The following is a 141,598-nucleotide window of genomic DNA, read 5'->3' as shown; positions in this document are numbered from 1 at the left end:
TCTAGAAGTCCAAAATGAAGGTGACAGCAGGGCCATGCTCCCTCTGAAACCTGGAGGGGAATCCTTCCTCATCTGTTGCATTTGTTGACTCGCTCAGTGTTTGGCACTCCTTGGTTTATAGCTACAGAACTCCAGTACTGCCTCGGTCATCACATGGTGCTCTCCTCACATGGCTGTCTTCCTGCAGGAACACCAGTCCTATCGGATTAGGAGTCCATGGGACTCCAGTATGACCTCATCCTAACCCAACTAATTAGATCTGCAAGGACCCTATGTCCAGTGAAAATACCTTTCAAAAATCTTTCAAAAGATCTTTCAAAAATCTTGGAAAAACTTTAATAATTCCTTACCAGGAGATACACACTACGAGAAATGTTAAAGATTCTCTTTCAGGCAGGAATTCTTTAAAAAGTCCAGAGGGACTTGGTAAGGCAGTTGTTGGGGAGACATGGGGGGCCATGATATAAAAAGGGGGGAAAAGCTTGGATGGATAGCACCATCCAACATCATGAACATAAATCTTTCCTCCATGGCCAGATTCAAACTGTCAACAGTTTAACAGCAAAGTCAGGATATTTCTGAATATTTAACAGTTGGGTCTTGTAAGCTGCTATAAGCCAGTTACAGAAGATTACTGATAGAATATCAATAGTAAATATGTGATAAATATAAAAATGACATTTTTAATCTTTAAAATATTTTTCAAAATAGCTGATTTTCTACTTCCAGCCAAAATGAAATGAGGGACAAAATACACAAAATAATTGTGGTTAAGATGTTAGACATCAGGCAAGGAAGGACAGGAAAAGTCAGGTGAGTTTTATAATTGCCCAAGCTGCTCCTTTGAGAGAATTTCCAGGCTGTGGCGCACAGAGGGAAACCCAGGTAGAGACCAGCAAACCCCTTGAGCTGGGAGAGGAGAGAGCTGTCCAAAGAGAATTTCAGAAATCTTTAGATCTTTAGTGTTTAGCAGAATGCTGATCAGAGCACGGATGTGAGGAAACTATCTGAGGTTGGAAAAACCACCACCCAAAAGGATTAAAGAGAACGGCGACTGGATTTCACATAGGGCCAGAAATAGTGCGTATTCTCACCAGACAGACTAAAAAACCTTAAAATTCACAGAGTATTGTGTAGAGTACTCGAAATGCTTTGCCTCAGAGGGAAAGGGTAATTATTCCTCACCTAAATGCCGGTCTGGTCCCACCTAACAAATATTTAAAGCCAGACACAAAAGGATCAGATTGTTTCCAAGGAAGTTAACTGTGCTTTAAAATAGAGCCCAAGAATATTTATAGGAGTATAAAAATCCCAACACAAAAGTAAAATTCAGTGTGTGGCATGCCCTAAAAAAAATTACGCGGTTTGCAAAAAAGCCGAAAAATACAATTCATAATGGGAGAAAAATGAATCCATCAAATCTAACCCAGAACTGACACAGATATGAGAATTACAGGACAAAGACCTTAGCACAATTATTATAAGTGTATCCCATATGTCCAAGAGGCTAGAGGAGAGATGTTAAATACAAACACAGAATATATTTCTTAAAAGCCCCAAGTTGAACTTTTAGAGAGGAAAACTACAATGTCTGAAATGGAAAAAAAAAAAAAATTGCTCTGGATTAGATCCATTCTCTATCAGACAAGGCAGGAGAAAACTATTCATGAACTCAAAAGCAGAGCATTCAAAACAAACCAGAGTGAAATCCACAGGGAAAAGGAATTTTTGAAAAATAAACAGATCATCAGTGATGTATAGGACAACTTCAAATGGCCTAATATACTTCTTGTTGGAGTCCCACAGGAGAAGGAGAGGGGTGTAAAGAAGGAAAAATATTAGAGGAAATCATGACTGAAAAATTTCCCCATTTGATAAAACTAAATCCTCAGATCCAAGAATCTTGACAAAACCCAAGCACCACACATACACTGATACATGCACACACCCCAAAGAATACCGTAATCATATTGCTCAAAACTATTGTTGGAGAGATCTTAAACGCTGCCAGAGAATAAAGACATAGTTGGTACAGCAGAATAAGATTAAGGAGGCAGAAGTTTTCTTGACGAACACAACGCAAGTGGGAAGACAGTCAAGCAACCCTTTGAGGGTAATAGAAAAATGGTGTCTATCTATAATTCTATATCAAGCGAAAAGCTTTATAGAATTTTTCTTAAATGTCAAACTTCCATTCAGGATGACAACTACCTTTTTCCTCCTCTTCCCACAACCACTCCTACTGTCCCAGACCGTTCAGGTCTTGAGGAGCGTAGCCAGCGAAACCAAACTGGATCAGCCCCTCTGGGAAGGCGGTTTCATCATCACCTCATTTTACGTAAGCGTCTTTGTTTCTGAGGTCACCCTCTCTCCCGGCCCCTTCACTGAAAGTGACTCATAAAGTAGACAAAGTAGCTCTCTATCTGGGGAGAAGTCTGTTAGTTAGAAAATAAGATTCTTCTCCCTGTCTTTACCCACAAAAATTGGTAAAATTACAAAGATTGTTGGGTTGGGTGGTGGTAAGTGTAATTTAGGGCTCAGATCTTGCCTGACAGTGATCCAATTCAACGAGGGAAAGTCCAAGCAAAAGATTAAAGTTTCATGAGGTATCAGGCCTGATTTGGGAGTCCTTGACAGAGATATAAAGGTTGAAATATTTGGAACAGATAAGATCTCCAAAGCGAAGGAAAAGAACAAAGAACAGGGTCCAAAGCCAAGAACTGATGAAGACCCACATACTTTTTGGCAAAGGAAGGGAAAAAGCTTGAAAAAGAAAGAAGGTAGTTCTAGAAATAAGAAGAGAAGTGGGGTGGCAGAAGCTGGGAGCTAAGAGGAGAGAGTGACCAGAAAGAGAGAGTGAGAATATTTTAAAGGCCATAAAAAGGTCAATAAAACCTAGAGTGAGTGAAATCACTGGTATCCTTGATGGGAGGCTTCGAGAGCTGCGGGTGTGGAGAGCTCCTGTGACAAGTCGGGGGTGGGGTGGGGAGACCAGAGGGGAGTTAAGGGGGGACAGCAGCATTGAGGCAAGTCTTTTTTTCCCAAGGCGATTGCAATCTGGTTTGTGTTTGAAAGGCAAGAGGAGGAAATCTGCAAAGACAGGAAAATGAAAGATGCTGAAGGGAGAAGGGAATTGAGAAACAAGGGAAGCGGGAGGCGATTCATTCTTAGGCACCAAGGGAAGGGAGCTTCTTCCTCTGAAATAAGAGAAAAGAAGTTTTTAAAAAATGTCTCATGGAGAGACCTGCAGTGAGGAGAGCCAAGAGGCTTATTGAAAGGCGTTGACTCTCACGCGTGACCAGTAAAGGCGAATTTAAAACAACAAACAAACACCTTTTCACTCATCAGATTGACAAAATTAAAAGAATCAATAATCTCTGACATTGGCGAGTGTGTGGGGAAATGCAGACTCAGTTTACACAGCTGGAATGGGAGTGGCAACAGTCTTTGTGGAGGGTAATTGGGGAATGTTTATTAAAAATGTACGTAACATGTACTGAACAATTCTCTTCTAAGAAACAATTCTGTAAAAATACATGTACATGCGGGCAGTCAATTTTGCTAGGATTTATGTTAATAGCATTGTTTATAAATGTAGGAAACGCATACCTACCCATCAGGAAACGGGAGGAAAGTAACTATCGATAACATACCATACTGGGCAGCGGTATTGTTGAATGAAATAAGGCAACTTGTGGTACCATGGAAATATTCCCAAGATACCTGCTGTTTAGTAGAAAAAAACCAAGTGGCCAAATGATATGTATAAAGCAGTACGATGTGTATCAAAACACATTCACAAACACATACACAAAGCAGTTTACGTGTACGCGTGTGTGCCCAAGCACCCTCATTCATTCCACCCGTCCTCGAGGAGTGCCTGCTAACCATTCTCACATGGCTTATTTTAGGAAAGGATGTAGAGAGAGAAAAAAGGGACTAGAAAAATGAACACCCGATTGATACTAATAGTTACTTCTGAAAAGTAAAGCAGCAAAAATGTCAAGAGAGCCTTTGTCTGATTTGCAGTGTGTGTATTTTTGGAGCTAAATGTATATATATAACAATATTGAGTACCATTGACTGACCCAAGTCTCGCTCCCCTTATCTTGAGCAGGTAACTAAATGAGTTCAGGTCATTAGGTTTGAACCCCATCTTCTTTTCTTCAGTCCATGCTGAATGCCTGTTGAGAAAAGCATCTAAAATGGTGCCGGAACCTTTCAGACTCACAGAAAGTCGGGAGACCCATCTGCAGATGTGTTCGTGAAAGAAACAAGGAATGGCATGAGTGAATGATCCAAGACAGAGAGAGAGAGTATGTGGATTGGAGATGCTGAAGGAAAAGATGCTGAGAATGAACCATCTTGTAAGATAAAGGCATATTCAGTGCTTGGCCCCAGGGGGGGTGCCATCTAAGACTTTGCAGGGTTACGTAATCTAGAGACTACGCTCCTACCTGGATGTGGAGTGGGGCGGGGGGCTCTGGAGAAAAGAGCATAGATCAGCTACTGGATCACTGTAGGATGAGATACAGGTCCGCAGAGGAACCTAAGTTGTTTCAAGAGGGGTGTGGAGTTCGAATAATGAGGAGCAGAAGAAGGGTAGGAGAAATGCCCCAAGCCCACTCAGTCCGGCCACCACCCTCCCAGCCTCTCCTGCCCTTCCCAGGTCGTGCCAGTGTCAGAGAGCTCCCAGCGGCAGAGAGAAGCAGGAGCAGCAGCATTGGAAAGAGGAGAACTAGACAGGGCAAAGGTGCCATTTCAAGAAAAAAAAGCTGAGAAAAAAGGAAACTGTACCACAGAGCAGACACGAGCTTTGTAAAGTCAATAGCTACTAAGAGGATAGAGGGTGGGGACCAAGTCACAAGGGTGGCATTGGTGGAAGTGGGTGCACTGAGCTCCCCGTGTGGCTCCTGGGATCACGGAAACCCTGGCAGGTGGCAAAAAGGATAACCATTCGGGGGAAAGTCAGAAGGAGAACCGGGGCGTCCAGTTGCTGTCACTCCTAGAGCAAGGTGTCCCAAAGACGGAAAATGAGGCTCTGGATGGGAGAAGCCAATGTACATGCACACACACTGCACACCTTCTCTCCTGCACACACCCTAAGATTCCAACGCGATGAGCCCAGGGCTGAGTCACATCAACAGCGATGATGATCTGGCCTGTCGGGGGTGTTGACTCCCGACTACAGCGAGGAGATGACAAAGCCTCGCTCGCAGCTCTGCTTAGAATCTTCCAGGGCTCGGTTTGAAGGTGGGTCCTCCATTATGATGGAGTGTCTCTCGCTGGAGCAAGTTGCAACAGAAGCAAGTGGGGAAATTTTCAGGAAAATAAAGAGTTACCGAAGAAAGCGTCTTATGACAAACGATAAGCTACATATGTAAATTGAAAAGAAATGACAGGGCACCTGGGTGGCTCAGTCATCAAGCATCTGCCTTCAGCTCAGTTCATGATCCCCGAGTCCTGGGATCCTGTCCCGCTTCAGGCTCCCTGCTCAGCGGGAAGCCTGCTTCTCCCTCTCCCACTCCCTCTGCTTGTGTTCCCTCTCTCGCTGTGTCTCTCTGTCAAATAAATAAATAAAATCTTAAAAAATATATATATATATAAAAAGAAACAAGAAATGACAAAGAAATTCCTAAAACAAGTTTTAAAATTAGTGGATTAAAGAGATAGAAGGCATGGGCAGTTTCTTTCTTCTAACAGAGAACATAGCATGGGCACCTGCTGTGTTCAGGTGCAATCTAGTTGTTTCCATGTATCATTGCCCTTAAAGTAAAGCTGCATCACCCTGTTCCATGTAACTTGCAAGGGTGTTGAGGCTTGGAGAGACTAAATCACTTGTCCAAGGTCACACAAGGCAGGCATCATCTGGGTTCGGTCTAATGCTGACCGAGTACAGAGCTCATGTGGTTAAGCTACTACACTACATTATTCCTCACCAGAGAGCGGGAACAGCAGGGATTCACGTCATGGGTGTGCAGAGGCATGCCCTAGGCCCCCTGACTATCTATCCCTGTCTATGCTTTCCCAGGCACTGCTGTTAGTGATGAAATGTTTAACAGCTCTATCCTCATAAAGACCCTATGTTTCAGGGGCTTTGATTATCAACCCCACTCTACAGATAAGAAAGCTGAGGCACAGAATAGTTACATCATTCGCCCACCATCACAAGATGAGCGAGTACTTGAGCCAAGAGGCCAACCCGAGGTCATCTGGCTCCAAAGCTCCAGTGATGACAGTCTGCCCTACTGTGTCAGTGTAAATGCTTGCTACAGGGGGAAGCTCGGAGGGGAGGCAAGAGATGAAATACTTTTAATTTTCCTCTTCCCAAGAGTGTTGAACAAACAAAAGACAAGATAGGATGGAGTTTTCTTGAGTATGCAATTGCAGCGTTAAGAATTTCAAATATTTGAAAGACAAGGGGAATTTCACAAAAATTGGGAATTTCAGGAAATGAATCTTTGAACGAAGGGTCTCCAAGAGAAGCCAAATATGTCAAAGGAAGACCGTTGTGAAGAGATCAGGAAATGTGAGAAAGAGAAAAAAGTCCCAAATGAGTTAAATCAGACTACAAAAGTACTGCTACTATCACTAATAAACCTGCAGTGAGTACTTATTTAAGGAAGCGTAAGATGCGGCTGGAAGTCAGTGAAAGATATACCCAATGCCCCAGTAGGTCCTCGGGATATGCATTTCGAGAAGAACCTTCCTCTACCTGTTTCTCTTCAGCTGGAAGTCTCCTAATGACACCATTACTTCATTTGATCACAGTAGTAAAAAAACAATAAGCATAGTAGGTAAGTGTGTTTGCAGAGCCTCCCTCATGAACATTTCTATATTCAAAGCATATTTGCTTATATTTCAAATATCTCTCTACCCATAAGGATGTGAACATTGCATTTAATATGACCCAATGATTGATGGAAGCAAGATGATCAATGAATAACCTAGGAGTTCCTGCATGGCAAGGGTATGGTCTTTGGAGGTTCAATGTTCCATCCTCCGCTAAGGGGTTGAAAGGCAGAGGGAGTTAAGGCGAAGAGAAGACCCATCACGGGTGCATAAGGTCCTTGTCAGAGATAGCGCCTCCCCCACTGCAGCTCTTGTCCACACCACCCCTCAGGTCCTTGTGAAGAAGCTGAAGCAAGTTCTGCATTGGAAGGCTGTGTCACCATGTGGGACACACACGCGCACACATGCGTGTGTGCACGTGTACACACACACACACACACACACAGAGGCACACCCTGAGAAAGAAAGGGAGAGCTGGCTTCTGCACCATTCATAATAACCCTAGGTGTGGCCACTACCTCTGGGCCTAATGAAACTATAATTAAGGAAGTGACAAACGTGACGCCGAAGCAGCTCCTATTGAGGTATTTTCACTAATAGCTGAGGTTTGTCTAGGTCGGGTGAACTCCCATATTTCTTTCAAACAATGTCCCCACGTCCGAGGAAAGTGAAGGATAAGAAGACAAAGACAAAGAAGCTGGTACAGAACAGCTGGTCTACCTAGAGGTCAAAGATTTCATTGGAATGAGAAACCGAGAAGAAAGGAATTAAAAGATATTTGTCCTGTGCCTGTGCCATACTAAGAAGTAGCACATAACTGTAAATTACCTATCTAATGTAAGAACATGAGAGTCTGTTCGAGAGACCAGAGAGAAAATAAAGAAGGTAAAGAAATTAAGTGTAGAGGGAAGGAGCTTCTGGGACTTTGGCTGTATTCTTAAGATGTGCTCAATATAGATAAATAAGTTAGTGACTTCTGACACACATACGACTAGATAAAATGTAGCCCGAGTGTGCCGAATACAGATAGAAGGGGATGGGGGGGGCGGGGAACGGGAAGGAAGGAAGGAAGGAAGGAAGGAAAAGGACAGAAGGAGAGAGAGAAGGGAAGAGAGAAGAGATGGGGGAGGGGAGGAAGGAAGCGTAAAAGCAGTAGGTACCAGTGAGGCTGCCCACAGCAGCAGAGGGCAGAGGGAAAGGCCTTAGGAGCAGCTTCCAACTCAAGGCAGGGCAGCAGACACAGGCAGGCAGGCGAAGGCCTGGGGAGTAAGAGCGGTTATGAGGATCTTATTAAAGGAGTGAACTGGGTCAACAGGGCTTACAAGAGGGCGGGCACTGGGTTTCTAATCTGGGAAATCATCGCGAAGTGTCAACTCTTCTTTCCAGGATAAATCCACTAAACAATTACTGTCATTCTGTAAAAGTAAAATCTTCTCTTTAGTTGGTTATATGGGGAACTGTTGGTTTAGGTAAGTCCACCTATGAGCCCATAGATCGTTAATTCCCATAATGGGAGGTCTCATAGTTCATGAAGGTTAATCCATTATATTTCTGGATGGAAATAAGGAGTCCTAAAGTTCTTCAGTAATTTTCATCACTTGACACCCATAGCTCGTACGTGGTGGAGCTGGGACTTGAACCCAAGCCTTCATGGACTGAGCTGGAACAGGAGTGGATGTCAACAAGAAAAGAAAAGGATTCCTCTTTTCTTTGGAAGGAATCTTTGGCTACAAAGAGGCTTATGAAGGGACCCACAAAATGTCCCAGAAGTACAGAGAGAGAGATCAGTTAGTTGGTCAGTGGTAGAAGCCAGCTTTACCCAGTTTTCTGAGAGTGAAGGTTTAACTTCCTTAAAAAGCCCTGCTTGTTAGATGACAGGAAGGAAGGAATAGAGGAAGGACATCTCCAGGAGATCTGCTTTGTTGACCACCAAACGGCTTCTCTGTGGTGCCCCACTGCTTAATGAGGCCATCAGAGCCCCAGCTGCAATCCCAAGTTTTCCAACCTTGTAAGTTCATCCCAGCAGAGAAAAGGCAGCTCAGTCTCTCATTGTCTATCCAAGTTCAAAGGTTGCTTGGCGAACTAGAATGCCAGTTTATAAATTTAAAATTTATAAACTTAAAACTAAAATTTATAAACTTTTAAAAGTTATAAAATTAAATTCATAAATTTAAAATTAAAATTCAATATAAAAGAAATGATCGCAGGTTCTGGGGACAGGCTCCTTAGCCAGCACAGAGTTTCCTTGGGAGAAAGCCTTATAGGCAGGCAGGTGATAACTGGAAGGTCACATGGGGAGTACAGGTGGCTCAAATGGTTTATTGTATCCACTCGGTTAGTCGGGTGCCTCTACTTGAACAAGAGGAATTTTCCTACATTATGGACCCCTCATTCATTCATCTGGCGTATAACTTTTATATTACCCATTCAGATCGCAGTGACATCCTCTTGTCTCTCTCCTCAGTCCATAGAAGGGCCACCCCCACACTCATATTAAACAATATCACCATTTGGGAAGGGACACCTAAGCAGAGTGTGGTGGGATAGTTTTCACAGATGAATATTTAATTTTCTCTCTTTTTTTAAAATTTTATTTATTTATTTGACAGAGAGAGATCACAAGCAGGCAGAGAGGCAGGCAGAGAGAGAGAGGAGGAAGCAGACTCCCTGCTGAGCAGAGATCCCGATGCGGGGCTCGATCCCAGGACCCTGAGATCACGACCCGAGCCGAAGGCAGCGGCTCAACCCACTGAGCCACCCAGGTGCCCCGAATATTTAATTTTCTTATCCCTTCTCTTAAATGACCCCAATACTCCCACATAATTATATTATTATTTATATAAATTCTCTATGATTTATTTCTGTACCTCCAAACAATATTCACAATTGACACATCCTTACATCTTTCTTTATCCCTTAAAAATCCATACCATCTCTTGATTCCTTACTACATACGGTTACATCATAATGTACATCATAATACCAATACACCATAATACCAATGATGTCATTGGTGTCCTCAATTTCAACTTTGTTTCTTTTCCTTCCTTCCATGAACACAACTTGTCATCTATGATTTTATTGATACAATGTCAACGTTGACACCATTTACATTCTATTCTGTAGCATGACTGAGTATTAAGTGCTTTGTCTATAATGTTGACTCTAAAAGCTGAAAAGTTAAAATAGTATTTCTATTATCATGACTTCACAAATAATTATTTTTTGAAGTCATACAGGTATAATTGCAATTATTCTCTTGTATAACTTGTTGGTTTTACTGGAATTAGAATTCTGGTTTTTTTTTTAATTAGTTGACAAATTATCATATTTTCAACTTACTTTCCCATGCTGTCTACCAGGTGAATTATTCTATCGTGGCAAAAAGTGCTAGTTGTCCCCCAGTATCTGTTCTCCACTTTTCTACTCTAATAAACCAAAATTATATTTAGTCAGGCATATAGGAGATGCCTGGGTGCCTCAGTCAGTTAATCGCCCAGTTCATGACCTCAGCTCAGGTCTTGATCTCAGACTTGTGAGTTCAAGTCCTGCATTGGGCTCCACACTGGATATGGAGTCTAATTAAAAAAAAAAAAAAAAGTGGAAATTTGGAATTAATGGCATATGGAAATTCTGAAATTGAAAAAGCACTTCTTCCAGATTTGCTTATGTGACTTAGGGATGTAAGCTCCAGTGTGGTAAGCAACTTTCACTAGAAGTCCCAAAAGGAAGTTAATACATTGATTTTGTTCTTCCTTTATTCTGCTCCTTGGTGCCTGAGTGGAATGCCCTCACTCAACTTTGGACTGTTAATGTTCTGGGGAGAACAAAGCAGATAGTTGTTCCAGGTCCTAGACAGTGTGTGGCTTCTACAACCTACCTGAATGACTGCTAGTCAGGCTTTTATGCAAAAGAGAATAAACTTCTTTCTTGCCCAAACCACTCTGCAGCCTTTTTACTAGCTCTCTGCTGCCTCACTCTGGGCTTCTTTTATGTAAATGAAAACAACAACTCTTTGTTTGTTTAAGCCATGGTGATTTAATATCTCCTACCTGCAGAAGAATGCATAACCTGATTGATATAAACTCCAAAAGGACACACTTGTTTTAGACACTTGTCTGGCTCATTTACTTCACAAGGCGATACAGTGGAAGATGCTGAGCTGATTTGGGGGCACACAAGTAGGAGGCAAAGCAGGACACACAGACTGTGTGAGTGGGTCTAGTGACATTCATTCCGAATCGAATATACTTTAGAGCTGATGGTCCATGTAAGACAATGGTTTCATTTAATTGACTGGGGTGTACTCCAGGGCAGGGAAAGCGCAGGGAGAGGGAAGATAAGAAGAAGATGAAATAAGGCTTTTAACATAAAATGTTTTGGGGCACCTGGGTGGCTCAGTGGGTTAAGCCTCTGCCTTCGGCTCAGGTCATGATCTCAGGGTCCTGGGATGAAGCCCCACATCAGGCTCTCTGCTCGGCAGGGAGCCTGCTTCCTCCTCTCTCTGCCTGCCTCTCTGCCTACTTTCGATCTCTCTCTCTCTGTCAAATAAATAAATAAAATCTTTAAAAAAGTAAAATGTTTCGTGTAGCCAATATGTGATCCCAAAGACCCCCAAATTTATAGAAAAGCTCAATGCAGAAGTATATCTGGTCAATTGTTTCATCTGTTCAACCCAAATTCTCTTTGGTGTATAAGTTCTGGACCTAACTTTCTAATAATTTTATATTTATCTTTCCATATCCGAGATTATCCCTTTAAATACCCACAGTTTATTATGCTGGTTCTCTCCTCTTTATTCTTTTCAAAACTCTGTCCCTTCCTTGCTGCCCACTGTTATCAAGACCCCCAGAGCTCTTGAGTGAACCAGAAATGTGTCCTCTCCCGGTCTCTGGGTCATATTCCTATAAAGACTCAGTGGGAGTGGGGGCGAGCAGAAAATCACTTAGCCACGGGAATGAAGCACAGGGAGGAGACAATGGCAGTCTGGTGGATAAATGGCTCACACACAGATGCTCAGATAAATCTGTAATCAAAAGGAAATCTGAATGCTTGGCCAAGGGGAAGTAAATTGCCTGAGGTCAATCCTTTGTTGGGGTCTTTGATCTTCTTCAGTGATGGGTCAGTCCTACCACCCGCCCCCAAGCTCAGATGCTGTGCACATGATTTGCTTGCTTTCCTGTGTCCTGGCTAGGCTTTGGGATTTTGATTACTCTTGCATTCAGGAAGCTTGGTTTAGAAGAACAGAGGACAATAATATACACAGCATATACACCACTTCTCTGTTTTTTCACATATATTACCTCATTTAATCCTGATAACGACCCTCAAAGACAGCCAGCTGGTTTTTTTCTTTTCTTTTTCTTTTCTTCTCTTTTCTTTTTTTAATGATTTATCATTTTTTAAAACAAAATTTACCATATATTCAGTTTGTAATTCCCAATACATAGACCATAGGTAACAGTTGAGGAAACCTATGTGCCATTACTAGTATACACATTCATAAAGACTTTTTAATGATAATGCATACAGCTAATGGGTTTATACAACAGTATGGTATTTCTGGAGGGCAATTCACTTATACATATATAAAGTCCTAAAAAAGTAAATATCCTTGAGTCATCAGCAATCCACTTCAAGGAATGTGATCTAAGAAAATTATCAGATATTTAATATCCTAGGTGCAAGAATATCCATTGCACGGTTGTTTATAATTGTCAAAAACAATACCAAGATAAGCTAAATGTTCATCCAGAGGAAGTCAGAAGATACATCATGGTACACCAAATGGACTAATTTCCGTATTTCAAAACTTGTCTTAGGAGATTATTTAATGATACAGGAAATAATTATATTGACACAGAAAACCATCTATTGCCAAGTGAAAAACATACAGCTTTTAGTTTAAGACAATAGATTGAAAAAATCATTGACCTCTCCTTATTCTAAAAAAAGAAAGAAAGAAAGAAAGCAACAAACTATTGAAGTGTAAGTTTTGGTAAAAATTCATAAAAGAAAAGAAATTAATATGACTGCTGAATACTGAAAGGAAAATGGCAAAATAAGACTTCATGCGCTTCTGAGAGATCAAAAGTAGGTATGGCCAAAGTGACACAGAAATCAGAGCGGAGAGAGGTACCCCTTAGCACAGGTAGCAGAGAAAGCAGCAAGTGAGGGTCACTTTTCAGAGCTCCTTCCATCTACAGGGACACAGAACACGAGAAAGAACCTGATACAGTTGGTTGAAGAATTACACTTTCAATGGCTTCTGGGTCAGAGTCTCCTTTCTGGCCATATGTATTTGTAGAGAACACGTCTATGACATGAAGCTGCAAAACACGTCTTTCGAAGGAAAGGAACTGTTAACTGAAAGGGGCAGTGGCTTCCAGAGAAAAGGTTGCCAGCTTGCTTATCTGAGAGCGAAGCCTGCCAGTCCACCCACCACACCCACAAGCAGAGAGCATGGGGTCAGTCTTCTCATGAAGGGAAAAAGCCACTACTTCGAAGAAAACGTGAGTCAGTTATAGGTAATAACATTTTTTTTTTCATAAACATGGTTGGAAAATTGAGTATCAGCAGACATTTGGTTTCAAAAAGAAAACAGCTTGGTCAAGAGAATGCTATCGATTTAACAAACCATTTTGTTATCCTCTTGGGACTCTGGGAAAATGACATTTCCCGGTCCCCTGGGTTGAGAGGGGGGACAGATGACTGGTTCTGAAGAGAAGAATGTGAACAGAAACATATGACACTTCCAGATTTGGTCCCAAACTCCAAATCTCCAACACAGGATCCTCCTCTCTCTTACCTTTTGTGTCATCCTGGGAAAGCCTTGGGTGCTGACGTCCTGGATGCCTGAGTCACATTTCCTCTGAGAGCCACCCCAGGGAGCTTCCTGACCAGGAAAATGTGCAATGGCCTTCATATAAAAAGGAAAGACCAAAATAATCAAACAGAATATGGACTTCGGGGAACAGAGATAGTTCAGGGAAAAGACAAGGACATTAATTTAATTTCAAGTGTCTTTTTTCTTTTTAGAAAAAACTGAGGACATATTGTGCTCATTGATTAGGAAGAGAATAAAGTCGAAACAAACAAACATCGAAGAATGAGAAAAAGTTCATGGATGTTAAAAAGTGTTGCTTGTATGAACTAGAAAAATATAGACCCCAAACAAGGAAACACCCCATACAGGTGGATAAAACGAGGGGAAAAGATAAGCAATAACAGGTAAATATTTTGACGTATTTTCATCAAGTGGTCATTATCTCAGCTTATGTGAATGACCCCCATGACCCAAGGGAAATCTTGTAGGTGCTGCGTAATAGTGACAAGCGGGACTACGCCCGAAACCCAGAGAATTCCCCGGGATGTGTTCCTCTGTCTGATATTTCTAGGTAACAAAATTGCAGCAACCCAGTGAAGCTGGGACCCCACAGATTCAGTGTCTCTGTCTCTGGGGATGAAGGTGTGAGTCATCCCGAGAAAGAACTCTGTCCTGCTAAGGTGCCAGTAGAGGTAGAGGGAAAAGTGGAATGGGTAGTGGAAGAAGGTCACGATGGCTGTCAATTCAAACCCCGTGAGCAGCTACAGAAGCCAGGACCATGGCCGACGTGTTTTGTGTTCTCTCGTGTCTTCTTACCTCCCTTCCCTGAAACATACACATTATAGGAGGAGCCCCTTGGCAGTGGCTACCACTGTAGGTTTCACCTGAGTCCAATTCAAACGTTTGTTCTATCTCCTGGCCTCTTAATACAACTCAGATAACTGCTTTCTCTAATCCTATGACACAAGCATCCGCAGATCAATCTGTTTTCTCCACGTAGTACCAGCAGGGGACGTTAGGGACACATTAACTGTTGTCTCAAACAAAACTCCAAACTTCCTAGTTGGACAGTAGAAGTTTCTGTCTTGCCTTTGTAAAGTCCTCAGCGGTTGTTTCTGATTGACAGGAATCTCCTTTCCAAGGAGTAATTCCAAGTTTGAGGAGTGGCTGTTTTTTCCCCACCTGCCTTTTTAAAACATGTAGCTTCCTAGATCCTTCTACTCATCTATATCAAGTTGGTAAAAAGAAGAGATAGATAAGCCCATCTGTCTACTAATCTTCTTGACCTGGAGGTGACCACAGGTTATCTATACGTGCAGACACTGAGGAAGACTAGTGACATGGCTTCCACTGGAATCTCTGTCTCTGTCTCTCTCTCCTTCCATCTCACCTCTCCTCACAGCTTCTAGTTCCGCTGTGTTTTTTCTGTTTCCAGATCCTCTTCCTTCTATGTCACATTCCACCTGAAAATCTCAAAGTGGCTCTCCAGGCAAACTTATATGGCGATTTTTACATTCTTTGGAAAAAGGAACAGAGGCCTTCGTTAACACACAATAGTCTTGATCTAAAAAAAAGTAAGTCAGGGTCATTGCATCCTTTCCTTTAAGATACTACCAATGCAGGGTGCCTGGGCTGCTCAGTCCTTAACCGTCTGCCTTCTGTTTAGGTCATGATCCCAGAGTCCTGGGATCCAGTGCTGCATCCATTGGGCTCCCTGCTCAGCAAGAAGCCTGCTTCTTCCTCTCCCACTCCCTTTGCTTGTGTTCCCTCTCTCACTATTTCTCTATCTGTCAAATAATAAATAAAATCTTTAAAAAAAAGATACTACTAATACTTTCTTCAGGAACCTTATTTGCTTAAGCTTTTGCATCAGTTATCAGGTTAGAAAGAAAGTTATCTCTTAGTATCTCAAATAAGACATAAATCATTATTCATGGATTTTCCCCTCAAGACTCTTGGAAAGGAGAATTGGGTCCTGCCCCAGGGAGAGTGATAATTATGATCGCGATACACCTTCTCTTTTTGGGGTAGGAGAAGGACCCAGCCTCAGGCAGCCAGCAACGGGCCACGGATGCCTCTGCATCACTTCCCAGTCACCAGTCACTGAGGACGCCCACAAGACACCGACTAGTGGAGCTGACCACTGCGTCTCCTCTGACAGCTACATTTATTGAGAAGAAAGAAAGTTCAATCCCCTTGACCGCTCTCTTCTCGTTACTGTTCTGAAATTTCCATCCAATTATTATTTGAGGAATTATTAAACACAAACCCCTAAACACTCCTCCCTTTATTATATAAAGCAGTTCAGCTCAGCCCCTACTCCTATATCCAAATTTACATATGCATGTAATACTCAGACCAAGAAAAAAAAATTGGGGGCAAGGCAGTCAACCTGACAAGTAACAAGACTGTATTGACGGGGCAGGTGGCAGCTTTCTACCCTACCTGAGCAGGCATACCGCCTTCGCCAACCCCCTAGAGCTAACCAACACATTTCCTCCAAACAAAACCAAACAACTTTCCCCAAGGAGGATATTTGAGGCAGCTGCTAAGAGGAAAAAACCAAAAACATTCTCTATCTTATGATATTAACTTCTATTGCTTGAATGTTGTCTTTCTGCCAACCAGTTTCTTAGCAGCCTTTTTTTTTTTTTTTAAATTATTCAATGGCATTTAACAGATGGAAAAACCCTAGATCACAGAGAAAGGCACACATCATAATCACACACAGACTTATCAGTCTCAACAAAAACAGTCTTAAGGCCTTAATCATTTATTTACAAAGACATGAAAATGTTTTCCTTGGGAAAAATAAGCTAAGTGACATAAGTGAACAATACACTTATCAGTAACAAAGCAGATCAAGTAGGGATAGTCACAGAGTAAAAGAACTTCAGTATAATTAATGTAAACTCCATTAATGTGAACTGCAGAAATTCCCCATTTTAAGTAGTCATCCGACTAAAATCTACCATCCTCTCCACTACCACTACTACTGAGAAAGGAAGGAAGGAAGGAAAGGAAAAAAAGAAAAAGTGGAAGGTGAGTTGCTTTGTAAATATGCTGACAGAATAAAATTTTGTCAGTCTTCTTCTGGGTGTTCAGAATCTAAGGCATTCACCAAAAAAGCTCTCCTAAAATCCTAACTTTTCTAGTCAAACAAGAAAAGAAAAAGAAGAGCAAACCTCGCTGTTTTCTGTTGTTCATCTCTTGAACTATTAACAATTGTGTGAAAAGCTATTCTGGTTGGCGGATCGGAGAATCTGTAATACTTCCTGCTCTGCTAGGTTATTTGAAACCCATTACAAGACACATAGATTCTCATAGGAAACTTCATCTGCCATGATTATTCCTCTTCAGAATGAATTACCGAAAATCAGATGACTTTTGCTTGTTCGCTACCTCGCTCAATTCCTACCAAATTCAAATGAAAGAAAATCATGGCTTTTGGAGGCCATTAGGAATAATTATCCCTTCCACAATCTATAATTTGATCAGGGATAATTATGTGATGTAACAATGGAATAATTAGACTTGTTTCTCTATATGTGTTTGTGTGTGGCCTTGTCACACCACGTTTGCTAAATTTTATTTTTATATGACTCATTAAACTTCGTCAATTTTACAAATGTCGTGGCTACAAAAGATTTAAATAATTGAAATGTATGTGATACTCAATTTTATTTTAGTGTCCTTCTTTAATACTAGGAAAATTAATCTAATACAAACTCTTATACCAAATTATCTCAACGGGCTACACACTGATGGGAGATAAGTAACCAAGCCTGACATGAAAATCATTATGGAGCCCACAGTCCTGGGGAAGAGAAAGACATTCTCAAAAATGACACAAATAAATACATATTTACAAACAAGGGTAAATATGATGAAAGAAAAGCACAGCCCCTGTAAGTATAATAGGATTTCAGAAGGTTTTCCTAAAACAGCAATCTGTGACCTGAGGTGTTTTTTTAATTATAGAAAAATATATTTAACTTAATATTTATCATTTTAAGCACAATTCAGTGGCATTAAGTACATTCGCAATCCTGTGTGATTACCACCACTATCGATATCCAAACATTTTTTTCGTCCTCCCCAACAAAAACTCTGTTTTAATAGATAGACAATAACCCCTTCTTCCTCTCTCCTCCCTCCCAGCCTCTGGCAGCCTCTATTCTATTTTTCTGTCTCTTTGAATTTGTCTATTCTAGATACCTTATAATACTAGAATTATATAGGAGGTATCCATCTGGATCTGGCTTATTTCACTACTCATTAATATTTTCAAGGTCCATCCTTATAGCATATATCATAATATGTCTCCTTTTTCTGGTTGAGTAATATTCCATTCTGGGTATATACCAATTTGGGTTTATCCACTCATCAGTAGATGCTTGGATTGTTCCTACCTCTTGGTTGTTGTGAGTAATGCTGCTGTGAACATGAGTGTACAAACAGCTAGTCCAGTGCCTGTTTTCGACTCTTTTGGAAATTTACCTAGGCAGGAAGTTGCTGTTGGTAGTTCCATGTGTAACTTTTTTAGAAAACTGACAAAATGTTTTCCACAGCTGCTGCACTATTTTATGCTCCTATCAGTGATACACAAGGGTTCCAATTTTTCCACATCCCCACCAATACTTGTTATTGTCCATTTTTTTTTTAAGATTTAATTTATTTGTTTGACAGACAGAGATCACCATTAGGCAGAGAGGCAGGTGGCGGGGCAGGAGTGGGGAGCGGATCAGACTCCCTGCTGAGCAGAGTCTGATGCGGGGGCTCAACCCCAGGACCCTAGGATCATGACCTGAGCCGAAGGCAGAGGCTTAACCCACTGAGTCACACAGGTGCCCCATTATTGTCCATTTTTAATATTCTAGCCATCCTAGTAAATGTGAAGTGGAGTCACTTCACTTGTGGTTTTGATTGGCATTTCCCTAACTGACGAGGGAGGCCGAGCATCTTTTCCTGTGCTTACTGACTGTCTATATGTCTTCTTTGGAGAACAAAGTTCTTAATTTTGAGGAAGTCCAATTTCTGTTTTTTGTTTTAATTCTTGTGCTCTTGGTGTCGTGTCTATGAAATCATTACCAAATCTGACGTCACGAAGATTTTCTCCATGTTTTCTTCCAAGATTTGTAAACTTCTACCTCTTAAGTTTAGGTCTTCGATCCTGTTTGAGTTAGGCTTTGTATCTACTGTAAGATAAGGGTCCAACGTCCATCTTTCGCGTGTAGATGTCCAGTTTTTTCCTTACCACTTGTTGAAAAGACTGTCCTTTCCTCCTTCAATGGTCTTGGCACACTTGCTGGTAATCAGTTGACTGTAGATGTGAGGATTTATTTCTGGGCAGTGAGCTAAGATTTCAAGAAGAAACAGGAGGTAACTAGATGACAAAAGAGAGAAAGCCCCTCTAGGTAGAAAGATTAGTTTGGGCAAAAGAATGCTTTTCTTCTCAAGAAACGTAAGCATTAATATGTCATTTTTCTATTCTTTTTTCACATACTACACTAAATTAATCTGGTCTATAAAATCTCCTTTGGGGGACACCTGGGTGGCTCAGTTGGTTAAGCATCTGCCTTGAGCTCAGGTCGTGATCACAGGGTCCTGGACTGAGAGCCACATCAGGCTCCTTGTTCAGCGGGGAGCCTGCTTCTCCCTCTCCCCCAGCCAGCACCACTTGTGCACATGCCCTCTCTCTCTCTATCTCTTTCTGTCTCCCTGTCTCTCTGACAAATAAATAAATAAATAAAATTCTTAAAAAATAAAAAATAAAATCTCCTTTGGGAGAAATCCTGAATTATTTACTCTACTGTGGGACCTTTAAGAGACTCATACAGGGCAGCACTAAATCCATTTTCTTTCTTCATCTTATAACCAATGTGAGTCATTAATACCCGAGTTTTTTCCTTCTATATCCAACAGGTATTCCCTTCTATATCCAACAGGTGATTCAGAAAAGCACAACTCACAAGGCCAAACATTAATTCTCATAGATAGCACAGAACAAAATTGCAAATATGAAAAACCTAATTATCTAGCAATTAGTGAAGCCCACCTTGACTGTCATAAAATTAGTAGTTACACTATTATGGAGAGCAGTGTCCACAAAGCTGCTTCTGGGCAGTAAAAAGATTATGGGAGGGAGGAAAGGGGAAATTGATATTGTCAGTAGAGATTTAATGAGAGTTAATATGGGAAATCTCTGTACTTTACACTAGTTTTACTTAACAGTTTACATGTCAAATGTCTCTATATCATTAATCTACTTCGAACGGAAGGAATGAATGTAATTCAGTTAAGGAACATACTCTATCTTCCAATATGGAAATAAACAATTTCATGTTTCGATTTAAAGTGATTAAAGTCTTTAAGCCTGTATTTTGTTTGAATTTGAATGTGACTACACCACGATTCAGAAAAAATCATCTCCCACCTTCATGCTGCTTCCTTTTGGGTTTATAATAAATAAAAGGGGAACTCATTTCTAAGTTTTATCTCTTCTCGTGATTGCTACTTTAGTTACACAATGACTCAGATGAAGCTTGAAAGTTATTGCTTATAAGAGCCTAATCAACTTTGCAGACAAGTCAGCACCATCTTCCTATCTCTCCTTGATGGTGTGGAGGGGTGGGAGACAGGGAAAGGCTGACAATTTTCTCCTTCCACTGCGTGTGCGCGCGCGCGCGTGTGTGTGTGTGTGTGCGTGTGTGCGCGTGTGTGTGTGTGCGTGTGTGCGTGCGTGTGTGTGTGCGCGTGTGTGCGTGTGCGTGTGTGCGTGTGTGCGTGTGTGCGTGTGTGTGTGTTGTGTATTTCAATTCCATGGTTTAAGCATGTCAAAATTATATATTTAATTTTAACTATTATTTTGTACTGTCACTGATCATTCCATTTTCGTTTGAGAAAAAAGGGTCAAGTTTCCCCAAATACTGTCTCATTTATATAAATATTTTTATTATTATTATTATTTTTAAGATTATTTATTTATTTATTTATTTGACAGACAGAGATCACGAGTAGGCAGAGAGGCAGGCAGAGAGAGACAGAGAAGAGAAAGCAGGCTCCCTGCTGAGCAGAGAGCCCAATGCGGGGCTCGATCCCAAGACCCTGAGATCATGACCTGAGCCAAAGGCAGAGGCTTTAACCCACTGAGCCACCCAGGCGCCCCTAAATATTTTTAGACATGAAAAGGACAACAGTTCATTTCAGTGTATTGTAAAATGTAGAAGAGACTTCCTGTTACTTGCTGCATGAAGAAATTTCACAGTGTACTTATTCCACTGACTTACCATAGAAATTGTTCTAGAATATTATGCTTATTAGGATATTGTATTACGTTTGACATCTGTCACTTTAATTATCCCTTCTATATTTTAATGCTTCCTTGTGATCTTTTATCTTTGTTTCCTTGGATGAATGAAACATATCCATCTCCTTTTAGCTTTTATCTATGATTTGGAAGGTTAACACTTTATTGTAAAGATAATCTTGCATGACTATATTAAAACATTAAAGTTCTTTTTGCCTAATTATGCCAGCAATAACTACTGACTTCCTTTGATGGACATTAAGGAAATTGACACCAATGATACCCGCATCTTTGCTATTTCCCTTTCATATTTTGCAGGCTGCTAATTTGGAGTTAAAAATCTCCTTTAAAAAAGAAAGACATTTTTTAGTATGTTTACATTGAGTATTTTACTTCTGTTGCCATAATTACCCTCAATTACTGAATTTTCCTGTTGTCATTAGTGTTTTCAGGCTTATATTTTGTTTTGTATTTTATTTTTTCTACAAGTTTAGATAGTTTCACTGATTATAACCACTTTTTCTCAATAACAACCTCCCTAATGAAGAATGAAATTGCTTATTCATCTCTTAATTATTCAGAGTACATTTGTTGTGCATCTTGCTGGAAAACAGTCTTGAATGGTAAATGTTCCAAGAATTTGCAGATCTGAGAATGACCTCAGCTTGATGTTTAAAGAGAGTAAGCCCCGGCGGGATATAATGTTTGAATCTATACCCAGTATAGATGTATGAAGCAACAGGTAACAAAGCCCATAACTACAGTTGTTTATTTTTCTCATGTAATAAAATGTGTACATATTTGCTGGGTTTGGCTCAGTCACCAATGTGGATGCTGATGCGCCAGCCATCATGTCTGTGGTAGGCAGAATAATGGGGGCGTTCCCCCAAAATATCCACATCCTAATTCCTGGAATCAGGACCTTATGTTAGTTTACATAGTGACGGGGGATTAAGTTTGCAGATAGATTTAAAGTTGCCAATCACCTGACTTTGAGGTAGAGAAGTTATCCTGGGTTATCTGGGTGGACCCACTATTAACACGAGTGGAAGAGGGAGACAGAAGAAAGTCAGCAAAAGAATTCAACCCAACAGTACCAGCTTTGGGTTTAGAGAACATCAGTTAAGGAACACAGTGGCCCCTAGAAGTTGTACTAGAAAACACAAGGGAACAGGTTCTCCCTAGAGCCTAGACAAGGAACACAGCCCTGCTAATCTTGATTTTTTTAATGTTTTATTTATTGATTTGAGAAAGAGAGAGAGAATATGAGTGGGGGTGGGGGAAGAGAGCAGAGAGACGTGGGGAAGAGGGGAAGCAGACTCCTCACTGAGCAGGAAGCCTGACGCAGGACTCGATCCCAGGACCCTGAGATCATGCTCTGAGCCAAAGGCAGACGTCTAAGAGACTGTGCCTCCCAGGCACCCCTCACCTTGACTTTTTTAAAGCCTAGTTTAGACCTATTTTGGACTTCTGACCCAACTTCAGAACCTTAAGATAATATATTTGTGTTGTTTTCAGCCACTAAGTTTTTTATGGCATTGACATCCCTATACAATGTCCAAGGGAGGATTTCAAAGTGAGGCAAAGGAGAAAGAGCCACATCAGTCAAATCTCTGTCTCTATAGAAAGCCAAAAGCTTTCTCAGAAGTGCTGCCAGCAGAATTCTATTTTCTTCTCAAGACCCAGAGTCAGGCCCGGTCTCTACCCTTAACTTAAGAAAGGCCAGAGGGGCAATTTTTAGCCACTCACCTCAACATCGGCCGGGAGCTAAGGAGAGGAGTTGGGACGGCTTTTGAGAAACTGATCAATAGCGTTTCACACTTTTCTTCTGAAAACTCTGAAGGTATTACTCCACTATCTTCTCATTAATCCATACCCCCCAGAAGAAATATGAAGGGATCTTGATTTTAACAATTATTAAATATAAATCCTGTGTATGAATGTGTAAACTTAGAAGGAATTCACTGGAAAACTTTCTCCAGAATGGCATTGATTTCTGCTTTTCAGTTTTGCTTAAAAGATCTCGAAATGTTTAGCCTGAAGATTTTTTTTTTTACTTAATTCGACTATTTAGTAAATACTTATTAAGCACTTAATATGTGCCAGATGCTAAGATAAGTTTTGTTGGTTTTGTCTTTTTTCTCTGTCTTGTGTATTTAATCTTTCCCATTCTGGAATTATTGTTATTTTAAGTTTCAAATTTCCTACCGTATTTTCCAAACCTTTTACCTTCCCTGTTATTTAAAAACTAATCAATTTAGGCCTCATATCTTGAGTCTTCCAGGTTCATGTTATGTTTCACAGTTTGTTTTTCCCAGATTTTTGTCATTTTTTTTTTTCTTTCTGCATGACTAAGATTTTATTCGGGCTATTGTGCGTTTCTTTCTTTCTTTCTCCCCCCCCCCCCACTCTCGTTTTAATCCAACATTTTAAAATAGTTTCTGTGTCTGCTTTTAATTCAGCAAGAATATAAGGTGAAAACATGTTCTTTAAACTCTTATACCATTATTCCTTTTCCACTTTTCCTCAGATTTCTTAAAAGATTTAAGTTTTGTTGTTGGTGGTGTTTACTCATTCTTGATATTGACTTTTTCCCTTTATTGGTGCGTAAAGGTCTGATGTGAGGGATTCCAGAATCCCATATAAATGGAGAAACAGAGATCTATTATCTATGACAGGGCACATCTAGCAGCCCAAGAACCAGAAGATGCTCCAGCCATATCTAGAACTGGAGGCTGGAGGCTTATCTTGCAGGAACACAGCTCACCTTTCCAATATTGGGGGATACAGGTGTTTTTAGAGAACACTATCTAGCACCAGAGTGAGAGGACAAAACTGCATTTGCCTGGAAGAGCAAATGAGGGGATCATCTGTTCCATATTTTGGATCATCACATCTCCTGTCTGGATCGGAAGGACAAAAATGCAGCAGACAAAGGAAGGGGCAGTATGGTGTGGAGCACTGATCAACCCTGTCCTGCCCATGGGGACTGCCCCAATTCCCATGAAAATGTAGAACATCTTCAACTCTGATTGTATGAGTGACTGGAGGACTTGTTATTTTTCTTCTGAGATGATGTCATAGTTATTTTAGGGAGAGGAAGCTCTTAGCATTTCCATTCACTAGAGAACTCCCTAGGAATCACCTTTGAGCATTAAAAATATGTATTAACCATGATAGTCTGGGAGGAAAATACCAGCAAAGATGCCCTATAAAAAGCTTCTGTTTTTATAGATTGCAAGAAAAGATGCACATAACTGTGATCATCTTTGCTCATTTGTGGCAGAGCCTGCTGGCTGCCTGTCCAGTGTTCCTTCTCTTCTCCCTTCTCACAAACAGAACTTGAATTTTATCTGGCGCAGCATGCATTTCCCTGTCCCTTTCAGGCAGGGGTGGTCATGCAACACAGCACTGGCCAATAACATACAAGGAGAGGGCAGTGTGTAGGGTTTCCAGAAAGGTTCTTTAAAGGGTGCTAACTTAGCCAAAGCTCTGCTCTTGGTTTTGTGGCCATCTTTTTTGGGGGGACTAAAGCTAACAGGCATTACAGCTGGAGCACTGCTGACATGTGGAGAACCAGAGAACAAAGCATCACCTGAAAGATGGAATGGTAGGAACCTAAGTCTTGTTGACCTGGGACTTTCATAGCATTCCTGGATCACTGGAATTGTTTAAACCACTGCTGTACAACTCTGCTGCCATCTCATGCAGCTGAAATCAATCTCTGAGGAGACATTCTGTTATGAGAGAAGAGCCCTCCTTTTTCTCTCTATGCACTACTTCTCAATGTCTTTTGACTCTTGCTCGGTTAAAGTAATGTCAAAGTGTAAGGCTCGCATGGGGAAACTTTGAAGATCACTCACTTTACCCAGAATATCAATCACCATTGGTTTAAAATTCAGTTGTGAAACCTGTACTGTAGGAAAACCCTAGAACATTCTAGAAGTTTCTGAACGGTGGGGGGGGGGGAGATGAAGTTGTATAAATGGACACTTGACATTTTTATTTGGCAAATATTTAGAGACCAGACACCAGCTTTAGGGACATAAGACTGCACTTAGAGGCCACAGGACCTCGAGAGAGTTCAGGGAAGTGCCTGGTACCCTGTGAGGTTGTATATCTGGAGCCTTATGTAATGTCTTGGGATAAGAGATCTGGGGGCTTAGCAAATTCCTTTACTGATTTTTACTCGAATGATAATCACAGAAATGACTTATAAAGCTCTTCGTTCATAATAACTTCAGCTTGCATTAGTCGTTCTGAAGGGAAATAAGGAAGAAGGAAGAAATGGAGCATCCTTGGGGATTGAAAGATGTTGAAGAGAAAAGCCTGAGAAGGGGCAAACACGGAAAAGGAAAAGAGGCAGAATCCAAAGCCCTGGACAAGACATCCAGTGTTGGAGCGCCTGGGTGGCTCAGTGGGTTCAGCCTCTGCCTTTAGCTCAGGTCATGATCTCAGGGTCCTGGGATCGAGTCCAGAATCAGGATCTCTGCTCAGCAGGGAGCCTGCTTCTCTCTCTCTCTCTGCCTACTTGTGATCTCTCTCTCTCTCTCTATGTAAAATAAGTAAATAAAACCTTTAAAAATTAAAAAAAAAAAAAAAAGACACTGGAGTTGTGTCCTGTGGAGTTCTTTGGGCTGCAAATTTACATTATAGATAGTTATGTCTCCGGGTAATGAATTCTGTGAGCCACAACTTTATTAGATCCTGCCCCTCAGCACAGAACAAGTTTAAATACTATTATTTTTTATTCACTTATCCTAAAACACTTCTAAGTACCCAATGTGTGCCAGGCAGTGAACAAATTATAGCAAAGATTTATGTTCAGCTTTGAAAAGGGACTCATTACTTTTCTTTTTAATAGCTATGGATGGTAGCATAACTTCACAATGCATTCTGTGCTACCCACCTACCTTTAAAACTTGATTTAACACATAGGAGATGATGATACAGGGCCTATTGTAATCACATTTTTAAACCTCTTTCCTTCCAGAGTACAACGGATCTTTCTTTGAAGACTAGAGGCCTCTTAAATGTTATCAACAACAACAACAAAATACCCATTGCATAAGCCTTGGACAACAAAAGCTTAATTTCATATTATAGGCACCTAATGGGCAGTGTAAACGGTGAGATATATCAGACAATAGAAAGGAAGAGATATTTTTACTATAATGTCAATATATGATGCATTACAAATTACCACTGGAATTTCTGGGGTTTATAAATTAACTGCTGTTTCTGTGTTGCTGATACTTTTAACGTAATTTAATCATATGCTTCTTTTAAAAAAGTTTCCAATTTACCCAAAGCTTTCTGGCAGTCATGTTGTTATTGTAACTAGGATCATGAGTTATATAATATCACATACCATGAAAATTCAGGTTTCTTCACAAAAGTGTTTCAAGGCTTTGGAGATAACTGATTTGGAAATGAAATGAAGGCAGCTCTCTACCACTGAATTTCAGAGCAAGGGGAAGAAACAAGATAGAATTAGACTCACCAGTGCAAGTGACTTATTAAAGATGCCCAAATGCAGAATCATTCAACACCATTAGGCTTATTAATTGACTGCAGATATCCAGAGTGAACAATCCCTCTTCTAAGTGGGGACTAGTTCAGTCGCCCGTTTCCATCACTCCTTCAGCCAATTCATTAAAGCCTGTTTGTTTCTCCCAGGTGCCTCCTAATGAGTTTCATTGTTTTGTTTATTGGGCTTGTTGGCTCACAGATCTCTTTCACAATTTTCCACGGTTTCTGAATGCTCCTTAAGTACCAGTTTTGATCAGCCCATTTGCAGCTAGTGCTTTACCCCGTCTTGGATAAATGAAGTAAGTGGGAAAGTAAGACGCGGCCCGGGGCAATGGGGAGGGGGAGCAAGCCCGAGGGAAGTCCACCAGATGCCTGTGTTCCTTGAAAGAACCAGCAGGTGGTAGCAGCACTTCGTGGGAAGGCCCCAGTTTCGGGCTGTAGGACCGGAACAATAGACCCCCAAACCGGTCCTCGGCTGGAGGAGAGGCTAGGAGTGGGCGGAAACATTTTTCCTCGCGGCGCCCCCTCGGTTCCTCAAACCTTCCAGGCACCCGCTGAGTACCTCCCAACGCCTCAGATCCCCGTGGGGGAGGTTCTCCCCGGGGAGCGGGCGGAGGGAGGAGGCACCCAGAAGGCCCAGACTTGCCCGGGCAATGCAAAGCCAGGCACCTACACCTGGACTTCCCCGTTCAGACCCAGGCTTCCCAGCCCTTTGGGGAGGGTGGGGTCAGAGGCCCCACCGTTGGCCAAGATCCAGGGTCACGAAGGGGCAGACGAGTTTAAGGGCAGATCGGAGACCCTTTCGTAACCCAGATGGCCCCTCCCTGCTGCTTACCCATCCCCACCCCACCCCCGTACCCTCCGAGATTTCTCAGTTTGTCTTTCCCTCCACCCCCTTCTTTTCCTTCTTTCTCTTCTTCACAGCTCACGCCCACCTTAGTTTAAACCTGAGTAGGAACTAAAACAGTGGGTTCAGTTCCTAGAGTTGAAGCAGAAAGGCAGGGGTGGGGAGAGGGCGCGGGTGTTCGGGCCGGCGACTGCGCCGCCCTGCCCTGCCCTGCCCCGCTGTCCGCGGGCATCCGCCGCCCTCCGGTGCGCTTTCCCTCCCGGGGACCCGAGCCCGCGCCCGGCCGGGGCTTTGAACGCCTCGCCCCGCCGCACGGCAGCCCGCCCCCTCCAGGACCCCCGCGCGAGCCTCCCTCCGTGCCCAGGTCCCCCACCCCGCGCGGCCGGGAGGAGGAGGCGCCCCCGCCCCGGCGCACAGGCGGGCCCAGGGCGAGCCCCGCGCCTCCACCCCGCTCTCCCCCGCGCCGGGCGCCGCACATCGCCGCCCAGGCCGGGAGGGCGGGCTCGGCTCCCCGGAAGAGGGGAGAGGGAGGGCGGCCGCAGGGGCCGGAGAGGGGCGGGCCGGGCTGGGAGGGACGCGGAGGGGGCGGGCCGGGCTGAGCTCGCCCCTGCCGCCGCTCCAGAGCGGAGCAGCAGGCGGCGGGACCCGCGACCGAGCGCGGCGACGGCGAGCGCGACGTGGGCCCCGCACGATCCGCGGGCGCTCCGCCTTCAGAGCAGCCCCCGCCGCCAGCCACCGCCCCCCGGCCGCCCCGGAGCCCCAGAGACGCGCAGCGGCGAGAGGACCCGGGCCGCGGGGAGCCGGGTCCCCGCACCCGAACGGAGAAACGGGCTGCTCGGCTCCATCGCGGGGCCTGGGGCGGGGGGGCACAGACCTGCGGAGCCTGCGGCCGGCGGAAGGTGAGCCCCGGGATGCCAGGCAGTGTGGGGGGGGTTGGGGGGGGGGCGGTGTGCTTGGGGACAGAGGCATCAAGGTTTGCAAAAGTAGAGGGGCCCTCCAGACTGGGCCTTTGCAGATCCTTGGGGGCCTCCCGGGGTAGTACTGAGTATCCTTCTCCAAGGCGACCGTGGGTTCCTGAGGGGTGCGAAACTGGCCAGCCTGGCTCCCCGACCTCTGGCCGGCCATCACTGACACCCCCATTACCCTAGCTTCTGCAATCCCCCACTGTGTCTCCAGATATTGGGGGTCCTGATATAGGGGTCCTTGCTGAGGCCGGACTCCCAGCGTTCTGTAAAGGCTTGCCCATCCTTCTGACTCCGGTGGCATCTCTCCAGTCCCACGGAGCTGGGAGGAGCAAGGAGGTTGATCCCACACCTGCCCTCAGCTCCCCCACCCCCATTACCACCCATAAGCCTTAGAGTGGAGAGGCTTGGTTCATGCTTCCCAGCCCTCATCCCCAAGTTGCAGCCAAAGCCTGCTGGTTGCTGCTGCCCCAGCTCCACTGCCCTCTCTTTACATCTGGGTACTTGGCCCTACCTGCCCTACACCCCCATCCACCAATCTTGGCCGTCTGGCATCCTCTCTCCTCCCACCCCTGGGGGAGCTGGCTGGGGCCCAGCATAGCCGATGTTGTAATGTCCCTGGCAGTGCCCATGGAGAGAAGTGGCTGGGCCTGTTCCCAATAAGTTAACCAGGGCCAGGCCCTCTCCCTGCCAGGAGAACTTGACTCAGGTTGTAGAAGGGGAGATGCTGGTTGGGTGGGAAGGAGCTGTGGCATTGTAGGCAGTGCTGGGAAATGTCCAGGTAATGGGTATTGCAGGATCGAGACCTGCAATTGTTGATGGTGCCATGGGGGGGGGGGGGGGGGGCACTGGGTTCTCTCAGGGCAATGGACCTTATTTTCCTTGCAGGAAGATTAGGCTGGAGGGTTTCTGTGTACCTACCAAGTGGCCCAGAGAGGAGGGCCCCTTTGGAGTCTGTTGGTTCATTCTGGGTGCAGAAAGATGGCTGGCAGTGCGTACCAGGTCCCCAGCCTGCCTAGGAGCAACAGGCAGCAGCGATCTGAGCACGGGAAGGGCAGGAACATTCCTCCTCGGGGCCAGGTTCTCCTGCAGCTCATCACCATCTCCTGAGCTGGGTCCTGCGTCCTGTGTCCCCACTGCCCACGAGGGGGAAGGGAGATGGCGGGGTTTGGGGTTTGGGGCAGCTTCGCGTTTCCCTTTATTTCTCTACTTCCCTGCTCAGCTCCCTCTCCCAGCCCAGATGTTTCTGCAGCAGCAACTCCCAGAGCAGAGAGCAGTTGACAGGCTCTGGGGGAGAGTAGGGACAGACCCAGGGTGAGGAGAAGGGCTCATGGGTGTCAGTGACCAGTATGAAGAGCACTCTGGATCTGCTCTGATGTGCATGCTCTCACCCTTACACACTCACACACACACACACACACACACACACACACCCATCCTAGCTTGCGTGCTGCTCCATACCCATCTCACCTCACACACATTCCCTTATATACTCTCACACTTGCTCCCACAGGTAGTGGTCCTGGCTCTTGGGGGCTTCTACAATCTTCCATTCACTTATCTCTCATGGCCACGGACTGACTGTCCCAACACCCTCCGTTATGCCCTTTTCCAAAGCCACGCACATCCCCGGTCAGTGCCCAGCCGGAGTGGCTCCTTCTGAGTGGCTGCTTGCCTCTCCCCGACTCTGCCTGCATCTTAAAAGCCTCCCCCAGCTCCACAGCCTGGGAGTGGGAGGCACACTCAGTCTGCATCTGCGTGCTCTGGGGGACATTCCTAGAGGCTGGAGGCCTCAAGGGACACAGGGCTCTCCTCTGCTAGGTAATCCACAAATTGGCTTCTGGAGCTGGGGCAGCAGGGGCGAGAAGCACCAGAGGACAGCCACCTCCTCGCTGTCTGCTCTGGACGCCGCCGTAGGGCTGATGGGATCCTTTTCGAGGCGGGCGGACAGAGCTCCAAGAGACTGCGACCATATCCAAGGTGGAGATTAAAGGGTAGCAGCATTAAGCTGAGCAAGGATTATCCTGGAATTTCCTGGGCGTTTAACAGCTGCAGAACAGGACGGAGGACAGGGCCCATGGTGCTGACCCCTCCCACGCTGACCCTGGGGCTGACAGGTGTGAGGGCCAGCTTTGCGGCCACGCCACACATTAACCATCGGCCCCTTTGCCCTTGGGACCTCCCTCACCCCACTGGGCCCTGCAGCCTGCTCGGCCTCTCTGAACGTTCCTGCCCAGGCTCACTCAGCAGCGATGCCCTGGTCAGGTGTCCCCAGGCCCCCTGGTCTCCCTTGGCCCTTTAGAGCCAAAGTCCTTTGCTTGACACTGAGTCAGAGAAGCGTGATGGGATCAGTGGGGCCATTCGAACCTCTTTGAAGAGAAGCTTAAAGAAAATGCAGCGATAAAAGTTATTTTGCTCATTCATCCCCCACTCCAACGCCTCTTTATCTCTGCTTTCTCCTTATAGGTGAAAATTTCTGGATTGTTTTGAAACCTAGAGCGAGAAGGGAGGGGAGGGTAAAATGTAAACATACGCTATGCTAGTCTAGGTTTTAAAAATGTTTTCCCTTTTTTGTTGTTTAGATGATAATTAATGAGATTTTGTTTTAATTGTAAAAAATAAGATATGCTCATTGTAACAAGAAAACCCACTGAAATATATGTAAGACCAAGTTAATAATCCCTCCTTGGGCTTCCTTCATTTCTCACTCCTACAGTAACCAATTTTAATGGCCAGTGCATTTTCCTGCCATATCTTCCTCCAAACTGATTTGGCTTGTATTACTTAGTTTTTTAAAAACTCGTTTTGTGGATCAAGGTACATAAACTCTTAAAAACCATCTCAGTTTGTTCACAAAGTTATCCTATTTAACATTTCAATTTGAAGACAGTTAATTTTTTAAATTCCTACAGATTTACTCATTTATTTTTAAATCTTTCATTTTTATAGATAACAGAACTCAGAAGCTATGATGTATAAGCTAAGAGTCTACACATCTTTAATCTTTGCCAGTTTCTAGAAACAAAACACAATTTTGATGCCTACGGACTGTCATATTTTTATAAACCAAAGAAATGTAGCAGGCTTGTGGATGCAGCGTCTCTACCGTAGCAAAAAGATGTAAAGTGATATATGTAGGAAAGAAGCTGAGAAAAAAAAAATGTGAAGTCATAGAATGCAATTTTTGTCATCTGAAATTTTGTCAAATCAGTCTTCTTTTCTGAGCTCCCATTTTCCATCCACATTTCAGCTGCTTCTGGTGTTATATTTTTAAAACCATATACACATCTGAAATTCGAATGTTTTCCTGTTTGAGATAAGTCTTGGGCTCTTTCATGGGTGGGTGAGAGGATTTCTAAACACTGACCGATGCCGTTGGCGAGCTGGAGAAGACAGAGTGATCCAAAGCAGGCCTGTCCCCCTCTGTGTTGCGGGAGGGGTGCACTTGGCTGCTTCCAGGACGCGCTTCCAGACTAAGCTCAGACAGATGTCCTAGTCCTCAACCATTGAAGGCACCTTTGAAAATCGAGTTCTAAGTCCTGCTTGTTCAGTATTCCAGGCATGTGGCTGGAGCTGCGTGTTCTTGTCACTTACGTTTCTGCCTTTGAAACTTGTTTCAAAAGAATCTGCGGGAGTAGGAATTAGCGGACGGCAGTTTCTTCCATATCTTAAAAAGTTTCGTCTTTCCTTGTTTTTATTCTTGCCTAAGAGGTACACCCAAGTTCTTTTTATATGTATTAAAAAAATTAAAGACTTGAATTTATCTGTTTTGTTTGATAAGCAAGAATTGACCTCACTTCCTAGTCTCACTCAACCACAGTTTTTTTTTTTTTTTTCAGTCTTCTGGATCCAAATCTAAAAGAGGTCCCTTCAAACAGCAAGGAACACTTCTGGGCTCTCTTCAAGTGCTTCCACCATTTTTAAAAAGAATATATTGGTTCTTGGTAAACCTTTTTTAACAATTACAGAAGTGGCAGTCCACATGCCATGTCTCATGTCTCCATTTAATTCTTTTCTTCCTGATGTCTCTTGAGGACAGAAGCTGAGTGGCTTTAACATGTTCCCTAATTGCTTTTGCTCTTTTCTGGATCCTCTGGAGAGAGGCCAGCTTCATGTTGTCATTAAGATGCCTGCTGAGGCTACGCATACACGCCCTGCTGCAGCCACAAGCGACCGTGTGGCTTATATTGTGGGTCATCAAAGCAGATACTCTGCCATTCCTCATCTTCTAGAATGTTCCATAGTGCACAGCTGATGGGATCTGCAGTACGTATCTTCCCTCTTGGTTTGCTGTCTCTTCAAAAAAAAAAAAAAAAATTCATTGAGATGCATCCAAAGTGTTTATTATTTCTTCTCCGTGATTATCTGTCTAGTTATAAGTTTAGGAAGACACAGTGCTTACAGTTTACTTTTTGTACAGATTCCAGAATCCATCCATGTTCTGACTGAAAGAGGCTATTTTAGAGAATATCTGCTAGGCAAATGATAGAATAGCTTTCATTGTTTAAAGGCATTTTGCTGACGTTTTCAGTTCTTGATAACAGCATTCCTAGAGACCCTGTGGCTCTGGTCAGTCTGGTCTGCCTTGGTGTGTCAAGCATGTCTCCAAATTAAGCCACTGAACGCTTGGGGGAAGCGCTGACAACACATGTTCCTTCAGGATATTTATTAAGCAGCCATTGGTGATGGGGCCATGCTTTGTTACTTCACAATATCCCTGTTCTTCTTTGAAACATTTCATCTGTGAATGATTCTAGCAGCATTCGGGACAGTACTGGCAGAGAACCTCTGTTTCTTAGGAGTCATTTGCTGTACTGAAATGCTTCCTTTTTTCTGACTTTGAGATACAATTGTTGTATAACACTGTGATAAGTTTAAGGTGTACAACCCAGTGATTTGGAAATGCTTCTTGCTTGCCTCCATGCACTGTAAGTTAAACTCTGTCTCACAAGTAGGGTTCCAGTGACGTGAAAGGTGCATTTCAGTGGCTAGTGGCCCGATGCCCATGATACCTTGGCCCACCAGCTGTCACAGCAGCGCCTTTTCATGATAACCACGTAGAGATGACCCTGAAGGCTTCGTCTTGCAACAGAGCCTGTGTTGCCAGGAAAAATTAGATTAGCAGGCATCCAACTACGATTTTCTGATTTATCAAAGTCAAATGGTATAGTAGTTTGGTTTCAACTTCATTGAGAAGTGTGCCGTTTTCAGGAGTGCTGCGGGTCATGTGGCCACAGTCATCGTGACAGAAACAGATTCCAGTTTCCAACTGCTGTTCTTTCTTTCTCTCAGTTTCACGTCTTCTTCCAACAGAAGTAAATGGAATGGGCGGCTCTTGTCCATGCCACTCACAGACTTCTGAGACTCAGTTATAAGGGGAGAGATGGGTCACCACTAATCTCTAGACCAATGAACAAAGGAAGGTCTGAGCCTGTTCGTCTTCACTGTGACCCTGGAGGCAGATGTGCCCCACAGTCGGCAGGGGTGCATGTCTATGGGGGGCCTTCTTAAGTTAACCAATGGAGAACATACTTGGCACTGTTCTGCATGGACTGCTTTCACTTGGGAAATCATTTTCATAATCAGTGCATAAGCAGTAAACCTCACTCTTTTTTCAGATTGTGCCATAATTTATTAAATATCTTACCACTGATGGACAGTTACATTCTAGTCTTTTCCCTTACAAACAATTCTGCAGCAAATATCCTTGTTTGAACATCTCTGCAAACAGACCCAAGGATGCAGTACTTGAAGGACAAACTCTTAGAGGAGAAGCTGCTAGAAAGACATCACCAGCTGTCCTTCCAAGAAGATATACCCATTTGAACTCACAAGCACCATGAATATAGAGAGCCCAGCTCTCATACCTTCTTCAACCCAGTGCATTATTAATCTCAAGAGGACACGATGGCCCTGTTGTTTCCACATTCTGTCCTTTCATTGTGAGCAGACTAGAAGAAATTTTTCATATACATACATTTATACATATACATATATTACATACATTTTCATATACATACATTATTTTTCCGTAAGCCGCAGAGGAAATGTGCCCCTTGTGGAGAGAGGACCGTTGGTCACAAAATGTAGGCATGCCAGACCTACCCTTTCTCTATGCTGGATCGCTTACCAGATGGAACCTTTATGCCTATGCTCTTCTCACTCCTGTTCGCCCATCTCCCCTTGCATCATACCCCACGGCTCTCTTCCGTGGTCCCTCTTGCTCCACTGCCTTTCCATATTGTCCAGAGTGTCCAGGTCTGATGTGGGTCAGGAGGTGTTGGGGAGGAGGGATCGTGTGTTCCCTGGGAAGGGGTATCTTCTGCTGTGCCTGGTTTAATGGAAGTATTTTCTGACTTCCAATACAGGGTGGCTCTAGGAGGAGGAGGGAGAGTAAATGAAGAGAAAGAATTGAAAGAGCTCCTTTCAGAAGAAAAGGGTATGTTCGGCGCAGAACTATCCTATGCTCTAAAGGGCGGCGGGGGCGGTGGGGGGAGCTTTAAGAAATGCTCAATGATGCGTCCCCTGCAGGATGTAGGGAGGGAGTGACCTGCCATATGGCCCTCAAAGATGGTAGACTTGGCACAAGTCAGGAGAGAGTCTGCTTCTGATAGGTGCTGGGGTGGTTTGAGAACTATCTGTGTAGCAATGTAGTTACCTGTCACCTGCCTCTTCTGGTCCTGTGTGTCTCCCTAGGAAGCAAGCTTGGCTGCAGACCCCAGTCTTAAAAAGCAGTGGCCCTGCCTGGGAGCAGGGTGGTGGCCAGGGCAATGGTGGGAGCCCCGAAGATGCCCCATGGCTGCTGAGGGGGCTGCCCGGTCAGGGAGCAGAGTGGCGGGCATGGTGTGCAGTCTCTGGGTCCTGGTGCTGGGGTCCTCAGTTCTGGCTCTGGAAGGTAAGAGGGAGGGAGACTGGAGAATCCCTGCCAATCAGCCTGGGTGGGGAATGGGAAAGATTCAGGAAAGGCAGAGAAGAGTGAAGACATCATGAAAGTGAAAGGAACGGGGAAGGTTCCAGAGAAAGGCTCCTGACGGAGACCTGTGCCCCTGCTGGTGAATTAAAAGGACCAGGGAGGGAAGTTCCTGTTTCCCTCCTGGGATGGGGTAAGGGTTAGCAGTCCCAGCTGGAGGCTTTGCTGCTGAGTGCCCTTCTTATCTCTGGGCAGAGGTTCTGCTGGACACCACTGGAGAGACATCTGAGATTGGCTGGCTCACCTACCCGCCAGGTGGGGTGAGTGTCACTCTTTCGTTCCCCACCCAGTGCTCCTCCCCCTCCCCACTGGTCATATAGGATTTGGGAAGGAAGCCCTGGGAAGAGACTAATGGAGTAAGACCCCTTCCCTCCCGGAGGAGCAGGACTTTGGGTGTACTTACCGGGTTTGCCAGCTAACGGTGGACCCCCTCTGTCCCTGCAGTGGGATGAAGTGAGCGTTCTAGACGACCAGCGACGCCTGACTCGGACCTTCGAGGCATGCCACGTGGCAGGGGCTCCTCCGGGCACTGGGCAAGACAACTGGTTGCAGACACACTTCGTGGAGCGGCGCGGAGCGCAGAGGGCACACATCCGACTGCACTTCTCCGTGCGCGCATGCGCCAGCCTGGGCGTGGCCGGGGGCACCTGCCGAGAGACCTTCACCCTTTACTACCGCCAGGCCGAGGAGCCCGATGGGCCCGACAGCGTCTCCGCCTGGCACCTCAAACGCTGGACCAAGGTGGACACCATCGCCGCGGACGAGAGCTTCCCCGCCTCCTCGGCGTGGGCGGTAGCGCACGGGGCCGGGCAGCGCGCCGGGCTGCAGCTCAACGTCAAAGAGAGGAGCTTCGGCCCCCTCACCCAGCGAGGCTTCTACGTGGCCTTCCAGGACACGGGGGCCTGCCTGGCCCTCGTGGCGGTCAAGCTCTTCGCCTACACCTGCCCCTCCGTCCTCCGCGCCTTCGCCTCCTTCCCTGAGACGCAGGCCAGTGGGGCCGGGGGCGCCTCCCTGGTGGCAGCCGTGGGCACCTGTGTGGCTCACGCGGAGCCAGAAGAGGATGGAGGCGGGGGCCAGGCGGGGGGTAGCCCTCCGAGGCTGCACTGCAATGGGGAGGGCAAGTGGATGGTAGCGGTTGGGGGCTGCCGGTGCCGGCCGGGGCACCAGCCCGCCCGCGGAGACAAGGCCTGCCAAGGTGAGATTCCGTGCCTGCGCGCTTGCCCAAGATCTTCCCACCTTCCCCCAACCTTGGGACACCTCTCCTGAATACCCCAAACTTGATGTTTGTCCCCGAAAGGTCAGGAATAAGCTATTTTAGGAAGGAACTCTCGTTTTTCTCCAGATTTATTGTCTAAAGCGCATAAATTTGGTGTCATGTGCTCATCTCAAACTTCTGGAACTTTCTGGAGACTTCCTTAGCCACTGCTAAGCATCCTAGGGCTGCAGGCCTGACAAATGATGGAGATTAAAAGGAGTTAAACTCCTGGGTTATCTTGGGATGGGTCCTTTGTCCCTATCTGCTGTCTAGTTAGGAAGGGATCATCGTCAGGGCAGGTGACCAAGGTGCAGGTAGGAGACGGCAGTGGAGACCAGCTAAGAGGAATCCTTTTGCTATAGGGTGGAGGGCGCAGAAGGCCTCTGGGCAGGAAGGCAATCAAGCCAGACACCTCTATCTGGTACTCGGCCTGCCCATAGCCCCCACTGCACCTCACTTCCTCCATCAGCGGAAATGCAGTTCTACTCCAGTGGCCATGGAAGTAATCTCTGCCTCAGGGAGGGAAAGAGGGAAGAGGGGGTGAGGGTAGGTCTCAGGGGGTCAGGAGAAACAGCCCTGGGGAATGGAAGGCTGGGGGCCTGTCCTCGTGCTTGCCTGGGGTGGGGTGGGGTGGGGTGGGGTGGGGTGGGGTGGGGTGTGGGACTCAGGAGGTGGGGGACGAAGTGAGCCTAACGTCTCTGCCCCACTCTGCCCCCTAGCCTGCCCGGAGGGGTCCTACAAGGCCTTGGCTGGGAACACACCCTGCTTACCGTGCCCCGCCCGCAGCCACGCCCCCAGTGCTGCGGCCCCTGTTTGTCCTTGCCTTGAGGGCTTCTACAGGGCCAGTTCAGACCCCCCAGAGACCCCCTGCACCGGTGAGTTCCCCCACCAGCCCCAGGGGTGGAAATGGGACTGGGGGTGGGCAGAGAAGGGGAGCTTGAGGGCAACACAGTGGAGCTGGTTCCCATTTGCAGTGACTTTTCTCCTGTTCATTTTCTCCCTCGCTCTCCGCCTTCCTGCCCTGACCCCACCCACACTTTCCGACCTCCTGCCTCTCCTGCCACCCGCCTATCTGCTTTCTGGTCCCCACCCCCATGCTCTGGGTCCCCTCCCCCCTGGGCCCCCCCCCCCCCCCCGCCTCCCTTCTTTCTCCATCATCATCCCCACCCCTCCTCCTTCACCCCGCCTCCCACCACCCTTCCTTTCTGGTCCTTCTCGCTGCCCCCACCGGCCTCCCCAGGCCCTCCGTCGGCTCCCCGGGAGCTTTGGTTCGAGGTACAAGGCTCAGTGCTCATGCTGCACTGGCGCCTGCCTCAGGAGCTGGGGGGACGAGGGGACCTGCTCTTCAATGTCGTGTGCAAGGAATGTGGAGGCCACCGGGATCCGGGCTCGGGCACCGGGGGTGCTTGTCGCCGCTGCAGGGATGAGGTGCACTTCGACCCCCGCCAGAGGGGCCTGACTGAGAGCCGAGTGTTAGTTGGGGGGGCTCCGGGCACATGTGCCCTACATCTTGGAGGTGCAGGCTGTGAACGGGGTGTCAGAGCTCAGCCCGGACCCTCCCCAAGCTGCCGCCATCAACGTCAGCACCAGCCATGCAGGTGAGCCTTCGGCTAGCTCGGCCTGATGCCGCCCCTACTCGTGCTGCTGGGCTCCTGGAAACCCTCCCACTAACCGCCCCCTCCTCCCCCAGTTCCCTCTGCAGTCCCTGCCTTGCACCAGGTAAGCCGGGCATCCAACAGCATCACGGTGTCCTGGCCACAGCCAGACCAGACCAACGGGAACATCCTGGACTATCAGCTCCGCTACTACGACCAGGTGGGAAGGTGGTTGCCCCGCAGGGCTGGTGGGAGCTCACAGTGCCCCACAGTAGGGTTAGAGATGGGGGAGATAGACTAGGACCGAGAGGTGCCAAGAAGCCTGAGGGTGTGACCAGGACTCAGGAACTGGGGCTGGGTAGCAGGGAGTGACCGGCTGTCACCTCCAGGCAGAAGATGAATCCCACTCCTTCACCCTGACCAGCGAGACCAACACGGCCACCGTGACCCAGCTGAGTCCTGGCCACATCTACGGCTTCCAAGTGCGGGCACGGACTGCCGCAGGTCACGGCCCCTATGGGGGCAAGGTCTATTTCCAAACTCTGCCTCAAGGTGAGAGGAAGCCTGGATGGAGAGGGGGAAGCAGGAGGAGTCGAGGAGAGGCCTGGCGGCCGTGTGGGACAGGAGGCTGTGAGCATAGTGTCATGGCTGACCACATGGCTTTTGGGTCTGTGGGTGGGCATGAGTGGGTGCACGGGGGGTGTGTAGGTGTGTTTGCTTGTGAGGCCTTGCCCATGCATGGTCCTGACTGGCTGCTTCCCCAGGTGAGCTGTCCACCCAGCTTCCAGAGAGACTCTCCTTGGTTATTGGGTCCATCCTGGGGGCCTTGGCCTTCCTTCTGCTGGCGGCCATTACCGTGCTTGCTGTTGTCTTCCAGAGGTGAGCCCCTCTCTGCTGTGTCCCCACACCATTCACCCCACGGCACAACCCCACGTCCTGGCAGCCCCAAAGCCCACTGCAGAAACCACCTCCAAAGCCCACCTCCCACCACCGGGCCCCTTCCCGGGGGCCCATGCGAGCCTGGAAGGAGGGATCCAGCAGCCCCCACTCCACGATCCCTGGCTGGAGAGTGGCCTACGTGGCAGGGGAGTGTCATTTCAGGACTCTGGTTTGTCCTCAGGAAGCGGCGTGGGACAGGCTACACAGAGCAACTGCAGCAGTACAGCAGTCCAGGTGTGGGGGTAGGAGGGCTGGGGGCTGAGCACAGGAGGCAAGACGAGGTTCCCCCGTGGTCCAGGGGAACTCCGCGGCCCCGCCATTGGAAGGAAGAGGGCATGTCTGGGGTGTGTGGGCAGCCAGACCTCGTACCACACCCTCCTCGTGCACCCCATTTGCCTACAGGTCTTGGGGTGAAGTATTACATCGACCCTTCCACATACGAGGACCCCTGCCAGGCCATCCGAGAGTTTACCAGGGAAGTGGATCCTGCATATATCAAGATCGAGGAGGTCATTGGGGCAGGTGTGCAGGGGCAGAGAAAGGGGACGGGAGGGGCTGGAGCCCCCACGAGCCTTCCCCAGCAGGATCCCCTCCAAACAGGGCAGGGTACCGCAAGCCCGGGGTCCTTCCTTAATAGCCTTCCACCTACACCCATTCTCCCAGGCTCCTTTGGAGAAGTACGCAGGGGCCGCCTGCAGCCCCGGGGACGGCGGGAGCAGGCCGTGGCCATCCAGGCCCTGTGGGCTGGAGGTGCGGAGAGCCTACAGATGACCTTTCTAGGCCAGGCTGCAGTGTTGGGCCAGTTCCAGCACCCCAACATCCTGCGGCTGGAGGGCGTGGTCACCAAGAGCCGGCCCCTCATGGTGCTGACGGAACTCATGGAGCTGGGCCCCCTGGACAGCTTCCTCAGGGTCAGTGTGGCCCGGGGGCGGGCGGGGCTGCCTTGGGTCCAGGGAAGTCTGCAGTTCTCAACAGTCCCGGAGACCAGAGACGCCTCCCCTAGTCTTCATCCTTCCCAAGGCCATCTTCTGATTCCCTAAGCCCCTCCTTCCTCTCCTGGTGATGTCTGGCCCCTGGCCTATGGAGGTTCCCCACCCCGCTGCTGGCAGCTAACCTCTGCCCCCTGCCCCCAGCAGCAGCGGGAGGGCCAGTTCAGCAGCCTGCAACTGGTGGCCATGCAGCGGGGAGTGGCCGCCGCCATGCAGTACCTGTCCAGCTTCGCCTTCGTGCACCGCGCGCTCTCTGCCCACAGCGTGCTGGTGAATAGCCACCTGGTGTGCAAAGTGGCTCGTCTTGGCCACAGTCCTCAGGTGAGAGCACGGTCTCAGGGGCTCAGCCTTTTCCGGAGGGTGCTGGCGGTTGAGCTGGGACCTGGGGTGCGTACCACGGGCGGCGTGCCCTGGGGTTTGGAGGAATGGGGCCCGTCTGCGCTCCATCCAGGAGCGCACCCTGAGCAGACCTCAGAACACACAGGAGCTGCTCGATAAACGTGGCCGCTGCTATAATTATTGCTATTGCTGCTTCTCACCCCACCTCTCAGGGCCCAAGTTGTATGCTTCGCTGGGCAGCCCCAGAAGTTATTGCACACGGAAAACATACCACCTCCAGTGACGTCTGGAGCTTTGGGATAGTGATGTGGGAAGTGATGAGCTATGGAGAGCGGCCCTACTGGGACATGAGTGACCAGGAGGTGAGCTCTTTACCCAGACATTGTTAATTCCCCACCCCCATCCTTCCAACCCACCAGCCTCACAGGTTTGTACATTCTTGGCTTTTCTTCTCTAACCCACTGAGATTTTAAGTTGTCTTGGCTTCCTTATTTTTAAGTTCCTTCCCCGCTCGGACTGCATGCCCCACCTGACCCCAGCCCACCCATTGACCTAACAGAATATGCCTTTCTGCCAGCAAGAGCGCCCCATTACCACGTTTCTCTACTAATCCCCAGGTGCTAAATGCAATAGAGCAGGAGTTCCGGCTTCCCCCGCCTCCAGGCTGTCCTCCTGGACTACACCTGCTTATGCTAGATACTTGGCAGAAGGACCGTACCCAGCGGCCTCATTTCGACCATCTGGTGGCTGCATTTGACAAGATGATCCGAAAACCAGACACTCTGCAGGCTGATGGGGGCCCTGGGGACAGGTCTGGAGATTGGGGCTGGAGCCCGGGACAACCAGGGAGGGTATATACAAACCAGAAAGAAAACTGAGGAGAGGGGGCTAACATAAAAGGGAGACGTTGACCTCCCCTTCCCCCACTTAGACCCTCCCAGGCCCTTCTGAACCCTGTGGCCCTGGACTTTCCTTCTCTGGACTCACCCCAGGCCTGGCTTTCGGCCATCGGACTGGAGTGCTACCGAGACAACTTCTCCAAGTTTGGTCTCTGCACCTTCAGTGATGTGGCTCAGCTCAACCTGGAGTAAGCCGGGAGAGGCGGGGTGGGGGTTCCTCGGGGCTCCAAGCCAGGGGTCCTGCCGGGGATCTTAGAGGAGCCGGCCCAGACCTGACCCACTCCTTCCCCACCACCAGAGACCTGCCCGCCCTGGGCATCACGCTGGCCGGCCACCAGAAGAAGCTGTTGCACAATATCCAGCTCCTGCAGCAGCACCTGAGGGAGCTGGGCTCGGTGGAGGTCTGAGGTTGGGCGGGCGGCTGCGAGGGGACGATGCCTATGTCCCAGCCCCAGACACAGGCCCAAGGAACGACAAGGAACACTAGAGCCCGTCTCCATCTTGGCCTCGGCAAGAGGCGTCTGCCACACTACACCCCACCCTCTGGACGCTTCACTCCCTAGTCCTCTGCCCTCCTCCGCCCTCCCCTGCATTAAAGGGAAAGAAGAAATTTTGCAAGTTGGAGGTGTGGTGAGACCTCAGTCTGCAAGGAGGGGCTGGGAAGGCCTTGGAGGAGGCGCACAGGGCCACTGCCAACAGGAGACACCACCCAGCAGAAGGCACAAGGGCACAGAGCAGGGAATGACTTTATTGGAAGGTAGAAGGTGGCAAGACTCAACCAGCTTCATTCCACCCCCAAAGTGGTACCTGTCCCCCCAACTCATGCTTTCCACAAGCCTCCCTCCCAGCTGTCTGGAGCACCCTGGGAAGGGCTCTCCCCTTCCCACCGTTAACACTGGGGTAGAGACGGCAAGCCTGTCCTTAAAGTGCTTTGCTCTGACAGTGCAGAGTACTTCCGTAAGGCCGAAGAGCCACTCAGCTTGGTGCCCCCTGGCACCAGCCCTGTGCGCGGGGTGAGGCGAGGGCCACCTCCCTCCTTGGTTTCCATTCGCCCCAGAGCTGAACGAGTAGTGGGACCTGGGGCGGTTGTTCCCAGCTGGCATTCCTCAGACTGCATTCTGCTTCCCCCACCCGGACCTGGGAGAGCAGACCTCTGGGTGTCTCAGTGTTGTCTTCGGACGCCCCAGGAAAAGGACAGCAGCCACGAGACGGAGCGCGCTCAGATCTGATACTCCCAGCCGTCCCCGTCTTCCAGAGCCCTGTTGGTCAGGCCCCTCAGTTCCCTCCTCAGGGTGCCTTGCCGGAGCCTCTCCCAGTTGGTGCTGCTGCGGGAGGTACTCCGAGACACGGAGGGGGTAGAGAGGGACAGGTGGGGGCCAAAGGGGTGGCCCAGCTGCAGTTTTTCTGAGCCTTTGTCCAAGTCATCGGAGCCCTGGGTGTGGAAGGCCTGCGCGTAGCGCCGCACTCGCTGCCGGTTGAGATCCTGTCGGTCCTCCACCCTGTGGAGAAGGAGGCTATGAGGGACAGCCAGGGATGGAAGGGCTGGTCCCAGGCCTGGCCTGTGTCCTGTGCTCACTGCCTCCTGCCATAACTGGCCTGTTCCTTCCTGTGCAGCTGGTGCGCACCCCACCCCGGCACCCCCCGCCTTAGCAGCAGGGATCCAGTGTGGGACCCTCAGGTCAACACAGGTCATTGGGCGAGGGGCCCAGGGAGCGGGCAGCCCACACGGGGACCCTGGGAGCAGGAGGTTGTCTGAGCAGAGGGGCGCCCGGCCCCGCATGGGTCACTCACCGCAGGAACCAGCGGTCCCCCAGCCCGTACTCGCGCCCACAGATGCCCGAGCGAGGCCACAGGCAGCGAGGCAGCTTCCGCTCCAGCATCACCGTGGTGGCCACCACCTGTGTGTGGGGACAGAAGGGGCCAGCAGAGGTTGGGTGCAGACTGAAAGATAGAAGGGTGTGGAGAGGAAAGGGTGCCGGGTGGAGGAAGCGATAGCTCGGAAACACAGGAGCTCATGGTCTCCAAGAAGGGGCAGACAACACCCCTGAGCTGGGGGTGGGTGGTGTCAGCTGGACTGACCCACTGCTGTGCGACAGAGTCAATGGAACATGAGCCCCGCAATTCTCTGCCCCATGACCTGACCTCCATGCTGATCCTGCAGGAGGCTGAGAGACTCCGTCCAAGGAGACAGGAAGGAAGGCAAAGCAAAGAGAAAGGGATGCTCGGGACCACAGGATATTTTGATCCTACAGACATAAAGTCCATTTAAAACTGCTAATAACTTACCGAGAAATCTAATATCAATACATTTGCATGGAAAACATATTTTCTTGAGCAAACCCCATTTAGCCAATTTAGGGCCTTTTAACTGCGTTTCCTACACAGCACAGCTAAGTGCCATTCAATTTGGGGGATGCTCATTTTTAATTCTGTTGAGAGAAATTATTTTCTAAAGTATCTTTTCAAATGATTTGATTCATTTGAATGGTCTTCTGGCTCTATCACAATGATCCTACTGAAGATTACTTCTGTTACTGTGAGAAGTTTTCATAGCATTTTTTTTTTAAAACCAGTCCAATTTTTCTGGGTCAGATTTTACAGACTAATTCACTAAATGCACTTTTAGTCTCCATTAGCTTTATTTCTTGTTGGTTGATTTCTTGTGGACTCTTCTAGAAAAGCCTGAGGTTTTAATTTTCAAGAGAACTATGAAGAATTCTTTCCGGCCATCCAAGTACTGCCACAGTAGTGCCAGTCCAGTGCTTCTGGATGCTCTGTGTTATTCTGTGTACTGTACAGTGACCGTGGAGACACGTGTCGGGTCAGAATATCCTGCTTCTATGTGAGCTCATCCCAGCCCCTGGCTGAAAGAGAACGACCTGCAAGAATCCTCCCAGCCACCAGGGGGCTCACCTGCGCCCTCCAGAGCTCATCCCGCTCATGGGCCACCCGCCAGTGAGTATCGCCCATCATGGCGATGAGGAGGTTGAGCATGAGCAGTGTGGCGATGATGGCGAAGGCAGCGTAGGTGATGCTGTACATGAAGGGCAGATCCACGTCATAGTTGGCAGGCCCGTCGATGACCGTGAGGAACAGCTCGAAGGTGCTGAACAGTGCCATGGGGTAGTCGTAGAAGTGGCCCAGCTCGTCGGGGTCCTCTGTCTGGAAGATGATATAGAAGGCTGCTCCACCCAAGGGGGATGGAGGGTTACCATGGCAACCACATACGTGACTGGACCACGACCAGCTCTTTGCTGCCCAATTCAGTCCCACTTCCCTCATCTCCACCGGGCATCCACACCCGGCCCTCTGTGGCTCCACGCTTCAGGTTCTGAGATTCCCTAATTTCCTGGATGGTTTATCCCGATCCCAGGAACCACATCTCCATAACACTCCCAGTTCTGTCTCACCCCCAAGGCGAGTTCCATCCTCAGACACTGTATCTTGCAGGCCTTGTATCTTGGCCTTCCATCGCACCTCCCCCAGGTCTATCCACAGCCATTCTGGGCTCTCTGGGCTCCTCTAACCTCTCCCCGTGAGGGTCCCATCCCACACGGGTGATTTACCTGAGGCAAAGCCCAGGATGACCACAGCCATCAGCCAGCAGAACCGCATCAGGTCACCAAAAATCATCTAAAGGAGGAGAAAAAGGAAAATACCTCCACATGGGTCCCCTGGACAGTTGTTCCTTGCAGCCTCTCACACGTCTCCCCAGGAAGCCCGACAGTTCCACCCCCCCAGGGGTTAGACACCGTGGTTGCACACCCAATCCACTTGGCTTGTTTGGGTACAGCCCCTGAACCGAGAAGGGTTTTTACATTTTTAAAGGAATGCGGAAACAAGAAGGAGGAAAAGAAAAGAATACGCAGGAGCGACCCTATGTGGCTCGCAAAGCCTGCGAATCTGTTATCTGGCCCTTTATGAAAATGTCTGCAGCAGCCGCGGCTCCAGGACCTCTCTGGAGAAAGCTTGGAGGGAGGCACCGACCTTCTGGATCATGATGGTGAACGGGCCCAACATCTGGAATCCTCGGGCGAAGTACATGACATTGCACCAGCCCAGCACCAGCGCGAAGGACATGGGCACCACCTCCCCGCTGGCGTTCATGAGCCGCATGACCATGGTTACCAGCACCATGCAGGCATAGGCGATGCTGGAGGGGGGGGACAGAGGGGAGTGTGAGAGGAGGCTGGGATTATCCTGGGACACAAGAGCAAGAGTGGCCGAGGGAGGCAAAACCCACACACTCAGATTTGGCCTTTGCAAGTTCAATACACAGGGTCACACTCATCACTGGAGAAGGCTTCTCAGTTTCCTCCAGGGATTGTCCAGGGGTCAGGATCCAGGGAGTGAGGGAAGGGCAGAGAAAGGGGGAGAGAAGGGAGACTCACATGAGGACGTGAAACGGCCCCCCAAGGATCGTCTGTCCAAAGAAGCGAGTGACCCCCACCCTGAAGATGTCTGGAATCTGGAGAGGGGCCAGGAAGACACAAAGGCACTTGTAGCCTGGGGCTCAGACTGGATCCCTGGGGAAAGCAGCCTCCTCCTAGATCCTGCCCACGCCTGACCTCTGCGAGCAGAATGATCACAGCTCCAATGACGGTCACCAGCTCCCCCACCAGGCGGATGTCATCCTCCGGGGTCACGTAGGCCTCCTGAGAGGGAAACATGGTCAGGACACTCAGGGTCTCCATACAACCACCCTGCCCCCTCCTGGGCACAAGTCAGTTTCCCTGGGTAGGGTCACCAGCCCTGTCAGATTCTTTTTTTTTTAAGAGTTCATTTATTTATTTGACAGAGAGAGAACACAAGTAGGCAAGGCGGCAGGCCGAGGGAGAGAGAGAAGCAGGCTCTCTGCTGAGCAGGAAGATTATCTGGGGGCTTGATCCCAGAACCCCAGGATCATGACCTGAGCCAAAGGCAGCTGCTTAACGGACTGAGTCACTTGGGAGTCCCATGTCTGTGCCTACATATTTGAGAGCTGGGCGCAGGGAGAAATGGGGGGTGTCCAGCAGGAATGCGATGCGGGTCTGAGAAAGGGTGGACAGCGGATCCCGCCCGGAAGCTCAGCTGCTCCTGAGGCGTCACCTGAAGCAGCTTCTGCTGTAGGAGGGTGTTGTCTCGGGGACCCGTGTGGTTATTGGTCCTGGGCTTGAGGGGGCGGTAGACGCAGCACATGGTGAAGCAGATGATGTAGATCAGGTAGATGGCGCCCAGCACGCAGAAGTACGGCCGCCCGTATCTCTTCCACTTGAGGCTCACCAGCTCCTTCACGGGTGTCTGGTCCAGGATCTGGCGAGCCTTCGGCAGAAGGAAAACAGAGCAAGCAGCTCAGAGACCGCGACTCCACCCCACCCCGGCTCTTTCCCACCCAACGACCCATACCTCCCGCTTCTTGGTGGTGACGATAAGTTCTAGCAGGGACTGCTCGTCCCCGGAGGAGTCGATCTCTGTGAGGTCATAGAGAGTGGAGGTCAGCGGCCCGTATGTCCACTGGATGTGCTTCCGCTTCTGCATCAGGTGCTGGAACATCTGGGGGGACACGGTGGTGAGTCAGAGGGTCAGCGTGAGGAGCGGCCACGGGAACCACACCTCCCGGAGGGCTGCAGCGGGCTCCTGGGCACTAACGGGCAGTCCGCGAGCCCCACGCCTCTGCTGCGTGAACCTCCTTTGGTTTCTGCTTCTCCCTCTTTCCCACCAACCCTCTCAAGATGGCAAAGAAGAGGACAGGCCAAGGGAACAGCACTTGGGGTCACCAGAGCAGATATTCTAGAGTGCCCTTCTCCAAGCTCTGGATCAGGGAAGCCTGCAGCTGAGCATTTAGCCACGGAGTTGGGAGTAAGGGACTGTGCCCTGGGGGGGGGGGGGGGCGTGGGGGGAAGGGCTTTAGAAGGAGGCCACAGGGCCCAGGGAGCGAGCGTCCCTCACCACGGTGTTGCCCTCCACGCCAGCCAGCTTGAAGGGGGTGAGGCCCTGGTGATTGGGCACGAGGTCCAGGGACTGCAGGTGGTCCCTGTGCCCATCGTAGGACAGCAGCAGGTTGTACATTTGGCAGGCAAAGGTCTTGTTGGGCTGGAGGATGAGGATGTGCAACACGGTGTTTCCTGCGGGAGACACGGGTGTCGCATGGCCATTGCACCGAAGGCCCTGCTGTTCCCCTGCTCACCCCGAGACAGGCCTGGGGGCTGTCCAGGTCCCTGCCCTCCCAGCCCCCAGCATCCCAGCTCCCCTCCTCACCCCAGCTCTTACCCAGGGAGTCCTGGGCCCGGATGTCCGCTCCATGCTCAATGAGCAGCCGCACGATCTCCTCACTGCCCACGCAGGCAGCAAAAGACAAAGGGTGCTCCCCTGCGGACACACAGGGCTCCGTGGCATGAGTGCCCAAGGGGATGGGCAGTGTCCCTGAGCGACTGCCTCCTTCCCCCCACATCTGAGCTCTGGGCTTGGTGACACTTGTCAGCAGAACCAGAGGTAGGGTTGGAGCAAGTGCCATGGGGAGAACTGGCTCTGGCCTTAAGCCCTGTAAGGCCTGACCCCTCCCAGCTTTCCCCGGGGTTAGAGCCCTCCTCAGCCTCCCTCCCTTGGCTCTTGCCCACCTCCCCACTCCCCCTTCCTCCCAGTCCTGGCCCTGCTCCCACCAAAGTAGATGAGGTTGCGGGGGCTGCGGCGGAAAGCTGTGCCTGTCGCTCTTGCAGAGACGCTGGCCCCATGGGCAAGCAGGGTTCGCACCAAGTTCACGTTCTGATTCACGATGGCTATGTGCAGTGCAGTCTGACCTGGCCAGAGAGAGCTCTCAGTCATGGGGTCTGTCCCCAGGATCCTGCGGGGGGCCCTCCCTTATCCACGCCCGGCCCTCCGCCGCGGGGGGGCGGGGGGTGTGTGGGGGGGGGGGGGGGGGGGGTCTTGGGCTGGCAGGGTCCCCAGGGAAGCCAGCTGCTCTCTTCTCTTCCTACTGTAGCCCCCTTGCATTTCGGGGGGCTGGTGCTCTCATGTCGCACAGTGAGGATGATGAGAAAAAAGGGAGATAGAGAGAAGCATGAAAACTAGGGGTCTCGGACTCCCTTTTTGGTTTCCCCAAATTACCCACCACAGAGACTGACTTGAAATATCCAGCAGGTCACCCCTTCCCTCCGTCCTGGGCCCCTTGACTCCTCACCCTCATACAGCTTGGATGTCATGGGCTCGAAGACCAGCTCAGGGGCGGCCTCCATCAGCACGATGGCTGCCTCCAGGTTGTCATAGAGGGCTGCTATGTGCAGTGCCGTCTCCCCCATGGCTCCTGGGATTGACAGAAAGAAGAGTCATGCGGCTTCTGCGGAGCAGGGGGATGGTGACAATAGGGGCGTGGCGGCCAAGGGCAGAAGGTCTGGGCTATACCGGGAACCTCATGTGTGGGTACAGGTGCTGAAGGCTCTGCCTCTTACCTCTCTGGTGCATGTCACATGCCTCATACTTGAGTAGCTTGTGGAGAGCCTGCACATTGTTTTCCTTGGCCGCTAGAAGGAGAGGAGACTCCCAGATCCTATAAGGGAAAGGAATCAGAAAGGTGGCAATGGTGAGCGTGCCCAGTTGTGCAGTAAAGGGAGATGTCTTGGCTCCTTCACGTACAAACCGTGCACCTCAGCAGTATTGACCTTGATCCAGGGAAGTGAGGCTATCGGGTGCCAAGCCTTGTCTGATCTTTCTCTCGACTAGTTAGTTACCCTCAAAGCAACTTTCCCCCATTTCCGTTTGTGGAGCATCAGAACTGGTTTCCTGTCCCCTGGGTGCTGGGACCAGAATGTGTGTGAATGTGTTATCTGCGTATCAGGTATGGAGGGGAGGAGCTTTACTTAAGTATTCACTCACCTCCTGACCTACTGACCTCTGGAGCAACCCTGTTTAGCTTCACTAAGTGCCCTGTGATTACCCCCCAAGATAAGCCTTGTTTTCATGGACTAAGGGTACAAGGAATTCCTCCCTCATGTTTGGGAAGGAAGTCAACATGCAGAGGCTAGCAGATTTCCTCCAGCGGTGTGATGCTCTCCTTTCTAGACCTTCCGGGCAAAGCCGCTTGTGGCCGGCACTTTCCTCCTGACAACAGCATCCTCAGAGCTCCATCAGAAAGCAACAGTGGACCTTTTTTTTCTGACCCTTAAGTCAGAGTATACTCTCTTCCTACTCCTGTCTGCTTCTCCCTTGTGTGAGGCAAAGAAGAAAAAAAAAAAAATCATCTTCTCTAATCATCTCTGACTCACCAGATCCTCTCTTGAGCTTTATTCCTACAATGAACTAAAAACCTAGATTATAATCACAATTTAGCCCAACTAAGACCAATGGGGCCCCCTTTCTTCAATTTCTCTCTTGGCCCAAGGTCATGGTCTTTCCATGGGAGCTAAATGAAATAACACCATTTAGCCATCGATGGCCCACTATGGGAATGGGAGCTCACACACTGACGACTAATGGCAGGAAATCGACTCCAAGAGCTGGGGTGGGGGTGGTGGAGGTGGTCAGGAGAGGAGGAATGAGCACAAGACTCACATCTCCCCAAATGTGGGCCCCAGCTCCCCACCCCCCATGCCATATGGACAGTCACCAGGTGGTGTCAATTCACCATTTAGTGCTCCGTCCCCACTCGAGTGATGCCAACCTCCTTGTCCCTGTGGACCCTCATCAATTCATGTCTCCATTCTCTGTTCTGCCCCTCATGAGCAAAATATCCCAACTACAGTTTCCCTATGCACTCTTTACCCCCGATCCATCCTTACCCATGTTGCCATGGTGCCCCCTCTAAATGGCAGTACCATCATGGCTTGGAAAATCTGCCTTCAACGCTCTCAGAGAAGGAACACAGAGGTCCTTGTTAGCCTCTGGGCACCTGCCTTTCCACTCTCTCCTCCCCCATTCACTCCTCACACCTGATGTTCTGTCCTCACTGCCCCAGAGCACCCTATTCTCCCGATGCCTCTGCCACACGCTACTTCCACCTGGAACCCAGGGCCTCCATCTCGCCCTGTTCATTGTCTGTTCTGTGACCCTAACGCCTAGGAACGTGTTTCGCGTGTGATAGACGCTCTCCCACTAGCTGCAGAACGAGTGAATTTGCAGCAGTGCCAGAAGGTAGTCTGGCCTTACTGGCTCTCCTTATCATCTCCACTGGCCATCCCCGAAGCCAACCTTAGGCAAACATATAATCTAAGTAAAAACCAGTATGCTCGGTATACAAACACAGCTGCAAAGCAAATTTTCTACACTCCCTTTACCGCCGCCGCCGTCTTTCCGACGATTTGCCCAAACCCCTTCTTTAAAAATGTTCGAGAGCCAGCTCTACCCCCAACACACACACGCGCGCGCGCGCGCACACACACACACACACACACACACCCCTCTGGCCCTTTATTTTTGCATCTTTCACCGTGTTATGATTATACTGTCTCTTCCTCTATAGTAGGGTTGCTTAAGGGCAGAAGTCAGTCTCTTCCTCATCTTTATATCTTTTCACTGCTCTCCCTCAATCAGCTTCTGCCTTTATGCTCTATTGGGACTAAAGCTAATGGCAAAATTAAAAAGGGACCCAAAGGGGCTTCTTACCCAAGTGCGCAATTCTACTCCCTGCTTCCTAACATATGAGCGGGGAGGCTAGTTGGTCGCCGGCCTATAGACACCCCTTTCGGTCCCTACACAGCTCTGAAGCCCACAAATGTCCCCCAAAGCGTCCACTACTACGTGCTCTTTTCCTTGCTGCCCTTGTGACCTGGGGAACAAGGAGTTATTGTCCATCTGAGCTTGCCGAATAAAAATTCAGGATGCTCCATTAAATTTTAATTTTAGATATACAAGCGATAACTGTTTAATAGAACTATGCCCCATGTGATATCCGGACATACTTATAACAACAGCTTATTCATCATTTATATGAAATTCAGATTTAACTCCATGTCCTGTACTTTATCTGGAAACCCCAGATAAAGTGAAGAATCACCTTATGGACCAACCCAGCAAAGTGTGTAGAGAACTGGTCTCTTCTGGGCAGCCAACTCCAGAATCCAGCAAAAAAGGGGGCAGCGTAGAAATGGTTCTGAGGGATTGGAGCAATTACTTGCAATGGCATCAGAGGGCCACAAGGGGACAGCAGAGAAAGCCCTCTGTCACGTTCTCAGCAGCCACGCTGACCCCCTCCAAAACCTGACTACTCCTGGGACCCATAAAAAAAGGTCAAGAGCAGACCCACCCAAAGACTCCCATGCCTGAGATACAAGTAGTTTAGATCTAGAGCAAAATTTATGCATCTTCAGCAGGTCTCTGCTACACACCTCCCTAGACCAAGAAGAGGAGATACTGATAAAAATATGTTCTGGTTTGAATGGTTGAATTATACTCGTTCCCTTCCAGGGGAAAATTTGATTTCATTTAGTAGAATACTTAACATTACTGCCAGACCTCTTACTCACAAATAGTGGTTTAGAGCTGTGGCTCTCAACCAGGGGTGAGCCCCTTTCCCCACCCCAAGCAATTTGGCAAAGTCTAGAGACATTTTTGGTTGTCACAACGGGCGTGGGGCAGAGGGGTGCTCACGGCCTCCGGTGGGGATGCTATTAAGAAGCATCTTATGCAGGTCGGTCTCCTCTAACAAAGAATTATTCTGTCCAGCATATCCACCCTGCCAAGGTAGGGAAACTCTGAGCTACAGGTAGAATTATTCATAAACCATCTGGGGAGTCTTCATATTAAAAGGAACGAGAAATTCTCTATGTGTGTTTTCTTACAAATCATTAAATATTTAACTAAGAGGGAAACAAAAAGGTAAAGCCTTTTGAGCACTCTACTGATTGAGTAGCAAAAGGAAATTACAGAGGAAATCTGAAATTATAGGAGTGTGGAAGCTGTTTTCAGGAAGTAGAAAGTTTTAATTTGGCCTGACCATTAATTACCAAATTGAACAGTTTAGTTTAATGTTAGACTGGTGAAAATTGTACTGCAAATCCTTACCCATTTTTTTTGACAGAACACAAATCTCTGATCCTCCCCCCTGAAGTTTCCTCTGGGCCACCCCACGAGTGTCTCTCCTTTCCTCTCTCCCTGTTCCCTGCACTCCATCCCCACCTCTCCTCCTCCTCCTTATGGATGTGTACGCGGATGTGTATATGTCTTTGTGCACATGAGCAAAGTTTTCTATTTGGTTGCTGGAAATAAGACAGAATTCAGAGTGCCTGGAAGGAGAATTCAAATCAGAATTTTAGAGCTAGGAAGTTGCTAGACATCTGGTCTATCTGTTCATGTCCCAGATGTAGAAAGAGGCCTGGAGTTCTGACGTGACCTGTCTAAACAAGTCAGAGGCAGAGCTAGGACTGGACCCTGCTCAGCCATTTCTCTGTCCCTGTTCTCTGGGTTGATGGGCTTTGGAGAGGGCCGAGAGGCCCAGGGGGCCGTGTCCACGGGCATCCCCTCCGACAAGCGTACCGTTTGGGAAGGGGAAGGCAAACGCGATGTGGGAGCTCAGTTACAAGTTCCCGGGTGGATACAGCTCTGAGAAGAGGAGGTACCCAGCCCCTCAAACTCCGGCCAACACCCTCCTGGGGTGTTGCCTTTAGACTACCGTGGTTTTTATCACAGTAAATCTCATTTCTTAAATGTGCTTTTCAGCTTCCAAAGCAGCATCTCCCTTATTATGCTCCTGACAGCCCCGTGACGCAGGCTGAATGATTCATTTTTCAGAAAAGGAAACTGAGGCAGCACAACCAAATCGCTGTGAGGAGATCTCGCAGAGTTACACGCAGAATGCTTTGCCAAGAACCTAGCCTCGGGCTCTCACCACTCAATTATGTGGTTCTTCTAGTTTTATGGCTCTTACCAACCTTTCTCAGGGGAAGGGGGTCAGCCCAGAACTGTGACCACAGATGCGGGAGAGGGCAGTCCTGTGTGGGGAGGGGGCACGCACTGGCCACTGATGGGCCACTTCCCCTCAGCTTGGGTTCTTGGCGACTAGATGAGGAAGCCAGAGCTCAGGGGGAAAGTGGTTATTTGCAGACTTGGAGTCGGGCCACCCTTTTCAGTGCTGCAGTTGGAGCTCGTGTGCTTGCAAGGATGTACCTGCGTGTGTTTACTGAGGCGCAGAGTCCTGATAGCCTGGAGAGCCCCAGAGCTTATTTTTCCAGACGCATCACTTCACATACATGTATGTACCCAAACAGAGAAGAACTTCCAGTGATCATCACAGCCTTCTCACTATCCAGAGGGAGGGAGAAGTTTCCAGCAACGGGGTCAGGTGTGAGCCTCTGGGAGCTAGCCAGCATACCCCACACCAGGCAGAACCAGATACCGCAGCATCCTCCTCTGCGCACGCATGACACCTGCTTAAACCCTTCTTGGTTAGGACACCCCCCAAGCGCACTTGTCACCCAAGGAGATGCATACTGGGGCATTTTGCCTGAGAGCACCATCATCACGTTCACTTTCTGCAAATCTAGCAGAATGCTTTATGCTCACAAAGTAGTTAATACATTATATCTCAGGAAATAAGACAATTCAAGGTCCAGGGAGAGAGAAAGAAGAAACGGGAGAAAGGTAATTTCAGCTTGGGTCCAGCAATGTGGATTTAAGCAGAGGTGGCAGTGAGACTAAAACTCAAGACACATCTGCGAGAGAGAGAAAGGGCTGCTGGGCTCCTGGCCATCCTGGAGAGACCATAAAGCCTTCCCTTCTCACTGGACTGTGGTCCACCCCCTGCCCCGGATACCCCAACCAAGAGGCCCCCCTGAGCTGTTGGCACAAATTCTGACTTCATCACTTGCTCATGCTGGGCCTGCCTTGTCCCCCAGGGGAGAGCAGGCCCTCCCTCCCGTGGGTTTGGGGTTATAGAAGGTGAGGTAGCTACTCCTTACTTTGTTTGCTGCTTTCTGCCACCAGCCTGCCTCCTTGCCTGTCAGTACTGTCCTCACCTAGACGGCCTCTATTTATCTAGTTGCTTGCAAATCTTCCCTAAGGCCACTCACTGCACAGCCTAGGATACTTCCTTTTCTGGCCATTTCCGTGTCCTTCCTGGGAGTGCCCACCGGGCAGGGAGTCAATACTCCAGGCTGGGGGCGGGGGGGGGGGCAGGCCAAGAAACTGTGGAACCAGAGAGAGATCAGGAAAGGAACCAGACAGATCCCTCCAAGCGGCAACATCAGGCCTTCCTGGACCAAGGCTCCTGAGGAGGCCCACTCAATGGTCTGGGGAAGGGATAGGGGCAGAAAAGATGAGTGGAAGCAGCCAGGCTGTGGTCCTTCACTTGGTCTTTGCCTTGCTGGCACACTGGGCAGCTCTGCCACCCCTACCAAGCCCCAGGCATTTTTGTGCTCTGTGTCTAGCTCCCCCAGCCCCAGGGTCCTGAGTGGGAAGGGAGGAGCAGAAGGAACCAGGGATGGCCTCTTCTCCAACAACAGTGCCCTTCTGTGCTGAAAGATGTCATCAGCCAGACATGCACTCAGCCCCCACTTTCCCAGGCCTGGGGGGAGAGAAGTGGGTGGCTGGTGTGAGAGTCGGGAAAGCCAGAGCTTGGAAAGGAGCACGCCCCCAGCCCAGAATCCTGGGGCAAAGGGAGAAGAAACACAGCCACTCCCAGTCAGGCTCAGGCAGGCCTCCGCTCTTGGAGATGGAGAAAGACCCTCAGATACAAAAGCCTTCAAAATCTTTGGGCTTTCTTCTATGAATTGGATGTATTATCTGCCTTGTTAGGGACCCCGGGGGAACACCAGGACAGGAGCACTTCCTGCTAGCATGCCAGCTCTTGGGTGGGGAGGCCCGGGGAGTCTTTGGAGAGGCCATCTCCTGTGGAGACAGACTCAAGCTTTCTCCTCTCCTCTCCCTCCCGGGGGGGAGTTGGGGGCAGACGTCAGAGTTTAGGGATGTTTCAGAGGCTGGAGGCAACAGGTGCAATATTCTTGGGGTTCAAACTTTAGAGCCTCTCATGTTGCTTAGCCCAAATGAGAGAGTGGGCAAGCACCCTTCTGGCCCCACACCCTTCCCCCAGTAGAGAGTCATGGACCCCAGGGCTGGGTCCCTGCTTTGTTCAGCTCTGTGACAACCCCCGCCCCTCCCCGTGCCTGGCATTCAGCAGGGCCCTGGGCAATGGCTGATGACAGTGCGCAGTGACAACCACAGTCACACTTTGTCTCCTGTGGTTACTAATGTCTGCAGTTCCTTCCTGCCCGAGTCATCCACTCCCCTATGCGTACATGTATGCGTTGCATGTTTCTGTAGGAGAGACTGCTCTAGGAGCAGGGAGTAGAGAATTCGGGCACTGTCCTGACCCACTAGCTCCCCCCAGGGTGGTGGGTCCATGATGCTATTATCTTTCCAAGGCCCAGCAAGGTAGCTGGCCTTTAGAGAAGTACAAGAAGCTTTCATAATTGAATAGGAGCTTAAAGATAGTGGGCACCTGTGTCAGGGCCAGTGCCCTCCCCGCCCACCTGGCATCCTAGGGAGCTCTAGCCCCAGAGGCCAAGACCTTTGAGACAAAATCATCTCAAGGAGCCAGGCCTGGAAGCACAGTCTGTGTCAAACGAAGACTGAGAGAGAGTGGGGGGCTGGGGGGAAGGAAGGGTAGGGGGAAAGGGAAGGAGGAAAGAAGAGGAGCTGGGAAGGGGGAAGGGGCACGTGTGGGGGTGCAGAGGAAGCACACTGAAGCTTACCTCTTCTGCTGCTGCAGGTTCTGCTCATCTCGGCTCTGAGCCCACGACTCCTGTCTCTGGAACCATCTACAGAATTTTCTCCACAGGCAGAGAATGAGCCCCTTCTCCTTGGGCAGCGGCAACCCCATAGATTGTAGGGCCGGCTCCTTGGGGGGGCTGAGGCCAAGGCCAGACCCCGACAGGACTCAGCCTTGGGGCCACATCAGCTCCCCCAAGGGCCGGCCTGCCCTCTCCCTGGAGAGGTCCCGTCTCCTAGTCTCCTACCTCCTGGGGTCCCTGCAGAGTCTCCCTGAGGCCTGAGCCAGACTGCAGAGGGCTCTGAGGTTCCTACACTTGGCAAAACTGAGACTCCCTCTGCTGGGGCTGGCTCCTCCTCAGGAGCTCCTCCCGGGAGTGAGCCCGAGCTGTGCAGACACTCCCTCCCTCCTCCCAAATTACCTGAGATTTAAAGAGACAGGCCAGCAGACCGGCCTTCCAGCTGTGGCCTGGCTTAAACCCCTTCCCCGCCTGGGTCTCTCTCCCTGCCCCCCCCCACCCCCGGCCAGTCCAGAAAGGGGAGGCCTTCAAAGATTGGAGAGGCCTCCTTTGGACTTTGGGACACCTGATGACCTTTTATAGAAAGACCTGGACAGGTCAGACTAGCCTGAGAGATTGAATGTGGGCCAGGAGGGGAAGCCAGTTGGCTGGGCCTTGGGGATTGAGGGGCCCCCTGGGGAGTGGGGAGAGCCAGAGCCAACCTCTATCCCAAGGCCTTTTCTGGGCCTTTCTCTCCTGGAGATTTAGCTTTCCTTCACTCTTTCAGTTTAATGTCTAGCCTGGCCCAGAAGAGATATATAAACATTGAAAACCCAGTGTGGGCCGACCAACTTTTTCCGTAAAGGGCCAGATAGTCCATGTGAATATATTAAGCTTGGCAAACCACATAGAGGCATACAGTCTCTGACACGCATGCTTTGTTTCGTTTTGTTTTGATAGCCGTTCAAAGATGTTTCATCCATTCTTCGCTCCGGGGCCAAGGCATAAAGTGGAGCTGTGGGCAGGACTTGGCCCCCTGGACTTCACAGACCCCCTACCCTGGAGTTCTAGAACCCTTCCCCATCACAGCATACATGTATTGGGTTACCAACTAAAATACAGGATGTCCAATTAATTTGAATTTCAGATAAACAGTGAAGAATTTTTTTTAGTATAAATATGCCTCCAATATTGCAGGTAGGTTCTCAGGCAAGCTCTGGGGGAGGTAGCCTCTATTCACCCCTTATTGGCTGGTGGGCCCTGTGGAATGTTCCATGTAAACTCACATCATACTTGTAAGGAAGGTATTGTCGCCCACATTCTACAGATTTTAAAAAAAGAAGAACAGAGCCTAAAGTGGTAAAGCAAATCACCCAAGTTCTCATAGCCAATTCGTGGCAGTGGCCAGATTCGGACCCAATCCCACAGCCCGGTGGGTGGATGGAGGCCCAGGGAGGGGCTGGGGCTTGCATAGTCACGGGGAAGAAGGATGCCCATCCTGCTCCCACCGCACAGAACTCTGACGGGAGCAAGCTATCCTGGCCAGCAACTTCAACCTTCCTGCGGGAATGGGACCAAATCTTTGGCTGATACTCAGTCCCATGGCACAGCAGGGGCCCGATGGCCTGGGGCCTGGGTGTCTGGGCGTTTAGAGTCACAGGTATTTGTGGGTCACTCCCTTGCTGCAAAGTCTGTTTTTTACTACCTGTGTCTGATTCAGAGAGCTGGAGGACACAGTGAGGAGTGTGTGTGTGTGTGGAATGTGCATGTGTGCATGAGTGTGTATGAGTAGGGGAGAGGGGGAGGTAGAGGTGCAGGGTGGGATATCTCTGTGGGCAGGGTAGAGGAGTACCCTTCCAGGTACTTCCAGGTGCCTTCTAGATTCCCTGGAACCTAGAGGGAAAGCCACACTCTCATCCCTGCCATTGGGCCCGAGGCCAGGCCCCAGAGCCCTGAGCAAACACTGTAGTTCCATAAGCTGCCTTCCCCACCCATCGAAGGGTCAGTGGGTTCGGGGGTGGGGGGAAGGCGCTGGGACCCAAACCAGGACCTTTGCGCCCATTAAACCAGCATGTGTCTGCCTGCTGACCCGCCTGCCTTCTCTTTACTGCTGGGCTCCAGGCAAAGACCCCAGTTCAGTCCCGGGTGGGAAAGGGAATAAAGCAGTGCGGTATTTGTCCTGTGGAGGAGGGAGGCTGCCGGAGGACAGTTATTCCCAACTGTCTTTTCCTTCCACCACTTCCTCCAGCTGGTGCTACCTTTGCATGGGGCACCATGACAGATGGGAAACTGAGAACAGATTCACCGGGCATGGAGGGTTGGGAGGGGTCAGGGCAAATGGTTGGATTCAAGCTTCTGCCCACAGCGTCCTGTCCGTTCTCCAACCCGACGTCACATGCTTGGACAACCGGGACGGTGGGCCTCGGGTTGGGTGATGCTGCCCACACGGGTCCTCTCACGTCTGAAAGCCACGTTCCCTGTTCCTCTCAGGGCTGGCTGGCTGTGAGGAGACAGGAGGATGCCCCAGTGCTCCTCCTGTCTTGAGGAGCCTCGCATGTCTCCCCAGCTCACGCGCAGTCCATGCTGCGCAGCACCTCCTGACGTGGGAGGTCTCGGTTGCAATCCATGATGAGTATGCAAACACGGGAGGCTACAGGCATAGGGACTGAGCGGGGCAAGAGGAAGCCTGGAACTCAGGGGAGTCTGGGCACGGCTGCTTAGGTCCTCAGGAGTCAGCAGAGGGGCAGTGGTCAACCAGGGTCTGACTGGTCCCCGGTGAGCGTCATGCTGGTGGGGCTGGAGGTGGCCGGCGAGATGATGTGGGCATCAGTTCATGCAGGACAGAAGGACAGCCCCGTGGGGGCCACAGACCCTGTGTACGGCTGACTTCTGCATTTCAGGCATGGTTTTCCAGCCTGGGCCCTACTGTGGTTTTGAAACAAGTAAACCTTCCTTGTGTGTGGGTCCGTGCCATGTATTGCAGGATGGTTAGCTGCCACTCACTGGGGGACAGTAGCATCCCCTTTCTCCAGGGGACATTTCTCCAATGTCCCCTTCAGACATTGCCAGATGTTCCCTGGGGGACAAAATCACCCTCCACTGAGAACCACTGATCTAGGGCAAAAAAGTGTGTACATTTCTTTTTTTCTGGTTTTGTCCCTCTTTGTCTGTTCTATGTCTATATTTCCCTCTGCTTTCCCTCTCTCATTGGTTCTCTTTGCAACTGTATCTGCCCCCTCGGTCTTAGACTGTGTGCTAGCATGTGTGGGGTTTGTGCGTGCGTGTGTAGTATGTGTATATGATACGGGGTGTGTGTGTGGTTATGGTGTATGATGTGCTGTGTGAGGTGTGCGTGTGCACGTGTGTGGTGTGTGTGTGTGTGTGTGGTGGTCTGTAATGCAGGATACGTGTGTATCTGCGTCCATGACTCTGAGCGATCTCTCTGCAACCCTCAGTTTCTTTCCCTTATTTAGATCTCTGCTCTTTGTTTCCTTGTCCAGCTGACTGCGTCACCCCATCCCTGCTCCCCACGCCCTTCAGGAGGGCGTTTCCTTTGCTCTGCCGGTGTGGTGTGCGGTGTGCGGTGTGCGCAGGGCTGCCTACAAAGGAAAAAACAGGTGAGAGGCTAGAAGGATGGAGCCAGCACAGGGCAGCGAGGTCAAAACCGCTGCTCACTCAGCTTGGAGTTTGTTCCAGTCACTGGGTTCACCAGCCCTGTATGCCAGCTCATAAAGCTTGCCGGGGAGCGGGTGGTGGGTCAGCAGGTGAACATGGGTGCGCATGTGCTGTACACACACACACACACACACACACACACACACACACACGCAAGCATGCATTGGGCACTGCCCAGGGACGCTGTGAAGGGTGGACTGCCGAGCCACCTGACAGGGAGCCAGGCGCACTGGGCTCTCTCCGGTGCCAGATCAGGGGCTACCTGGGGGGGGGGGCAGTTTGTGCTTGGAAAGCCTCCAAGGTCCTTTTCAGCTCAAACATCCTGTGATTCCAAACAAAGAGGAGTCACCTGAGTTCCTTCAGCTTTCATAGGTCAGGAGGTCTACATTGTGCAGAATGGTCACATACTTGCACCCAAAATGTGACCTTCATCCCCAGCCCCCTTTCCTGTCCTTGTTGCTAACTGTGGCTCTATTCTTTCGCTCTCATTTCCTGCACCCTCCAGTCTGTGCCGGCGTACCTGCGCACACCATGGGGGACGCTGTGCAGGAGCCCCAGCTTCTCTCTGTTCGCTTGAAGACATCTGGTCAAGGCCCAGAGGAACACGATTGGGGCACTGAGCTGATAGTAGAAATGGGGCCTGGGAGGAAGGGCAGAGGCTGCGGCAAACGGCACCTTGCCGCTGGTCCCACCTCCTCGGATAGGCACATACACGGTATTCGACATGTGTTTATGCATGGAATATTTATATGTAATGGACTAATGTGTCACAGCAGGATTTTAGAGCAGCTGTGCTGTGTGTGTGTGCATATGAGTCTGTGTTACTAGTCTGTAGATTTTCAAATTCACAGGTATTGGTTCTCCTGGACCCTTTGCAGAATCTTCCGGAAGAGCACAGATGTGAGATGTAGGGGAGCAGCCTTCTTGACCCATGCCCATGTCCCCTCCACTGTCAGCCATTCTCCCGTCTCCTCCCATCCCCACCAAATGGAAGACTCTTTGAGTCAGTCTTGAGAGGTCTCCCTGGGCTGGCAGCCCCTCCTTCACCTCCTCAGAACATCTTGTCTCCTCTACCCCCCATCTGGAAGGTGGAAGCTTTAGAGGGAGCCCCTCCAAGCTCTGCCCAAGGCTCCTGCTCCTTCTTCCCCAGACTCTGAGGTCTCTCCCTCCCAAACCTGGCCCCCTCTGCTCAGGCACCTGCCCCAACCTCTTTCATCCCCCCTTACCTGGAACCTAGAGGTTCCTCTCCAGCAGGAGCTACAGCCAACCACGAAAGAGGCTAAAGGGTGTGCAGCCCCCAAAGACCTTTCCAAATATGTCCAATGTGCCATGAGGCTTGTTTTTGGAAGAGGTGAAAGAGAGCAAGATGTGTAGCCAGGATGGCTGCATTCCAACCCCGTTGGACCAGAAATGACTATGGGACCCTGGCCAAGTCCCTTACCTTTGAGTTTCCCAATCTGCAAAAATAAGGACTCTTCAGTTCTCAAGTTTTCCTGTTCCCTTCCACACTCCACTCCCCCAGACAGCCCTCCTCAGCTTCTAGAAGCAGGATGGAGCTCAGAGCAACCTCCTACCCTTCAGGTGGAATGTGTCTGTCCTTGTCTCTGCATCACTGAGACAGATGCTCTGCCAAGCAGAGGAGAGAGAAGGTTGGCAGACAGGACTTGGGGCCACATGGCTTCTGATCACCCTCTAGCCTTATAAATGGCAGGATCCTGTGACCCCCAAAGTTCTAAGTGGGGAGAGGTGAAAGCTCTCTGACCAGGACAATTCCTAGAGGGCTGACATCCAGAGATGAGGCTGCAGTCATCCGCCAAGGCAGGAGGGGGCTGGGTCTCCACTCCACTCCACTGCACTGTGAGCAGTGTTCCTCACACTGGGCTCAGGGTGTGTGCAGAGGGAGCTGTGGGTCCTCTAGGCCTAGAGTAAAGAGCACTGGTTTGGGGCTCAGAAGAAAGGGTCTAGTCATTATCCCAAATTGGACCACAGTGAATATCATTCTCAATGGGGAAAAGCTGATGGCCTTCCATTTGAGATTAGGAACAGGACAAGGATGCCCACTCTCACCACTGTTGTTCAACATAGTACTAGAAGTCCGAGCAACAGCAATAAAACAACAAAAAGAAATAAAAGATATTCAAATTGTCAAAGAAGAAGTCAAACTCTCTCTCTTCGCGGATGACATGATACTTTATATGGAAAACCCAAAAGACTCCACCCCCAAACTACTAGAACTAATACAGCAATTCAGTAATGTGGCAGGGTACAAAGTCAATGTACAGAAATCAGTTGCTTTCTTATACACTAACAATGAAAATATAGAAAGGGAAATTAGAGAATCAATTCCATTTACTATAGCACCAAGAAACATAAGATACCTGGAAATAAACCTAACCAAAGAGGTAAAGGATCTGTCCTTGAGGAACTACAGAACACTCATGAAAGAAATTGAAGAAGACACAAAAAGATGGAAAAGCATGCTCATGGATCGGAAGAATACAAACTGTTAAAATGTCTATACTGTCTAGAGCAATCTATACTTTCAATGCCATCCCATCAAAATTCCACCGGCATTTTTCAAAGAGCTGGAACAAATAATCTTAAAATTTGTATGGAACCAGAAGAGACCCTGAATTGCTAAGGAAATGTTGAAAAAAAAAAAAAAAACTGGCGGTATCACGTTGCCTGATTTCAAGTTTTACTACAAAGCTGTGATCACCAAGACAGCATGGTACTGGCACAAAAACAGACTCATAGACCAGTGGAACAGAGTAGAGAGCCCAGGTATCACCCGCAATTCTATGGTCAAATAATCTTCGACAAAGCAGGAAAAAATATCCAGTGGGAAAAAGACAGTCTCTTCAATAAATGGTGCTGGGAAAATTGGGCTGTTATATATAGAAGAATGAAACTTGACCACTCTCTTATACCACACACAAAGATAAACTCAAAATGGACAAAAGACCTCAACATGAGGCAGGAATCTATCAGAATCCTAGAGGAGAACATAGGCAGTAACCTCTTCAACATTGGCCACAGCAACTTCTTTCAAGACAGGTCTCCAAAGGCAAAGGAAACAAAAGCAAATAATGAACTTTTGGGACTTCATCAAAAGCTTCTGCACAGCCAAGGAAACAGTCAACAACACAAAGAGGCAACCCATGGAATGGGAGAAGATATTCGCAAATGACACTACAGACAAAGGGCTGATATCCAAGATCTATAAAGAACTCCTCAACCCCAAAGATACAGATGTAGTGAAAAGAAGGGCCATCTGTACCCCAACGTTTATAGCAGCAATGGCCATGGTTGCCAAACTGTGGAAAGAACCAAGATGCCCTTCAATGGACGAATGGATAAGGAAGATGTGGTCTATATACACTATGGAGTATTATGCCTCCAACAGAAAAGATGAATACCCAACTTTTGTAGCAACATGGACAGAACTGGAAGAGATTATGCTGAGCAAAATAAATCAAGCAGAGAGAGTCAGTTATCATATGGTTTCACTTATTTGTGGAGCATAACAAATAGCATGGAGGACATAGGGAGATGGAGAGGAGATGGGAGCTGAGGGAAATTGGAAGGGGAGGTGAATCATGAGACTATGGACTCTGAGAAACAATCTGAGGGTTTTGAAGGGGCGGGGGGCGGGAGGTTGGGTGAGCCTGGTGCTGGGTATTAAGGAGGGCACGGATTGCATGGAGCAGTGGGTGTGGTGCAAAAACAATGAATTCTGTTATGCTGAAAAGAAATAATAATAATAATAATAATAACTCCTCAAACTCAACACTCAAAAAACAGATAATCATGTCAAAAAATTATATGGATCATTGTTATTTAAAATCCAAATCAAAAGCCTGCGTTCAAGCTGGAAGCCATAGCCTTCCCCATGGCAGCCCTCGGTGGCTGCCCTTTATCAGCGATCTGCCCCCAGATTTGTCCCCACCTGCACTTCTTATTCTTCCTCTGTCCCCACCCCAACAAACTCAGTGAAAGGGCAACAGGCCATGATAAGAACTCTTTCAAATTCTATTTATTTAGCTCAAGCACTCACGCAGACACCCCAGCACCTTCGTCATTAAAAACAAGCAAAATGCCAGCTTGTTCTGAGTCGGGGCTATTGTTCAATGTATACATACAGGCACGTGCGCCCCGGGAGGGGAAGGTGGGAACAAGCAGTCCGCTTTCTTCTGGAGCCCCCGGAGAGGACTCAAGGAGCTGCTGGGAAGGAGCAGAACGGAGGAGGCAGAAATGGGCTGGGCTTCAGGCACAGGACACTGGGAGGTAGACCTGGGTATGAGCCTGGGCCCCTCGTCCCAACGCTGGGCTTGGACGCACCGCAGCGTGGAGAAGGGGAGGCCTCCCCCCGTGGCCAGGCGGGTTCTGGGGCAGATACCTGAGCAGGGTGTGGTGGGAGGCTGAGAGCTAGCTGGAAAGGCAGAGGCTAGGGGCCCAGCAAGGACAAGGAAGGGGGTGAAGCCAAATAGAGCATTCTCCAGAAGGCTGTTGGGCAATTCTGGACCTACCTAGCTAGGCACCAAGGACCTGAGGTCATTGGTCAGGCACTACAACAATAGACGCTAGGAAATTAGGAAATACAAAGATCTTCGCTGTGGTGCCCCTCCCCCACCACCTGTGCCCACAAGGCATGGGCTTTCCCCCCCCCCCCCCCCCCCCCCCCTCCCCCCGACATGGTGCCTGCTGTGTGTGGGACCCTGTGCCCACGGCGGTGTGGCTGGTACTGGTACGTGCATGGGAGCCCTTGGTGGACACTCCTGAGAGGCATCTGCTTGCTCACAGGCCCTGGGAAATCAGCACTGCAAATCACATGCTGTGCCCTGGGGACAGTTCACGGACCTCCGGGTCTCCTCCTCATCCCTCCCCCTTCTCCTGGCCTTGCTGAGATTCCCAACTCCAAGAGCTGACTCTGAGGTGTCCCCAGTCTACAGGAAAGTCCAGGACCCATGACGCTGTCAGGGCTGGGCCTAAAGTCCTGACACACAGACCAGAGTACAGCAGACATCAGAGCACGGGGCTGCTTGTGGGAGTCTGCGCGGAAAGTGTTAGCGTGTGATTCGAGGTTGTCGAGGGGAGCTGATGCATGTTTTAAAATGCTTCCTGACATAGGTTTGCAGGAGCCACGGGCTGGTTTCATTGTTGGGTGCCTCTTTGTTCTACCCTCCGAGTCAGCCCTCGCTGCAGGCCAGGTGCAGAGTGTGGCTCCCCCTCCACCTGGGTTGGATTTGTCTATCTGTCCACACAGGTAAGCAAGGAAGCCACGGTGGGGTCAGGTCCTTCCAGGGGCCCAGAAGCCCAGATTATTGTTCTGTTCTGCGTTGGTGAAATCCGTGACCTCAGTCCTACAATCTCTCCAAGAATCAACTTCCTTATCTGTAAAATGAGGATAGAGCTCGTGCCCTATTTACTCTACAGCATTGCTCTCCCGGTTAGAGAAGATGAAGGGAGCGGAAGACTCTACGTGCCCCACAGCGTCCCATGAATGCAAGTCATCTGCTTTAACATCTTTGCTTCAGTGGGAGTATTTGAAATTGAAACATCCAAGACGTGACTCTCCAGTAGAAACTTTAGACTCTCTTGTTTTAGGGGCCCTGAATCTTGTAGGGGAAGGAGCACAGGCCTTGAGACCAAATACATTTGGGTTCAAAGTCATTCTCTGCTAATTACTAGTTGAGCTTGGGCAAATTAGGCCACCCCTCCGAGCTTCAGTCTTCCATCCACAAAATGAGCACAATCATATCACGTGACCTTAGGCAAGGAGCTGCCCCTCTCTGGGCCCTAGTGGCCTGTCCGTAAGAGGCTGACAGCAGCTGGCGGACAGCAGGCTCCTTGTGAGGAGGTAAGCCTGCGTGAGGCTCCTGGCCCACAGCAAATGCACAGTAAGAGCCTCTGCTCCTGTCCTCCATCCCTCTCTTCTGTTGCTGTTTTTGTGTCCTGAGCCCTTTCAGTAACCAGCTTACCCGCCCATGGGCCAATGCCACTCCCCCCATGGGACCAGCACAGCCCCAACCTCAGCCTGTTGCCCCCCTGCACACTGGGTTTCTGTGCCGTCCCTCCCACGGACCGCACCCCTCGTCCCTCCCAGAGACAGCTCCACCGAACTCCCTCGCTCACCGCTGAACTGAGTAGGGATGAAATAGGGTCTGTGCCATTTCCTCTAAACCAGCCCTTGGAACCATGTCAACCCTGCCCCCATGTCAGCAAGAGGCCTCACGTCATCTGGCTCAGACTCCAGCTCATTCCTTGACGCTTAACACAAAATCACGTTGTCTCTCGCCTTCCCTCTGCGCCCCTCCTCACTCTGCCAGGGCTGGTCCCGCCTCCTCGGTGCTCTAGCTCCCTTCTGCACGCCCTGTGGGAAGGACAGGACTGCATTAACATTGTCCCCTTACCTGCTGGCCTGCCCCATCGGCAGGGCCTCATAGGAAGAAGTTAAGGCTCATCATGTCTTCTTTCTCCCCATCAGCACACCTGGTGTACAGTATAGGTTGAATTGTGTTTATGAAGAATGATCTGTGCCGAAAAAACTGCAAGGAATTTAGTGGGTCCATTTTCTTTCCTAGGCCTCAGAGGCCAAGGTGGGTCAGTGAGCAAGAAGTCCAGTGTCCAGAAGGTGGCGGGGGAACAAGGGGAGGTGGCAGAGGACCCTTCGTGTGTGTGTGTGTGTGTGTGTGTGTGTGTGTGTGTGTGTGTCCTGGGAGGAGGGGGTTGTTTGTCAATCCCCAGCCCACACACAGAGAAACCGACTTCCACCCTTGGAGGACCCATTAGCTGGGGAAAGAGGAGCCTCTGGGATGAAGGGGAGGGTGTGGTGTGTGAGCCGAAGCCCCTGAGGCTGCAGCCACTCCCTTGAGCCCACCCTCCTATCCTGAGCAATACCCCCCCCACCCCGCCACCCCAGCTGTCTAGGACCCCAGGGGAGGTGGTGACCCCTGACCTAATAAGACCCAGAGGCTGCTGGGACAGAGACCACGGAGCCTGGGAGATGTCTTCTTGTCCACCAAGCTCACACAAGGAAGGAGAGAGAAGGTAAAGAGGCAGACACTTCCTCGTGCCTGGGCCAAGGAAGAACAATTTGCCACTGTCCTCTCTGGACCTGCTTTCTGTGGGGTGAGCAGGTGCTGGAGTCTGGGAGTTCTTGGGGGGAGAGACTAGCCCTCACGCGCCTAGGAGAGCTGCTCTCTGACCCAGGGTGGAGACGGTCTCTCAGGACTGGGGCAGGGGTCACCTGGAGGAGCCGCAGTCACTGATTTCTCTCTCTCTCCCTTACCTTCTTGTCTCTGAATCAGAAGGAGGAGGTGCTCCGCTAGGGCTGAGGAACAGCAGAGGGAGTGAGAGCACCGGAGAAGCAGACTAGAGGAAGACAGGTACACTGCCATGACAACTGGTAACATCAGTAAGATCTTAGGGGCCCACGTGCTGTCGTGTGCGTGCTGCTATCACTGCCACAACCCTGGCAGGTGGACAAGGCAAAAGTCATCATCTAACACCGCGGCAGAGTGGGGAAGCCCAGACTGGGTTTTACCTGCACCTGTCATCCCTAAAGGGCTCCACAGCCTGGTCAGGAAGCAGTTAGGAAAGCACGTCCAGCAGCGGGAAGAGAATGGGCCAAAGCACTGCTGGAGGGAGAGCGGCCCTTCGAGAACCATCCCGGGGAATGCGCGCATGCGCAGATCCCCTGCGATGAGAGCCCTGCCCTGCCTGGGTGAGCGGGGACCCACGCTTGGTCCCTCCAGCTGCAGCCTGGCCTTGCACAAGCCTCGCTCCCTCAGGCCCCGTGGCCATAACTGCCGCCTCCTCAGTGCCAGGGTTAACAAAGAAGTGGCACAGACAAAGGCAGGTGTGTCCAGTCCTGCCCCAGGTGGCTCCTGCTTGGCTGCACAACCCTCTCCCCCACCCCCCACCCCAGCCTAGACGGGGGGGTCAGGTTACCCAGCTTCTCATGTTGGTGTGACACCCCTCAAGGTGTTTCTTTCCTTGCACATTTCTCATTTGCCCTTCACTAGCCTTTAAGAAGGGGTTTGGCCGGGAGAAGTAAATGATTATTGACACCCCGTCAAGGCACTTTCTCAGCTGTCCACTGAGGGATCATGGGTGCATAAGGGCCTGGTGGCTGCCACAGCTTCCCCTTCCTCCAGCTCCATTTCTCTGCCTGTCTCTGCCTTGCCTTGCGCATAAGCTGGGAAGTGGGGTGGGGGTGGGGGTGGGGGGTGGACCCGCAGAGCCAGTGCTTCCTTCCCTCATCTCTCCCTTCTCCCTCCCCCCTTTCTCTGTCTCTGCGCCCCAGACTTTATCTCGCATTTCTCCAGCACAGTGCGAGGGAGGGACACTGACCTCTGTTCTTGCTTCCCAAGGCCGCAGGCAGGGCATTCCTCAAGGGCTACCCTACCATTCTTGCCAGAACCCAGAAACGTGCCAGGAAAATACTTTGTCGACAGCTAGGAGAGGACAGATTTTTCAAGTCCAGTGATGCCCGTGGGAGCAAAACCTCCTGTGCCTTCCTGCCGCTGGTCTATGGAGGCACCCAGGAGCACGGATTTTCTTCATTCTGTATTTTGAAGTAACTGGGAGAGTGGAGACAGGAAGAGAGAATGGTATTCTTTGGGGTACCCAAAGAATTCTTGAGGCAGGAACATTGGCATTTCTTTTGCCCCATTCCCTGTCCCTGCGTATGGAGCCCCGCGAACAAGCCTGCCATCTGCCTGGGAGCACAAAACGTCTGCCAACTATTTTAACCCATTAGCACACGGTTCACAGGCTGCAACCGCTGTGCGCTGCCGCGACATCTGTGCGTGCTGCTTCTCCTTCCTCACCTGGGCTCCGGGGTGGGGGCTGGGGGGCACGTGCAGAATCTTGTATATTGCCCTGAATGCTTCTTTGAGAGGGTACCACATACCAGAGCTTCAGGAAGATCTGTGTCAGAGCTTTGCTGTTGGGGTTCTTCCCTCCTTTCCCTCTTCCTTATGATACTCCACACATCCTCCTCTTCCTCCGCCGCCGCCTCCTTCTCTCTCTCTCTCTCTCTCTCTCTCTCACACACACACAGATACACACACACACACACACACACACAGAAGTATATTTAACCTGAAAAAAATTCCCAATAATTACTAACATTTGCTTTGGTTTTTATCCTTTCCAAAGTCTTTCTACCCATACTATGTGCTTATCTTTGGTGACTACGACTGCATTCAAAGGCAGGTATTTCTTTTTTTTTTCTTTCTTTCTTTTATTTTTTTTTTTTTTTGGTACCACCTTTGACAGGTGGAAAAAACCTCAAGTATGGCCAGTGAGAGAGCTTAGGATAAAAACCGGTCAATCATTCATAGATCTAGTTAATGAATATTTATTGCACACTACATTGTACCAGGAATTATGCCAGACACTGGGAACACAGTGATGAATAAGATAGGGACAATCTCTGTCTTTGCGGAGCTTACAGTCTACTAAAGAAGACAGACATTGAAACAAGTAAGTACGATAAGGTGCGGGATGTGTGATAAAAAAAGAAAACGCAGGTAGCCTGGGAATGTAGTGCAGGTGGACTTGGACCTCGCTATAGGTCAGCACCCCCACACATGCACACAATCACCAATGTGAGACCATAAGACTGAGACAAATAAAATGACGGGAGGTCACCAAGATGGAAGGGAGAATGGGTGCAGGGAGGTAGAAAGTTCCAGAAATTGTGAGGGCCAAGAAGAAGAAGAACCCAGCACTACCCAGGAACTAAGAGAAATCCAGTTTGGTGAAATAGAGCTTGAAAGAAGAGAGGGGTAAGGAGGCTGGAGGGTTGCCTGGGGTCAGCTTGAGGAGGGCTTCTAGAAGACCGCTCTTGGGGGCAGGACTTGTGTGTGACAAAGACCCTTCTGGCCACAGTGTGGATGATGGATTGAAGACCAAGACTGCAGGCAAAGAGAGCAGTTAGGAACCTACTCCTGGAATGTAGTGGGTTCAGAGGCAGAGACAAATGGAAGATTTTATACTGGTATGGAAGGGTCTTCAAAATGTATAAAGTGAGAAAAGCAAAAACTTTTTCTAACGAGTTGTACCATTATAAGCTTTTTTAAGGGGAATATATACATACATATGCTTGGATATATACAGGGTATTTTTGGAAGGATTATTAAACTTTTATTAATGAATGTCCCTGGAGAGAATACCAGAAGGTAGAAAGTTTTTTTTTTTTTTTTTCCCCTGTATACCTTGTGTGCTTGTTGAATTCTGTGCTATGTCATGTATGATCTCATCAAAATTAATTCTTTTCAAAGCAGATGTTTTAGGGAACAGAATCTACAAGATTCAAGATTTACTGGCTTTGAGAGTTGACAGAAATATGTTTAAGATGGCGCCCAGGTTCTGACTTAGGCAACTTTGCCCATTATTTGGTAGGGAACTCTGGTGGAGGAGCAGGTTTGGTGAGGAAAAAAAGCTGTTCAGTTTGGGACATGTTGAGTTTGAGGTGTTTGTAAAATATCCAGGCTCAGCTGTCTAATAGATAGGTATCCAAGCTGTACATGCCTGAAGCTTAGGAGACAGATCTGAACCAAGATAGGGAGTGGGGAGTCATGAACATGTGCATGTTAATACAATCTACAGAAGCAGGTGAGACTGCCCAGGTGGTGAGAAAAACAGAGAGACTTGTGAACGAAAAATATTTAAGGGATTTGTAGAACAGAAGCAGCCAGCTTGGTAGGAGTGTGTGGTACTAATGTGCTGAGAGGTGGTAAGTGGTCGACTATAGTCTGAAGTCTACCAAGAGTTCAAGTAAGATTGAGACTACTCAGTGAGCTTACCCAGAGGCAGATAACAGGAGAGATCTCAGTAGCATGAAGAGGCAAGGTCAAATCACAATGGGTTGAGAACTCAGTGTGAGGTCAGTAGACAATGGAGGCTTTTCTAAGAAGTTTGGCCCTGACTCCGGTAGAGAAAAGATAGGGCAGTAGCTAAAAGGAGGGAGAAAGGTTGAGGGAGGGTGTTTGCCATTTCTTTGAAGATGGGAAAGAACAGAGCATGGTTATTTGCTGACCTCCAGAGCTAGTGGAGAGGGAGGGGATGAGATACAGAATTGAGAAGATACACAAAATAGGACAGTGATAGACACAGCAGTCTGAAGAGACAGAAGAAGAAAACTGAATCTGGAACTCAGATGGGAGTTTAGCTTCCATTGTAAGGAAAATAAGAGGAATCACAATGACTGAGCACTTTGAGAAACCTGCCGCCTGTGGCCCAGTGTGTAGGACTCTGCGCCTGTACATTCATGTGATCCCTCACTGTCCCACACTCATCTGTGCTTTGTATGAGTATCTCGAACCTGCCAGTGGTTTTACAAATCCCACTCACCTCTTTGCTATTCCAGACCACAGTCCTCCTAAAAGATATTATGGCTTTTGGGTGAAGGTGGTGATAGGGCTTGGGTGAGGTGCAAAGGACTAGAGACAAGCGGGAGGCTCTCATGAGCCTGGTACTGGGTCCCCTGAACACTATCTCCCCGTTTCCTCCCTGGAGAGGGAGGGCCCATCCTGTATTGTTGCCCCCCCACCCCCCACAACTCGGCACAGGGGCAGAGGGAGGTGGGGGTGGAGGAGGGGCTGCTACAGGAAACATAGCCAGGAGCCTGCTACCTCCATGCACAAGGGTGATTAGCTTCTAATGAGCCACCTGAGGGACAGACTGGGTACGGTCCCATAAAAGAAATGATTGAGCTGTTGAAGCACAGAAAGGCATAATTTACCACACTTACTTAAACATACACCTGCACACAAAGAAGATACTTACTTAAACATACACCTGCACACACACAAACATACACCTGCACCCAAACACTTCGGACTGGGAGCCTCAAAAAGCAAGGGTAAGACAATCAAAAACAACAACAACAACAAAAAAAACACAACACAATTCAAACATAGATGAAGGACTTGAATAGATATTTCTCAAAAAATAAATATAGAAAGGGCCTAAAAGCTTATGAAAAGATGTTCATCGTCTTTAGTCATTGGGGAAATACAAATCATAACCACAATGAGATGCCAGTTCATAGCCACTAGGATGACGACAAGAAGAAGGAGGAGGAGGAGGGGGAGGAGGAGGAGGGGGAGGAGGAGGAGGGGGAAGAGAGGGAAAGGGACAGAGAAGGAGGAGAAGGAGAAGAAGGAGAACGGTTTGAGGGGAGGAGGAGGAGAGAAAGAAGAAAAAAGTAAAACAACAAACAGTGTGGCAATTCCTCAAAAAATTAAATTATAATTACCATAAGATCCAGCAATTCCACATCTAGCAATATACCCAAAGGAACTGCAAGCAAGGACTTGAAGAGAATTATACACCAATGTGCACAGCAGTATTACTCACAATAGCCAGAAGGTGGAAACAACCTGAATGTCCACCAGCGGATGAATGAATAAATAAGATGTGGTCTATCCATACAATGAAATATTATTTGGCCTTTAAAAGGAACGAAATTCTGATGCCTGCTACAACAGGGATGAATCTTGAAAATATTACGCTCAGTGAAATAAACCAGGCACAGGAGGACTAATAACGCATGATTCTACTTCCATGAGGTACCTAGAGTAGGCAAATTCATAGACACAAAGTAGAATATTGATTATCAGGGGCTGTGCAGAGGGGATGGTGGGGAGTTCATGTTTAAGGAATGCAAGAATTCCAGTTTGGGATGACAAAATCGTCCTGCGATGGTGATACAAGTGGACTTAGTGCCATTGAATTGTATCCCTGAAAGTGGTTAAAATAGTAAATTTTATGTTATGTGTATCTTCCCACAATAACATTATTAAAAATAAGACAAGAATAAAGGACATTTCGCCTTGCAATTTTCTAGTTGGGGTTTGGTTGCTAGGTAAGGAGAAAGTCCTACAGGGATATAAGAAAAAGGGAGGGGCCACAACCTCAGTGCCAAGCCTGGCTCTGCCCATGGTAAGCTTGTGGAATCGGGCAGGCTTCACAGCTTACTATATTCTAGGCCCTGCATGAGGCAGAAAGAAAGTTGATACACATGTTAGTCTAGCATCTCTACCTCATATCTTTGACGGCCAAATCCAACTTTGCTTGAAGAGATACCTTTTTTCTCATGATATGGAACTTCTAAGAACCCAGGAGGTATGTGGGGCAACAGATGCCCATTGCCTATCTCCAGAAATGCTGATGTGAAGGGTGAGATATGGACTTTAAGAATTATTCTGTTCACCTCCTCCCCATGATTAACAGGCATGAAAATTCGGCACTGTCCTCAACTAGGCCCACCCGTTTGTCAGGCCAACAGTAACAAGGATCCTCATCATAAATGATAGATATTGTCCTCTCCATCCCCCTCACCAAGGTCCAGCCCGAGATTCACATGTCCCAGGGTGTTGCGACGAAGGATCTCCCAGCCCCGGTGGCTGCTGCTGTGAGATGTGGTCCGGGACAGGGAGGGGGTGGGTGGTGTCAGAGAGGCTCTGGCTAGGGTCCCACTTTCAGTCGCCGAAACAGAGGGCTGTTTCTCAGTAAGCTGCTCTTGTCCATCTTCCTTGTCTGAGCCCCTGAAAGCTTCCACGTAGCGAAGTACTCGCAAAGGATTTTGATCCTGGTGGTTCTCAACTCTGAGGAGGGCAAAGGGAAGGGACTCAATCGAGGTGAAGAGCAAAGGAGAGGTAGAAAGAATGCACAGAGGAAACAGGACCAAGAGGACGGGGAAGGAAAGGACCAGAGTCCCAGGATCAAATGAATGGAAGTACAGTACAATGGAGGGTAAAGTGGGATAGAGACCAAAGAGGTGAGCAGTCAGGATTTGGAAAGTAGTGGGACGTGTGTGTGTGTGTGTGTGTGTGTGTGTGTGTGTTTAGTAGTGAACATGAAAGAGAAAATGGAGAGCGTGGGAAGAACCATGGTCAGGAGCTGAAGGTCGAATATGGAGAAGGTTAGCTTCAAGGCAAAAATATACTAGAAATGGGGGTCGGGGGGAACAAAATAGAACGAGTTGGGTAGCCCATACCCACATCTGAGCGTGCACACATACACAGCCACACACACGTTACTGCCCTGATGTACTCACAACCTGGCATCAGCTATTAGCGGTCTTGTCACCCTCCTCATCAGCTTCACCCACTTCCCCTAAACAGGCTAATGCAGTCTCACTTTATAGAGTGATGACATCTCCTTTTGGTCCAATTGGGGATCTCAGTAATGAAAAGATGTGTGATAAATGTGGAACTGGTCACCCTATTCCTACAGCCTCACACTTGTTGGCACTTTACATATATACAGTGTCACTCACCGCAGGAACCAGCGGTCTCCCAGCCCATACTGGTACCCGCAGATCCCAGAGCGAGGCCACAGGAACCGAGGCAGCTTCCTCTCCAGCATCACCGTGGTAGCCACCACCTGGGAGGAGTAAGAGGTAGAAGAAACTCAGAAAGAGTCATGATGTTTCAGGGGACACTGGAGGCCACTGACATAGGTACCAAAGAAGAACCTGTCAGATGAGGATACCAGAGATTGGAGAGATGGCAGTCCTTTAGCCGTGCTCTAGCCTGTGCCAGGCATCATGCTACCTGCTTTACTCATCATCCATCATAAAAGGAGAGAGAGAATATTTTATGAGCATTTTCAATAAAACCATGATCGCTACATTACTATTCACATTCATAGAAAATGAGCCACTCCAAACTAATTTCATTTGCTTTTTCATAGGAAAGCCATAGACCAGCTATCTTGATTTAAATGAAATGATGAAATAGAATCTCTATGATGGCAGAGATGAAACAATGCTGCTAATGTTCAGGGAATTTATAGCAAATTATATACCCGTATCCTACAAAGAAAAAGAGTGGGTTAATGATTGTAAACTTGGCAGGGAAAATTCTAGTGGCATATCACATGTTCTGTCCTTTGACCAGCCCTCATTAATTACTTAGATGAAACATAGAAGACAAGCTTATCAAATATGCCTGTGACACAAAACTGGGAGGGATATATAATATGTGAGGTGACAGAAGCAATATAAAAATGATCTCATCAGACTGGAATGCTGGTCAAAAATCAAAAATGTGAAATTTAAGAGAACCAAATATAAGGTCCTACACATTTATGTTTAAGACCAAAGTATCTGTATAAGTACAGGAAAATGGCAAAGGGGCTTCACTAATTAAGTTGCATAACAAAGATACAAGAGTTCTAGTTGATCATGATCTTGATAAGGGCAAATTGTATATTTGCTAAAACACCTGGCTCAATTTGAGGTTCCATTTATAGTGTCCAAAGCAAAGAAAGGCATGACCCCTTTTTATACTGCATTCCTCCAATCTTATCAGGACCACTCTAGTTTTGAAAGGACCATGATTTTGGTTAGTTGAAGGCACCAGCAATCATTAAAGTAGACCAATTCCCCATGTCATGTTCTTCCACTTGACTTTCTTAGTTGCACCAAGTTTCCTACAACCTCAGGAATTTTAATCATTTGTTCCCTTTCCCTATAGAACTCTTCTCCTTCTTTATCTTGAAAAGGACATTTATGTGTCCTGTGGTACCATAAGTCAGCCCCTTCTTCTGGTAACAGAACCCCTTTCTCTTAGAGCATTGCCCCTTTACCACTCTGTCCATCAGTTAGGGTAGACTGGACTACACACAGGCCTGGCTAATTAGTCTATTCTCCCCTAAACTCCAGCACCACTATCACCACTCGTCAGTCATTGGCCTTAACCTCAAATTCAGGGATGTGCTTATGGAACTTAGACCGGATGGAACTAAGTTGCAGTGAGATGGAGCTTACACCGGATTCTCATGGGAAAGATGCTCTCTGAGGGGGTACATATTGTACAGCATCAGGAAGCACACAGATTGCTACAGAAAAGGGATCCTTGGAATTGTGCAGTGCAGAACATCTACTCATTCCTTTGGAAGTTTAGAGCTTCTAGAAGACATCTCACCAACATGATGGGAGAGAGTGACTTAGGAGAGTCTGGATAGAAGAACAGAACATAGAAACTAATGTCATGTGGGAAATGGAGATACAGCTCTGGCCAGATATGCCTAAAGCTGGTTTAGTACTTTAAATTTTCCAGTTATAAGGACCAACACAGACTCCTCCCAATGCCTTTTTTTTTTTTTTAAGTCTATTTGAGTTTGGTTTTCTGTCCCTGTAGCCAAGAGTTCTGAATGATACAACCCCTACCCTTCATCTCTTTCTTTTATTCTTCTTAACTGGCTAATTCTTACCCAGGTTTAGGGGCTCATCTTAAATGCTACTCCATCAGGAAAGCATTTCCTAACTTTCCCATTAGACTGCTCTGTTGCATCCTGTTCTTAGTATCTTCTACTTCTCTGTGACACTTTTCCTACTGTAATTGTACAGGGTTCCAGGAAGTCCATCATTTAATGGCCATCTTCGGAACCAGACTGTAGACTCCATGAAGACACATATGACATCTGTGTTCATGATGGTGTCCCCAGCTCCTAGACATTTACCAACATATAACAGGCTCTAAGTAATTATTATTAAGTGAATGGAAAGTCTGAGGGGATAAATGATGGTTTTATTCAAATGTCTGAATGGTGTTCATACAGAAGAGTATGTTCTGTGTTGTGTGAGAAGAAAAGGCTGAGCCCAAAGAATGGAATTGTAGAAAGATAGGTTTAAGCTCAATGCAACATGCACATTTCTAGTAACAAAGACTTTTGAAATAAGACTAAATCTCTCCTCTTCCCAACCATTATCCAAAACCATATGATAATAAGGTCCTAATCAGCAGTAAAGAATATATTAAATGACCTTTTGACTAATGAGTAATTTATCTCTGGTTAGGAGCTCAACCAGAGGACCACTAAAGATACTTCCAACTCTAAAATTGTATTATCCTCAATGATATAAAGAAAAAATCATAGAGAAACAGGGAGAAAAACAGAAGATAAGGTTCAAATTAAAAACTAGAATATATAGGGGCATCTGGCTGGCTCAATCAGTAAAGCATGAGATGCAACTCTTAATCTCAGGGTTGTGAGTTTAAGCCCCATGTTGGGTATAGAGATTGCTTAAAAAAAAAAAAAAACTTTAAAAAATAACTAAATTTAAAAAATTAAAAAACTAGAATATATAAGAAAAAGACCTATTCTAGCTTACTAGACCCAAGGTTGACTATTAGACCTGCTTTTCCCCTGTGACCAATACTTCAGCTCTTGGGTATTGAACCTACTCCTATCATACTATTTTACCCTCCTTTTGTCTCTTCCTCTACCAAATATATCTTTGTTGAGGTGACAACCCCACTGGATTATGCTGTGACTCTCCTAAGAGTCATCTACCATAACTTATCCCACTTTGATTTTTCTCTCCATACTCTTCCCCTAGTAAGACTAACACTGATAAACTCACCTGGGCCCTCCAGAGCTCGTCCCGCTCATGGGCCACCCGCCAGTGTGTGTCACCCATCATGGCGATGAATAGGTTGAGCATAAGCAGTGTGGCGATGATGGTGAAGGCAAAGTAGACAATGCCAAACATGAAGGGCAAGTTCACTTCGTAGTTGGCAGGCCCATCAATGACGGTGAGGAAAAGCTCAAAGGTGCTGAACAGTGCCATGGGATAGTCATAGAATTGCCCCAGATTGGCTGGGTCCTCTGTCTGGAAAATGACATAGAACGCTGCTCCGCCCAGGAAATGGGCATGGAGGTGGGGAAACAGGGAGTTATCACAATAAGTATGGGCCTAGTCATATCTCCACATATTTACACACTTGCAGACACACAGATAAGCCCATAAATGTACATATGTGACTGTATACATGTAAGTAATATTCTACATGTGGATCTGGCAAACCCTGAGATGTCAGATGACCAAGTTCATCACTCTGGACAATGGTAATACTCAGTCATTTAGCAAAATGTATATATAAAGTATGTGCATGTATTATATATATATATATATATATATATATATATAGTGAAAGCAGTTAGGTGACTTACTATACACACACAAAATAAGTCATCAACTGCTTTTCACATCTGAGAAAATAGAATATTTAAAAGATGATTGGTTACAAGAATGCATGGACTCTCCAACAGTTTCAAAGAATTGACATAAGAAATGACTAAAAGAAAAGCGCCTATAAAAAAAAAATCTCAGTGACCTTTAAATAACCATCCATCACTCTGAGATTCCCTGGGTGATCTTGGACCCTCATGGAGAAGGTTACCCTGCTCAGTGTGCAGCCTGCTGGATAATACTGCACATCCTGTACTACGGCATTAGAACCTTTAAAAGACTCCTGTCTGTATGAGGAACTGAAGTATAAACTAAGGGATCTCAAGAATGGAAATAGGGTCTATGGCAAAGCATCAAAAAGCAAGTACAACAACCGAGAAGAGATGGTTTGGGAGATTCTGGGTATAAGACATTAACAGAAAGCTACTCCGTCATCATGGCCTCGTTCTGTAGTCACTAAGTCATGATACCATATACTATATGCAACATATGCATACTGTGTAACTACACACACATGTTGTGAGCAGTAATTTAAGATGTGAGCAGATGGGGTGGAGAATGAGGGAGAAGGAATACAGAAGGAATACTCCAAATAGGCAGACTACCACAGTTTTACCCATTCCTAGCTCAGATCTTGGGGTATTTTTTTAGTCTACTATTTGGTGGAAATTCCTGTTAAATGGGAATTCTTAGGATAAGAATAGTGCCCTTTCTAAAAGCCATGGTCTTTTAGAATTGGGGTGGGGGGATGTCTTCAAATACTGCCTAGGACATCCTCTTGTCTTATAGATGTTTAGTTATAGACGTTAGAGACTGGATTTGAGCTGCCAGACTTACTGCTCTTCCATCCTCTTAGCACCTTTCCCTAAGAACTTTCTCCTACTTGTTCACCACGCTCACCCTCCCTCACCTCCCTCACCCAACAGACACTGGCTGTTATTTTCTGACTTTGCTCCTCTCTCTGCCCTGATGCTCCCCCTCTCCCCCAACCAGTGGCTTGGGCTGAGACTGAGACCTAGCTCATTCTTTCCTCAAACTCTCTTTACAGTTTTTTTTCTTCTGTTTTCCTCCTTCATTCTCAAACTTTCTAGAATCTCTTTTGGCACCTCCTCCTTGAATTCTTTCTTCTTCTCTCAACTTCAATCACACATAGGAAGAAAAAAGTATGTTTTGTGTTACTGAATTCTTTGTTTCTTCTTCTGAAGTATAAACATAGAGGAGTTAAATATTGTACTGTCTCTGCCCACACAGTTTTCTGAGATCCGCAACTGGCCAGTCTTTCCTGTTGAATGGCCCTCTCTTCTCCAAAGCTTTTCTTTTATCTCTTCTTTAAAGATCTCGCAGAGCAGTTAGTCAACATGAATGTTATTGGTCAGAGCACATGGTTACCCTTCTAAGCCAACCTGAGTGACCCTGATCCTATGGATATGAGTGTACTTTTTTAGTCAGTTTCTACCAGGATGGGGGGTGGCGATCAAAACAGAGTACAAATGAGCAAGAGTAAGCCAACTTTCTGAAGAACTGGACCCCATGACCTAGTAGAAGAGGGGAGAGTGCTCTTACCTGAGGCAAATCCCAGAATAACCACAGCCATTAGCCAGCAGAAACGCATGAGGTCTCCAAAAATCATCTACAGGAAATGGAAGGGAAGGGAAGGTGAAGTGGCTGTCTCTCTACAGCCATCCTGCTAGATTGGAGGCCCCCTAGCTCCACCAGATTCACTCAGAGCAGTATTTTGTTTTCCTGTTTGCTCTGACTTCCTCCCTTTGTCCAGAAATGTCCTAAGGCTAAAGCCAGAGGAAGCTTTGGGGAAAGCACTGACCTTCTGGATCATGATGCTGAAGGGACCAAGCATCTGGAATCCTCGAGCGAAATACATAACACTGCACCAGCCCAGCACCAGGGCGATGGACATAGGCACCATCTCTCCATTCATGTTGGAGAGCCGCATCACCATGGTCACCAGCACCATGCAGGCATAGATGATGCTGGGGGGGGGGGGGGGGGGAGGCAGAGAACAATGAATGAGAGAGGAAAAATTCTTGGTCTCCTCTAGCATGGTGAAAACTTGTGGTAGTACCCCCACAGGCTTAGTCCTTACACCCAAAACACACATACGAGCCTGCTGGAGAGAAATCCCTGAAGGTGAGAGTCAACTGAGCTCTAGGTCCCAGAGAGTAAATGGGAGACCTGGAACAATTCTGGCAAGGGAAAGCAGGAGACCGAAAGGAAGGGACACTTACATGATGACATGGAATGGTCCCCCGAGGATAGTCTGTCCAAAATATCGAGAAGCACCAACCCTAAAGATGTCTGGGATCTAGGAAGAGGCCAGTAAAACAAAAGGACAATGTGGACTGCAGCTCAATCTGGGACCCCAGATGGATGGCCTCAGCTTGGACCTTGATGGTACCTCACCTCTAGGAGCAAGATGATCACAGCCCCTATGACGGTCACCAACTCCCCCACCAGACGGATTTTATCCTGCTGAGTCACATAGGCCTCCTGTGGGAGTAGTACAGGGTAAGCACTTTTTGATGGATCAAGAGTCAAATCTTTTTCAGGCAAGTGGTCTAAAGCAACTGAGGTCTGTCTCAGATACAGAAAAGCTCCCATTACCACCATCACTCCTCCCAGCCCCCACTATTGTATTTGTTATTGTGGCTAACTCTGTGATCAGGGCATTAGTCTATGTATCCAAAGCTTAATATGTGTTGTACATGCTAATAACATGAACCACCCCCTAGCAAATCGCTCTAATATATATGGTGAACAGTAATTTATGATGTGTGTACCAAGGGGCTGAGATCACATTTCAGAGCATTGAGTCGAGAAAGCTAAACCAACAGGAAGAAGTATTAGTGGTTTGGGATGGTTTCAACTATGCTGAAAGTCCAGCTTTTCCAATCTCATTGTGGTGTTTGGAAGATTGACTAGGCTGTAAACATATCACAGAACTCAGATTCCAGAATGGACCCAGAACCAACAAATTTTAGCAAAACCTTGAATAAGCCACCAAAATCTCTCCGTGTCTGAGGTTTCTCATCTGTAAAATGGAAACTTGAATGCTTCACCTTCCAGTGTTATTGTGGAGATCATATTAGGTGATGTATCTGGATGTAGTTTATAAACCAGAAAGCACCATAGATATATTAATTGTAGTTTCATTATGATTTGGCAACAGAAAAAATGTCAGAAAAAAGGGTTAGAGATATTGAATGGGTTTTAGTTTTGGAAGGGTTGAAAACTTAACTTTAGTTAATTTTTATCCTTATCCCTATCCTTTATCCTAGCCTTATCCTGAGCAATGGGTATAGAAGATATAGCCCTAAGGTCAAGGTCAAAGAAGACCATCCTCTTTATGTGCATGTGATTTCACAGTGAAAGTCTTACAACATTACACATATGCAGTGATAGAATTCTACAATAATGATCCTTAACTTTTTTTGGAGTTATGAGTCCATTGGAGAGTATCATTAAGACTGTGGACACTTTTACCGGAAAAATGTGTTCATATATATGTAATCTCCCCCATGAAATTGTACAAATAACTTCAACACATTCAGGTATGCTTTACACTTCGAGGAACTCCCTTCTCTAAGGTCACCTCTCTGAGTGGTGCACCCAAGAAAAGAGTTGAGAGTCCCTGGCTCCAGTGGGAAAGTTGATGATCTAAGCTAGGAAGGATGTGATCCCTCATTAGACGAAAGGAATGCTAATCATCTCTGCTCTGCTGATAAACTGGAACCTCTAAGCATCCCTCAGCAGGATGCTTGGTGAATGGTCCAGTGAGAGGCATAGCTTTGAAATAGGAAGAGATGCTATGTGGTAGGAGGTGATCAATGATATAAAGAAGGTACCACCAGGAGCCCCATGGTTGCTCAGAAAGTGACAGCTCCAAAGCAGCCAAGAATATAGCCTTCATGGAAGAGTAGGACCAGACTTACCAGCAGAGGGTGGAAATGTTTCACGTAAATCCAAGGGCCCAAGAGAGATCAGAAAAAGAGCTGGTGTCTATGTTCCTGGTAAACAATGTGATCTAACCACCTGTGGCTAGACTTCGGTGACTTTGTTGTTGTTGTTTAAAGAATTGATATTCTCCTGACAAACTGGTCAATTTTATGTTATCATCTAATGGACAATTTTCCTTGTGCCTTGCTTCCAAGGAGGCTCCGAGGTTGCGTGTTTGTTCTGTTCTCTTTTGTTTTGTTTTTTATACTCAGGTCTAACTGAATTCCTCCACCTCTGTCCTGAAATTCAATTCATGAGCCTTGTTCTTTTTCTTTATTTTAATGTTCCTATAGCATCTCTCTTTAGTTGTAAAACATTCCAACTCCTTTTGAGGTCAGGTAGTGAGTGGGATAAATAATAAGTACATTAACTATCGAAATAAAATATCGGCATCTGTGCCAAATATGTGTCTGTACAAAAATTTTGAATTTTTTTTACAAGTTTGTATCTTGGTTAAATATGTCTGGAAAACTGCCACCAACCTTTCTTTCTTGGCTCAACTAAGTAAAAAAACTGCACAAGTTGGCACTGCACAAGTTGGCTCTGCGCATTTTGGGGGGAATCACAGCGCCCCTAGAGGACAGTGGGAGATGGGCAGTGGCTAGTCAGTCCCTCAGGAGATGAAAAGGTGAAACTCCCAACCCATGGAGAGGGTTGGGTACAGTCACCACACTCTTCTTCTGGGGCTTCCCCTCACCTCCACACCTCGGCTTGTTTAACAGATTCCTTTACAAGTAGGAGTTCTGGGGTGCCTGAGTTAGACGGTTAAGAGACAAACTTTTGGTTTTAGCTCAGGTCCTGATCTCAGGATGGGGAGATCAAGCCCCACTATGGGGCTTCTGTGCTCAGCAGGGAATCTGTTTGAGATTCTCTCTTTCCTTCTCCCTCTGTCCTCCACCCCAACCCTGCATTCTCTCTCTCAAATAAAACAAAAACAAACCAAGTAGGAGTTCTGCACAAGTTCACGTGAGTAACAGGTGTCCCGAGCTTTGTCACAGCTCCACCGGGGATCTGACTGTCCTAAAGTAGCTGCCTCCACAACTCTGTCCCCAAAGTCCTCTCCCCTAAACCAGGCCAGACAGTGCCACAGTCTCCTGTGGGCCCCCTTCCTCACTGCTGTCCAAGGTCACCACACAAGACCTTCACATAGGGGTTTTATTTGTCTTTAATTGCTCTCTCTAGAAAGTAAAAAGTAATATATATGTGTGAAAATTGCAATAAAAATAATGGCAGTTCATACAACACAATAGCACAAAATAACAAACAATCTAATTAAAAACTGGTCAGAGGAACTTAATAAATATTTTTTCCCAAAGACATATAAAGTTGCTCGACATCACCAATGACCAGGGAAATGCTAATCAAAACCAAAATGATATTATCACCTCACACCTGATAGAATATCATAAAAAAAAAAAAAACAGGGGATAACAATTTGGTGAAGATATAGAGAAAGAGAACTCTTATGCACTGTAGGAATGCAAATTGATACAGCACCATGGAAAACAGTATGGAGGTTCCTCACAAAATTAAAAACATAACCGCAATATGATCCAGAAATTCCACTTCTAGGCATGCACCCAGAAAAAATAAAAACAGGATCTTGAAGAGATATCTGCACCCCCATATTCATTGTAGCAGTATTCATAATAGCCAAGATGTGGAAACAACCTAAGTGACCATCAATGGATGAATGGATAAAAAAAACATGGACACAGTAAAATATTATTCAGCCACAAGAAAAGAAGGAAATGCTGCCATTTGTGACAACATAGATGGATCTTAAGGGCATTATCTTAAGTAAAATAAGCCCAACACAGAAAGACAAACTGCAAGTGCTACCAGTTATATGTGGGACCAAAAAAAAAAAAAAAAAAAAAAGTCAAAATCCTAGAAACAGAGAATAGAAAAGTGGTTGGCAGGGTCTGTGGAGTGGAAGAAATAGGGAGAAGTTGGTAAAAAGGTCTACACTTTTAAAGCTATAAGATAAGTAAGACTTAAGAACCTAACATACAACAGGACTACGGTGGATTACTACACTGTATTATACAACTGAAATGGCGCCTGGGTGGCTCAGACAGTTTAGAGTCCGACTTTTGGTTTTGGCTCAGGGTCATGAGATCAAGCCCTGCATGGGGCTCTGCCTTCAGCAGGGAGTTTGCATGAGGTTCTCTCTCTCCCTCTGCCCTTCCTGCTTGCACTCTCTCTCTCTCTCTCTCTAAAATAAATAAATAAATCTTTAAACAAATTTGCTAAGAGAGTAGAATTTAATTGCTCTCATCAAAAACTAGCAAAGAGAATAACTATGTGAGGTGGTGAATGTGTTAATGAACTAGATAGTGGGAACCCTTTCACATTGTACACATACTCCAAGTTACTGCAATGTATACCTTAGGTATCACGCAATTTTCTTAGTCAGTTATACCCCAATAAAGATGAAAAAATAATGGAGCCATTGGGCTTTTAGAACACTTTGCTTTTCCTTTTGTTTTAAGGGAGAATTCTAGTGTTTCACACTTATACGTATAAGTCTGGCTCTCAATTTGGAATAGATAACTTTTCAAAGTTGAGATTTTCATGTTTAAAAAATGGACAGGAGCACTGAATTTTGATGAATGACTTATTGATGTCTATTGAACTGATAATAAGAATTCTCCCTTCATTAACCACCTCCATTAGTTAAGCCTAAACTCAAGCTGGGAATGAGCTTTCCTTTGAATTTCTGAGAATTTTATTCTTTGGAGATTGAATTCAAAATTTTCTGTCTAACATGAAAAAGTGCTCAATATCACTCGGCATCAGAGAAATACAAATCAAAACCACAGTGAGATACCACCTCACACCAGTCAGAATGGCTAAAATTAATAAGTCATGAAATGACAGATGTTGGCAAGGATGCAGAGAAAGGGGAACCCTCCTACATTTTCGGCGGGAATGCAAGCTGGTGCAGCCACTCCGGAAAATAGTGTGGAGGTTCCTCAAAAAGTTGAAAATAGGGCTAACCTATGACCCAGCAATCACACTACTGGGTATTTACCGTAAAGATACAAATGCATTGGGGCGCCTGGGTGGCTCAGTGGGTTAAGCCACTGCCTTTGGCTTAGGTCATGATCCCAGGATCCTGGGATCAAGTCCTGAATCGGGCTCTCTGCTCAGCAGGGAGCCTGCTTCTCTTTCTGCCTCTCCCTGCCACTCTGCCTGCTTGTGATCTCTCTCTCTCTCTCTCTGACAAATAAAAAAATAAAATCTTAAAAAAAGAAAAAAATACAAATGTAGTGATCCAAAGGGGCACATGCACCCAAATGTTTATAGCAGCAATGTCCACAATAGCCAAACTATGGAAAGAACCTAGATGTCCATCAACAGATGAATGGATAAAGAAGAAATGATACACACACACACACATACACACTGGAATGTTATGCAGCCATAAAAAAGTTGAAATCTTGCCATTTGCAACACCATGGATGGAACTAGAGGGTATTATGTTAAGCGAAACAAGTCAATCAGAAAAAGACAATTATCATATGATCTCTCTGATATAAGGAATTTCAGAGGCAGAGCAGGGGTTCGTGGAGGGAAGGGAGGGAAAAATGAAACAAGATGGGACCAGGAAAGGAGACAAGCCAAAAGAGACTCCTAATCTCAGGAAACAAGCGGAGGGTTCCTGGAGGGGAGGGCGGTGGGAGAGATAAGATGGCTGGGTGATGGACATTGGGGAGGGTATGTGCTATGGTGAGTGTTGTGAATTGTGTAAAAATGATGAGTCACAGACCTGTACCCTGGAAACAAATAATACATTATGTGATAATTTTTTAAAAAAAGATTTTCTGTCTATATCCAGAAGCTGACCCACAGCTTTCGGGATTTGTGGTCTTCGTAAAATGGTTTTGGGATCAGGTTGTGTTTGACAAAGTAAAGTAGAAGACATACTCCTTCTTGAGGCCCTGTTCATTCAATCTCCCAGTTCTCTCTCAAACGCTACCCTTTCCCTCAATTCACAGCACTTTTCCCTTAATGCAAACCCGTGGCATCTGTCATCTGGTTTGCCATGAAGCCATGTCCCTCATTTGGCCCACTCCCCACCGTGCTTCTGGACTGGTCTTTCTAAAATGCTTATGTCATGACATGGCATCCCTGTTCACTACATTTCCTTGTTGCCTTAAGTCTTCAGAATAGAAATGAAAGGGAGAGGGGTGCTGGGGTCACTCAGTCAGTGAAGCATTAACTCTTGGTGTGGACTAAGATCATGATCCAAGGGCTGTGGGCTCAAGCCCCACGTTGGGCTCTGCGCTGAGTAGGGAGTCTGCGGGAGAGGTTCTTTCCCTCTGCCCCTCCCCTTGCTTGCATGCTCTCTCTCTTTCTCTCTCTCAGTCTCTCTCTCAGGTAGATAGAGAGATAAATAAATAAATAAATAATTTTAAAAAAGAATTGGAGGGAAGACGTGAATGGAGGGTGCTCTAAGGTCTTTATCGTAGCAGAAATCCCATTGATAATGTCTAAATTTAATTAAGGAATAAAGACACAAGCGTATTGTTCAGCAGGGTGGCGATAACAACCGGAATGAAAAGCTTAAAGAGGTAAAACCTCGTTGTCTTCATGGAACAAGACATATGTCAGGAGGGGCCGGCCCCCATGCTCTTCATTATGCCTGCCCTCTGATTTTTAAATCATGGGCCTATATTCTTTTAATTAGGAGTGCCACCGGAAGGGGTGAATTTAAGAAAATAAGATCTGGACTACCGTATGTCGTGATGTACAGAACCCTTGCTGGTCTGGTTCCTCCTCTGTGTCCCCATGTTCTGTGTGATGCTCTAGCCACACGGAACTATTGGGGTTCTTGAGTGTTAATCCAGGCCTTTTTGTAGACTGTGCCCTCTTCTTAAAATGCCCTCCTTCATCACAGTTCCTGGTGCACCTTAAGCCTTAAAAGTCAGGTGATAGCATTCCTCCTAGGGCTCCTCTCCTGCTGCTCCACCCCAGCTCGGGGGTTCTCCCCCAGGCACCTGGCACCACTCTGCTTACAGACCTTACCCAGCACACTATAATTATCAGGGTACTCCATGCCTCACCTGTAATCTCAGAGCTCCCTAAGAGCAGGAGCATCTCACTGCTTTTCAGCCACAATGCACAGCGCACCGTGTAGAGGATGCTCTATTCGTTTGAAAGAAGGATGGGGTAAGCAGGCAGGTGCAAGCTGAGCATGATCTGAGAGTTGCAGAAGGGAGATAAAGATGGAATCCGGAAGAGGGACTGGAGGAAACCCATCTGGAAGCAAATGGGGAGAAGGTCACAAAGAATTGGGCTTTTCCAGGATTCTGAGATTTGTAGCTCAAGGTCACCTAAGAGGGCCTGGCTAATAATGCACTGAGAAAATACCCTACCCCGCTCCTCTAAAAATAAATGTCTCTCATTAATGACTGGAATTCTTCACATCATCATATGCTTGGAATTTCAGTTGTCAACAACCAAATCCCCTGAGGAGGCTGATCATTCATACTTCATGGAAGTGAGCCTAATGACCTTGCTCTCATTTACCAGCTGGCTGAGCTCACTGCCTGGAAGGAAATGCCCAGAGTGGGTGGGCATAGCAGAGTCAGAGTCACCTGCACCATGTGGAGAAGGGCAGAGAGCGTGAGCAACCCAGAAGAAGTGAGAAGACAGCAGAAACAATGCTCCATTTCCAGTCCTAGACCTTCTTTTCCTCCCCAAGACCCCAACTTGCAAAGGAAGTTCCCAGAAAAAGTCCTGCTGGGTCGTAATGAGGGGCTACTCTGATCCTCTAGAGTGTGCAGGGGTTCCTAACCAGAGCTGCTCCTAACCCTCGGTGTCCCCCATCCAGACAGTGAGAGATGAGGCATAGCTAGACCAAGTGGAGCATGTGGCAGGCCCCAGGAGGCCCTCAAAGCCTGGAGCCGTGAGTTTCTCTGTGGGACCACAGAGAAAGAAGACTGGGACCCAGCATATCACTCCGGAGAGACAAATGGCCTAGCTCAGTGGTTAAAAGCGAAGTTCTTAAGTGAAGCAGACCAAAATCCTGGTCCCAGGGCTGCCCTTACCAGCTGAGTGTCTTTGCCAAAGTACTTAACCTCTCCTGACCTCAGATTCATCATCTTTAAAATGGTGACACTTTTCCTTAGTAATTAGGGTATCTATATGGATTAAATGATATGAGGCTTTGTCATCCGAAATGTGGCCCACGGAATCAAAACATCAGCATCCCCTGCAGCTAGTTGGAGATCTCGGGTCCCACTGGAGCTTTATTGTCAGAATCTGCATTTTAATCAGCTCCCACAAGCACTGGTAAATGCGTGTCAAGTGCACAAAGCAAGCACTTAGCACATGTTATTTTTACCTACCAAACTCCCTACTTCTGTTCATCTCTTTTCCTTTTTAATTTGCTGTGCTTGTCCCCAATAAGGTGCTTAGGATTCCTGAACCATGTTGTGCAGAGCTGGCTATCAGTTGGGTTTTCAAATAGCTGCGGTGTTTTGGGTTGTTCAGAGCTTGTGAGGAATAATGATGTGTAGACAAATCAATCGCACTGACCAGGACAGCGGGAGGACAACATTTGTTTTTTCTTCTTCTTTTTTTTTTTTTTTTTTTTGCCCAAAGCAAATATTTAATAAATGATTCCTGAATTATTCAGTTTGTTGTTGCTTTCGTAGTTATTCTTAGGACAGTGTTCTTTCTATTCCTTTTTAAAATTTTAATTTTAAAAATTAAAAAATTAAAAAATAACTATAGTTCATAGACGGTGTTAAGTTAGTTTCGGGAGTATAATACAGTGATTCGACAATATCACCCAGGGTCTGAGATAAGCAAGTGTACTCTGTATCCCTCTCCTGTATTTCACTCTTCTTCTCTGATAATCGTGTTTGTTTTCCATTGTTAAGAGTAGCGTTTTGTTTGTTGTTGTTGTTGTTCGTCTCTTTTCTTTGCTTTGTTTTGTTTCTTAAATTCCACATGGAAGTGAAATCCTAAGATAATTATCTCTCTAACTGACTTACTTCACTTAGCATTATACTCTCTAGCTCCATCCACGTCCTTGCAAAATCATTTAAATGAATGGAAACCTATGAGTCATTCCGGCCACGGTCTGTGCACTTCTCTGCTGATCTAATCCATTGTGCCATAGCGATGCCAAACCCTGCCCCCAGCACATCCCTAGGCCAACCCACCATTATCTCTTGCTTGCTGAACCATAACAGCCTCTTAACTGGTCTCCCCACATCCACCCTGGTGTCCTCAAATCTGCTCTCCACCTTACGAACAGAGATGTTTTTCTAAATCAAAGGTCTTGTTAAGTTCCTCCCCTATTTAAAATCCTTCTGAGCTTCCCATTACCTTTGGCATAGAAAGTACAATCTTCAAGATGGCCTGCAAAGCCCTTCATGATTTGAGCATGATTTGAGCTGCCTGGACAACCTCATCTGGCAGCTTCCGCCCTGCCCAGCTCCTGTGCTCTAGCTCTTCTTTTGGTTCTCAGATGTTGGCAAAATTCTTCCTAAGGCAGGGGTTTTTTGGGTGCATGCTTTCCACCTAAGACTAACTGCACCTTTAACCGGTGTGCAGCTCTCGGCTTAGGTATATCCCTCAGGGAAGCTGCCTCTGGCTTTTCAGCATGTCTAGGCCCCTCTTTTAAACTCTCATAATATCCTGTCTTTTTTCTTGTCATACGAAACCATAATGTGAATTGTAACAATCACAGGTCGTGATGAAATTTCTATTCATTCACTTAACATCAACCAGTCTGTAGACTCCAAAAGGGCAGAGATCATGTGTGTTTTGCTCAGACCGTGATAAATTCCTAATGCCTACAACAATGTCCAGGCTCTACAGGCTCTCCATGATTATTTGCTTAATGAACAAATTAGTGAAATGCTTTTGGGAAAAGGGCAGGAGAGAGATCGAAGAAGTCTTCAGGAGACAAAGAGGAATTTCAATGAGAGAGCAATGCCCTCTTGCTGAACAGCACATCAGGAAACTAAAAGATCAGAGGGATTGACTTAAGACTGGAAAGTTGTAGATGAATAGGTTTCAGAAACAGAAGCCAGTAAGTAGTTCTCAGCCCCAGGTGAATATTAGGATCACTCAAAGAGTTCTTAAAAATACCATCGACGGAGGGCTGCATCTTCACATATTCTGTTGTATTAGAAACAAATACTGTTACTGTCTTCCCATGTTGGTTAAAAGCCACTGATCTAGTAAGAGTTAGGATCTATGCAAGGTCGAACAACTACTTCAGAGTTAGGACTAAAACCCAAGCTGCTCGACTCCTATGCTTGGCGCCTTCCTCTCGTCTGGAAACCCAAGAGAACTAGCATTACAGTGTATGTCGTTCTGCCTAAACCAAGTAGAATTGAATGGAGGTAGGAAATCAACTCAATTAATAGAGTTCTTGGGAAACTCTGGAAATGCACAACTTTTATAGCTGAACAATGAGGCATCTTAGAGTGCAGTAACCCCCAAAGATATCTCGAAAACTGGACAGAGACATTCACTCCATCCTCATTTCTGTCTGCTTCTGTGGCATTTGCACCACCACATATAGACAGATGAGTTTTTCTTCTCCTTTCAAATGTCCTGAGAAGGTGATGCTGGGCTGCTCTTGTGGATCCCATGAGATCCACAGGGGAAATCCGTCAGTGACTGAGAGAGCCTTGCATGCACAGATTTATTGTATAATTAGATAGTAAAGTATTCATTTGTCTAAGATAAAGCTCCATGGACTAACCAACATGTCAACAATTACATTAATTAAATCATGACATTATTGGTGCATTTTCATTTTTCTAAGACTCTTAAGTAATGGAAAGCAAAAAAAAAGAGAGAGAGAGGGAGAGAGAGAGAGAGAATTTCCTAATATTAACAAGCCTGGTACATTGAGAAAGCAGGATCTTTCAGACCATAGTGATAAATTTAGGAGCCCCTGATATTATCCAGATGGGCTTACTAATGAGTAAGAGGACACAGATAAACCAGAAACTCAGGACACCCATCAAGGAGGAACACGAAACAATAGCAACCTTCCATTGTTGGTCTTTGCTACCTGAACCCCTTACAGAAGCATTCCTAATCTCTGAGCCCCTCCCTCCCACCAAGAAAGGAACATTTAAAAGTTAATAGTCTTCTATTTGGCCTAAAGAATCTATTATCTAGGTGGAAGACAAAAGGGTAACGATGATAAGAGTGGGGGAGGAAAGAAGAGGAAAGAAAAAAAGAGGGAGTGGGAGGTGTTCTCAGCTATAATTATGCTCCCCTTAGTCCTGTGGTAAGGGGGGAGGGATCTTCTAACTAGAGACCATCTGGATCAAAGGAAGAGATTAGTCCTGTGCCAAAGAGAAAGGGGCACATAGAGAAGACTCCAAGTAATCAATCGTTCAGCATCACACAACTCTTAGGCCAGAATGCTATCTACATTCTAAATCCAGAAAAATCCCAGGTAAGCTTGGGACTAAGGAGGACCAGGAAAACAAGATGACTGATAAATAGGGTCTAGAATGTTGGGAAAGCCCAGCTGCCCTCAACTCATTCATGTGTATACGTTTTCCCCATTTCTAGTCCCACTGGGCCATGTCTTCAAAATCCGTATTTCCCCTTCTGTGGGTTCCATGTTGGGGCCAGCCCTCATGCCCACTTTGAGATGCATGGGACACAACCTCCCCCAACGCATGAGTGCCCACTCTAACAAGGCAGCCCCACCACAATCAGGATAGTCCTCTCCAGGGAGAACACTTGACTCAGTCAGAGACTGGCTCTGGATCCATGAGCACACTTTATACTGAGAAGTGGTTAAGAAGCAAGAGAGATGGAGTGTCTTGCCCTACTCTAGGGTTTGATGAGGCTTTAGTCTGCTGCTTCTCTGTGCCTCCCACTAAGCTGACTCAGAGATTTTTCTCATTGACTGGGCAAACGGCTTATGTTCCCCTTCTGACCCAAATGATCCCTCTTCCTAGCTTAGGCTGCATCCTACCTGTGGCTGGCCCAGCCTGCATACAACATCAACCTCCAGTCACCTAGCTCTTACTTACTAGGGAAAATTCTTTCTTCCTCTGTCTTCTGCTTCCTGCCCATACATGTGCACGCATTTTTGGCTATTTCAGGTCAGCAGGACAACAATTTTGGTTACCCATGAACAGGAAACCAATGCAATGCAGCCATACTTGCTGACTACATATGCTTGGGAGCACTCACTAGAGTCTACTCATTCTGTCACCCATGAAGGAGAGTTTGCTCCCTTCAACAGCTGACTCTCAGAGCTCCTCTAGACCTCTACTGAGCCATCCTTACCTCCCTGGGTCTCTGAAGGACACTACAGAATGGCAAGCCCACAGGTGTCAACGGAACCTCAAAAATTATTGACTGCAACCTGCTACTTAATCCAGGCCCCCTTCTTCAGCAGACCAGGCAGGTGGTCAGACAGAGAACACATGATTGTCAACACCCTTATATTGACAGCATACAGGAGAGAACGTAGGCCAGGGGGGATGCCTGTGTTGCCCTCGCACACCAGAAATCGACTCAGAAATGTACCCGGAGCACAGGTTTCCTCCTTTTAGAACAACAGGCTTTGCAGATTATAAGAAGTTGACAAATGCATGGTGTTCGTAATACCAAGTGTTCTTTCAGGGTTAGTGAGAAAAACTACAGCTCCTTGGACAAGTGCGCTTTTGCTTATTAGGTCACCTTTTTGGTCTCCTATCTCATGCCTAATTTGCGTCTGGGTGATCAGGAGCCTGCAGCTTCTGGAGACCAGTGCGTGGTGCCTTTCCCAGGTTCCCCTCCACTCTCCAGCATCAGCATCCCCTGCTACCACTCCCTTCCACCCCCTTCAAAGAGGTGTCACCTGCAGTAGTTTCTGTTCAAGGACGGTATTATCCCGGGGGTCTGTGCGGTTGCCCATGCGGAACTTGAGGGGGCGGTAGATGCAGCAGGTGGTGAAGCAGATCATATACAGGGTATACAAGGCACCCAGAATGTAGAAGTACCGCCGCCCGTATTTCTTCCACTTGAAGCTCACCAGCTGCTTCACTGGGGTCTGCTCCAGGATCTGGCGAGCCTGGCATGGAAGCAGAGTACAGATGGGGGTGGCCAGCCCAGTGAGGCAGGCAGGATTTCCTACCGGGTCCCAGAGGGCTGGGCTCTAACTGTGCTATCATCTTTCATTCAGTTAGCCAGCCATTTCATTTTCAGACAACTAGAAAATTTCCACTCTATGCTGAGCCTCATGTGAGTGCTGCAGGGGAACTATCATAGAAGTAAAACAAGGCATTTGAGCACCAATGAATTTAGAGGGATGAGTAGTACTTAGTGGAATGAAGAAGGAGGAGCTTGAGAAGATCCTTCCATGAAGTAGCAGCAGTTGCCAAGGCAGGGAGGTGAGAGAGGTCATCTGCAAATGAAAGCCGGGGGTGTCTGGGGACATGAGAGGACTGATGGGGAGTGGCAGGCAGGAGTTATAAGGGGTGACATGGATACGAGGCAGACCATTGCACATTGTGAATGCCATAGTCAGGAATTTGAATGATCTTTCTGAATGCAATGGGGAGCATTGGGGGCACAAGCAAGGAAGCAGTCACATTTGCTCTGGAAGTGTTGTGGACCAGAGAGGCGCAATAAAGGCACAGGGGTTGGATGTGGCAATAATCTAAGCCCCCAGGGTGGGGTGGGACTCTGATGTAAGTACATGGTAAGAGGTTAAGCACAAATGAGAGAGAGGGACAGAAGGGATAAGGCATCTGAGAAAGTAAGAAAAGCCTAATTCAAAGCAGAGCTGGAGGAATTAACCATTAGCAAAAATAATATCTTTTCCACTGAACCCAGAGGGAAGAAGAGGAGGTGGGTATTTTCTGACATGTTTGGCAGCTCAGGGCAGGAAGTGGAAACATCTCCAGCCAGAGAGCCTGTTTTTGCCATAATGTGGGATTCTGGGCTTCTGGTGGAGCTAAAGGAGAGAGCTGGGAGGAATGTAAACGGGGCTCGGAATTTTGAGGGAAGGGAAAAGTAGTTGATCAAGACAAGAATGAAACTTGGAAAACACAGAGCTCGCTGAAACTGGGAACCTGGGATTTCTGTTGGCACTGTTCATGCAGAAGGATTGGGGTTATTTTTTATTTATTTATTTTTTTACTTACTTATTTATTTGACATAGCGAAAGAGAGAGAGAGAGCAAGTGCACGCATAAGTAGAGGAGTGACAGGCAGAGGCAGATGGAGAAACAGACTCCCTGCTGAGCAGAGAGCCCAATGCGGGGCTTGATCTCAAGAGCCTGGGATCATGACTTGAGCCAAAGCCAGATGCTTAACCAACTGAGCCATCCAGGCACCACTAAGAGATTGGGATTCTAATTCCTAAAAATTCCTGCTTGAAGTTTATTTGTTTCCAGGAATATTCTGCAAGCAAAATCACACAAACAGGCCTTTCAGGTTTTCTTCTATCTGTCACTACTAACAACTATCCAAGACTTACAGTCCTAGAGGGGTTCTTAGGATGGTCGTGTCGCAGATAAACAACAGAAATTATATCTTGTCACCATTTTGGAGGTTCCTGAGGGCTTGAAGCATGTTCTCCTCTCTACGACAGTCTTCAACAATTTTCCTTTCCCACCTATTAACTCAATTCAGTCCTATCTGAATAGTATCGCTGTTTCCCCCTCTCTGGAAAGCTTTCTTTTTCTTCACCTTTCTGGTGCTTTCAAACTCCCCATTGAAGACTCAGCTCAAGCCCTTCCTCTGTGACATCTTCTGTGGCCCATCCAGGACAAGTTACTTGACATCCATTTTGCTGCCACTTTTCATAATCCAGACCCCTCTAATGGCATAAGTGGTACCCACTGCAGTTACTAAGGACAGTGACCAGAATTTGAGGAGCAGACTGACAGGAACTGAGGTTTATTTCTGTAGTCTCAGTTCCTTCTACAGCAGCTGGGACTCAGAAGGTGCTCAATCCAGAATGAATGATAGGAAGTGACTTTGATTTGGAGAGGTCCTCAATTAAAACAATAGTATGACAAACGTAAGCAGAGGGGCTGGATACGGACAGAGGGAAAATGCAGTCAGACTGGACTTTTCTCCCAAAGGCCCCAAGGTTCTGTTCTCATGCCCAACTATTAAAAGGCAGGGAAGTATCTGGAGCTCAGGATCTAAGGAAACGGACAGGCCTTACTTGGATATTTGACAGCCCCAGGTCCACTGTGGCATCCATACCTCTCGCTTCTTGGAAGAAACCACGAGCTCGAGAAAGGACACATCCTCCCCCCAGGAGTCAATCTCCGTGAGGTCATAGAGAGTGGAGGTCAGCGGCCCGTACGTCCACTGGATGTGCTTCCGCTTCTGCATCAGGTGCTGGAACATCTGGAGGGACACGGTGGTGAGTCAGAGGGTCAGCGTGAGGAGCGGCCACGGGAACCACACCTCCCGGAGGGCTGCAGCGGGCTCCTGGGCACTAACGGGCAGTCCGCGAGCCCCACGCCTCTGCTGCGTGAACCTCCTTTGGTTTCTGCTTCTCCCTCTTTCCCACCAACCCTCTCAAGATGGCAAAGAAGAGGACAGGCCAAGGGAACAGCACTTGGGGTCACCAGAGCAGATATTCTAGAGTGCCCTTCTCCAAGCTCCGGATCAGGGAAGCCTGCAGCTGAGCATTTAGCCACGGAGTTGGGAGTAAGGGACTGTGCCCTGTGGGGGGGTGGCTTGGGAGGAAGGGTCTTTAGAAGGAGGCCACAGGGCCCAGGGAGCAAGCGTCCCTCACCACAGTGTTGCCCTCCACGCCGGCCAGCTTGAAGGGGGTGAGGCCCTGGTGATTGGGCACGAGGTCCAGGGACTGCAGGTGGTCCCTGTGCCCATCGTAGGACAGCAGCAGGTTGTACATTTGGCAGGCAAAGGTCTTGTTGGGCTGGAGGATGAGGATGTGCAACACGGTGTTTCCTGCGGGAGACACGGGTGTCGCATGGCCATTGCACCGAAGGCCCTGCTGTTCCCCTGCTCACCCCGAGACAGGCCTGGGGGCTGTCCAGGTCCCTGCCCTCCCAGCCCCCAGCATCCCAGCTCCCCTCCTCACCCCAGCTCTTACCCAGGGAGTCCTGGGCCCGGATGTCCGCTCCATGCTCAATGAGCAGCCGCACGATCTCCTCACTGCCCATGCAGGCAGCAAAAGACAAAGGGTGCTCCCCTGCGGACACACAGGGCTCCGTGGCATGAGTGCCCAAGGGGATGGGCAGTGTCCCTGAGCGACTACATCTGAGCTCTGGGCTTGGTGACACTTGTCAGCAGAACCAGAGGTAGGGTTGGAGCAAGTGCCATGGGGAGAACTGGCTCTGGCCTTAAGCCCTGTAAGGCCTGACCCCTCCCAGCTTTCCCCGGGGTTAGAGCCCTCCTCAGCCTCCCTCCCTTGGCTCTTGCCCACCTCCCCACTCCCCCTTCCTCCCAGTCCTGGCCCTGCTCCCACCAAAGTAGATGAGGTTGCGGGGGCTGCGGTGGAAAGCTGTGCCTGTCGCTCTTGCAGAGACGCTGGCCCCATGGGCAAGCAGGGTTCGCACCAAGTTCACGTTCTGATTCACGATGGCTATGTGCAGTGCAGTCTGACCTGGCCAGAGAGAGCTCTCAGTCATGGGGTCTGTCCCCAGGATCCTGCAGGGACACAGCATCCCACTGGCAGACAGGAGGTCTCTGATAGGTCCTGGCATAGATTTCCGTCCTTGGCTCACCATGGTGGCCTGGGACTGCAGGCGATTAGTCCCATAGACTGTCTACCTCACTGCCCTCACCTCTTGATTATTGTGGGTAGGGTGTACATATGACCACTCTAATGTTGCTATGAGAAAAAGAAACAGAGTTTGTCCTTCAGGGAACATGAGAGGCATTGAAAGGAAATGGAATGGCTGAAGAAAGTCACGGATGCTAAAGGCCAAGACCAGGACTTCTACATTCCTTCCAACTCAAGAGCAGCCCTCCTAAACCCTCTGTCTCTCCTTCCCTGCCCCTCCTTCAGAGGCCCAGGTTAAGAGGTGACATTGGCGCCTCCCGTCCGGTCTCCAACTTGAATTACTATGCGGCTCCTCACCTACAAATGGCTCACACAAGGTGGGCTCCTTGACCAGCTCCGGGGCAGCCTCTACCAGCACCATGGCGGCTTCGAGATTGTCATAGAGTGCGGCTATATGAAGGGCTGTCTCCCCCAGGGCTCCTGCGGCGGAGTATAAGATGGGGTGTCAGGGACTGCTGGGGCCTCTCAAGGAAGGGGCTCCAGCTGGAGGTACTCCCCACCACCCACTGCAGACCTCCTCAGCATCTGGGGGTCAGGCGGGCAGGCGCTTCTGGCCCTCCTCCCGTCACCCCAAGCCACGTCCCACCTCTCTGCCGGAAGTCACAGTTTCGGTCCAGCAGAAGCTTCTTCAGGACACACAGGTCATTTTCCTTGGCTGCCTGGAGCAGAGGAAACTCTTGGATCCTGGGAGCAGATGAACATGGGTCAGATGGAGACAGAATCACAGAGAGGCCAACAGAGAGAGAGGATCAGAGAAGTTTTCTACGTGGAACAGACAGGAGTCAAACAAGGTGTGCAGTGGCATGCTGGAAAGAGTTATTTGTTGGAGTCTAGCTGAGGGTCAGACGGGGATGAGCCTGGCTCTGGGCTCCCCCTGTGGTTGCATCATTGCCAGCTTTTCCCAGGGCGAGGGGTAGAGGGAGTGGGGTGTTACTCAAGCCTTAGGTGGGTAGGAAAGTCTGTGGGGGGGCAGAAGGCCTGAGCACCTGAGCAGGCGGCCCTAGGGACACTGACAGGAAGCCATCAGGGCCTGGACTGTCTGAATCCATCTAGGCTGAGTAAATATTTTCACCCCTGCTCCCAGGCCTGCTGAACCGGCTCTCCTTGGGCAAGGGGAACTTTGAGAGACCAGAGGGGCAGAGAGGCCAAGATGGGCCAGTTGTTGGGACTTGGGAAATTTACAAGCTGCCAAAATGCCAAATACCCCTCTGGGCCGCTGAGATACATATCCCTGCTGTCGGTGGGGAGGGGGAGATCTGGAGAGGGGTACAGACTGTCTCATCCTTCTGTGTTTTACCCCATTCCTGATGGAGGAGGAGCATAGCCTCGGGCTTCTCTGGGAACAGAAGCCTGTGGAGATATCCAACCTAAGGTGCCTCTTGTCAATTGATCTTTGTTTCTCCCCTGCCTTGACAAACCAAACGAGAGATAAAACTGAAGCCCATCCTGCTGGGCAAGCACATGTGGGCTCCCAAGCTGAATACAAGGCAAGTGAGGGTCATGAGGGAGAGATGAAAGGCAGACAAACAGAATGACCAGTGGTTCCCATGATGTCCCCAAGCCCCCAGATCTTCACGTCCCATTGCCCTGGGAGCCAGAGCAAGAACTTTTTTACTTAAAGAAGAAGCTTTTTATCTTAAGGTAGAGCTCAAATCTGTCAGTTAGAAAAGTACTCTCAGGAGGGACCAGCAGAGTATGGGCCAGCCCCTCTCCCATCCCACCCAGTGGGAGTCCGCCCAGCTCAGGGCAACCAGGGCCAGAGTTCACCTCTTCTTCTAGGGGCAGCATACACAGCCCTCGCAGCCAGGCCTCTAGCCCACCACCATCTGCAGAGGGGAGGTCCGGAACACAGCTCTCTCTCCAAGACCGCCCTAGTCTCACCCAGGAGTTTGGAGGGAGGTGGGGAGGCCAAAGTTCCCTCCCAGGGGCTGGGGTGGGGGTTGGTGAGCAAGCAGAGAGCCTTTCCCAAATGCGGACTGAGACTGTCCCCAGGGCCAGCTGCACAATTTGTGAGGCCCAGGGCCAAATGAAAATGCAGGACTCCTACTTCAAAAATGAAGCATTTCGAGTTGACAAGAGCAGCTCATTAAACCAAGGGGTCCCGTGCCACTGGCACTGGAGAGACCGCCCGCACAAGAAGACAGCCCCAGCTAGACCACAGACCTGCTCCTGTCCGCTCCCTGAACCCCTAGGCAGCTCTCTGATGGGCGACCAGGTCCCCAAATGCTCTGAGGCAGAGGCCCACCTGCAGGAGGGGTCCCGGCCCTGGCCACTTGTCCATGAAATGATCTGTCCCCAGGTGTACCAGCCCCACCTGACCTGAAGGCGTCCCAGGAGCAGGTACAGGCCTCATTCAATCTCTGTGTCCTCGGGATATGGCCTGGACACGGTAGACTCCTCAATAAAAGGCAGATAAGCTTGAGTTTCCCTTATCAGCTGGTCAGCTCCAGATGTAATGCAAAGCCAAGCTCCCCTCCCCTCGCACACAGCCCACTTTCATTCATACTAATGGGAATTCCTCAGTCTTTCTCCAGGGGACAAGTCTTTCCCAACCTGTGGGATCTCATGCCTCCCCCCAGTAACTTGCCCTCTATCAGCCTGCACCTTCCTACCTCCCCCGTCAGACTTCTTTGGTCTGGTCCCGTTCTGTCCCCCGCACCCGCCCCGTCCACCATGAGGCAGCCAGGTTAGAACTGTGGTGTCATTTTGTCCCTGGCTTGGAACCTACGTTGAGTCTCCTCCTGCCCTACCCACGAAAAGTGGCAGCTGGGGTTTGTAACCAGGGGGCTGGGTACAGCCCAGTGCCTGGCATTGCATTCCAGGTTGCTCCAAGGGGTAGATACACCCGAGTGGCTCAGAGGGCCCTGAGGTCGGGGAGGGGTGGGAGGCAGCATGACTAGGGCAGCCTACCTCTTCTGTTGCAGCATGTGGGCCTCATCCACACGCTGATCCCAGTCCGGCTCTCTGACCAGCCAGGAGGCCAGAAGTTTCTGGAGTTGGACCCAGGGTCCCTCTGTCTTAGGTGGAGGAGCCCCCATATCTTCTCCTTTCAGGCACTGGCAGGTTAGGGAATGTGGTAAAAGGAGCCAGTCTGGGACTCCTTAACGGAGGAAGAGGCGGAGTCTGTTTGGGGTTGGGAGTATCTCCAGTGTGACTTGTGTATGCAGCATGCTGCTTGTGGGTGGGGTGTGTGTGTGCGCGCGTGTGTATGTGTGTGTACGCATGCGCACGCCTGCACACACTGAGGGTACTCGGGGGCCTTGTCAGGAGACAGCAGCTTCACCTGGAGGAGGAGGAGCTCTTTCTCCAGAGCCCCTGGGGCACAGAACCCAAGAGCTGGGAGGGGAGAAGCGAGGAAATTCCATTCCTGGCGGTGGGCTGAGGCTGAAGCCGAGGCAGGGGATGTGAGGAAAGGTGAGGCAGTAGAAAATAGAGGGGAAGCAGGATGGAGCCCAGAAGGCGGGCCCCCCAAGCTAGGTGAGCACTTAGTGGGATACAGGACAGGAGGAAAGTGAAGCCTTCCAGCTCAGCCATCAGGCAGGTCCTCGTTTGAATTCAGATCAATTAGGCCAGCTTTCTGGGCCTCAGTCTTCCAATCTGTAGAATTGGGCCAATGATTGTGCTGTCTCATGGAGTCCCTTAAAGCATGATCGGAAGAGCCCGGGGACGGTTGGTTCTCCTTCCCCACACAGGCTCCAAGCCCTAAGGTGCTGCTTCTCTGTGTTGGGGTTGTCTCTGTCCTCAACCCTACAGCCCGCCTCCCAGGGACTTCCTGGCTACCCTCCTCTGCCTTCCCTCACAGCTTCTACCTAGTCAGGGTAGAGCCCAGAGGTAGAACCATAAGAGCTGAGCCACGGTGGTGGATGGAGAAATCTTGGGACTCTCCCCAGGAATGAGTAGGCAAAAGGATTGAAGGCAGATATCCTTTTTGTGTTGCTTTCTGATAGGATGGGTTCTATTTCTCTCCTGATTGTAAATGCATGTTATCAAATTGGAGTTATTCGGGAGGCCAAGGATGTACATGGGGATAGGTTGGGGGCTCTCTTTATATTCTAATGAGGAGACAGAGCTGGGGGTGGTGGTGATGGCCCATGGCTAGTAGCAAAACTAGAACTGGCTTTAAAGTTGGAAATTTAGCTCCAAATCACCTGCCACAACTTATTGTTTCTTGGAAGACTTCTGCCTGTACAGATGTGGGAGATTTAGGCAGCCATGGGCTGGGAACCTCCCCCTTGGGGGTCTTTAGGAGCAGGGGACCCTGCTTCTTTTAGTGTAAGATTGACGGATGGACAAAACGACCTTAAGAGGAGAGTTGAAAGGAAGACAAATAAGGAAAGGAAGAGATGCCGGGAGACAAAGAGGAAGCACACTTCCACCCAGGGAGTGGGGAGGGGCCAGTCAGGACCGGGAGGCGGTGACCTTGTAGGGCAGTTTTCTGTTTTGCTGGGGGCTGGAGCGGTGCGAGATGGTAATGGCTCCTGAAGCCTTGGGACTTCCAGTCTAAGGAGATGGACGGTGAGATAAGGTTGAGGTGGGGGTTGTAGATGCGCTGATAAGCAGGGGGCTGGCAGAGAGAGGAGCGGCGGCCTGCCTAGGCAACACTCAGCCCATAAAGCTAATCCTGGAGGCCATGGGGGTGGGGAGGGGCTTGCCCGGTCAGAGCCGCACAGAGCAGGTGCAGGGGGGCTTGCCACCAAGTGCTCTGTCCTTGGGTCTGGGGTGGGGGGAAGAGGGGGGCCTGGGGAATGGGTCCCTACCTCTGGGTCTCCACCCTCTCACTTGCCCAGGCCCACTGCATGGGGCCACTTCTATGTGAATCGTTTTTGATAAAGACACTACAATACTGTAAACATGTTTTTTCTTCCATATGACTTTCTTAACAACTTTCTCTAGTGTACTTTACTATAAAAATGCAATATATAATACATATAGCATACAAAATGTGTGTTAGTTGACAGTTCGTGTTTTTGGTAAGGCTTGCAGTCAGTATTAGGCTATTAGTAGTTAAGTTTGGGGAAATCCAAAATTGCACTGGGATTTTTGACTGTGTGGAGGTCAAGTCTACTACTGCCTAATCTTCGGGGAGTTCCCTGCTTGCCTCTCGCATCCCCCACCACAGCCCTACTTCTCCCTCCTCCTTCCTCATGCTCCCTCAGCCTTCTGTGGACACAAACACCTAGGGCCCCTTTCCCTCAGGTCCCAGCTTCCCTGCAGTCTCGGGAGACTCAATGATGGCCCAAGAGCCCCTCATTACACTGTTAGGTCCCAGAGCCCCTTGTCCCCAAAGCAGTCAGACCTCATGGTTCTGATATGATAAGGAGGAGGAAAAGGAATCATACCTGGACTCTATTTTCTAGGAAATACTCTTCCACTCCACATCCACACAGCCATGTAGGGAAAGGATTTAAATACTACACTTTAAAACATTAACAGTGATTTTCACTGGATGGTGAAATTATTAGCCCTTTCTGCTTTTCCTACTTTTTAAATACTTCTGTAATAAAAACAATTAAATTCCTGCAGGACTGGCGGGTGGTGAGGAAATTCGAGGAGTGGTGGTCAGTACAACCCAGTTCTTTCCACACCAGCCTGCACCACCCCCAGCTGCCGCCCCCCCCCCCATCCATCAAATCGCACAGAGCCTGAATTGGCTTCTCTTTTTGCTGGGAACCAAGAGGCTCCTCCCTGCAAAGTAACCAGATTAGTGATTTTTTTTTTTTCCACCCAAGCATTGTTTCCTGGACCTGAAGGTCAATGAGTGCAAGGTAAAGGTGAGCAGGGTCACTTGCTTCCTTGAATCTTTCTTCCCCCACCATCAAGTGACCTCCTGTACCACTCCCCAGTCACCAAGTCGCCTGGCCTGGATCAGCAGGAAGGTGGGGTCCATCTGTGGGAAGGAGTCTCCACTCACACTCCTGTGTCTGTAATTCTCTTCTCCAAAAAGGGCACATGTTTCTGCACATGGCCCAGCCTATGCCTTTGGTGGTTCACTCAGGTATGGGATGCATGGGCCTCAGGAGTGGCGTGAGCTAATTGTGATAGCTCAGGTGTGCCCACAATCTCCTCCCACCTGCCCCAGGGCCCCTCATGTAGCTCATGGCCTTCCCTGATTTGTGGTTGTCCAAGCAGGTCTTCATTCTGACTCCCAAGCTCACCCCACCCCAGCCCACTCCATCCCAACCATCTCTGCTCCAGGAAGTGTTTAGCCACAGCCCATTACTGCCAACATATCTGTATTCACCAGGTTCATGGGCATGGTGGGCCTGGGGCACTGAGGCAGGTTCCTTGAGATCTGTTCTTTGGGATCCTCACCTCTCTGCCACACTGGTTCTTCTCTAAAGACTCTACTTCTATCGAGCAAGGAGTTTTGAGAATGAGCCTCTAACAACTTTTTCTTTGTGTCTGAGAATTATATAAGAGGCTATATAAAACTAGAGAAGGGGGGTTTAAGTCTACCAGTACAAGAGGGCAAAGACTCAGGGAGAAGAAAATCTAGGGGAAGGTTAGGAGTGAAGGAATGGTTTCTGCTTGGGTACAGGACACCCTGTTCTGTGTCTCATATACACACATACCCCTCATGTACGCTTTCCTCCCCCTCCATCTGTGCCTCTCCACCTCCCTCATGTTTGATGGGCTTGAGTTTCATGTATGGCCCAGGACTTCAGGATTCAGTATTATCACATCTTCTCTGGGCCTCAGCCTCTATAAGCCACTTTCCTTGGAGAAAGGCCACATGGAAGAGAGGAAGAGGTGTTGTCTAGAATGAAAAAAGGTGGTCAAGGGTCCTGCTCTGCCCCTATTGTCTGGGTGATGCTAAGGGCAAGAGTCATGTCTTTTGTGAACCTCAGTTTCCTCATCTGTATAATGGGTATGATGATCCTATGACTTTGAGTCCCACTTGTTATGAGGATCTCCTCATAAAATGGATGTGAAAGTTCACAAACTCTTCATCATTTGGTTGCTCTCGACAGGATGACCCACTATGATCATCCTAGAAGCCTGTGCTATCTGCTGCTAGCTACTCACTACTCTCTTGCTTGGCAATGGAACTCTCTAATGACCTGAATGAGGGGCAGGCCATGGCTGTGATGTCACAAAGCTCATGAAGTCAAAGGTCCTATGGAAGGGAAGGGAAGAAAACGGTGCTGGGAAGTGGTAAGGGCTAGGACAGGGACAAGGGAGGGAGGTGGGGGAGCTGGCTGGGAACTGGGGAGTAGGGAGGGCCAAAAGCAGCTGATGGGCAGGCCCATGAATTCCCTGGGCTCCCAGCTCTGCAGGGCAGCATTCCTGGCCACCATCCTGCTGCTGCTGCGGGTCAAGGGGGTAAAGCCTCAGAAAGGCAACTTGGACCCCAACGAGAAGAGTCAGAATGAGGAGATACCCTCTACAGGTAGGTAGAGGAGAGAGGATGGCGTCTGGAGCTAAGGATTAGATCTCTTTGGAGTCAGTCCCCCACTACTTATCAGGCTGGAATGAAACCCGAGATAGGTTCAGGTTGTGGGAGAGTAGACTCCAGTCCCCTGTTATTGTAGTGTAGAAGGGTTGGGTAAAAGGTTTAGAGCAGGGTTCTTGACAAGGGCCATATACAGGGGTGCACCACAGGCTAGCCAAAAGTGCATGTGTCTTGAGTGTGTGTGTGGGCATAGATGCATTTGTCTGAGAAGAGTCTCTGGTCTCTGTCCTTCTCCAAGGCGGTCCCTCCATCTCTGAATGGTGTAATGCAATTTGGAGGAGACAGTTTGAGGTGGACATGGGATGTGTGTACTGTGGTTGAACACAGATGGGAAGAGACCTCTCGATGGAGCATCACCTCCTTGGTCAAGGATAGGGTCTGCACAACTGGGCTAAAGCCCCAGGCCCTAACCTCTTCCTAGATTCTCTTAACTTTGTCCCATTTCTGGCACAGATTGGGGTCAGGGTGGGGCAGGTTAGGATCAGCCCCTTCAGTGCCTTCCCCTCTCCGCTGTTCCAGACCAGGATCAAGAGTACTTTGAAGAGCACTTTGTGGCCTCCTCAGAGGGTGAGATGTGGCAGAATGTGGATATGACCGAGCAGGAAGATGACAGGACATCAGACACAACAACTCTTCGTGACCACCTATTGGACCTAGCCTTCTGCTTCAATCTGGCCAGCATCATGGTTTTTTTATGAGGGACGTCGAGGCTGAGGTGGTGGCCTGGTTCCTGGATGAGGACCTGGATATCTACCTCCGCTTCATGATAGCTTACTGACCCTCTCCCCCCACTGGGCTCCAGGTCACTGCTCCCAAAGGAGGCATATGCGTGGCTTCCTGACTCTGGCCCATGACTCTTCACTTCAGGATGCAGCACCTGAGAGAGCCTGGCACTGGCCTTCCAACTACCCATTGCCACAGCCTGACTGCCTCCCCACTCTCTGAGCTCCATCTCCCAGAGCCTGAGACACCAGACCCATGCCCTTCTCTCTCTTGCACCTCTCCTGACTCTGCTTGGGACAGCACATTAGGGGAAGGGAGTAGCAACAATAAAAGTAATAATAAAATCCTGAAAACTCTGGGGGGCAGTTTTCTGAGACTTAGCTGAAGCCCTTTTGTCTCTTACTGGTTCGTTTGATTGCTGGACCCATGGCCCACTAGTTTAGCAATCATTAGTTCTCTCCTTTTCTTGTGTCTGTGGAACTCTCTTGGCCTTTTCTCCTCTTATTTTTTCTGACTTCTAGGCATAGAACGTATCAAGAAAGAGTCATTAAGAGACAGGCAGATGCCAAGTGCCAGCTTTTATTTTTGGAAGGGAAGGAGAAAGGCGATTGTCACCTGATTCTATGAACGGAGCAGGGAGACGTTGTGTCACCCAATCGAAGTCTCTGTGGTAGCCAGGCTACCAGAGTTGGCAGTGGCTAGAGGGGTTCAAGAGGGTACCGTGTGGACAGTGGAAATGTCTGCCAAAAGCTGGGGTGTTGCTGAGTGGCCCGTGGACTCGAAGGGTGGGTGGGCTGTGAGAATCCTGGGGCTCCTGGGTGCCAGGCTCCCTACACATCACCTGTGGAGAAAGAGAGGTGTGGGGGGGGTAAGGAAAATGGCAGAACCATAGGGTAGATCAGGGTCAGTAGGATGAGGCAGACCAGTGCCAAGGTGGTGACTAGGGACGGCAGAGATGAGAGCAGGGATCAAGCCACACACTTCTTGGTCTCTTGATCTGGCAGGAGGCATGTGAGGGGGGCCTGGGCTGTGCAGTCAGACCATCTGTCAGTGACTGAGAGGTGGGGTTTATTGGAAAACCTCTGTGAGAGGGTCTTTCAGTATATTGAGGAATTGGGTGTAGTGTCTTGTTGAGAGAGCATATGGTACTTAGGGGGTGCAGTCAGGTGTGGACCACACCTGGGGTCTCCAAGAAGGACTCGGTTCTGTAGACAGTCTGTTGGAGGCTCATTTTTGAGGAGAAATGAGAGAAGAAAAAGTTGGGCTCATCTCAGAGGGATTTGGCAGTAGAGTTCTTTATTGAAGGGTGTGCTGAATTTGTTAGAAGAATTTATAGCAAAATGAAAAGATGTCCCCAAGTGGTATGTATAAAAGATGACAGTGGGGACTTCTATGGAAGAGGGCAGAGGGGCTGTTTGTTAGAAGGCATTTCAGGGAGGAGCTGTTCTTTAAGCATTAGCAGTAAGGTACTTCTCTGACTTGGAGCGAGCCGTGGGGGGAGATGGCAGCTGTCTACCTGGGCATAGCTTCGGAAGAAGAGTTGCTGAGGACTGAGGTCCAGGTTCGGCAGGGTGGTCTCCCCATGGTGCCATAACAGCCTCTTGCTATATGCCTGCATATGGGGGTGAGATGGGGAGTAGCCCTTAGTTAGACTCCAGAACCATGGCCATTTGGAAGTCTGATGCCCTACATACAAAACCTAAAACCCGTTTGTGGCTCTTTTGCCCAAGTTCTTCACAGACACCCTGGTCTAAGCAAGGAAAAAAAAAAATATGGGTATCCTAGAAAAGAGGGATTTGTGAGGTAGGAAGGGGATCACTATCTCTTCAAGGGGAATATGGAGAGTAAAAGGCTTTCCAGCTGTGTTTGCATGAGGGATGGTAGAAGGAATGGCTATTAACAGCTCCTGGCTCCTGGGATGGGAGTTACCTGCAGTGCAATGGCCAGCCCACCAATGTCTGCAGCATTCTCCAGGAATGTCCGCGATCCATTGAAGGAGGTTCCATTGGGTAAGGGAATGGTCTCATAGTGGTGTTTCATACACAGCAGCGCCCCCTGTAGGGCACGGGTATCACAGGCTGGGCAGCCCCCAGGGAGTACTGTTGAAAATGCGGCCAGGTAAAGAAATAGTGAGGCGCCATGTAAGGATGAGTACAAGGGGGCTACCACAGACTGGGCTGGCCCCCAGACGCATTGCAAAGGGTTCAGAATTGTCCAGCCAGGAGCCCACCCTTTTTCCTCACAGCCTCTTTTGGGGCCTTCACCTGGGTTCCCAATGGCCCCACCTCCCAATGGCCCATTGTTACCCACAGAGCTGGTAGAAGATGTGCAACAGCTCATGGGCCATAATGCTGCCAGCAGCGCCAAAGTTCACGGCTCTGGGGAGACAGAGGTTTAGCTTACTCCCAGAATCCTTCCAAGTTTTTGACCCCAATTCTCTGACCACAAGTGCCATCCATCATAACATCTGTCCATCAGGCTTGGGAAGTCCCCCTGCCCACCCTCAGGGAATAGCCCCTACCTGGGGTAGCCAGGGTGGAAGAATGGCGGTTGGAGGAGTCCAGCTGGGAAGACCACCACATGGTCAGGTATTGAATAATAAGCATTGACCCCCCAGGGGGATACCTTCCACCTATGGGAAGAGCGCATATGAACACCATCTCCATCAGTTTTGGTCCCTCCCACCAGACATGAAGTCCCTCTCAACTACTGTCACACTGTTCCTGTTTCCCCAAGCCCCCATCTTTCTTGCTAATCTTGGATGGGTATCTCTGAGATGCAGGGTCTATGTCTCCCTTGCTCTTATACCTGTGGTAGGGGAAAGACTGCAAGAAGCTCTGGACAGTTCTAGCTTGGAGGGATCGGAAACAGCTCAGGAAGGACTGCAGGTAGCTGGGTCCAAGCTGTATCTGGGAGGAGGCAGGAAGTGACTCGGATACACAGAGACAAATACAGATGCACACTGACATACACTGATGGGTACATCTGAACACAGACGGATAAGCCCCGGCATATAGACATCCATAGTAAGTGGAAGGCAGCACAGGGACACTGCCACATGTCGGTGCAGACAGGATTTACACAAATCAGAGCACAGATAAACACGCTCAGGCAAGTCACAAGAATGCATGTGTATATGCATGCACACACACTCAGTGTGACCTGAAAAGGTTTCGTTGTTCTGCTGGCAAGACCCACAGTGTGGATATTCACCCACAAAACCCAGGGATCACCAGGGCAAGGAAGGGGTCAGTTAGGATTGCCCAGGATAAACAGATTATCTGCCACTCAGATGGGTCAAGGGGCCGAGGACTAATGAGGAGCTGGCAAGGGCAGGGACCCACATCGTTGTATTCCTGTCTGGCCTGTGATGGCTCCAGGGCCCATTCTGGGGCCCCCATCTTCACCTGCAGTTGGGTGACCTGGGGAGAGACACAAAAGATAGAAGAAACCTAGCTACCCCAAATCGATCAGAGAGAATATCTTGTGCTCACTGCCCTGGTCCCACCTTTTGTGTTGTCACCAGGGTATGTGTGCAGCATATTGGTGTTTACACTTGCCATGTGTCCTTGTGCCTTTGCACTCTCCTCCTACCAGTGTGATCTCGGGGTCCAATACTCAATTCCACCCCTTCCGACTCCTGTATTTCACTCTGAGCTCACCCTGTTCTGGGCCTCTTGCCGGGTCTTCTCATCCATCCAGGGAATCCTTCTGAGGCGGCTGATGAGGGCATTCTTGATTGCAGTGAACAATTCCATAGCCTGTGAAGGGGCCAGGGTAGAGAAACAGAATCAGGGTCAGCTTCAGTCTGGGGTCCTGCCTGCTGGGCCTCTCAGAAGGGCCTTGGCTCCAAGGAGCTACCAGAGAAGGGGGAAGATCTCTGAGAGAGAAAGCAGGAAGTAATATTAACGAGGTGACTGGAAACCCAGAGCACAGAGATCTGGGGAGGACAGAAAGGAGGTGCCACACCCAGAAAGGAAATCTGAGAGCTGGTCCCTCCCGAGGCCAGTAGGGAAGAAAGTCCTTTCCATGGGAGATCCCAGCCTTCCGGGGGAGGGAGATCTCATCCTTACCCTTGGTCAGGTGATCCACTCAGAAAGCAGAGGGAGGAAGAGGACCATCCTTCCCTTCCCTGCTCTTGAGGCCCCTTGTCCTCACACTCTCGTAATTATGGCCGGCATTTCCTCTCTCCATCTTTCTGGGCATTTCAGCTTTCCAACAAGCTGAAGTCTTCCCAGCTTCACAACTGACTGTGTGGTTACTGCTTCACCATCCATCTACCTTCTTGTTTGTATCCTTTCTTGATAGAGGTAAATGGATGACGATATCAGAAGCCTGAGCTCAAATTCTGACTCTATTAACTGGTAGCTGATCTTGGGCAAGTTACTTAACCTCTCTGTGCTTCAATTCTCTCTTCTCTGAAATCAGGATGATATTAGGCATTAAAGTAGTTCATGCAAAGTGCTTACAAGAGTATCAGCCACATGGTAAGCACTCAAAGACTATTCAGTACTCATTCACTTGAACTTTTTAAGATTATATCATTCCATTTTCCTGTCGTTTCCTGTGTTGTTAAGAAATCATAGAGAAACAGGGTTTCGTTTAGAGGCCACAGAGTTCAATTTTCTCATTTTATGGTTGAAGAAACACAAGTGCAGCAAAGTTAGGTAAGTTGCCCAAATTCCATGCATGTTGTGTGCACCTGTGTCCTGTAGTAAAACTATGCAAACCCTAGGGATGCAGCCTGGCCTCCTTTGACTTCTCTCTCATAGTGTGGTCTCTCTCTCTCTCTCTCTGTGACTGCCTGACTCCCTGACCATCCCCCAACCACAGAGTAGGGCACAGTCAATAGAATTAGGAGAGAATGATTGGGTAGGAAGGGGTGGAGGGACATGGGCTGGGGAAGAGCCCTCACATACAGCACTTTGGGTGCTCGGGCTGAAGGCCTCACGGACAAACAAGGCTGCCAGAGTAGGCTGGAAGAAGGTTCCTGTATCCTCCACACACTTCATCCATCGAGGGCGGGAAGGCTATGGAGACAAATCTGGAATGAATGGCTCCCATCAAGCATTCTTCCTCATCCACCTCCCCGGGCCTATCTCGTCTAGACCTTTATGCACAGGGGAAGCTCTCTTTGTCTTTCTGGGTTTGTCTCACTTTGCTCTATCATCCTTTTTGGTGATACACATGGGGCTATTGCCACTCGGTAATAAAAAAGGCTGTGTCCTCCAGGATTAGTCTCATGAGTCTGGATTGGGTGAAACAGCCTTATTCATTGACTACCGAATTTGAAAACAAGTTCTTTCAGAGGCACCCTTATGGAGAACCGAAAGGCTCCTGGATAGGAGAGGACTATACACCAAACCTCTCACCTCAGCACGTCTGTTGGCCACCCAGTCCCTGCCTGTCACATGCACCATGCTGGTAGCCCAGTAAAGGCTGCCACCCTCCCATGTTTCTTTGCTTAAAATGGAAACTGGGGAAGGTAATCCCTCTTTCCCTTCTGCCACCTTCCCCAACTCTCCAAATGGTTATTGTGGACTATAAGAACTTTGTCTTAAAAAGAAGAAAATGATCAGAGTGAAAATGGGTTTTAGACACCATATTGTTTGGTAGGAGAAGGAGACAAAAGAAAAGACTAAACATGAATTCAGAAAACCAAGAGACTTTTGGTCAAATCAGGGAAAAGAGGATGAGATGAAAGACATCGTCAACTTCAAAGGCAGACAGGTGGTTGTACAAAAACTCAGTAGGGGCTTGGCAACTGGGGTGTTCTTAGCATGGGGACAGAAAAATTGACCAACATAAGAGAGAGATGCCGGGAAGGTATCTGTGGGGGTGGGGATGGCTTTGAGGTGCCTACCACGAATAGGGCCTATAGATGATCTGAGACCAATTGAGAAACATGCTCAACCGGTCAAGGGTGAGAGTGCTGGCCTAGGGGAAGGCTGAGCTGAGACTCTGTAAAAACAGCTAATATGCAAATTTGGGGTAAGCAGGGATGAAGTCACAAGACTCCATTCCTGTAACTTATTTACTCCTCTCAGATCTCCTTGTAGGGAGGGTAGTTAGGTTGCCACTATGCTTTCTGGTACCAAGATTGGAGAGAGAGTTTAAGGGGCTTCCCGCAAGAGAGGAAACAAAAGGGAAGGCCAGTATTGTTGTCCTTGAAGAAGACACTTTGGGGTCTGCCTATTTTGACCTTCACCATTTTGAAGGTTGCCCCAGACCCAGTTGTCCACATTTGTGTGTTCTTGTCCCCTCTTGTGAGGATAAGGACTCAGCCACTCTCTACAGCTATATTGGCTGCAGCTCTAAGACACAAACGTGCACAGTGAAGATGAACTGGAAGAGAACCTGTGTCTGACAGTCATGACTGGGTCCAGGCAGGCTCGGCTGGCTGCCTTCAGTGACTGTCCATCCCCCACTGGCCTCCTGATGACAGGTCTGGATCTGAGACTGACTTTCATCAGGCTGTCGGGGAGCATGGGGGAGGTAGCGGCCACCCCAAGGGCAGCAGCAAGCACATTAGCCTTGAGCTTGGTGGATCTGCCTGCCCTTTCCACACCTCTTCATTCTTGAGTTGTTTCCTGATCCCTTTTGCTAATGCCTGCCCATTTTTCCAATAGATTTTGCCTCCTTCATGCCTGTCCCCATAGCCTAGGCCCCAGCAGGGTCTGGCCTGGTTCCTGGAGGGCATAGATGCCACCGAGACTACCCATCGCGAACCCCTGCAAAACTCTGGAATTCCTTTGGTCACAGTTGTTCTGGGACACATCTCCCATGAGAAGGAAAATAACTTCCAGAATCTATAAATAAATGCAGGTCTTGGGGTGGAAGTTGACAGGTTATATTGGTCTACTGGGGGTTCAGAGTATCTGAGCTATCTCTCAAGACATGGAAGGATAGAGCATACTATATATATTAAAATAGAGAAAAAGAGGGACAGCTGGGTGGGTCAGTCAGTGGTGTCTGATTCTTGATTTCAGCTCAGGTTCATGAGATCAGACTCCACCCTGAGTGTGAAGCCTACTTGAAACTCTCTCTCTCTGTTCCCATCTCTCTTCCCCTCCCGCCCCCTCATGTGTGCTTCCTCTCTCTAAAAGAGAGAGAGAGAAAGAGAGAGAAATATAGTGGGAACAATCATTGCCAAAATAAAAAAGATGGAAGAAATACTTCAAGCTCATGATAATGAAGCCCAGTACATTAATTTTAGGGAACAGAAGATAAGCTGCAGATATAACCTTAGAACTACAAATAAACACATTTAAGAAATATAGAAATCAGAAGAAAATTCTAGGAATCTGAAGGGAAGCGTAAATTTTCTTAATTTGCCATAGAGGGAAAGTAAATTTTAGAAATTATACACTAGCCAGGAATCCTTAATGTTAATTTCAACACCAAATTCTAGAATAAGTCTTTAAGCCAATCATTTCTGAACACTTGAGAAACTGCATATAACTACTAAGGGATCACTAAAGACAAATAATGCTACAATAATAACAATTTTTTCTGGTTAAAACTTCACCAAACTAGGAAAGCCCAGAAACCAGGAGTCACAGACTAAGGGGGTGGGGGTAACTGAGGTTAAGGGCCAGTGGTGGGGTAACTGAGAAGCAGCCGGCGTCAGACGGAGCATAGAGGGACTAGGGTCAATGGGCAGAGCATACCCAGGCTGAATAGAGCTGCCTTACTCAGCCCCTGTCACTTGTGACCCCTGAGGAACATTAGCTCAGGGCTGCTTCAGCTTCACGCTTACTACACATGCACTCAAAAATGCTAGAGATGTGACTACTATCATGCCATCTCCTAATTTTTGACTGCTGGTGATTAGCTAAAAGATTGTCAAAAGCTTTAAGGCCAAGAAAACACATTGATTGTCCAGATTCATTTTCAAGGAACCACCACAATACTATCTCTGAACAGAGAATTCAGCATTTACTAAATGTGGATTATTAACCCCTGCACTTTGGTTACACAAACCGTCCCTGGGAGAGTAATACCTGCCTGCCCCGCCCCCCTCCCCCGACCAAATTGCTTGGGAGATCAAATGAAGCACCACATCGAAAGCATTTTGTAAACCTTAATGTGCCCCTTCACTGTGTTGCCATTGGTTTCATGGAGGCCTTTGCGTAAACCATAAACTTAGACCTTGTGAATGAGATGCAGAAATCTGTGTTGGAAAATAATATAATTGCATGGTTTCTTAGTGGGTTGAACCATAATGAAACCTTGGTGACCAGTGACTCCAAGTCCACATGAGCTTCCCCAACATCCTACCAAAAACTGCAACATGCTCCCCACCTAGCATGCCATTTCACCCTTTCCTGAGTTCTTTCTCTGTAATACTAATTGCCACCAAACATATTTTATTTCCTTAGTTTATTGTCTTTCTTCCTTCATCAGAATATCAGTGTCTGAGGGCAAGGGCTTTTGTCTTTTGCCTGTGTGGTATCCCAAGGGCAGAGAGAAGTGTCTGGCACATAGTAGGTGCTCAGGAAATATTTTTGTTGCATAAGTGAATGGATGACTTTATAGCTAGGTCTTCAATGACCTGACCTGCTGCTCTTCCTTCTTTGGTATTTTAATCATAATCTAGATGAAGATACACTAAATAAAGCTGCAAACGACCAACAATGGGAAGGGAAAGGTAATACAATAGAGGACTGGAACAAAGGCTAAAATCATCTGAACAAATCAGGATGTTGGACTGAATATAAAGAGTTCACTCCATAGGTATAAATGTGATGTTCTGCTTTTACTTCCCAAAATTCAGCTTCTCAAGTTTAATAAGAGGAAGACCTGGTCTAATGGCCATTTCATTGATGGTATATTCAAAATCATTCAACAAAATATGGCCAGTTAATAAGACCTCATATTACTGAATTGGGATTTTATAAATTAGAATTCACTCCAAAGAATATGCTTAGAAATCCACAATTAATAACCATTAGATGAAACCATAAATTTTGATCATTTCAAGACCAATGGGTTGGTGGTGTCTGACTCCCTCCTCCTTCTCACAGCTCACATCCATCATAGCACCTGTTGCTTACCTTCTAAATACATTCTTTTGAAACATAAAACAGACCAATCTTTCTGTATGCCTCCATTTCATGCCGAGAAAAGCCAAATCTTTCCAGTGGTCTACTGGGCCCCCTCCATCCCTCTCTGATTTCCTCCCTTTGACTCTTTGTGCCAGCAGCAGCAGGCAGAAACTTCCATGCATGCCTCACCATCTCTTCTCAGCCAGAACCACAGGGGGATCCCTTATGTGGCCCCAAAGCTTAGCCAGCCTGCTCCATACCTTGTCCAATGAAGTAATGTCCATTACTTGTGGACACTTGTGAAAACACTTTCAACTCTCTAGACAACTGCCTCTGTCCTACGTCTAGCAGGGAGATCCCACTGCCAATCCAACCTTCCCTCTGGTCTCCCTCTTGGGAAATCTGAGGGTTTGTCATGTGACTCAGGGTCTTTCTGGAACACAGCTACACCCATTCATTTACTCTGTGTGCAGCTGTTTTTGTGCTACAAGGGCAGAGCTGGGTGGTTGCAACACAGACCGTATGGGCCACAAAACCAAAAGTATTTACTATCTTGACCTTTGTAGAAAGAATTTTCCAACCCATTTTATGTTTTCCTACCCACTGATTTCTCAATCCTGCATAGTATGTAATTAAAAACATGGCCTCATGAGATGGACAGGTCTGTTTTGGGGTCCGTTTCCTCATCAAATGAGCTGTATGGTCTGGGGAAATCTACTTGCCCTTTCTAAGGACCTCAGAGTGTTTGTGAGGGTTAAGTAAAATCACCCACGCTAAGTGTTCCAAGCAGTGCCTGACATACAGTAACACTCACTGTTCATTAGCTATTATTCTTATTCTACTTGTTGGTAAAACTTGAGTCCACTTTTAAGCTCAAGGACAGCTATAATCCTAATGGTATATGAGGATGGGCATAATGGATATAAAGGATGTATGTAAGTATATAAAGGATGGCAACTTTAGCAATCTGTAAGCCTTCTAAGTTCTTCAAGTGTGATTTCAGTATTGGCATACCTACATCCTTCAAGGAGTACCATCAGGCCATAGCTCTGGGATTGACAGAAGGCTGTTTGTTGCCAGGGACTTTGTAGCAATGTCAACTAAGAGGAGTTGGAGTTCTGTCTGCTTCATCTGTGTCAAGAGAAAGGCTGAGTAGAAGCTTCTTGGGGACTTGCCCATCTGAGTGAAAGTCCTAAAAAGGAGTGTTTTGTTGTTGTTGTTTTTGTTGCTTTGTTTTGTTTTATTCTTACCACAGTGATCAAGAACAGACCCTCAAGCTAGACTACCAGAATTCAAATCCTAGCTGTACCAACTTACTAGCCATAATATCTTGAGCAAGTTACTTAGATTTTGTGCCTCAATTTCCCCATCATAAAATAGGCATAAATGATGTGTCTACCTCAGGAAATTCTTCAGAGAATTAAATCAGCTCATACATATCTAGAGGGCTTAGAAAAATATCTTACTCCCAATACTCGATAATGACATCACAGTCACTATGAACTTCATACATTTCCCCTCTCTGAATACCACAGATGCTTCAGGTCACCAAAGCAGTGAATTTCTCCAAGCCACAGAAATGGTCCACAAAAGAAAGAGAAAGAAACCCCAGTGATTTTCAAGATTACACTGAGGCCTTGATTGAGGTTGGAGCATATCTAATGTTCTAGACACCTTTGCTTGCATTTGGATGTGTCTGACCTAGGGTTCCAAAGTTCATGGTAAAAGAGTGTCTCCACATATTACGTGACATAGGAGACCTGGATTAGTGTGTTTATGACACAGCCACCACCTCACATATATCAAGATCTGGACCACAAAGCCCATGCTGTGGCCCAGCAGATCCTACTAGATGTCAGAGATGAAATCTTTGTGAAGCTCATTTGAACATCAAACACTGTAATCACCTAGATAGAGGAAAGACCACTGCTTGCTACTCATGTCTAGCATCCCAGTGAATCCTAAGCTTTAGGTCCTTGTCCTCAAATCACAGAGCTCTGGATAACTAGTTTAAAGGTCATGACAAAGGAAAAGCAATTGTTGATCATTTTAGAGTCTTGTATTTGCACCTTAGTATTCTGCCAAAGGCCATAAAAATAGCCAGATGTGTGTAAATGTATGGTACTCAACATCTCAGTCCTCAATATAAGTACCATATGCCAAAACTGTCTGCTTCCATGGAAACACTAGACATTGCATGACACTGCCCTCATGCCCTCGTGCCCTCTCCCTGGGAGAGATATGCCAACATTTATCCCTTAAAATGGCAAATGTTCCTTTTGCCCCCATTATGGGAAAATTCATTCCTTTGTCTCCTCACCATAGGTGGTCTTTCGGTCAGCTCCCCCAGTTTCTGGATCAATGATCTGCGTGCCTCTTGGAATTTACTGTCCAGGGCTGGAGAAAGGGTCCTCACCAGCCCCAAGATCATGTGGCTCTGCAGAAAGTCTCTGAGGAAGGAAAAGAGATGGACACATACACCCATGGCTCTGGGGGTACCTTGAGAACAGCCTCCCTTGTGTAGTCACCTTGATACTCCCGGGGGAAGGCCCTTCTCTTCTGTAGCTATAGAAAATAAAGGCTTGACCTTGGAATAAGTCAAGAAAAGCTTTCCTTGGTGTGAGTTGGAGAATGGTGGTAGAAGGAACTAGATGCAGAGGTGACTTCTCAAGTTGCAGGGAGGGAAGGTTCTGAGCTAGAGGAAGACTGGACTTAAAGAATCATACCAACAGATTCATCTAATTCCACAACCAAGAAATCTCAGTTCACTTTACATCTGATTTGTAATTATATATAAACTTGCTCACATCCACAAGAATGGCCCTTGGCTTCCTTCACAAAGAATTTCTAGAATTTGTTGCCACTGGGTTACTATGAAGAAGGGCCTTAAACCCAAGCCCCCAGAAGGAAGCTGCTATCTTCAGGTAGTGGCCATCCAGGCACTGGGGATGTCAGCCCAACACAGAGCCTTACCCATAAGGTCCTCATAATCCTTCACAGCTGAGAAATAGCCTCTCCTCTAGCCTTTCCCCAAAGAACCCCCAGCCTTCACCTTATCCAACCACTGGCCTCATGTGCCTCTACCTCTTGCCCACACCTCCCAGCTGCTAAGACACACATGCCTTCCCTATCCCTAGTGACCGGTCATCTAGCATCTCCTCTAGCTTAGAGGCTCTTCACAGGATGGGTTCTACTCCCAGTAAATCCTGTATCTTGCTGGGCACCTGTACACCTCATTTCATGTGTGTTTCTGCTTACCCGTGCCCCCCAAGCCTCTCGTATCTCCTGTTCCCTCCATTCACTCTTGGGCCATCAACCCCCAATTATTCTCTGCCCTTTTGTGTCCAAGGGTCCCTTCCAACTTCCTGGGAAGACCTTACCAGCATGCATTTTCTGTAATCTTCCTCGTCCCTGAGGCCTTCTGGCCCTCAGACATTTTTCATTTCCCTTATACTTCCCCAATCCCACCTGAGGCAAACCTGTGATTTGACAGCTGCTCTTCCACCAGTTGAGACATGTTTTTCAAATACTCCAGGTCATGGACCAAGAGAAGCTGGGAGGGGCTCAACGGCATTGGCGTGAATGTTGCTTGCAAGCAGGACAACCAGTCGATGGCAGGAGCCATTTCCTTAGAGGAGGGACACAAAGGCTGAGGGGGATAGGATTGAAGGGGATGGTTCCCCTCCCTCAGGGTTTGACAGGGAGTGGGGAGGTGGATTGTTGGGGGAAGGGATGGAACCAGGAAAGTTATGGATGAGAAGGAATTAAGGAATGAGGAAAAAGGAGATCTGGAGAACAAGAAAGTTTGGGAGAGAAGCCCTCATGGCCACCCTCCTCCAGTCCCTGGTTCAAGGCACCTGCAGTTGGTCAATAGTGACCATGTGGAAGAGCTTTCCCTGTGCCCGCCGCTGCTCCAGGGGCCTCAGAAACTGAAACAGCTGTGAGGTAATGGAGATGGACAGGTAGGCATGTTCTTGTACTTTGTTTGGTTCTCCTCCCAGCAAGGTTCCCAGCTGGTTCAGGTAAGTCACATATTCCCGCACAATCTGGGGAAGGGGCAACCTCAGTCACAGCCATCAGAGGCCCCTGCCTTTTTCTGAACATCAGAGGTCAGAACCTGACCTTTGTCCATGGAGCCATCTTACCTGAGCATAGATCTTCTGTTCCTGCTCTTGCTTGAGGGGAACATCAAACTCTGGCGGGTCTATCTGGACACAAGAGATACTGGAGAGAAGTAGGGAGCATGGAGGAAGGAGAGGACAGGTGTGGGGAGAAGGGGAATATACCACAGAAGATGGCCTCAGGACACAGAGAAGGAGCAGAGAGGACAAAGAAAGGGAGGGGTTTGGGCCAGGAAGCATGAAGGGAAAGAGTCTAGACATAGAAATGTCAAGACAGGGTGGGTATTTCAACCAGTGTAGGGGTGTTCAGCAAGAGAGAAGCATACTAATCCGTGTCCTGAAGGAAGCCACCCCCTGTCCTAGGGCCAGGTCTAGAGTTATGGGAGTGAGAAACTGTCTCAGGCACAAGATTTAAGAGGTACTGAAAATGGTAATCAAGATAAATATTCTAATTGGTGATTTTTTAAAATAAAAATCAATGTTAAAATCTATGCTGACTAAAAGATCAAATCTTTGTTCATCACAGATTTTTTCCTGAAAATCTAAAGTGTGTTTTTTTATCCATTTTGAAGAAAAATTAAGGATTTTTTTTTCATCTGCAATAACATTTTTGGTCCATTTTGTGAATAAATAATCTCTTCAAAAAAATCCGCAATGAACAAAAATTTGATATTTTGTTTATCATGGATTTTTGCATTGGTTTTGATTTTTTTAATTATTAAAATATTTATTTTGATTGCTATTTTTGCTAACCTCTTTGATTTTGTGCACAGGTAAGTGCCTCACTTACTTCATCTGTCCTCACCTTAGTCCTGGCATGTCCTTGATTCTGTTCTGAAGAGCTTTGCTCCCACACTTTGCCTTTTTTTGTGCCAAATTCAATATCCCGCTCCCACTTCAAGCTTCCCCCATCTTGAAAAATCTTTCACATGGCTCCTTTGTCATATTTATGTCCACATTTTGAAGAACTAAAAGTCATCTCTGTCCCTGCTTCAACTCCCTTACCTTCCTTTTAAACTCTGTACAATCTGTCCATTTCTAAAACCCTTTTGATATTCTCTTCTAGAAGCTTCCCAATGGTGTCTTCTCATTCCTCATTCTCTGAGGTCAGAAATCTCTGGAACCCATGATGATCCAACCCTCCTGAGATGCTCCTCCCCTGTCCTCTGTACCTCAGCCATGCTGGTCTGACTCCTCCTCCCTGCCCCCAAGCCCCCATGGGGGTGATCCCTCCGCAGTCAATTCTACCTATTTTTTCCCCTCAGAGTCCATCCAGTCTCCAGTTGATGGTAACCATCCTCCTCCCACTCACAGCACATCAAAACTGTGGGGTAATTTTCCAGTTTCTCCATTTTCTGCATTTATATTCAGTCATTCACCAAGTCCTCTAGAAGCACCAGGGACCATCACCACTGGGATGAAGTTGCCTAAATCTTCATGCCTGGCCTTTCCTTTCCATTTCAATTTCTCACAATCATCTTAGTTCAGAACCTACAAATTGTTCCTCTAGACTCCTCAATATCTCTAAGTTGACCTTCGAAATCACTGCTTCTGCTTAAGTGCAATGCACAGCCCTGGTATTTGAAAGGACCCAGCAGCATTTTTGTTTTTGTTTTTGTTTTTTTTTTCTATTAAGTCAAAGTGATCGCCTCCATCTGACATCTGAGGCCAGGAATCATCAGGCCCAAACTCAAGTCTTCAGTCTTGCTCTTATCTATCCCCCACCACACCTCACCCCTCCCCCAAACCCTCTGTTCCACAAATCAGCCTTCTCACTGACCCCACAGAGGAGTCACACCATTCAGCCTCTTCTCTTAGCTCAGGACTTTCCCAAAACCCTCCTGATGCCCTTAGCTTCACCTTCACCTATGTGATTGAACCATGTTTCAAGTCTCAGCTCACATTCTCCCCTTTTTGGGACATTCCTTAACCACTGCAGATCTTAACTGCTCCTTGAAGGCCACACAGGTTAAAATCCTGAGCATACCCTTTAGAACAGAAATTTAGAATGCCTCATACTGGTTAACGATAGCTTTTCTTATATATTCATCCCCATATAATTCTGTGGAATTTGTGAGAGCAGGAGTCAAATAGATTGCATTGCCCACCACAATACTGATACCTTCAATATTTTTATTTATTTACTTGTTTAGCAAGCACCTGTTGTGGGTCTCTGGCTGCCAGGCCTTCTACTAGATTCTGGGGAACAGAAATGAACAAGTTGTGGTCCTGTTCTTCAGGGGCTCATGGTCTTTAACATGGTATGGTGTTCAATGATGAGAGTTTGGGAAGTGGAAGGACAAAAGGGTCTACCTAACTCATAACTAGGGTGTCAGTGAAGTCTTCCTGGGAGAATAAAGATCAAATCCCGTGTTTTAAAAATATGTGAGTTTTGTAGGCTGAACTTGAGGGTTGGGGAGTAGTGTTGCAAACAAAGGAGTCATCTATTCAAAGAATTGAGGAATAGTACTGAAGCTGTAAGTTAGCATGGCTTGAGGTTTAAGGGGGACAAGAGATGGGGCAGGAGATAAGGCTGGAGAAGTGTGTAAGGGTCAGATCATAAAAGGACTTGTGAGGCTTTGTTATGGATTAAGAACTAGATTGTGATGACCTGGTGAGGCATTGGAGGCATATACACAGAGACAATAGCATAATTAGCTCTTGGTTTAGAAAGGTCCCTCTAGCAAGAATGAAGAGCAGATATGGGGAGAGTGATGCTGAAGATAATGTGGTTAACTAAGAGGCTGTAGGGGTAATCCAGATAAGCAGTAAGAAGATAGGAACTACGTCTGTCTTCTCCCAACTGGCCCTACTACTCCTTTCCCTAATTTCACCTAGTGTCCCTGGTGTCCCATCAATAATTTTCCCTCAAGATAGGGATCTTTCCTACATTGTACATTTGTCCTCTCTCTTTAGCCCACAAACTTCCACTAGGAGATGCTAGGCTAGAATACCAAGTGGGCCCAGGTCTTACTGCATTTTTGCCAATACATCCCTCACCTGGATGACTGGCGAGTATGGAGGGGTGGAACGAGGTTGTAGATAGGCTCTGAAGAATGGAAAATAACCATACTGACTCATCAGAAGTCTCAGAGTTCGGTTAAAGTCTAAGGAAGTCCAATTACCGGAGATTCGCCAGCCTCCAAGCTGGGAAGCAGAGAGACAGGGCTCAGTATAGGGTGATGGCCTGGGAGACCTGCCGCCCCCTTCCTCAGACACCTGCTACTTCTCACCACTACTCTGAGTGCTTGGAGCCCTTGAGGCTCCACCTCTATCCTTCTTTCTCTACCACACCTTCTTTCTCTTCCAAAGGGTTTTGCTATTTCCATCTCCCTCCTGGAACTTGGAGATCCCAAGGAAAGAGACCTCCCCCCTCCCTTTCTTGAAAAAAAAAAAAAAACAAAAAAAAGTGGGGGGCAGCCCGGAGCATACATCGCATACATCGGTCCTATGTGTTTTGTATCTAGAAATGTTAACGTCCTGGGTCTCACCTCCTCAATGACTTGTCTGAGGGGGGCAGCCCCAACAGCTTCGATGGCATCTGTGTCCATGCAGGACCTGTAGAACTGGAAGGCTTTCTCCTCTCCAGAGCCCAGGTGCCAGGAACCTGGGGCTTCTAGAAAGGAAGCATGAGAAAATTCGAGGAGTAGAGAGCTGAGAAGAGGGTCAAGAAAGGGGACTCCCAGGGAAATGGCAGGAAGGGGATAAACATGGGGATGCGGACAGGTGGGACAATGGGAGGGCTGGATTGGCTCGGCGGGAGAGCAAGTGCAGGGAGAGGGAGTGTGGGGAGGACTGAGAAAAATAAAGGAGACACGAGGGAGAATCAGGGAGGAGAAGACACGGGAAGGAAGGAAGAGACAAGAACCCCCAGGAGCACCCATGGGTCCACGAGAAAGGATGCAAGAGGAAAGCAGGAAGGAGGCGAGTGAGGCGATTAGAAAAATTGGGGAAACCAAAGAACATGGAGGGATTGGAGGGAGGGAAATCACCTGGAAAGTTTTAACAAGGAGACGAAACAGAGTCCAGGCCCTCGCTTGGGACCCCAGGAAACAAGCAAACATGTGGCAACAACCCAAAGACATATGTTTTGGACTCAGCCACTCTGTAATACCTGCTGCCTGTCCCTCAGCCCCTGATTCCCTTGACTCTCTTGTGGGCAAGAGCATTCATCCTGAGCGTACATTTTCTGTTCATCTCTGGACCTTAACTGGAAGCATGGCCCCTCTACCAAGGGAAGGTCAGCCTCCATTCTTTCTCCATCAGTAGGAGGGCAGAGGGATACATTCACGCGTCCCAAATTGCAGTGGATACAGCCCACACTCCCTCGGCCACCGTACCCTGGAAATGCCTGCTTTTTGCATCCCATCTTGTTCCCCATCCTCACCACCATCCCCCAACTGTCAACCTCCCAGATGGCCACAGCTCCTTTCCCAGACTTCTCCTGTCAGTCCTTTGTCTTCTCCACACACAGCCTCTTCTCTAACCCTAGGGCTTTAGGTGGGTCCTCTCCTCTACACACTTTGTACCTGTGTGGATCCACTCCCTGACACACAGCGAGATACTACCCCCCCCCCACACACACACACTTCTCACCCCGCTGGGCCACATCATCCCAACTGGCCAGCCCCAGGATCCCCTTTTATCCAGTCGGGCTTTCACACCAAGGTCCAAGGTTTCCATGGAGAACAGGAGATGATGGTGAGAAGGGGCCAGGAAGTGCAGGGAAGGAGAGGAAGATACTGACCCCTGTGGGGCTCTAGAGGACAGGGTGGGGGGTCTGGTGACTGAGAGTGATGGACACATGAGCTTACGTGCAGCAGGTGGTGAGGGAACGCAGGTGGGGAAGGTCCCAGGTATAGGAGAGAAATCGAACATTTCGGGGCAGTGACAAGGGGAGAGCTTGAAGAGAATGCAGTAGAGGGACGGGAGAGAAGGGGGGAGGTAGTGAGGAGAAAGCTGCGGTGACAGAGAAGCCACCAGCTGTCCCACAAGCACACAGGTTTGGGACAAGATAGTAATAGGCTCAGAGCCACCCACTTGCCCAAAGGGCCTCACCCAGTATTCTCCGAAGTCGGCTCTTATTCTCCTCTGCAAGAGCCTGGAAAGAATGATCGGTCCCTTTGGCCTGTCCACAGGCAAAGCTGAAGAAATCGGTGCAGGGGGCCACACTGGTGTTTCCAGAGGCCAGGTAACGAGCCAGGAGATCCCAACACACAGGAGTCGTACAGGGGCCTGCGGGGAAACGCTCAGAACTGGGAGAGGGAGAAGAGGGAAAGAGAAAGGGACTGGGCTCCCCCAAGGGGCTAGGTAAAGGAATGCCTGGTGAAGAAAGGGGAGAGGGACCCTGTGAGGAAGCCAAGACCAGGAGCAGATGGGGAGGAAGAAGTTGGGAGGTGGGGAGAGAGGAGTGGGTCAGGCAGGGTAAGTGGTGAGTAAGTCCAAGGCACCAAGCCTCGGGGATGTCGGGCAGGCAGAGGCTGCCCCCGATGAGGAAGGGCTGACTAGGTTGGGCGCTCCCAGGATCATGCTTACGAGGGCCACAGCTCCGGAAGATGTACACCAAAAGCACAGAGAAACCAAGGAGCACACTGAAAAGCAGGCCAGCCATTAGCACCCGCTTGACCACGGACCACTGTCCACTGGGTTCAGTGGCAGTGGGCAGCCTTTCTTCTGGAGATCTCTGTACAGGCAACCAGGAAGTGAAAGCCACAAGATGGAGGGCATTAGGAGAGGGGGTGAGGAAGAGAAAGGGGAGAGGAAAGAGAAAGGAAAAGTTAGTGCCAGGGCCCCTGTGTAGAGAGATCCTTCTCCTCACTCTCCCTAAACCCAGCCCTATTCGGACCCCCTGGGAGATGCACAAATGAGGAATGCCACCCGTTCTGGGTAAGAACCAAGTAGGCTGTGAAGGGTTAGAGTTTGTGGGATGTCAGAGCTGGAAGGGACGTCATTCACCTACCCACAAGGGTCAAGCAGGGCACTTACCTCCTGGTTCCGGGGAGGTCTCAGTCCACCTGCCCGGCTCATTCCCCCGGCCCGACTTCTTCCCCACTCTGGTCTCCACCCTCCTGAGCTGAGGAGGATGGAGGGGAGAGAAGCTAGTTCAGGAAGGGGGGCATTAAAGAGAGTTATATCAGGTCGTTTGGACGCTTCCTGTCACACAGGCGCTATCATCCAGGGCAGTGTTCCCAGAAGGGCTTCGGAGCGGGCCCCTCCCCTGGATGCACCCCTGCTTTCCTCCCTCTCCTTTCCAGTCTCTGCTCTCCAAGCCTCACGTTCCTTCCTCTCTCCTGGGGGCACAGCACTCGCACACAGAGCCATCCACCCCCACCCTGGCCATCTGACCCCAGAAGGGAACAGTTTTCTCCGGGGGACTTGCCCTCTCTCAGTCCTCTCTGGCTCCCCGAAGCTTCCTGGTTCTGCTCTAAGTGCTGAGTCTGAAAACAGGTTCAGGAAAATGGCCTCCCTCCTACCCCCACCCCAGTTCATTGGTCCTGGAGAGGGGGAACTTCTGCCACTTGACTCTCCTGTCCCCATATTCATGCTGTTGGCCTCTGGGTGGAGTCTGTTTATCAGCCCAGAGACACCCAGACCTCTCCTCCTCCTTTATCTCAGCTTCTCAGGGGGAGGCGAAGGGAGGGAGTCTTCACTCGAGAAGCCATCTTGCTCTTGGGTGGCTCCTCTTGTCCTGGTCTATGCCTTTGCTCAAGGAGTTTTTTTTATTTCTGGAATATTATTTCTTCACTCCTTTCTCCTATGATTGAAATCTCCTGGATCCTTCAATTCTCAGGTAAATGCCACCTTGGCCAGGAGCTCTCACAGCTCCTGGGAATGTTTGATGGCTCTCAGGGTGTGTCAGAACTCCGCTGTTTGCAGGCAGAGCAGTGCACAGCCAGGAGACCCTGATCTGCTAATTTTTACCCCTGTGACAATAAACAAGCCACTTAAATTCTCAAGCAGGTAAGAAAGTTTTATCATCTAGAAAATGAGTCTAATATTTGCCTTGCCCACCTCACGGGAACTCACACCGTCTGCAAAGAATGAGGCATTACTGAGTCTTTCATTCTCTGTTGTCTCCCACAGGTGTTTGTATCTTCATCTCCCTAGGGATTGAAAATCTTTAGTGGCAGGGACGGTGTTCCTTTTTCTTTCATGGCTACCTAAGATGGTCTCTGGATATTTATAGGAATGAATTGCATTCCAAGCCAGTAACTCTCTCTCCCACATCACATTGAGGTCTTCCCCTGCAGTCACCGTGAGCTCATTTCTGAGAGACGGTATTTCACCTCTGTCCCCTGTTTTCTCATCCCAGGCAAGATAGAATAGTCACACTAATGATCCCTCTGCAGGATTTCCTGCCCACATCAGTGTTGTGTTGTGGAGCATTGGTTGGGATGGAGGGAAGCCTCCCTGTCTGTGGTTAGAGAAGTGGAAAAAGCCAGCATGCCGATGGAGTTAGGAAAGTCATGAAGAAAAGTTAGCGCTTTGGGCACCACAAAAGGAGAGATTGAAGTCTTCTGAGGACAAATCTAATGTGACAAAAATAGTAGCCGTGTCAAGCTGGCGTGGTACTGGGGATCTGGATTGACGAGATGAGAGACTAGAGACACATTGGTACTTGGGTGGTACAGGAATAATGAAGTGAAGGCTTGGCCCAGGTTGATGGTAGAGGGGATGTAAATACATGGACAGAAAAATTTCATGGGAGGGAACAATGTCATGGAAGCTGATGCAGTCAGGGAGGAGGGAGTGGGTGTAACAGTCACAGGTGGGCTTCATAATTTGTTTCTGGATGACCAGGAAAACGGCAATGCCAGTGGTAGAAAGTGGAATGGTGGTTAAGGGCTTCTGTAGGAATCATCTTGAGACCAAAATGACGACTTGGGATTTTAGAGGTTTTCGGTCTGTTTGCATACAAATCAGTTTTACCTTCTTTTTGTACCTTCTTCTCCCCTTCCCTAGATGCTCAACCTTGAACTTCTAGCTTCCCTCACTCCATTCCCCTCCCCATTCCTTTCCTACCCAGTCAAGCCATCTGGGCTGAAGTTTCTCTAAGAAAACGGTAGTAGGGACAATTCAGATTAGATAAGAGCTGGTTGAGGCACAAGTGTGCTGTGTTACATGAGCCCCGTGAACAGGCACTGTGGCCTGGACTTAGTGTCTCTCCTAGAAAAGGTGAGCCAACCAAGGAGATATGGCAACACTGTTGCCAGCCTGCCCCTCCCCACCCTGCTGCCTCCTGCAGGCAAAGTCATCTCTGTTCTGGGAGCTGCCTCAGGAGCATAACCCCCTTATCTCCCACGTCCTACTGTGCAGTGAGTCATCACCACCACCACCACCACCACCGCCGCCACCGGCAGGGCCCGGCACCCCACACACCTCCAGTGCAGTAGTCACAATTGCTATAGGCATCCAGAGAGCCCCAGCTAACAAGGGTAGCAACCACAGGCTCTTGGAGCAGGCATATCTTGGCAACTACCACCTCCTGGTTGCCCTCAGTGTGCGGTGAGGTCTATCTGAATTCCAGGATCTTTTGTTTGATACCATAGTAATATCAAATAATAATAATAATAATAATAGTATCCACGTTTTACTGAGCACTGCCTATGTGCCAGAGGCTCCAGTAAATGCTTTGCTCACATACATGTTTTCCATTCAGTCTTCAATTCTATGAGCAAAGTAAGAGCTCCTTTCCTTACTCTACAGATGAGAAGACTGGGATACGTGGAAGTATAGTACATTTTCCCCAAGTTATAAAATCAATAACCAGAAGAGGTGAGGCTAAAGCAAAACCTTCACTGTTGAGGTCCTCAGTCATTACATTTCTACTTTTTTGGAAGGCTCTTCCTCGTCAGGATCTTCTTCTGTCTAAACTCTTTCAACTATTCTTCATGGCTTGAACGTGTTATGACTGCATTGGGGCTGTTACTCCTCAGACTCTTAAACATCCATTTCACCTTTTGAAGATCATGTCATTATTGTTGTCCATAACCAGCTCACATCGACAGTGCTAAAAGCATCAAAATTAAGGATGGGACATTTACATACATATCATAGCACTCTCAGGTATGTACATAAGTGATAATTTACCTCTCAGACTACTTGATTTCAGTGATAACAATTAAGAAATTTCTTTCTAAGGAGCAATAAATCCCATCCTGAGTGAACCTGAGTAAGCCTTAATGTCACAGACAATGATGAGCGGCCTGACCAGAGGAGAAAGAAACCGATCACTGGGTCAGAGTTGAGGACACTCTAACTGCTTTTTCAAAGGGGGCCACATTGAGAGTTAGGGATCACCTTTAGGAAAGAATAATGTATGGTTTTTGAAACAATTTAAGTGACAAATTAAATTGTCTAGATAGATTGCTTTTAATATTTTAATTTCCATATATACTTTCTCTTTTATAGATCCAAGACTAGAATACTTAATGCCTATTAAATTAGGTTATCAAATAAATAAAACATATATATATATATATATATATATATATATATTTAAAAGATAATAGTTGGGTTAGTGTTGAACATGGCAAAAACTTGAAGGTAATGTAATGCCCCAGTGCCCCAGAGACTGAAGTTTGTGTCAACTGTGTCTCAAAAGGAAGATCCTTGTCCTTTATTTTCTAGTATTTTTCCAAGCCATCACTCCCTTCTTTATATATGTGTAGCAAATCATCCCATTGTATAACTTAAACTTACACAATGTCGTATGCTAATTATATCTCAATGGAGCTCGTGGAGGGTGCTGGGAGAAGATCACCCTTACCGAGGTGGGTGGACATCATCCAATCTGCCATATGCTCAAACAGAACAAAAAGATAGGGGAAGGACAAAGTTGCTGCCTTTGTTTGAGCTGAGACTGGTGCTCCTCGTTCTCAGGCCTTGGACCAAAAGCACAATCATTAAAAGGAAGAATTAACAAATTGGATTTCATCAAAATTAAAAAGTTTCACTGTGCAACAAATCTTGTTAAGGGAACAAAAAGAGAGACTACAGACCAGGAAAAAATATTTGCAAACTGCATATCCAACAAAGGACCAGTATCTAAAACATATATATTTTTTAAAACCTCTCAAAACTCCGTATTAAAATGGCTAACAATCCAACTAGGACATGGGTGGTAGACTGTAAGAGGTAATTCCAAAACTGATATAAAGATGGCAAATAAACACATTGGAAAATGTTCATCATTAGCCATTAGAGAAATGCAAATTAAAACTTGAATGAGATATCACTACTACATATCAGAATGCATTAAAAAAATATTGGCAATCGAGTTCTATGGGGATACTCAGAGAAACTGGATCACTCATACATTGTTTGTGGTAATTAAAATGGTACAACTATTCTGGAAACTTTCTGGCAGTTTCTTAAAAACTAAATAAGCTACTACTGTATTATCCATCAACTATACTCCTGAGTGTGCATCCCAAAGGAATAGTTATGTTTATGTAAAAGCATACACAAATATCTGTAGCAGCTTTATTCATAATAAACAAACTGAAAACAACTCAGACGTCCTTCAGTGGGTGGATAGTTAAACCATGGTAACTGATACCATGGAGTATTACTCAGCAATAGAAAGGAACAAAGTAACAATACACGTGACAACCTGGATGAATCATATGCTGCATGGAAAAAAAGCCAATCCCAAAAGATTACATACTTAATTATTCCTTTTACATAACAAAGTTTACCTGCCAAAATTATAGAAATGGAGAACAAATTAGTGGTTGCCAGGGGATAAGGAAGGGTAGAAATAGGATGGAAGTCAGCATAGCTATTAAAGAGAAACATGAAGGAGTCTTGTAGTGGAAATGTTCTGGATGTTAATCACATCGATATCATTTTAATGCCAATATCCTGAATGTGGGGCACCTGCCTGGCTCAGTTGGAAGAGTATGACTCTTGATCTTGGGTTCATGAGTTTGAACCCCATATTGGGTATAGAGATACCTTAAATAAATAAATATTACAAAAAATATCCTGCTTGTGAAATTGTGCTACAATTTTGCAAGACGTTACCATTAGAGGAAACTGAGTAAAGGGTACATAGGTCTCTCATATTTCTCCTTACAACTGCCTGTGAATCTTCAAGTATCTCCAAATTAAAAATGATTATTAATTTACAAGATAGGTTCTATAATTGTCCCATAGAATGAACTGGATAATGTATTAGTCTAATTCTTTATTACAAGCAACAGAATCTATTCTGGATAATTTACTCGATAAGGGAATCTCTTCAATGATATTTGGAATTTCACAAATTCCAATGGGATGGGCAGAGAGACTGAATCAAAAGCTTTGCAGCAAAACAAAAACAAAAACAAAAACAAAAACACAGAACCACACCATGCTCTGGCCAATGTAGGTCTCCGGCAGCCACTGCTGTGCAAACCCTGTGGCTCCCGTTGACCATGCTGGCAAATGGACAACAGAAGCACTGGCTCTACATTTGCCCCAGGTAGATCCGCACTATTTCTCCTATTTTTCACTTTGCAGCTGATGTCTGGTGCAGGTGTTTCTGATTGGTAAAACCTAGATCACAGCCCGTGCCAAACTACAGGGGAGTCTGTGAGAGCACCACCTGGCTTCCAGCCTGGAGAAGTGGGATTTATAAAACGGGAAATTCCCCAAATCTAGAAAGGTGTGTTGAAAAGATCTTTTGTCAGCCACAAACATGCCAAATATCCACCAAAAGTGTAATGGCGTATTTTGCAAACAACAAATCATTTACTTTTTGAAAATTTAAAGAAACATTTCATTTTTTGTTGTTTTTGTTTTGTTTTGTTTGTTTTAGAGGGGGGCGGGGAACAAAGGGAGAGAGAGAATCCGGAGCAGGCTAGGCTTCTGCTGAGCCCAGAGACCAGGAGGGGCTCAATCTCATGACCCTGAGATCATGACCTCAGTCGAAATCTAGAGTCAGATGCTTAACGGACTGAGTCACTCAGACACCCTAGGTTCAATTAGTTAAGCTACTGATTCTTGGTGTTTACCAGGGTCTTGATCTCAGGGTCATGAGATCTGACTGGGCTGACTGGGCTCCCTGCTCATCACGAGCCTGCTTGGGAGTTCCTCTCTCCCTATACCTCTGCCCCTCTCACCACTGGCACGCAAGCACTCTTGCTTGCTCTCTCTCTAAAGTAAATAGATAAAGTCTTAAAATTTTTTTTTCAAATTCTGTATGCCTTTTTGATGACTTACCCATTTCCCCCCTCAGTTCTTGTGATTTTCTATTTCTTTTTTTTTAAGATTTTATTTATTTATTTGACAGACAGAGATCACAAGTAGACAGAAAGGCAGACAGAGAGAGAGGAGGAAGCAGGCTCCCTGGGGAGCAGAGAACCCGATGTGGGGCTCAATCCCAGGACTCTGGGATCATGACTTGAACTGAAGGCAGAGGCTTTAACCCACTGAGCCACCCAGGTGCCCGTGATTTTCTATTTCTTGATCCAATGTTGATATATTGTATTTTTATTAAAAATCATAAAGTTAACTTATCTTTTTGATTGTACTAACTGTGCATAACATTTTAAAATTAGTTTTTTTTTTTTAAAAGCTCACCAGGGTAATTCTTTTTTTTTTTAAATTAATTTTTTATTTTTTATAAACATATATTTTTATCCCCAGTTTTAACATTTTCCATTGTTATATATTCTTTTTGTTTCTAATTTTATTTTATTTTACATTCCATTTTTTCATTATAAAAAACATGTTCCTTTATAGCAAATTTGAAAATCAAAACAAAAAACAAACAAGCAAAAACACAAAAAAGAAAACAAAAATCATTTGAAATCCAGAACCTAGTAATAACTCCAGTGAACTCCCCAATAACCATTTCTACTCATACCCCACTGGAAATGCAGTTTAAGTGGGTTGACCCCACCACCATTCTTGGGGCAGGCCCCATCTGACCTAAGGCAATCAGAGTCATTTCACATCCTCACTCCCTACTGCCTCACCAATGCAATTATCTCAGTTATAATCAACCAGTGCCTGGCATCCTCCTGGCCACACTGATTGGTTCAAGAGTGTGTACATGACCTAGGTTCGTCTAGTTTTTAAAAAGTCCAAGACTCCTATCTGTTAGAAGAGAAGCTCCCACCCCCACCTCAATCCAGGTGTAACTAGTATAAAGGGGAAAAATTTAGCCCCAGAGCTTCTGGAAACCTGTGTGGAAGCAGAGTTTATAGTCAAGAGATGGGGTTAACAATGGGGAGAGAAAAACTATGTCCTTATCCCATCATTTGGTTCCTAAAATCAGACTCTCCTAAGTCTAGTCCCCAGTTGTCTTCTCTTCCTAATTGAACAGAATGAGATTTCCAGATTTAAGAAAATGTGTATTTTCCCTCTATCCCTGCTCTAGATCTATTTGTGTCTCTATCTCCATAAGGGGTCTCCAGGACAATTATCTTTTGAGGACTGGAGTTTCCCAAGCAAATCCTATTTTGGAATGATATTTTTTTTCTTTCAGTGCTTTCCAGATTGTCTTGTACATTTTCTACAACCTGCGGTCTGTAAATATATAACTGGAAGATGTCATTTGATTTTAGTCCAGCAGTTTGAGTTTTGGTGACAGTGCTGTGTTTGGAGTGTAAGGATGTTATTGGGTTTGTACTATGTATGTTTGAAAGACTGGTGGGTTATTTGATTCTGGAATGCCTAACAGCTCTTGAGTAGGGTCAGAAGGGTCAGAATCACACTTGCGGTTCTCTAAAAAAAAAAGAGAGATGATCCAGTGGCTGACTGACTATGAATGTCTGAAACTACAGGACAAGAACCCATGTCCAGGCTAATACTCTTGAGCTTACTGAAACCCACTTAAAAGGGCTGTTCCCCCTGAATGAACCTGGGGGCAGCCAATTCCCTTGAGGGCTTTCAGACTGTCAAGACACTGCCCGACTTCTCTCATAGCATTTCCATGTTCACTATAACTGGAGAAGCTATAAGAAATCTCCCTAATTCTTTCTTTGATTTAAGATTCACCCCTGAGAGGTGGATGAAAGCTAACTTGCTTCATTTCTATATTGAGACTCACCTGAAAAATAAAGAATCCACTCTGACTCCACCCTGGAATTAGAAAGACAGTCTGAGTAAGGCTCTCTTCACCTTCCATTCTCCTATTTATAGATGGCAGGTAGTACTTCTAAACTATATTTATATTTCTAGAGGAAATCAATCTATATCTCTACTGAGGCCATAGCTTCTCTATTTTGTGTGAAAACTCTAATTCCTAGCTTGTATTGAAACTACTGTGTTTGTGGTACCTGCCTCTGACCATACATGACACCTGGGAGCTTCCACAGCCTCAGCAAATGCACCACTTTCTCCAAGACTCCATCCACTTCACCTTCTTGCTTAGATTTTTTTTTTTTTTTTTTTGCTATTTTTGAGTAGATCTTAAAAAAAAAAGATAATAGAGGTGGGACAAAACAAGGGTATATGAAGTGTTCTGGCATCTGGAAGGAGAGATAGACAAAACAAATCTACAAATGAAAACTGCAATTTGAGGTGGTGAGAAAAAATAAAGCAGAAACAGGGGTGGAGAGAGATGGAGGGTAGTGGTAATGTAGCACCACTTTTGATCATGTGATCTGGCATTTGTACAAAGGAGTGAAGGAGCCAAACAAGTGATGTGAAGGAAGACTTTGAACTTTCCTATATGGGTGGTGAGAAATAATTGGAAATTTTTAAAGTATTAGCCATTCTCCTGGAGAGGTGGGGTTGAAAAGCAGAAAAGCTGGTTAGGAGGCAATTGGAATCATTGCCAAATCCAGGCAAGAAATAAAAATATAAATTAAAGCAATAACAATGGAGGTGGTAAGAAGCAGCTGAATTCTAGATATATTCAAAGGCAATGCCAATAGGATCAGTTGATGGATTCTATGTGAGGTGAGATGAGAGAGATGAGAGAGATGTAGCAAGCATAATGCCTACATTTGATACCTGAAGAACTCTATGTATTCTGGTGCCATTTACTAAGGTAAAGAAAATTGAGGGAGGATAAGTGGGTACATGTAGAGAGCTCTGCCTTAGGTATTTAAAATGAAGGATGCTTTTTAGACATTGAAGTAAAGGTGTTGAGTAAGAAATTAATATGAACATCTAAGATTAACAGAAAGGTCAAAGATAGACATAAAAAACTGAACATTTGAATTTAAATAGATTATCTTTAAAACCAAGGGACTAGGGGCACCTGGGTGGCTCAGTGGGTTAAGCCTCTGCCTTCAGCTCAGGTCATGCATAATCCCAGTGTCCTGGGATCGAGCCCTGCATCGGGCTCTCTGCTCAGCAGGGAGTCTGCTTCCTCCTCTCTCTCTGCCTGCCTCTCTGCCTACTTGTGATCTCTATCTGTCAAATAAATAAATAAAATCTTTAAAAAAAAAAAAAAAAACAGAAAACAAACCAAGGGACCAGAGGAGATCATGTAGGGACGAATCTAAGAGATCAGAACATAGGTCTTTCCAACATTTGATGGCCAGAAAGAGAAGAAGGCAGGAAAAAGATTGATTTGGGGAATGTTAGGAGTGTGTGTGTGTGTGTGTGTGTGTGTGTGTGTACTTTGTTGTTGTTTTTTTCATTGTTAAATGTTGCAGATATCCAAGAGATGCATGGGAGATGTATGGGTTTCCCTTCAGATTTCCTTGTGTACTAGAGTTATTCTATAGCTATATCTATTAAATTATATTTATCAGAGATTTATCAATTTTATTTTCTTCAAATAACCAGCTCTTATTTTTACATATGATTTTTTTTTTAAGATTTTTTTATTTATTTATCAGAGAGAGAGGGGGGAGAAAGCGAGCACAGGCAGACAAAATGGCAGGCAGAGGCAGAGGGAGAAGCAGGCTCCCTGCCAAGCATGGAGCCCGATGCGGGACTCGATCCCAGGATGCTGGGACCATGACCTGAGCTGAAGGCAGCTGCTTAACCAACTGAGCCACCCAGGTGTCCCTACATATGATTTATATCAGTTATTTCCCATGTTATTAATTTATGCTTTAATATTCTTTCCTATTTTGCTTTAGATTAATACTTTATCTTATTCTAGCATTTTACAATATAATAGTCTTTCCATTAACATCTCTTTTTTATTTCTTCTTATTAAAGACCTTTAAATGAGTACATTTTCTTCTAAACACTATCTTGGCCACATCTCAACAGATTTTTTTATGCAGACTTGTGTTTTATTATTACTTAAAAATAGATTTTTATTGCATCCTTAATTTATTCCTAAGCCAATGTTTACTTATAAGAAGGTATTTTTTAAATTTATTATTTATTTATTTGAGAGAGAGAGACAGAGAGAGAGAACACAAGAAGAATCCCTGCTGAACGGGGAGCCCAATGCGGTGCTCAATCCCAGGATCCCAGGATTACAACTTGAGCCAAAGGCAGATGCTTAATCAACTGAGCCACACAGGTGCCCCTAAAAAAGTATTTTTAATATCCCAAGAAACTCAGCAATTTACTAATGTTTTTATTATTTCTTCTTTAAGTGTGTTATGATTAGAGAATGTGTTGGGAGACTTCTTTCTCTTAGGTTGCAGTTGGTATTTTTAAAATATCTTTATAGCCTTTTTATGATTTTTTTTTTGGTGACAGATATACACAGTTATGGTTTTTATTTCTCTCATTAAATTTCCCCAAAATTTGTTAAAATTTCCTGAATAAAGCCCAAGGCAGCCCCTGAATGACCAACTAACACCACACAGACCAAACACTGTTCACAACAGGCAAAGCCACTGCAGATGATTGGACTGAAGTAAAAAGTGGTTCAGCCACAACAGCAGGGCACATACAACACCTGGAGACACTCTGAAGTACGAAGTTCCAGGGATCAGAGGACACTGTACTGTGGGGCATTACAGGACCTCTTCTTCATAAGGCCACTACATTCAAAAGCAGGAATTGTAATTGATTATCATAACACAGAGGAACAGACATCGAGAGTTAGAAGAAATGAGGAGACAGGGGTGCCTGGGTGGCTCAGTGAGTTAAGTCTCTGCCTTCGGCTCGGGTCATGATCCTAGGGTCCTGGGATCAAGCCCCACATTGGACTGTCTGCTCAATGGGAAGCCTGCTTCCCCCCCTCTCTCTGCCTGCTGCTCTGCCTACTTGTGATCTCTGTCTGTCAAATAAATAAAATCTTTTTTAAAAAATGAGGAGACAGAAGAATATGTCCCAAATGAAAGAACAGAACAAAACCAAAGCAAGATACCTAAGTGAAATGGAGGTAAGTTATGCCTGATAGAGCATTGAAAGTAATGATCAGAAAGATATTCACTGGACTTGAGAAAAGAGTTGAGGACATCAGTGAGACCCTCAACAAAGAAAAAAAAGTCAGAGATGAAAAGCATAATAAACAAAATTAAGAATATTCTAGTTGGAATAAATAGTAGATTAGAGGAAGCAGAAGAACGAATCAGTAACATGGAGGAAATGGTAATTGAAAGTAATCAAGTCAAGCAGGTGAGAGAAAAAAAATATGCATAATGAGAATAGACTTAGGGAACTCAGCAACACCATAAAGCACAATTACATTAACATTATAGGGATCTCAGAAGAAGAAAGAGTACAGGTGTCAGAAAATTTATCTGAAGAAGTAATAGTTGAAAACTTCCCAAATGTGGGGAAGAAAACAGGAAATTCAGATCCAGGAGGCACAGAAAACCTCCAACAAAATCAACTCAAGGAGGTCCACACCAAGACCCATAGTAATTAAAATGGCAAAGAGTAGTGATAAAGAAAGGGTTTTAAAGCAGCAAGACAAAAGAAAACAGTTACATACAAGGGAAACCCCGTGAGTGTATCAGCTGATTTTTCAGCAAAAATCTTGCAGGCCCAAAAGGAGTGGCATGATATATTCCAAGTACTAAAAGGAAAAAAAAAAAATCTATATCCAAGAATACTCTATCCAGCAAGACTATCATTCAGAATAGAAGCAGAGCTAAAGAATTTCACAGCCAAACAAAAATTAAAGGAATTTATGACCACTAAACCAGCTCTACAAGAAACGTCAAAAAGAACTCTTAGAGTGGAAAGGAAAGACAAAAAGTAAAAGTAAGAAGAGAAGGAAGACCCAAATCAGTAAAAATAATTATATCTATAAAAATCAGACAGGGATTCACAAAATAAAAGGATAAAAAGTATAATATCATATACTTAGAACACTGAGGGGAGAGAAGTAAAGAATGGGTTCAAAATTTAAGTGACCATCAAATTAATATAGACTGTTATATGCAGAAAGTTTTTTATACAAACCTAATCATAACCACAAATCAAAAACCTATAAATGCGAAAAATAAAGAGAAAGGAATCCAAGTATATCATGAAAGAAAGCCAACTAATCTTGAGAGAAAAGAGCAAAGGAAGAAAGGAACAGAGATGAACAGCAAAAACAAGTAAAAAAAAAAAAAGTAACAAAATGGCAATTAGTACATATGCATCAATAATTACTTTGAACGCAAATGGACTATGTGCTCCAATCAAAAGATATATGGTGACAGAATGGATAAAATAACAAGACCCATCTATATGCTGCATTCAAGAGATTAATTTCAGACCTAAAGACACATGCACATTGAAAGTAAAGAAATGGAGAAGCATTTACAGGCAAATGGAAGTGAAAAGAAAACAAAAGTAGCAATACTTTTATCAGACAAAATAGACTTTGAAACAAAGACTGTAAAGAAAGACAAAGAACACTATATAATCATAAATAGAAAAACCCAACAAAAAGATATGCTCCTAACATGGGAGCATCCATGTACATAAAGCAATTAATAACAAATATAAAAGAAGTAGTCATTAGTAATACAATATTAGTAAGGAACTTTTATACCCCACTTACATCAATGGAGAGGTCATCCACTCAGAAACAGTGGCTTTGAAAGACACATCGGACCAAATGGATCTAACAGATATATTCAGAACATTCTATTTTCAGAACATATTATTTTCAAGTGCAAATGGAACATTCTTCAGAATAGATCACATTAGACCACAAAATTTTCAACAAATTTAAAAAGACTAAGTATTCATGCATCTTTTCCAATCACAATGATCTCAAACTAAAAATCAACCACAAGAAAAACAAGTGTGGAAAGACCTCAAATACGTGGAGGCTAAATAACATCCTATTAAACAATGAATGTGTCAACCAAGAAATCAAAGGGGAAATTAAAAAATACATGGAGATAAATGAAAATAAAAACATAACAGTCCCCCCCCCAAAAAAAAAAACAACAAAAAAACATAACAGTCCCAAATCTTTGGGACGCAGCAAAAGCTGTTCTAAGAGGGAAGTTTTTAACAATATAGGCCTACCTCAAGAAACAAGAAAAACCTAAAATAAACAACTTAACCTTACACCTAAAGGAGATAGGAAAAGAAGAACAAATAAAAACCCAAACCAATAGGAGTAACAAAATAATAAAGATTAGAGTAGAAATAAATAAAATGGAAACAAACAAATGAAAACAAAATAACCCAACAAAACAGATCAATGAAATCAGGATCTGGTTCTTTGAAATGATGAATAAAATTGATAAATCTTAAGCCAAACTCATCAAAAGAGAGAGAGAAAGAACTCAAATAAATAAAACCAGAAACAAAAGAAGAGAAATGACAACCAATGCAGGGATTGTAAGATTATGAAAAATTATATGCTAACAAACTGGACAACCTAGAAGAAATGGGTGAATTATTAGAAGCATATAATTTCCCAAAACTGAATCAGGAAGAAATAGAATATTTGAGCAGACCAACTACCAGCAATGAAATTGAATAACTAATCAAAAAACTCCCAGCTAACCAAAATCCAGAACCAGATGACTTCACAGGGGAATTCTACCAAATATTTAAAGACAAGTTAAACACCTATTTCTCTCAAACTATTCCAAAAAGTAGAAGATGATGGAAAACTTTCAAATTCATCCTATGAAACCAGCATTACCCTGATACTAAAATCAGATAAAGACACTACCAAAAACAGAGAACTGCAGGCCAATATCTCTGATAAAAAATCCTCAAAAAAATATTAGCAAACTGAATCCAACAATACATTAAAAAAATTATTCACCATGGTCAAGTGGGATTTATTCCCAGGATGTAAGAGCTATTGACTGATTACAAATCAATCAACACGACATATCACATCAATAACAGAAAGGATAAAAAACACATGATCATTTCAATAGGTGCAGAAATAACATTTGACAAAGTACAACAACAATTCATGAGAAAAACCTTCAACAAAGTATGTTTAGAAGAAACATACCTCAACTAATAATGGCCATATATGAAAACCCAAAGCTAACATTACACTCAATGGTAAAAAAAAACTAAGAGCTTTTCCCCTGTGATAAGGAGCAATCCGGGGAGGGCCAGTCTCACCACTTTTATTCAACATAGTGCTGCATGTTCTAGTCACAACAATCAGAGAAGAAAAAGGAATAAAAGACATCCAGATTGGGGGGGGGGGGGGAGAAGTAAATCTTTCACTATTTGCAGATAAACGCCAACAAAAAACTACTAGGACCAATAAACAAATTCCGTAAGGTTGCAAGATACAAAACCAATGTACAGAAAATCATTTCATTTCTATACAGTAAAAATGGAGCAGTAGAAAAAAGAAATTAAGAAAACAATCTCATTTACAATTGCAAAAGAATAAAATACCTGGGAATAAAGTTAACCAAGGAAGTGAAAGACCTATACTCTCAAAACTATAAAGCCTTGATGAAAGAAATTGAAGATGACACAAATAAATGGAAGGATATTCCACGCTCATGAATTGGGAGAACAAATATTGTTAAACAGTCCATACTATCCAAAGCAATCTACAGATTTAATGCAATCCCAATCAAAATACCTGTCGGAGGCAGGCCCCTGGCCAGGGCGGCCTCCGCCATGAAAAGATGGCGCCTGGCTAGTTGCCAGGTTAGGATTGCCTCGTGAGACTAAGCGGAACGCCCAAATTAGGAAGTAAACAGCATTGGTTGCTAGCGAAGTTATTCCTTTAGGTGCACAGCCTGATTCGCTCCCTCCTGTACCCTGCTCGCTGATTGGTCATGTAAGCGTATATAAGTGTGTAGACTTGCAGAAATAAAAAGAAAGAAGATGCATCTGAACTGGGGCGTCTTGTCGTCCTTGTGCGCCGAGGGCGATAAATGGCGCCGGCACCTGGGAACTAAATAAAGGAATCTTGCAAGGTAATCCGCAGGAAAGCGGGAAGTAAAGGTCCACAGGTAAGTGGGGACATTAGCCATGTTCAAAAGTGGGAATTCCGCGGTAAAGCGGGGAGTAAAAATAGAAAAGCCTTGCAAGGGAAAAGTCCGCAGGTAAGTGGGGTAAAACCACGACAAAGGTGGTGGGAAACTTGTACAAGACCGCAACAAGAAGCAGGGCGGCCATAAAGCCGGGATTTTCTTATCGAAAAAGCGGGGAAGGGACCACGATCAAAGTGGTGGGAATCTTGTACAAGTCCGCAATAAGAAGCGGGGCGGCCTTAGAGCCGGGATTTAGCGGCGAGTCTTTAACGTCCGCGTCTGTTGTCTGTGTGTTCATAATGGGATCTGAAGTATCTAAAGTGCGGTTGGAAGGGTCTTTAGAAGACCTGCTGAAAGCCAATGGAACTCCACTAAAAACAAAAACTGCTCGGGCCTTTTTGAATACAGTGGAAAAGGCGGCTCCATGGTTCCTAGATGAAGGCTTGCTAAACATACCTCAATGGGACCACTTAGGGGAGGATTTGAAGAAACAGGATGCTTTAACTCTTCAGCCTCAAATTTAACATAACAAAAGCACAGGCACGGGACATAGTAGTCTCCTGCAGAAATTGCGTGATCTTACTACCTGCACTGTCCTTGGGGGTTAATCCCAAGGGTTTGTTACCTAATCATATATGGCAAATGGATGTCACACATGTTTCGGAATTTGGAAAGTTAAGATATGTTCATGTCTCTGTAGATACCTACTCTGGAATAATTTTCGCCTCAGTGCATATGGGGGAAAAATCCAGAGATGTTATCGCCCATTGCCTACAGGCTTTTGCAGCATGGGGAGAGCCACACCAATTAAAGACAGATAATGATCCAGGCTACACCTCACAACCCTTTAAAGCCTTCCTACAACAACTTGACATTCACTTGATACATGGAATACCCTATAACCCACAAGGACAGGGTGTTGTGGAGCGCGTGCATCTTACAATAAAAGATGCGCTTTATAAACAAAAAGGGGGAATAGGGGACACCTTCAGGTCCCCTAAAGATAAGCTCAACACCATTCTCTTCATTTTGAATTTTTTAACGTTGGACAAAACGGGTAAATCAGCTGCAGACAGACATGCAAGTGATGCTGCTGCTCCCCCTAAGCCTTTAGTACTTTGGAAGGACATCCTCACAGGAAAGTGGAATGGACCAGATCCAGTGTTAGTATGGAGTAGGGGGTCTGTATGTGTTTTTCCACAGGAAAAGGAGGCTCCAATTTGGATCCCAGAGCGGCTGGTGCGTGCAGCCTTGCCTCCGAACACCAGTCATGATGCTGAAGATGCTGATGATAACTCTGGCGATGCTACACCTCCTGTGGCAGACTCAAGCCAGACAGCTATGAGCAGTGGTTAAAGCATGGCTATATCCTTTACCAGTGACTAACTCTTCTTTCATATTCCCTCCTCTCCCTTTGATGCATGGTAGGTCTCTAACTTGCTAGGAGCATGTACTGATATCTCAGCAGTGTCCATGTTAAATGGTGGCAAATTCCTCAACTGTTCTTGTAAACAAAATGACTCTAGTACCTTTGAGACAACAGTTAATGTGTCTTGTCCCAATAATATTACTTATCAGCCCACTCCCATATGGGTCTCGCCACCGTTCCTTTTCCTCGTAACAAATGCTAGCGAGCTGAATGATACGTTGAATTCACTAAGAATTTGCTATCTTGAATGTCACGGCCTTCAAGCTGGCTGTGATTATGCGTATCCCTACCCATGTTCCTATCCCAGTTTCCATTCCAGAGGACAAGTTACGGGGGTGCTATCCAGAAAGAAGAGAGATTTTGGTATCACAGCCACCGTTGTGACAGCATTGGCTATATCTACAGCAGCTGCCACGGCAGCAGCAGTCTCGCTTGCTGCAACTATACCCACTGCGGAAGCTGTGAACACCCTTGCAGAAGGAATGGCAGCTGCCCTTCAAACATAAACTCAGATCAATGCACATCTGCAAGCAGGAATCCTGATAGTCAACCAGAGAGTGGATTTGGTTCAAGAACAAGTGGACATATGAGGGGCCCTATTGGGACTGGGATGTAGAGTACCCTTCCCGGCGATTTGTGTAACTCCCATAGCCTATACTAATATGAGTGACTTACAGAATGTCTCCCGACAGCTCTCCCAATACTTGCGGGGGAATTAGTCCGCAGAATTCCAAAACTATACTCAGCACCTGCTACTAGGCATAACAAGGATAAATAACACCAGAGTTGAGCTTGCAACCCTCCCAGAGACAATCAAAACATTGCAAGATGTGTTAACCTTTACGAAACAATGGGCTAGCGTAATTGGTCTGATGATAATCCTCGTAGTGGGCTTGATTCTGCTAGTAAGGAAACTGCAAATTTGGAGGTGACAGCAACATAGGCAACAGCAAGCCATGGTGCAGGCCTTGTTAGCCATTGAGGCTGGAACATCCCCCCAAGTGTGGCTAAGTATGCTGGATCTGTAGTCAATGACGGGTAAGATTGGTGGGGGAAATATACCAACCTAAGACAGGACGCAGATCATTGATATCTGCTGTCTGATGACGGGTAAGGATATTCCCCACCACTGACAATCTAAGACAGGCACGATCCCTGCCATAAAAGAAAAAAGGGGGAG

The 141,598-nt window shown here is 47.3% G+C and overlaps 5 protein-coding genes across 8 annotated transcripts; 2 read left to right on the top strand and 3 right to left on the bottom strand.

The window, feature by feature from the left end:
* The first annotated feature begins 27,933 nt into the window (after positions 1-27,933).
* Positions 27,934-41,877, top strand: EPHB6 (EPH receptor B6). Its single transcript, XM_059396241.1, is given in 19 exon segments — positions 27,934-28,205; positions 34,637-34,707; positions 34,965-35,163; positions 35,434-35,498; positions 35,683-36,433; positions 37,213-37,368; positions 37,734-37,972; positions 37,974-38,091; positions 38,184-38,308; positions 38,478-38,640; positions 38,853-38,967; positions 39,209-39,261; positions 39,430-39,549; positions 39,691-39,938; positions 40,164-40,337; positions 40,568-40,717; positions 40,973-41,166; positions 41,287-41,442; positions 41,553-41,877. Coding segments are annotated over 17 exon segments (3,036 nt in total). The 5' UTR covers positions 27,934-28,205; positions 34,637-34,707; positions 34,965-35,063; the 3' UTR covers positions 41,662-41,877.
* A 105-nt stretch (positions 41,878-41,982) lies between these two features.
* On the bottom strand, positions 41,983-56,281 carry TRPV6 (transient receptor potential cation channel subfamily V member 6). 3 transcript variants are annotated; one of them, XM_059396242.1, is made up of 15 exons: positions 55,909-56,281; positions 48,679-48,776; positions 48,411-48,533; positions 47,893-48,030; positions 47,504-47,602; positions 47,183-47,358; positions 46,640-46,786; positions 46,343-46,555; positions 45,823-45,909; positions 45,646-45,722; positions 45,242-45,407; positions 44,821-44,887; positions 44,168-44,436; positions 43,046-43,152; positions 41,983-42,753 (listed from the first exon to the last, which is right to left on the bottom strand). In XM_059396242.1, exons 1-15 carry the CDS (start codon positions 56,034-56,036, stop codon positions 42,474-42,476), a joined length of 2,175 nt encoding a protein of 724 aa, XP_059252225.1. In that variant the 5' UTR covers positions 56,037-56,281; the 3' UTR covers positions 41,983-42,473. The 3 variants fall into 3 exon arrangements, with proteins under 3 accessions (XP_059252225.1, XP_059252226.1, XP_059252227.1); XM_059396243.1 differs by lacking the exons at positions 48,679-48,776; positions 55,909-56,281 and having other exon boundaries at positions 47,893-48,025; positions 48,411-48,486; XM_059396244.1 differs by lacking the exons at positions 48,411-48,533; positions 48,679-48,776; positions 55,909-56,281 and adding an exon at positions 48,342-48,360.
* Positions 56,282-70,577: 14,296 nt separating this feature from the next.
* TRPV5 (transient receptor potential cation channel subfamily V member 5) lies at positions 70,578-99,408 on the bottom strand. Its single transcript, XM_059395582.1, has 15 exons — positions 99,281-99,408; positions 96,957-97,054; positions 96,668-96,790; positions 96,053-96,190; positions 95,678-95,776; positions 95,357-95,532; positions 94,816-94,962; positions 92,457-92,669; positions 80,015-80,101; positions 79,840-79,916; positions 79,419-79,584; positions 79,160-79,226; positions 76,988-77,256; positions 73,895-74,001; positions 70,578-73,220 (listed from the first exon to the last, which is right to left on the bottom strand). Exons 1-15 carry the CDS (start codon positions 99,406-99,408, stop codon positions 72,917-72,919), a joined length of 2,199 nt encoding a protein of 732 aa, XP_059251565.1. The 3' UTR covers positions 70,578-72,916.
* A 4,210-nt stretch (positions 99,409-103,618) lies between these two features.
* LLCFC1 (LLLL and CFNLAS motif containing 1) lies at positions 103,619-104,859 on the top strand. Its single transcript, XM_059395982.1, has 2 exons — positions 103,619-103,760; positions 104,343-104,859. Exons 1-2 carry the CDS (start codon positions 103,619-103,621, stop codon positions 104,519-104,521), a joined length of 321 nt encoding a protein of 106 aa, XP_059251965.1. The 3' UTR covers positions 104,522-104,859.
* Positions 104,860-105,107: 248 nt separating this feature from the next.
* On the bottom strand, positions 105,108-124,211 carry KEL (Kell metallo-endopeptidase (Kell blood group)). Of its 2 annotated transcripts, XM_059396239.1 has the most exons (19): positions 124,094-124,211; positions 123,700-123,787; positions 123,250-123,397; positions 122,773-122,949; positions 121,206-121,330; positions 120,715-120,861; positions 117,739-117,801; positions 117,451-117,639; positions 117,073-117,221; positions 115,914-116,043; positions 109,466-109,576; positions 108,209-108,307; positions 107,891-107,968; positions 107,355-107,455; positions 107,068-107,178; positions 106,857-106,924; positions 106,476-106,645; positions 106,063-106,158; positions 105,108-105,387 (listed from the first exon to the last, which is right to left on the bottom strand). In XM_059396239.1, the coding sequence occupies exons 1-19, from the start codon at positions 124,201-124,203 to the stop codon at positions 105,226-105,228; spliced, it is 2,322 nt and encodes a 773-aa protein (XP_059252222.1). In that variant the 5' UTR covers positions 124,204-124,211; the 3' UTR covers positions 105,108-105,225. The 2 variants fall into 2 exon arrangements, with proteins under 2 accessions (XP_059252222.1, XP_059252223.1); XM_059396240.1 differs by having other exon boundaries at positions 123,700-124,211.
* Between the last annotated feature and the right edge of the window lie 17,387 nt (positions 124,212-141,598).

Source organism: Mustela nigripes, chromosome 4 (genome assembly GCF_022355385.1).
Source record: "Mustela nigripes isolate SB6536 chromosome 4, MUSNIG.SB6536, whole genome shotgun sequence".
NCBI lineage: Eukaryota > Metazoa > Chordata > Mammalia > Carnivora > Mustelidae > Mustela > Mustela nigripes.
The sequence above is the reverse complement of the archived record's forward strand: the minus strand, read 5'-3'. Positions and strand labels throughout refer to the sequence as shown.

Excerpts from the sequence above, each read along its gene's own strand:
- TRPV6 (XM_059396242.1), bottom strand. The coding sequence starts at position 56,036 with ATGGGGTTGCCGCTGCCCAAGGAGAAGGGGCTCATTCTCTGCCTGTGG. Across the intron at positions 48,534-48,678 it reads ATGTGACATGCACCAGAGAG|GAGCCATGGGGGAGACGGCA; the intron begins GTAAGAGGCAGA and ends TGTCAATCCCAG. Across the intron at positions 45,723-45,822 it reads TGATCATTCTGCTCGCAGAG|ATTCCAGACATCTTCAGGGT; the intron begins GTCAGGCGTGGG and ends GCCCCTCTCCAG.
- KEL (XM_059396239.1), bottom strand. The coding sequence starts at position 124,203 with ATGAACTGGGGTGGGGGTAGGAGGGAGGCCATTTTCCTGAACCTGTTT. Across the intron at positions 120,862-121,205 it reads TCAGACAAGTCATTGAGGAG|CTTGGAGGCTGGCGAATCTC; the intron begins GTGAGACCCAGG and ends TCTGCTTCCCAG. Across the intron at positions 107,456-107,890 it reads CCAGACAGGAATACAACGAT|ATACAGCTTGGACCCAGCTA; the intron begins GTGGGTCCCTGC and ends GCCTCCTCCCAG.
- LLCFC1 (XM_059395982.1), top strand. The coding sequence starts at position 103,619 with ATGAATTCCCTGGGCTCCCAGCTCTGCAGGGCAGCATTCCTGGCCACC. Across the intron at positions 103,761-104,342 it reads TGAGGAGATACCCTCTACAG|ACCAGGATCAAGAGTACTTT; the intron begins GTAGGTAGAGGA and ends CCGCTGTTCCAG.
- TRPV5 (XM_059395582.1), bottom strand. The coding sequence starts at position 99,408 with ATGGGGGCTCCTCCACCTAAGACAGAGGGACCCTGGGTCCAACTCCAG. Across the intron at positions 96,191-96,667 it reads CTTGTGTGAGCCATTTGTAG|GTCAGACTGCACTGCACATA; the intron begins GTGAGGAGCCGC and ends CTCTCTGGCCAG. Across the intron at positions 94,963-95,356 it reads GCGTGGAGGGCAACACTGTG|ATGTTCCAGCACCTGATGCA; the intron begins GTGAGGGACGCT and ends GTGTCCCTCCAG.